The sequence below is a fragment of the Lithobates pipiens genome, unplaced genomic scaffold (genome assembly GCF_037356315.1).
Source record: "Lithobates pipiens isolate NorthernLeopardFrog02 unplaced genomic scaffold, aLitPip1_a1.2 Scaffold_22, whole genome shotgun sequence".
In the NCBI taxonomy this organism is placed as follows: Eukaryota; Metazoa; Chordata; class Amphibia; order Anura; family Ranidae; genus Lithobates; species Lithobates pipiens.
In genome coordinates this window covers 152608001-152730967 of record NW_027507784.1, presented here as the reverse complement: position 1 = coordinate 152730967, position 122967 = coordinate 152608001, and the positions used below count along the sequence as shown (strand labels likewise).

Sequence of the window (122967 nt, the reverse complement as noted above, 5' to 3'; positions counted from 1 at the left end):
CATCACAAGTTCACACTCATACAGGGTCATCTTTATCGCAAACGGGGTATCTGCCCAAGGCCCCGCCATTGTTGAGCAAAACATAAAGTGTCCATCCCACATGTCCTTTATACTTAAATAAATGTTAGAAGATAAATCATAAGTTTTTAACTTTATTTCTGAAGTGATTCTGAAGACTTTTATGACAACATCTGAATATTTTTCTCAATGATATTTGCATTTGTATCCTTTTTACTAAAAGAAAATAGATAAACATAAAGTTTTAAAGAATGGGAGGTTTGCCAGGAAAAAAGGCTTGGCTGTCCAGAAAAACATCGGAGCAAGAGTTTAATTTGCTATTGAATATAAAAGCAAAGGCCAGACCTTCTAGGACTGTGCTGTGGAATAATGAATCAAATATAGAGTTGTTTGGAGCAAACTAAAGACAGCACTTCAGGAAAAAAACTTAAAGTGGAGTTCTCACGAAAAAAATCGTTCATGAAAAAAAAAACATTTTGAATTTTTTTTTTTTTTTACTTACCTTCTAATGCCTATTGCTATGTGGTCCCTCGAAATCTGCCTCCTTCAGTGCCTGGGCTCCTGATGTCACTTCCCTCGGCGCAGATAGGGAGATCACCTCTCCCGCCTCCCTCTAGGCAATCAGCTGGGACACGTGACAGGTCCCAGATGATTGCGCGGCCAGTCACGGCACGTGGCATGACTTGTGGTTGCGGGCGCCCACAGTAAAAATGCTGAGCGGAGGGAGAGACAAGCGGGGCTTTGATCCCCCACATTGCTGGACCCTGGAACAGGTAAGTGTCCAATTATTAAAAGTCAGCAGCTTCAGTATTTGTAGCTACTGACTTTTAAAATGACACAAAGTGAGTATATTCCATCACCATCTTGGAAATAAATCCTCAATGTCTTAAATGTCCACATGTGTCACAAAGATCAGATTGTTATGGAATGTTCCATAGGGCGCATGCATGCATGTTATACCTATCAGTCCAGACGTTTCTGAAGATATAAGATCAGAATTGCAATTTCAGGAAGATTCCTGCTTGGTTGGTAAAGTCCTAAATCATAAATCATAAAGGTGGGGATCACCAGTTTCCCAAGGAGAGAAGGTGGATGTGGAATGTGAAATTAAGCCTGACCAGTTTCTCCGGACCCAAGCTGGCTGCTTCAGAAGCAAAAAGCTTAGTGGAAATGTTATGGTTTGGGATTTCTTTACTGCTTCTGGACCTGGGCAGTTTGCAGTCATTGAATTAACTATGAATTCTGCATTACATAATAGTATGTTTGATAAGTATATGAGGCCATCAGTTTGAAAGCTGAATTTAAAGCAGAAATGGATCTTTCACCACAATAATTATATGAAGCCCTCTACCAAATGCACCAGGGTGTTTGTCATCAAAGCCATCTTTATCTGTAGGCATTGTTTAGATAAGGATCTAATGTTTGTTTATACAAATATTTTTAAAACAAAATAAATTATTTTTTATGAGGTATAGTTGGTTTTTCACAAGAGTGTATGTCACCTATTAAAGTGGGCATCTCATGTAATTGGCAGTGACCTAGTTCAGCCTCTGTAAATGTAAATGGAAAAACGAGGAGGTAGATGCAACCCATAAAATTGTGCTTGCAAAATTAGACCAAGAGCAATAATTTGAGTGTCTCCACAGGGTCCAATGTAAGGAAGGAAAACCCACATAGTAATAAAAAGAGCAATACTGACACTTACAGCAGCCTTCAAAACTCCTACACTTTGCAGGTATCCAATACTCCCTTGGTGTGTCAAATACATTCTCCTCCCGACCCCCCCCCCCCCCCCGCAACTTTCTCTGCTACACACAGTGGTTCCTCCCCCAGGCTCATACTTCCTGAAATTATGTAAATTCTGGCAAGAGGAACCTAATCATGCAGCAGGAGGATCAAGTATTTAACCACTACAGCCCCGGACCAATAAACACCTTAAGGACCAGAGATCTTTTTCCAATTTCGCACTGCGCTGCTTTAACTGGTAATTGCGCGGTCATGCAATATTGCACCCAAACGAAATTTGCGTCCTTTTCTTCCCACAAATAGAACTTTCTTTTGATGGTCTTTGATTGCCTCTGCGATTTTTATTTTTTGCGATATAAATGGAAAAAGAGCGAAAATTTTGAAAAAAAAAGATATTTTCTTCTTTTTGTTATAAGAAAAATCGAATAAACTAAATTTTAGTCATACATTGAGGGCAAAATGTATTCAGCCACATGTCTTTAGTAAAAAAAATGTCAATAAGCGTATATTTTTTGGTTTGCGCAAAAGTTATAGCGTCTACAAACTAGAGTACATTTTCTGGAATTTACACAGCTTTTAATTTATGACTGCATATCTCATTTCTTGAGGTGCTAAAATGGCAGGGCAGTACAAACCCCCCCCCCCCCAAATGACCCCATTTTGGAAAGTAGACACCCCAAGGAAATTGCTGATGGGTATGTTGAGCCCATTGAATATTTTTTTTTTTTGTCCTAAGGGATTGAATAATGACAAAAAAAATAAAAATAATTTACAAAAAGTTGTCACTAAATGATATATTGCTCACACATGCCATGGTTATATGTGGAATTGCACCCCAAAATATATTCCGCTACTTCTACCGAGTATGGGGATACCACATGTGTGGGACTTTTTGGGAGTCTAGTCGCGCACGGCACCCCGAAAACCAATCACCACCTTCAGGATTTCTAAGGGTGCAAATTTTTGATTTCACTCCTCACTACCTATCACAGTTTCGAAGGCCATAAAATGCCAAAATAGCACAAAACCCCCCAAAATGACCCCATTTTGGAAAGTAGATACCCCAAGCTATTTACTGAGAGGCATGTTGAGTCCATGGAATATTTTATATTTTGCCACAAGTTGCGGGAATATTACAAACTTTTTTTTTTTGCACAAAGTTGTCACTAAATGATATATTGCTCGCACATGCTATGGGCATATGTGAAATGACACCCCAAAATACATTCTGCTGCTTCTCCTGAGTACAGGGATACCACGTGTGGGACTTTTTGGGAGCCTAGCTGAGTACGGGACCCCAAAACCCAAGCACCGCCTTCAGGATTTCTAAGGGCATACATTTTTTATTTTACTCCTCACTACCTATCACTACCTATCACAGTTTTGAAGGCCATAAAATGCCAAGATGGCACAAAACCCCCCCAAATGACCCCATTTTGGAAAGTAGACACCCCAAGCTATTTGCTGAGGGCCATGTTGAGACCATTGAATATTTTTTTTTTGTCCCAAGGGATTGAATAATGACAAAAAATAAAAAAATAAATTTTTTTTTTACAAAAAGTTGTCACTAAATGATATATTGCTCACACATACCATGGTTATATGTGGAATTGCATCCCAAAATATATTTCGCTACTTCTCCCGAGTATGGGGATACCACATGTGTGGGACTTTTTGGGAGTCTAGTCACGCACGGCACCCCGAAAACCAATCACCACCTTCAGGATTTCTAAGGGTGCAAATTTTTGATTTCACTCCTCACTACCTATCACAGTTTCGAAGGCCATAAAATGCCAAAATAGCACAAAACCCCCCAAAATGACCCCATTTTGGAAAGTAGACACCCCAAGCTATTTACTGAGAGGCATGTTGAGTCCATGGAATATTTTATATTTTGCCACAAGTTGCGGGAATATTACAAACTTTTTTTTTTTTGCACAAAGTTGTCACTAAATGATATATTGCTCACACATGCTATAGGCATAAGTCAAATTACACCCCAAAATAAATTCTACTGCTTCTCCTGAGTACGGGGATACCACATGTGGGGGACTTTTTGGGAGCCTAGCCATGTACGGGACCCCGAAATCCAAGCACTGCCTTCCAGATTTAAATATAAAATGCTACCAAAAAACTGTTAGCGATCGCAGGGATCAGGCCTGACTCTGCGATCGCTGCAGTTATGTGTTTAGTGTTTTGTAAGTGACAGTGATTGATCGATACTGCACTTGGATGGGCTGGGCAGAGGGGCAAAACACAGGTGCTAGCAGGTATCTGGGCTGATCCCGCTAACAATGCGTTTTTTGGGAACCCTAAACTGCTGGGGACGCTAGTATAGAGCTGATCAGATCAGATATTGATCTGTTCAGATTCTATACCACTACGGGAGGTTTATGCTTTGCATGTGGGTGTTAGCGGTATTGGCACTAACCTAGCGCTGCCTGGGGCGACGCAGACCCTGACCCTAAAACCTAATTGATATCACCCGCCGGGTGATCAGGTGGTTTATTGGGTAATAAATGGTGGGGGCCCTGATGCTATAAAAAGCAAACTAACCAGAGTCACCCGTAACACTTATACGGTGATCAGTGGTGAAAGGGTTAACTAGGAGCAATCAGGGGGTTCAAATTTTTATTAGGTAGTATATGGGGGTCCCTGGCGCTATATAAAAACCTGACGGGGAACCTAAATAACTAACTGGCTAACCAGCGTCACCAGTGATACTTATACTGTGATCGCTGGTGAAATGGTTAACTAGGGGCAATCAGAGGGTTAAAACCATTATTGGGTAGTATATGGGGGTACCTAGTGCTATAAAAACCTGGCGGTGAACCTAAAAAAATAACTAGCTACCTAACAACACTAGCGACACTAATGCAGTGATCAGAAAAATTATCGCTTAGTGACACTGGCAAAAGGGGGTGAAAGGGTTAACTAGGGGCAATCAGGGGGTTAAAACCATTATTGGGTAGTATATCGGGGTACCTAGCGCTATAAAAACCTGGCGGTGAACCTAAAAAAATAACTAGCTACCTAGCGACACTAGCGACACTAATGCAGCGATCAGAAAAATGATCGCTTAGTGACACTGGCAAAAGGGGGTGAAAGGGTTAACTAGGGGCAATCAGGGGGTTAAAACCATTATTGGGTAGTATATCGGGGGTTTGTGTGCCTGTGTGTACCTACATGTCAGTGTAGTGTTGGTGCACACTTACTTTTAGTCTTCTCCTCGTAGTCCGGTCAAAAAGACCGCCCCGAGGAGAATGACATCACTTCCTCCTTCCTGTGTAAACAATACACAGTGGGAGGAAGCTTCTCATTGGCCAGGAGCGATCCAGAGGGGGTGGCCAGAAACCAACGGCCATCCCCTCATCACGGATCGCTCCTGGAGCGAATCGGACCGCTGTATCCAGCGAGAGGGGGTCCGATCGGACCCCCCCACCCGCTGGAAGGCAGGCACGTACATTTACTTGCTTGTGCCTGCCTGTGCCATTGTAATGACGTACAATGGCAATACGGCGGTCCTTAAGTGGTTAAACACACAGAAGTGTTAAATAATATCTGTAGTGGCCAAAGAGCACCTAGGTGTCAGAGTTTGAAGACATGGGACATTACAGTGGCAGAACTACCAGTGTTGCAACAGTCATACTTGCAACTGGGCCCTGGTGTTCCGCAGTGTAAGGTGGACCCAAGACAGCAGACAAGTCTTCCAGTCTGGCGCCTGGTGTAGCGACTGCAAGGAGAGTGAGCTCTAGCACAGCTGGTACCCAGCTGAGCCCAGTATGTGAACCCCAGAGAGGAGCCCATCGTTGGAACAATTTGTGGCACTTGGCTCCAGGGACTTGCTTGCAGTTTGTGTGGGGAGTTTTGGGTCCCACTCTATATGGCAGCCGCATCTCTCCCTTTCTCTTGCCTCACACAAACATACGGACTGAAGCCCCTCCCCCTCCTCCTCAGCTCAAATGTTTTACTATGCACAGACAGGAGGGTGCGGGTGGGATCGACCCAGCTTTACACGTCTCATGATGATCTGAGGTTTGTACTGAATCTCAATGCAATACACAACATGACACTTGCAGGAGAAGGAGACACAGTGAGTGGGACTCAGAGAAGGGGGGAAGGGGGGAAAGTTGTCAAAGAAGAATACTTTCAGCGATTTGGAGGGATAAAAGGATGCTGTATGTGCTAGAGGGAACTTTGGGAGGGGAGAGGACTTGTACTGGGGGGGTCAGATTTTATATTCAACTCCTCCTCTAGCACAAACTCTCTCCTCTCCCAAACTGCCCCCTAGCACATACAGCTTCTTCTTATCCCCCCAAATAACTGCAAGTGTTCTTCTTTGTTAACCCCCCCTGCTTCTTCAAAGAGATGATGGCTGCTATTGAGAGGACAATCGTGATGTCTGGAATCCTAGGCACCTCTCTAGAGATTTGGGGCAATTGCACCAGGTGCCCACATTAGTAACTCCCTGTCAGGTAAGTTAGTGAAGTCGAGTGCCAGAATTTTTTTTAGCACTGGGCTCCAGGACTCAGGGCTGGTTCACACCATATTATTCACTTGCCTTTCAGGTGCTGTGCTATTTCAGCTCTTTCAATTGAATGGGCTGAAATTGTGCCAGTCTTCACCAAGAGCTGTGCATGGTATACTTTAAAAAATGCAGAGCAACTGGATCGCATGGTACTTCTGATCATATGACCTGGTGCAGGTAAACACTGTATTTGCAACCTGTATTTAGGGAGTCATTAATGTGACAGATCACAATGGCAGTGCATTTTGAATGCAGTGTGGGAAACGCACACAAAACACAGGTTTCCCTCACAGCATTCTGGTGTAAGCATACCCTTAATCCGGATACACAGGATATCATTCATATCTCAGGAAGGTCCCACCATAACCAGGACAGTTGGGAAGTATTTGGGAGGGATGGATGGTACTGGGATTTGGGGAAATGAGAATTTGCGCTAGGAAGGACTGGGGGAGCAGATTTGACCCAAGGTGGGGGGAGGGGGTTGTGCTGGAAGGGAGGACTTTGGGGAGAGGATCTGTGATAGAAGTGGGGAGAGGATTTTTGCTGAGAAGGCCAATGGGTGAATTTAAAAGATCCCTAGGAGGATTTGAAGAGACGTCCTTCACAATGAACCCCATCACAAATACAGATGCAATGTGAAGGAGGTTCCTGACCTGACCCCCTGACAGTGGGGGTCAGGGGGTTGCATTGTGGAGGGGAGCGGGGTGGCAGGAGAATATTGGGGTGGGGAGCACAAAACTTCATCTTCGCCCTGCTGGTACAGATAACTCGGTACAAAAGGTAAACCGCGCTACTCAAGCAACAAAAGAAAGCAACCTATAAGCAGCAACCCTAATCGTAATACTCCGATATCAAACTAAATAGGTGAACAAAATGAGCTGCGCTAAAAACAATGAAACTAGAAAATAGTCAAACACCAAAAAACCTAATCAACCTATACCAATAAACGTAAAAACAATATTAAATTGACAGAAAAATGTGATTAGTGAATAGTATACATGAATACTAACGTATCGTCATAAAGTGAATAAAATGTATACTAGACCTAAAATGACATTAATGTGAATATTACAAAGAAAACCCCCACAATAATTAATGTAGATTGACACAAAAAAAGAGTTATAATGTGTGCTAGATTTAAACGAATAGTATTAACTAAAATAATATTCAAAAAACCATAAAAAGTTCATATGTGATGAAAAAAATATTTTTATATAGTCCCAAGATTAATATTGGTTCTTCAAACTTGACATAAAGGTGCAAAAATATCCACAAATGCGTGTATATAAAAAAACAAAAAATTTTTCAAAACAATCCTCCACCAGTGAGAAGAGGGGCCGCTTACCAGAGCTTTAGATCCCAGTGTTAGTGAGATCAGTAAGGCAACAGCACAGAGGTTTCTGGGTGAACCGTCACAGGCATCCCACCATCTCCATCTCCAATATGAAGCCTCCAATCAAGAAACGAAGGTGTCGTAGATTGCTGACACCACGCTGTCTCTATCTCCAATACGAAGCCTCCAGTCCGGGAACGAAGGTATCGTGGATCATATAAAAAATCAAAGACACTCGCATAGCGTAAAACCACTTGGTTTAATAAAGTAAAGTTTAAAAGATTTACACTCACATGCGTAAAGAAAAAACGATCATATAAAAACGAGCCGGCCGGACTCGTGTGCCGCCCGCACTTCCTGGTTGGGCGTAGAACGCGGAGACGTCAGAACGCCTATCTCCCTACGCGCGTTTCGTCACGAACGGACGTGTTCACGGGATGCGGGACGGCGTTCTGACGCACCGCCTATATACAAATTCTTAAACGGACAGCCTCGGTCTGAGCTCCATGCTGTCCTCTCAATCCACCATTGTTTGTGTTTGACTATTGTTTTTACGTTTATTGGTATAGGTTGATTAGGTTTTTTGGTACAGATAACTGCTGCCTGACTTGGGTGCTCCCTGCCACTGCCAGCCCAAAGCTGCCAGTCTCACCTTCTATCCTCCATCGGTGCCCTAGTATGAGCCACTTGCTATCAGAGCTCTCCTCCTGCAGCACTGTGCCTTATATTTCTGAAGTCGGCGATGAGTATGCTGGTTCTCCTGTCATGGGTGATCTGCTTAGGGTCCATTTACTGAGCATGTCAGTAACATCCTATTTAAAAGCCTGTCAGGAGCTAGAATTGTGGGTCTTACATGCTGGTAAAATCTATAACATTACGGCAGTACCTAAATACAGGTGGAACACAGTGGCGGAAACTTCCAGGCTCACAAAGGGTGCACTTGCAACTGGATCCTAGTGTTTTACCACCATGGGGGTGCCCCAAGATGGCAGGAAAGGGCCCCTCACAATGGGAGTAAAGCACCCCGGGCTCAAAAGGAAGGGCCCCAGGACCTGAGGTTGGGGGGCCCTTCATGGTTTATCTTACTGAAGGTTTCAGTTACACCACTGGGGCTCTAGAAAGATAAGTATACATGCTCCCTTTTTATAGTGTGGGCTTTGTTTACTTCAAAACCTGCTTCTACAAATCCAACAAAGCACTAGCATGTAGCAAATGTTTCAGGTCCAGGTCATGTCCATTTTATTCTGAGCATGAAAGGGTTAAGAAAGAACCCCAATAAAATATATTTGTTTTTCAGTTAAGTGTCCTTAAATATATGGACCATGTTCTTAGTTTTTACATCCCTCTATGTGTACTGTTATCTTTATTACTTCCATAAATGCAACCTTTGTATTAAGATTCCAATTTCTCTCGCCTGCTGTGTATCCAGCACTATATTCTCTCTGGTGTTATCTGTAATTATTTTGAAAAAAAAAAAACAAGGAGGATGATAAAACCCATGAGTTTGTGCTTACATAATAAGGTGAAGAGCAGTGCACAAATTTCAGCAGCCATGAGAAACCAATCAGCAGTCTTCTATCAATGTTTTAACTTCTAATAGCTAATGAAATCTAAAAGTTGATTGGTTGATATAGGGGTTTTTCACTTTACAAATCCCTATTGTGCATTGTGTATAGTCAAATCTAATGTTGTTATTCTAATTCAATTTATAAAGTAGCAATATGGTTTTACCACATTTGTATTTAGCACTTCAGGACCTTGAAGAACTCATCCCTATTCAAACCAAGAAGACTAAGCTAATGTGTTATACTTAACAGAGTAGGAGCACCTTGGGATCCTTCTCTGTAGCCTATCAACCTGTTTAGGAGCCTTCCATTAAATTCTATTGGGTCCAGGCCATGCAAGCTTGAGCATACATTGAAGTAATGAACTGTTCTTCAACATAGATGTAAACCAGCCTTTCTCAACATGACCACAAGTGTAAGGACCATTCTTCCCACTGACCATCACACTAATGTATCATGAGTTGTAGATTTCTAATTTTTAACAGGGGTTCCCCAAGTGGAAAGAACTATTTCAAGGGTTCCTCTGTGTCAACACAGAGGAACCCTTGAAATAGTTCTTTCCACTTGGGGAACCCCTGTTAAAAATTAGAAATCTACAACTCATGATACATTAGTGTGATGGTCAGTGGGAAGAATGGTCCTTACACTTGTGGTCATTGGGAAGAATTACCTCCTTACAGATAGCTAAAAAGATCAATGGCGTGAGTGGGAACTTAACTAAGAGGCAGAAATTTCCCAATGCTGAAGGAACCCCTAGCAACCTCTGGAGGAACCCTGGTTGAGAATCACTGATTTAAACCCTTGAATTGCATGGCAATTCTCAGGGAAGGCTTCCTGATAGTGACAACAGCGAAAGACCATGACAGCATAATATGTGTTGCAGTCTCCTACAGATGCCTATGTGACAGGGCAGAAACACAACTTTGGGAGACAAGGACAGAGTGTTGCCACCCTAAAACAGGAAGTGCAAAAAAGGGCTTTCATACCAGGATCAACAGGTAATATTTTTTTAATTAAAGCTGTAGATTTCAAAATACTGAAAATTAAGTTTTAATTACATTAACATTTTAAAGCTTTAAAGGGGCCGTAAACACTTGTATTTTTTCACCTTAATGCATCCTATGTGTGATGGTCAGTGGGAGGAGCACGTCTGCAAGGTAACCCCCCCCCCCCCCAGGAGAATGCTTCTCCCAGTGGATTTACCAATGCTAGGAGAAGCCACGAGTGACACCAGGGGACCCCAGAAGATGTGATCAAGGCCACACTGTGCAAAACGAACTGCACAGTAGAGGTAAGTATGATATGTTTGTTATTTAAAAATAATAATTGAAGGTTTAAAATCACGTTAATTATTTTTTTAAACAAATATATACAGTGCCTTGCGAAAGTATTCGCCCCCCTTGAACTTTTCAACCTTTTGCCACATTTCAGGCTTCAAACATAAAGATAGAAATTTTTTATTTTTTGTGAAGAATCACCAACAAGTGGGACACAATTGTGAAGTGGAACGAAATCTATTGGATTTTTGAAACTTTTTTAACTAATAAAAAAATGAAAAGTGGGGCGTGCTAAATTATTCGGCCCCCTTGCGTTAATACTTTGTAGAGCCACCTTTTGCTGTGATTACAGCTGCAAGTCGCTTGGGGTATGTCTCTATCAGTTTTGCACATCGAGAGACTGAAATTCTTGCCCATTCTTCCTTGCAAAACAGCTCGAGCTCAGTGAGGTTGGATGGAGAGCGTTTGTGAACAGCAGTTTTCAGCTCTTTCCACAGATTCTCGATTGGATTCAGGTCTGGACTTTGACTTGGCCATTCTAACACCTGGATACGTTTATTTGTGAACCATTCCTTTGCAGATTTTGCTGTATGTTTGGGATCATTGTCTTGTTGGAAGATAAATCTCCGTCCCAGTTTCAGGTCTTTTGCAGACTCCAACAGGTTTTCATCCAGAATGGTCCTGTATTTGGCTGCATCCATCCTCCTCTCAATTTTAACCATCTTCCCTGTCCCTGCTGAAGAAAAGCAGGCCCAAACCATGATGCTGCCACCACCATGTTTGACAGTGGGGATGGTGTGTTGAGGGTGTTGAGCTGTGTTGCTTTTACGCCAAACATATCGTTTTGCATTGTGGGCAAAAAGTTCGATTTTGGTTTCATCTGACCAGAGCACCTTCTTCCACATGTTTGGTGTGTCTCCCAGGTGGCTTGTGGCAAACTTTAGACGAGACTTTTTATGGATATCTTTGAGAAATGGCTTTCTTCTTGACCACTCTTCCATAAAGGCCAGATTTGTGCAGTGTACGACTGATTGTTGTCCTATGGACAGACTCTCCCACCTCAGCTGTAGTTCTCTGCAGTTCATCCCGAGTGATCATGGGCCTCTTGTCTGCATCTCTGATCAGTCTTCTCCTTGTCTGAGCTGAAAGTTTAGAGGGACGGCCAGGTCTTGGTAGATTTGCAGTGGTCTGATACTCCTTCCATTTCAAAATGATCGCTTGCACAGTGCTCCTTGGGATGTTTAAAGCTTGGGAAATCTTTTTGTATCCAAATCCGGGTTTAAACTTCTCCACAACAGTATTACGGGCCTGCCTGGTGTGTTCCTTGGTCTTCATGATGCTCTCTGCGCTTTCAACAAAACCCTGAGACTATCACAGAGCAGGTGCATTTATACAGAGACTTGATTACACACAGGTGGATTCTATTTATCACCATCAGTCATTTAGGACAACATTGGATCATTCAGAGATCCTCGCTGAACTTCTGGAGTGAGTTTGCTGCACTGAAAGTAAAGGGGCCGAATAATTTTGCACGCACCACTTTTTAGTTTTTTATTTGCTAAAAAAGTTTAAAATATCCAATGGATTTCGTTCCACTTCACAATTGTGTCCCACTTGTTGGTGATTCTTCACAAAAATTTTTAATTTTATATCTTTGTGTTTGAAGCCTGAAATGTGGCAAAAGGTTGAAAAGTTCAAGGGGGCCGAATACTTTCGCAAGGCACTGTAGGTATCAAGAGATAACTATATTATCATGGTCTCAAATATAACACTGGAGGACATCATCCTCACATAATCATGTGTGCAAAAGTAGGCATTTTATAATGTACTTGCTCAACTGGTGTTATGTGATCATAACTAAAAATAGAGCGATTATATATTTATGAAAAAAAAATATTTCATACAAAATGTAAAATCATACATTTCTTCCATATTAAAAAAAACTGATTACCTAGATAAATCCAAGTTAAAACCCTGAAAGGTTCAAAATAGATAATACATTGTCTAGAAGGCTCAAGCTGCGCAATATATCAATCTACACTTCTGTAGGACTGTTAAATAAATTTTCATGTGTATCTGAAAGGACCATAATCCATTTAGAAAAGATACAATGAATTGATGCAATAATTAAACTGTCCATCAGCTATCCAGTGACGCAAGTATAGATATCTGTTTTTTTGTTTACAAAAAACACAGGCTTTGGTCTTACTACACTAATGAAGGTGTATGTAAACTTTCATGATGAATTTTGTTCTTTTTTTGGTCTGTTAAATATACCATTGAAAGTATTTTGTTATGTCTGTTCAATAATTGCAAAAAATACTACTTTAACTGGATCAGGGATCAGGAAGGATTTTTCCCATCTGGAGCACATTGGCTCATGCTTTATTGGGGTTTTTTTTTTTTTTGCTTTCCTCTAGATTAAAGAGGTTTAACCTAAAACTGTGTAGAGGGTTCTTTACTGTAATGCCGCGTACACATGATCAGGCTATCTGCTGGAAAAACCGCCAGAAAGTCCGCCGGACTTTCCGAACGAGCGGACCTGCCCACAACATGGGGGGGGTGCTTGTCCCCAAGCACCTTGTTCCCATGTTGATGAGGACAAGGGTCTCTTCCCGACAACCAACGGCCATTCACCTGTGGAAAAAATGTAAATAAAACACAACACACAAGGGTTAAAAATAATTTATTGCACAGCTCCGGGGATCTTCTTCTGTCTTTGGGGGTCTTCTCGCCGGACTCCTTCGCTATCTTCTGCTAGCTCTTTTACTAGCGGAGGAGCCCGGCTTTCTTCTTCGGGGGTCTTGTCCCCCCTCTTCGGTTCTTCTTGCCAGGCCTCCGCTTTCTTCCTTTAGCTCTTTTACTAGCGGTGGCCCGGGCTTCTGTCGCCACTGCCTCTTCTTCTGACTTTAGGGGCCTTGTCCCCCTCTTCTGGGCACTTGTCCCCCTCTTTGGTTCTTCTTGCCGGGCCTCCGCTCCTTCTTCCAGCTCTTTTACTGGCGGTGGCCCAGTCTTCTGTCGCCGCCTTCTGTTCTTCTGTTCTTCTCTCCTTCTTCCTTGAGATGTTGACTCGTTGCTGTCTCTGGCCGCAATGACAGGGACGTGTTGCGCGGCGACTTATATAGGTACAATGGGTGGGGTCACCGGGTGCCCATTATGATGTCAGAGTCCCAGCATCCTCTGGGATGTGCAGATCGTTTATTTGGATCTATTCAATGTTATCCAACTTATTAATATAATTTTTTATACTTTCAATATTATGGACTATTGGGTATTTAGTTTTAACTATGACCTTGAGGAGGAATATTTTATTGATATTGTATTTATATAGAGATATCCTTATGTTTTTTTCTAGTCTTGATGAAGTGAGGTGTTTTTGAACACCAGACACACATGTATTGTCCCCCTTACTTGTATTGAAATAAAGTAATATCTGGACCTTTTAGCACTGGCGTGGTGCTTCAGTTATACTTTTGTGGATTTATGAAGACATGCTGACATAAGGTCAAGCCATCTGCAGGGTGCTGTGAAAAAATTTAAGCACTACTCCATACTTAATGTGATTGTAGCCGTATTAGTGCAATTGTGACAGAGAAAATTGAGTACTGTCCGTGATACTTTTTTTATTTGCACTAACATACAATATACAATATTGTATGTTAGTGCAAATAAAAAAAGTATCACGGACAGTACTCAATTTTCTCAAGCACTACTCCAAAAACACAACCAGCTGAATAAGGCTGGCCATACGTTCGAGGATTTTTTTCTATTCAGCTTGCAGGTTGAATATATTCCTCCATCCACACTATACAACACAGATGGATGATTTTCCAACTGTAGCTATCAGAATATAGGAAAAGCTGCTGCATTTGACTGGATGCAGCCATTCAGCCGTTCAGTCAACAATTTTCACCCCTGCTCCTTCAATCTCTCAATTTTATTGATTGGGTTTATATTTGCTTTAAGAAGAAGGGGGGAAAAATGTTTCCCCTTCTTAAGAAACTTCAACCCAACAGTTCAACCCAAACAGAATCAAGCTTTACTTATCAATTCTTACCTGTACACTAAACTCAAGTATACATTGTTTCTTTCATTTTTTTCCCTTTCTTTTTCTTTTTGTGTTCTGATGATAGTTTAGAGCACTTTAGCAGTGGACTGCTATGTTTTGATGGGTATGCCCTTCTTATGCTTCTTTTTTCTTAAGGGAAATATATCAACTTGACATATTAGCTGATACCAGTTAAACAAGAGGTGCCTTCTGTTTCAAACTGTGTTTCTTATAAGGTAAAATGAATGGAAATCTCCAAATGGTGCACAAAACCACATAATATTGAGACCAGGTTGGGACAAGCTGAGATTTCAGGAACATCTATCTTTCCAGTGCAGTGGTTCTCAACTCCTGTCTTTGGGACCCACTAACAGGCCAGATTTGCAAGATAACTGAAATACATCAAAGGTAATATCATTTGCTGCTCAGTGATTGCAGAATTATAGTCTGCATCTCCACAAGGTAATATTTAAAATCTGGCCTGTTAATGGGTCCTGAGGAGTGGAGAACCCCTGTTCTACTGGAAGTTTTGTTATAGACTATCAAAACTGGTGGAATATAAAATTAAGTGGTTGAAGACTTTAAGCCTGGGATAAAAATAACGCTGACAGTTCCAAACAATGAATGTTTGCCAAATCCAGGTGTCTGCTAATTTTGAATAATATTATGTGTCTTTTCTGTACATGCTCTATAAGGTTTTTTTATAAGGTTTTTTTGCTTCATGATATTTTTGTATATAGTTTTTAGGATCTTATGAAAAATTGTTTAACTATTTTATGCTCTGATTACTGCAAAAGAGACTGATCTGGTTCAGCTCGGTATACATGCCAACCTTTCTTGTGCTCAGCCAGCTGCAGAGCACTAAAGCAAAGTCCACAATTTTTAGTGGTAAGCAATATAGTCAGTGTTTATCTGGCGCTCCAGATGGAGTAATCCTTAGGGGTATAGTCTGTGGCTGTAATAGCTGGATGGTGATGTATCCATGGAAAGGGGTATTAAGGGTTAAAAAGGAAGGCAGCCATCCTTCAGAGTGTGTCCAGAACTCTGCAAAACATGGAAAAAAACAGGAAGGGGGAGGTGGCGACCTAAGTGTAATATTAAAATGATGACTTTAACCACTTCCCGACCAGCGCACGCCGATGTACATCGGCAGAATGGCACAGGCAGGCAAATGGGCATACCTGTACGTCCCTTTAAATTTGCCGCCCTGCCATCGCGAACACGCCACCAGCGGCGCGCTCACATGCTGGTCGGGACCCCCGTGAGTCCGGTCGCGGGTTCCGTGGACTCGATCGCCGTGGGCATACCCGCGATCCTCTCACGGGGCAGCTGAACTAGGAGATGCTGTTGTAAACAGCATCTCCCAGTTCTGCCTAGCAACAAGTGACGCTGATCTCTTCTCCATGTGATTGGAGCAGAGATCAGTGTTCACTAAAAGAAAGCCCAGCACCCAACAGTTAGTAACACGCCCCTAGGAACACTTAACCCCTACACTGCCACCCACTGGTTAACCCCTTCACTGCCAGCATCATTTACACAGGAATCACTGCATTTGTATAGCAGTGATTGCTGTACAAATGACAATGGTCCCAAAAATGTGTCAAAAATGTCCGATGTGTCCGCCATAATGTCGCTACCATTACTAGTAAAAAAAAAAAATTATTAATAAAAATGCCATAAAACTATCCCCTATTTTGTAAACGCTATAACTTTTGCGCAAACCAAACAATAATCGCTTATTCTGATTTTTTTACCAAAAAATATGTAGAATAATATGTATCGGCCTAAACTGAGGGAAAAAAATTGTTTTGATATATTTTTGGGGGATATTTATTATAACAAAAAGTAAAAAAATAATGAGTTTTTTTCAAAATCGTTGCTCTATTTTTGTTTATAGCGCAAAAAATAAAAACCGCAGGGGTTATCAAATACCACCAAAAGAAAGCTCTATTTGTGGGAAAAAAAGGATAGGTCTATTTTATTGGGGAGCCACGTCGCACGACCGCGCAATTGTCAGTTAAAGCGATGCAGTGCCGAATCACAAAAAGTGGTCTGGTCTTAAGCCAGCAAAATGGTCCGGGGTTTAAGTGGTTAATAGGATAAGATTAAAAACACTTACAACATGATAGAAGATGCATGCTCATCAAAGTAAAGTGCAGTACTGGCATTCCACATGGCTCTGTGGGTCCCATCGCTGTTCTGGATAGCTGGAAAGGATTGAAAAGCTGGCTGGAATGTATCACAGTGTTTCTCTCCGGGAGCAAAGGAACCAAGCAGCTCCACACAGACCAGCATGGACCATGCAACAGGAAGTGATGTCGCCGGCGTCTGATTGGACCTAGGCAGGGCTGGAATCTTGTCAATCAGGGCTGCATAACCTATCCAGAACAGCAGTGGGACCCACAGAGCCATGTGGAATGCCAGGACTGCGCTTTACTTTGACAAGCATGCATCTTCTATCATCTTATAAGGGTTTTTAATCTTATCCTATTAAATTCATCATTTTAATACTACACTCAGGTCGGCACCTCCCCCTCCCTGTTTTTTCCTTACAATTTTCAGTGGTGGAGCTGGTATAATTACTCTATCATTATACTTACAGATCTTATCTGAAAAATGTAAGCCAGCTTATGCCACACAAGTTGCAGTAAACATTGATTCCATAGAACATACCAGTTATCAGTATGCTCAGTAAGTCAGGAGTGTCATAGAGATCACAGTTTGTCCATAGAGTTTTTCCTATTGTCGTAGTTATCTAAACTGAACACCTGTAAAGCACATTGTAAAATTAGCAGCTTTTGTTCATGCAAGAACTGCCTCTTTCTCAATAGTAATACAAAAGCACCTTAAAGCAGGTCAATGCAATTGAAACGGAGGTTGAAAGCATAACTGCAGGTCAATAAACTTTGAATAGTCAGCTTCTCAAACAGATGTCAAATGCAAGCAGAACGCACCAGGAAGCAAGCTATATTTGCCCATTGACACAAGCCCAAAGCTGTCGATACCAGCCTAAAAACATTAGATAGCAGGTCTTGTGTCTATAGGGTAGCACCCAACAGCCCTGAATGGAATATGTGCATGCATATCCAACAACTCTCTATTACCAGAAATGAGATCAAATTATTGAAATAATTTCTCTGTTGGAAAAGTCCAACAGAAATTGTTGTATATAGTCCTTCGAAAGCAGATACAGAGGCATAATGAGCTTCCCTTGCTAGACCTAATTTGCATTTACTGTACCCTTTTATACAAAAGGTACACAGTATTGTGCTTTTAATATCTTTTTAAATGGGTAAGCAGCAGAGCGATATAGAAAATCTAAGGACTTTCTACTAGCAAACCCCCCGTAAACAAATATCATCTCCAATGGGAGAAGGATTTAGGGAAACAGTTGGACCCAGAGGACTGGCAGGCTATGACATTATCCCTCATGAAAAGCTCAAGGAATGTTCTTATTCTTTTATAGGTGGTATTATACGCCCGACAGGTTAGTGAGATTCATTCCCTCATATTCCCCTTACTGTTTTAGGGGCTGCCCAACATCGGGGTCCATGGCACATATCTGGTGGACATGCCCAAGGGTGTGCAGACTCTGGGTCAGGGTCTATGCGCTGCTACGAAATATGTTTCATACCAATCTGTAAAGAGATCAATATGAAGCCCTACTATGTAAACCCATTCATGAGCTCCTTCGCCCAGAGCGCCAACTAGCCCAACACCTTTTTAATGCAACAAAACTGATCATTGTGCGCTCTTGGAAAACTCCTGTACTTAGTTTTGAGGCAGTTAAAAAACGTATGAATGACATCATGATCAACGAGAAATTAACGTCCCTGACCTCCGACACCCACAGTAAATTTCTTAGAATCTGTCGACCCTGGATATCTTGTAATCAACCTTCAAGATTTTAGAAGAAAAATTTTTTTTATAGGAAATTGGGGAGGAACAAAAAAAATTTTTTTGGGGATAAAAAATAAAAAATGAAGGAACCTTCACACAAAAGACCTCAAAGAAAGGTGTAGGTTCAATTTGACTTTTTAGGCAAGAGAGACAGTTGTAGAAACAGCCGAAATATTCAAAAATATTGTTTATTTAAAAAAGGAATTAATATTATTGTAAACAATCAGAATTAAAAAGAAAGCAATTTTTTTTTTATAAATATACATTAAGTCCCATCTGATATCCTGTCAGGATTGATACAGTCTAGACAAAATTCATATTCATTTCTATATAAAAAAAAAAATTTTTTTTTTTCTTCTAAAGTCATAACTAGGACGTGGCACCACCCTGTGACAGATACACATCCTCATTTAAACCCTTCAGATTTAATAGTCAATTGTTGTCAATCTAAAGGCTCTGTGTGCGCCCCCTTCCCCTTGTGGGATGGACTCTCTCCCCCTTTTCTTCTGTCCTCTCTCCTCTGTCTTCTTTACTCTCCTTCTGCCTTTTGCTACTAACTTACTCTCTACTTTTTCTGTCTTCTTGTGTACTCCTTCTTCCGACCTTGGTTGTGAAGGAGCCAATTCAGTCTTGTTGGTTATAGAAGTTGGAAATAGCCAAGCCCGACAGATTGCATTATATTTTTATTTTTTCTTATTTTTATATATAACTATCTTTTGTTCTATTCATAAGCATTTACTCATTTTGGGCGTGTTTTTTTTCTGAGGTGGAGGTACGACAATGTGCACTTTTTTTATGCACTTTTTGCTATCCACACTTCAGACACGCATGAGAAATAATAAAGTTTGGTACAAGGTATAAATGGTATTAAAGGAATTTACTAAAGAATGTGCCTTTCTATGTTCAACTAGTCTTCAAAGTTCTCCAGCATTGGTATTGATGTACACAGTACTATATATGTAATATTCCGCTGTCGGGACTTCTTCTTTGTTGATATCTAATGTAACCAGCAACTACTTGTATATTCTTGTTATATTTTATTTTTCTATAAAACTTTTGTAAAAGAAAATCTAAGGACTATCTCTCATTCATGCTCCGTAATGCCAGGTATCCTTTTTTATAACTGCTAGCTCAAAAAGTTACTTGTAGGTACTCAATAAAAATGTCACTTGATTTGTAGCTATTCTTGTAAGTTATCTGTGTTAAATACAAAATTTCACACCAGAATCCATTACTGAACTATTTATGAATGCAATTCATGGGCTGGGCATAGATAATGTTATCTGAATAACTATGGCATGCTAGATTCCCTTAACAGAATACATTTAGATACAAGAGTTTAAAAGAACCACAGAAAACCAGTGTAAAAAGGATGAAGATTATTTCTTACTTCACCATCTTTCTTTGCACCATAGCACTCAAAGTGTTTGCTGTAAAAGTCCAATATAATGGGTAAGTTGAAACAATTTGGCAATTGTTATAATGTAATTTGGCACTACTAGTGACTTTAAAAATGTATTGAATGTATGTTTGAATGTCTGAATACTCTGCATGTCTCTGCCCCTTTTCTAAACAAGCATTGTGGTAAGAAAAGAACCGTTATCGGTTTCCGTATGTAATTTTTAATGCAAGGAAAAAGTACTTTGCTCAACATTTTGAATATATCAGTGTAGAAAGTGGTTCAAGTGTGTTGGCAATGTCCTATTTTATATAGTGACTACCACAAGGCACCATATGGTTTGCAATGATATGAAGAGTTTTGGCGGATTATTTCTGTTGCAATGCAGAAGCAAGATTGGTAGGAAAATTACATTTTGGCGTAGGGGTTATAAAAAATGTATTTTAGCACAATTGGATCTGTATCACTTTAGGTCCTGTTTAAAACCAAGCAAGATCCTAGGCAATGTGGCAGTTCACAGAACCCAAGAAAGATAATTTGTCAGAAAATACCTTCACACAATATCAATACTGCTGTTTAGAGTGAAAAAATAACAAAAACTTGTCACATACAGAATCCCTTTCCCTTCTCATGCCTCAATTAACTATGCATTATACTACTGTACAATTCAGAAACCATATAGCCATCATAGTGGTTGTGATCATTCGGTTGACGGACATATTTAGAAACATATAACCATGAATATACTCACTTCAAAACCAAAAGATTGAAAAAGATGGGATTTTTTTTTTATATTGTACAAAATACCTAAATAATAATGTGTTATAAATAATGGTTAATAACTAGAAAAGGGTAGTTCTGTCATTTTTGTTTGTTAATTGTGTGCTAAATAAGAGTTTTTTTTCTCAAAGTACGCAAGCAAAATACATGGGGGTTGTGGTTGTTTGCTGGAAAGATAGAATAGAGATATTGAGATTGTATTTAATATTGTATTATTATTGTAATTGTTTGATATATGTGTGTATATATTTACCTTTATCTAAACTGATGAGATCCAAACAAAATAACAAAACATTAATGTCCAATAGTAATTGGATATTCCAGTGAATATGTACAGCATGTCCCCAGTATACGTTTTTTCCCTGTTGGGGGAAGCACAAATTATTGTGTAATATCAGAAATGTAAAGTTCTTACCAGTGGCCAATAGGAAGATGAAAACAGCGGTGAAGATCATAGCCCTTGTACACACGGTCGGACATTCCGATGGAAAATGTCCGATCAGACCGTGTTGTCGGATAATCCGACAGTGTGAGGGCTCCATCGGACCAAGTTTGAGAGCTTGGCTATAAAACTTTCCGACAACATGATCCGATCTGACTTTGTCCAATCATGTGTAAAGAAATCAGTTCAGACAAAGTGCCACGCATGCTCAGATCAAATTCCTAGACCAAAGCTATTGGCTACTAGCCTGAACGTAGTCCCGTCGTAACGAAATAACGTCATCACGTTCTGAACGATCAGATTTTCCGACAACTTTGTCCGACTGTGTGTATGCAACACAAGTTTCGGCCAAAATCCGTCAGACAACATACGAAGGATTTTGTTGTCAGAATGTCCAACCATGTGTACAAGGGCTAAGAAGGGCTATGTACTCCCTTAAAGTGGAGTTGCCCCCCAAAAAATAAAACTACTTAAAATTCTTTAAAAAAATCAAAAAAAAATAATTGGCAAAAAAAAAATTTTTTACTCACCTCTAAATACCGGATGCTAGGGGGTCCCTCGTAGTCTGCCTTCTTCATTGCCCGGGCTGGTGACATCACTTCCCCTCGCGCCGCACATTCACCTGGGACCTGTCACGTGTCCCAGGTGACTGTACGGCGTATCACGGCGCCCTGCGCCACTCGCGCATGCGCAGTGGGTGCCCGGCTGTGAAGCCACAGCCGGGTGCCCACAGTATGCATGACGGCGCCGCGAGCGGAGCGGGGAGCGAGGGGGGGGCTTCGTTCCCCCGCATCGCTGGAACCCGGGACAGGTAAGTGTCCGATTATTAAAAGCCAGCAGCTGCAGTATTTGTAGCTGCTGACTTTTAATTTTTTTTTTTTAGGGGGTACCCCACTTTAAAGTGGAACTAAACTCTCACAATCAACATTAACTAATTGTAATCATTATGCTGCTGGAATTAGTAAATAGATAGGAAGGTATATGGTATTTACTTATTTTACTACACTTACTAAACATTTTTTTTTTTTTACATTTCTTTGGTTGCTTCCTGGTTTCTGGACTAGGCCAAAATGATGGTATACAGCCCATGAAGAATTTTCTCTTCATCTGGAGGAGAGGCTTTCTCAGCTAAGCACACCCTCCTGCCTGCATGCCTGAGCAAAGGGCAAATGTATTCCAGGAAGTAAATATTACACAAATCACCTGCCCTTACTCGAAATGGCATCAGCTAAAAATAAGGCAAAGACACACGGATGGATGAGGGAGTTTGCTTTGAATATTAATGGAATAGTGTTTTTGGTTTGTGGTGCTCAGATACAGTTTAATTCCACTTTAAGTAGTCTCCACCACTCTTGCTATGCTACATACTATACAATGTAGTCAGTCCCATAAAAAATGTACACATCATAAACTACTACACACAAATGCACCCGGGAATATCTGTGATGGATCATGGATCACGCATCACGGATCATAGTAAATGGCCACTGACAGTGGCCGTTTACCACGTGATCATGCCATCAAATGACAGCACAATCACTTTTAAGCAAACCGGCGTTACGTCTGGTTCATCTTTCCCTTCCGATACCTGTTGGTACAGTGCGAGGGGAGAGATCAAGTGCAGCAGCGCTGTGGGCTGGATGTGTACTGCCCACAGTGCTGATCTGTGCCTATTCCAGCCATCCATCCATCCCATCCATGCTCAGAAATACTCTCCCATCCATGCTCAGAAATACTCTCCCATCCATGCCCAGAAATGCTTAGAAATACTCTCCCATCCATCCCATCCATGCTCAGAAATACTCATCCATCCATACCATCCATGCTCAGAAATACTCTCCCATCCATGCTCAGAAATACTCATCCATCCATCCCATCCATCCATCCATACTCATCAATACTCATCCATCCATCCATACTCAGCAATACTCATCCATCCATCCATGCTCAGCCATCCATACTCAGCAATACTCATCCATGCTCAGCAATACTCATGCATCCATTCATGCACAGCAATACTCATCCATCCATCCATGCTCAGCAATACTCATTTTTCCATCCATGCTCAGCAATACTCATCCATCCACCCATGCTCAACAATACTCATCCATTCATCCATACTCAGCAATACTCATTCATCCATCCATGCTCAGCAATACTCATCCATCCATCCATACTCAGCAATACTCATCGATGCTCAGCAATACTCATCCATCCTCAGCAATACTCATCCATCCATACTCAGCCATACCCACCCAGCCATACTCAGCCATACCCAGCCATTCCATCCACACTCAGCCATACCCAGCCATCCCATCCACACTCAGCCATCCCCACCCAGCCATACTCAGCCATACTCAGCCATACCCAGCCATCCAAATTCATAGCTCAACCATGCTTAGCCATCCCCATCCATGGCTAATCCATGCCACTACAGTGCCTCAAAGTGTAGTAGGTAGTCAAATTAGATTGGAAATGTATGACCCTAGAATGCCTGATGGTGCTCCCTGCATGCTGGGCCTCTGTATGTCACTAGGCAGTGTAAACGTCTCCCACATATGGTATTGCCGTACTCAGGAGGAGTAGAGAAATCTAGTTGGGGGTGTAATTTTTGGTATGTACATGCTATGTGTTAGAAATATTGTATAAATGGACAACTTTGAGTAAAAAAAATGCGTTTTCCTTTTCTTTCCACATTTTCCAAAAACGTGTAGAAAACAAATGACATGTTCAAAAGACTCGATATGCCTCATGGATTATACATTGGGGTGTTTTCTTTCCATAATGAGGTCATTTTTTTGAGCGTTTTTATTATCTGGATGCTCCAGTGCCTTCAAACGTGTAAGAGGTAGTCAAGAAATTATATGTGTAATTTATGCTCCTAGAACGCCGCCTTATGGTGCTCCCTGCATGTTGGGCCTCTGTATGTGGCCACGCTGTGTAAAAGTCTCACACATGTGGTATTGCCATACTCAGGAGGAGTAGTAGAATGTATTTTGGGGTGTAATTTGTGCTATGCATATGCTGTGTGTGAGAAATAACCTGCTAATATGACACTTTTGTGAAAAAAAAGAAAAGAAAATTTGATTTTGCAGAGAATTGTGGGAAAAAATAATAACTTCAAAAAACTCACCATGCCTCTTTCTAAATACCTTGGAATGTCTACGTTCCAAAAATGGGTCATTTGGGGGATATTTTTTTTGTCCTGGCTTGTTAGGGTCTCAAGAATTTAGATCGTCATGCACATCAAGTGTGATCAATTTTCAGTGATTTGCACCATAGTGCATGTACTCTATAACTTTCACACAGACCAAATAATATACACTGATTTGGATTATTTTTAGCAAAGATAGTAGCAGTATAAAATTTGGTCAAAATTTATGAATAAAAATTCTTAATTTGCTAAATTTTATAACAGAAACAAAGAAAAATTTATTTTTTTATAGAATTTTCGGTCTTTTTTCATTTATAGCGCAAACAATTAAAAAACAGTGGTGATTAAATGTCAACAAAAGAAAGCTCTATTTGTGTGAAAAAAGTACAAACATTTCATATGGGTACAGTGTTGCATGACTGAGTAATTGTCATTAAAAGTGTAAGGCCGCGTACACACGCGGGGACTGTTCGCTCAACTTTGTCCGTCAAACAGTTTCAGCAAACAGTCCGCTCAAAATTAGCATGGACGGACTTGCCCACACACGACGAACGAACAGTTTGCTGAAACCGTGCGCGATGACGTGAACGGCACGTACGACGGGACGGAAAATACGACGTCCTATACACTGCATTACAACTTTCGGCGTGTAAATCCTTTCTGAGCATGCGCGGAACTTAGTTTGACGAACAAGCCTACACACGAGGGGACTGTTCGCTGAAACCAAGTTTCAGCGGACAGTTTTTCGGAATTTCCGAAAAACTTTGTTCAGCAGACTGTTCGCTGAAACTGTCCGCTGAAAGCCCACACACGGGCGGACTGTCCGCCGAAACACTGTTCAGCGGACAAAGTTGGGCGAACAGTCCCCGCGTGTGTACGCGGCCTAAGAGCACTGAAAACCAAAAAGTGGTCTGGTTAGGAAGGGGGTTTAAGTGCCCAGTGGTCAAGTGGTGAAACAAACCTTTACAATACATACCGATACATGAGTCACCCCATTTTAAGGGGTGTATGGTCACAGAATTATATAATGCAACATTTCCAGCTTTCTAGATCAACAATATTAATTATCATTATTTTGCTTTAATTTTATCACATTTATGTTATTTATTTGAATCAGTAAGCTTATGGTGACATTTTTGTATCTTAATCTTAAATAAATAAATTGACAAAACATATAAACTTTGTGCATGCTCAAATTATAGCCTGAGTGTGCTATCCAATAATAACAAATAAAGTTATAATAGTTAATAATAAACTAGGAATCGTTAAGTCTGTCATTGTTGCCTATTATGTGCTAAACAAGAGTTTACTCTCGAAGTAAGCAAGCAAAGTACATGGTCGGGTATGAAGGGTGTGGTTGTTTTCTGGAAATAAATAGAGATATTGATATAAGCCTACAGTACATTGGCAGTGTACGTACAGTATAATGTGATTATACCTACAGTTTGGCAGATGACTGAGATTGTTGTTGCACTGCATGGTTACAATCACTGCACACTTAATTGTGATATATTCTAAAGCCCCAATCCCATTCTGCTAGTTCCTTTGTGTGGTATTCCCCTTCCTAGTAGTGCTGTGCATTCCTTCTCTGTATTGATATGATTTTCAGTGTGCACATATCCCCCATTGTGGACAGGAATGTGAAGGGGGGCTGGGGATTGTGGTGTGAAGGGGGTGCTATAAAGGGGATGAGGTTAAAAATGTGAAGGGGGTGCTATAAAGAGGATGAGGACGGGAATGTTAAGGGGAGGCTGGGGACTGCAGTGTTAAGAGGGTACCATAAAGGGGGTGAGGACAGGAATGTGAAGGGGTTGCTATAAAGGGGATGAGGTTAGAAATGGAAGGAGTACTATAAAGAGGATGAGGTTAGAAATGTGAAGGGGGTGAGGACGGGAATGTTAAGAGGGTACCATAAAGGGGGTGAGGTTAGAAATGTGAAGGAGTGCTATAAAGGGGATGAGGTTAGAAATGTGAAGGGGGTGCTATAAAGAGGATGAGGACAGGAATGCTAAGGGGGGGCTGGGGACTGCAATGTTAAGAGGGTGCTATCCAATAATAACAAATAAAGTTATAATAGTTAATAATAAACTAGGAATCGTTAAGTCTGTCATTGTTGCCTATTATGTGCTAAACAAGAGTTTACTCTCGAAGTAAGCAAGCAAAGTACATGGTCGGGTATGAAGGGTGTGGTTGTTTTCTGGAAATAAATAGAGATATTGATATAAGCCTACAGTACATTGGCAGTGTACGTACAGTATAATGTAATTATACCTACAGTTTGGCAGATGACTGAGATTGTTGTTGCACTGCATGGTTACAATCACTGCACACTTAATTGTGATATATTCTAAAGCCCCAATCCCATTCTGCTAGTTCCTTTGTGTGGTATTCCCCTTCCTAGTAGTGCTGTGCATTTCTTCTCTGTATTGATATGATTTTCAGTGTGCACATATCCCCCATTGTGGACAGGAATGTGAAGGGGGGCTGGGGATTGTGGTGTGAAGGGGGTGCTATAAAGGGGATGAGGTTAAAAATGTGAAGGGGGTGCTATAAAGAGGATGAGGACGGGAATGTTAAGGGGAGGCTGGGGACTGCAGTGTTAAGAGGGTACCATAAAGGGGGTGAGGACAGGAATGTGAAGGGGTTGCTATAAAGGGGATGAGGTTAGAAATGGAAGGAGTACTATAAAGAGGATGAGGTTAGAAATGTGAAGGGGGTGATGACGGGAATGTTAAGAGGGTACCATAAAGGGGGTAAGGTTAGAAATGTGAAGGAGTGCTATAAAGGGGATGAGGTTAGAAATGTGAAGGGGGTGCTATAAAGAGGATGAGGACAGGAATGCAAAGGGGGGGCTGGGGACTGCAATGTTAAGAGGGTACCATAAAGGGGGTGAGGACAGGAATGTGAAGGGGTTGCTATAAAGGGGATGAGGTTAGAAATGGAAGGAGTACTATAAAGAGGATGAGGTTAGAAATGTGAAGGGGGTGATGACGGGAATGTTAAGAGGGTACCATAAAGGGGGTGAGGTTAGAAATGTGAAGGAGTGCTATAAAGGGGATGAGGTTAGAAATGTGAAGGGGCTGCTATAAAGGGGGTGAGGATGGGAATGTTAAGGGGAGGCTTGGGACTGCAATGTAAAGGGGGTGCTATAAAGGGGAATAGGGTTCTACAAAGGGGGCGAGGACAGGAATGTGAAGGGGGGCTGGGGATTGTGATCTGAAGAGGGTACTATAAAGGGGATGAGGACAGGAATGTGAAGGGGGTGCTATAAAGGGGGTGAGGACAGGAATGTGAAGTGGATGCTATAAAGGGGGTGAGGACAGTTATGTTAAGGGGGCTGGGAACTGAAATTTGAAGTAGGGGGTGGTATAAAGGGTGACTGCAGACAAGAATGTGAAGGGGGGCTGCGGACTGTAATGTGAAGGGGAATGAGAACACTGTTGTAATAAAAAGAATTGTGATGTGAAGGATCTGAGGCTAGCTACACATTTTTGCATACTGCATGTAGACGGCCCCTTTATTGCAGTGGTCTGCCTTTTAAGCAGAAATGCAGAAAAAGAAGTCCCTGCCCTGGTCTTTTTTCTTTTTTTATTGTGCCTGCCGTACCAAGCTGCATGGTACTGTGGCGCCATGCGGTGTGGCACTCACAAAAATGTGCCACATTTGCCATTGTACAGAGGTGTCATTGAGAGTCAAACATATGAGTCGGACCTTCATGCATTTTAATTCAATAACCCTGGACTATATGATACTATATGTCATTTTTGATTTTGCCAAAAGTTTCATTTTAATGAGCCTTCCATACAGTATTACACATATTGCAAAAGCCAAAAATATTTTTAAGGATTTTTTTCTTTTCATTCACACAAATCTATTCCTAAAACGATAGCACTCACTTACCTTTCTGTAAAAGACAGTATAAACAAGCCGGGACTGCAGAATTCTACCCTTTCTCTATTTTTCATAACATAGAGGAGCAAAGTTCTGTAGTCCAACAAAACAGCTGAGGATAATGCAACTGTTATCAGTTAGCACAGGGAGAGAGTTATCAGAGTGTGAGAAAGTTATCAGCTCACAAGATTTCAGCAGGCATTTTTTTATTTAAAGTGGTATAAAAGCTTAGTTTTTTTTTTTGTTTTCTTTTCTTCTTTAAAATCACTTCAATACCAGGCACTTATTCTCCTCCCTGGCCAACCCAATTGTCAGCTTTCAGCGCTGTTGCAAATTGAATGACAATTGCGTGGTCATGCTATACTGTATCCAAACAAATTTTTTATAATTTTCTTCCCACAAATAGAGCTTTATTTTGGTGGTATTTGATCACCTATGCAATTTTTTTTTTTTTTTGCGCAACAAATAAAAAAAGACAGAAATTGTTGAAAAAAAAAGGTTTTTCTTTGTTTGTGTTAATTTTTTTGGTAAATAAGTATGTTTTCTTCTTCAATGACAGGCACTGATATAGCTGCACTGACGGGCACTGATAAGGCAGAACTGATGGGCACCGATGAGGTGGCATCAATGAGGTGGCACTGATGGGCACTGATAGGTGGCACTGGTATGCGGCACTGAAGGGCACTCATAGGCGACACTGATGGGCACTCATAGGCGGCACTGATGGGTACTTATAGGTGGCACTGATGGGTACTTATGGGTGGCACTGATAGGTGGCACAGATGGGCACTGGTGGGCACTGCGAGGTGGGCACTGATGGGCATAGATGGGCACTGATAGGTGGCACTGATGGACACTGATGGGTGGCACTGAAGACACTGATGGGAGATTTTGCTTTGCATCACAGATTTTTATTGTGCCATAGAGATGCCAGTCAGTGCCCATTTGTGGGCACTGATTGGCATATGTTGGGCATTCATTTTCATATGTGAATGGCCATGGGGGATGTACCTGGCCATCCACATGTTAGGCGCTTCCCTGGTGGTCCTGGTTGCTTCCCCGGTGGTCCAGGGAGGGCATCTGAGGGGGGCTGAACTGATAAACAATCAGTGCAAACCCCCCTGTCAGGAGAGCCACCGATCGGCTCTCCTCTACTCGCATCTCTCAGATGCGAGTGAGGAAAATCAACGGCTCTTCCTGTTACATCATGATCAGCCGTGATTCGACATGACTGATCACATGGTAAAGAGTATCTGTCGGAGGCTCTTTACCAAGATTGGTGTATTGGTGTGTCAGACTGACACACCGCACCACCGATCGCCACGTTGCAGGCCCCCACGGGCGCACGGCAGCTGTTAACCTGCAGGGTGTCATATGATGCCCAGTGAGGATAACTGAACACTGCCTGGCCATCATTCTACTATATGCCGGGCGGGAAGTGTTTAAATAACAAACATGTTATACTTACCTGCTCTGTGCAGTGGTTTTGCAGAGAGCAGCTTCAATCCTCTTCTTGTTGGCTCCTCCCCCTTGAGCAGTGCCCTCAGAAAAAGCCACTTGCCCTGTGGGCACCACTGAGTGCTCACTCCTGAGCCACTGCTTTAGGTGTCCATAAGACACCTAGAGCCGTGGCTCAGCCCCGCCCCCCTGCTCTCTCCTCTTTGACTCACTGGCTTTTATTGACAGCAGTGGGAGCCAATGGGCTCCTGCTACTGTCTTTACCAATGAGGAGGGAGAGTCCTGGGACAGCCGAGGGTATAGTGAGTATCGGATCGGAGGGAGCTCAGGCAAGGATTGGGGGTTGCTAAATTCAAAAGGTTTTTACTTTTATGCATAGAATGCATGCATAAAGTTAAATGATGAAGGTAAAAAACCTTTAGCCTTCAGAACTAATTTAATTTAGTAAAATGCTTTTAGTAGTATATTTAACATACCAAAAGCAACCAAATAAGATCAATTCATTATGTGTACCTACCGTTTAACCGCTTCCCAATCAACCGCTGCAGTTATATTACAGCAGGTTGGCTACCCTGCGAGAGCCATCATAGCTATACATTGGCTCAGCGGGGGTGCTGGTGCTTGTGGCCGACGGTCGCGATGACTGCCGGCCACGAGCGATCGTGAGCAGGAGAGACAGAACAGGGACGAGTGTGTATAAACACACACTTCCCTGTTCTGTTCTGACAGGAGTGACAGATTGTGTGTTCCTATTAGCTAGGAACCATGATCTGTCACTTCCTCCAGTCAGTCCCCTCCCCCTTTAATTAGAATCACCTCCCAGGGAACACAGTTAACCCCTCGAGTGCCCCCTAGTGTTAAGTGCCAGTGACATTTTTACAGTAATCAATGCAATTTTAGAGCATTGATCGCTGTATTAATGCCAATGGTCACAAAAATGTATCAATATTGTCCAATGTGTCCATCATAATGTCTCAGTCACAAAAAAAAATGCAGATCGCCGCCATTACCAGTAAAAAATAATAATAATAATAAAAATGCTATAAATCTATCCCCTATTTTGTAGACGCTATAACTTTTGCGCAAACCAATCAATATTCACTTATTGCACATTTTTTTTTACCAAAAATATGTAGAAGAATACATATCGGCTTAAACTGAGGAAAAAAAATGTTTTAGATATATTTTTGGGGGATATTTATTATAGAAAAAGGTAAAAAATAATGTGTTTTTTCAAAATTTTCGCTTTTTTTGTTTATAGCGCAAAAAATAAAAAACACAGAGACGATCAAATGCCACTAAAAGAAAGCTCTATTTGTGGGTAAAAAGGGACGTCAATTTTGTTTGGGTACAACATCGCATGGCCGCGCAATTGTCAGTTAAAGCGACACAGTGCCGAATCGCAAAAAGTGCTCTGGTCAGGAAGGGAGTAAATCCTTCTGGGGCTGAAGTGGTTAATTAAATGTCTGTGAAGGGGTATTTTTGTGCATTAAAAGCTGTTCTTTCTGTCCATTGGACTATAAGGGCAATAATATGAAGGGCAGCTACTGACAAGGCCTGCTCTTGTAATCACACTGGAAAAATAACATTAAGGGTCAGTTCACTTCTAATTTCTTCACATTATTGCCATTCTAGCCCTGATGAAGGAGGCTCTCTTGAACCCCAAACCACATTGGATACTTTTTTTAATGTTCTTCTGACTTCTACATAAAGTTTTAAATAAAGTTGTTTCTGGTCCTCAAAGCCCTTGTACACACGGTCGGACATTCTGACAACCAAATCCGTCGGATATTGTCCGACGGATTTTGTCTGAAACTGTTGCATACACACAGTCGGACAAAGTTGTCAGAAAGTCCGATCACACGTAACGTGATTTCGGGACTACGTTCAGGCTAGTAGCCAATAGCTTTGGTCTAGGAATTTGATCTGAGCATGCGTGGCACTTTGTCTGATCGGAATTCTCTACACATGGTCGGACAAAGTCCGATCGGATCTTGTTGTCGGAAAATTTTATAGCCCAGCTGGAAAACTTGGTCCGTCGGATACTCCGATGGAAACACACACTGTCGGATTATCCGACAACATGGTCCTATCGGACATTGTCCATCGGAATGTCCGACCGTGTGTACAAGGGCTTAGAAGTTTTGTGGTGCGTCAGTTTCAATATTTGTTACATGAAGGGTTTTGTGACAGCAATTAATAGGGAATTCTAACGTCAGCCTTTAAAACAGCAAATTTGGAATGATTTTGTTACTTCCACAAAGTGTTATGAGTTGTTTATTGTGTTCATTGTAATACTACAGGGGATTGTATGTCACATGTAGCAGCGTTGATAAACATTTTTATTAAATAAATATGATGTAAAGACATATGATCTAGATATCGATGGAGCTAATAAAATAAAACTTCACAAAGACTATTTCATCTCAGAAGGCTTAATCTTTAAATTTGCCCTTTTTTCAGGCATCAAGTCCTAAGCATTATTCCAAAGACACTGAGCCATGCCGACTACGTACAAAATATCTGCAGTGAATTACAGGTGAGTTATAAATAATTTTCAAAAAATTAAGGCAAAAGCAACACTATTTGCTAAGTTGTAATATACCAAAGACTTATTTTTCAGAGGTATGCCATTACTGACTTTTGCACCGAGAGAAGTGCTAGTAGCTTTGCTGTCTTCTATTTTGACACTTTAGAGAGAACACCACTGTGCCTATCAATTGCCATCACTGTGCCCATCAATTGCCACCACTGTGCCCATCAATTGCCGCCACTGTGCCCATCAATTGCTCCCACTGTACCCATCAATTGCCGGCAGTCTGCCCATCAATTGCCACCACTGTGCCCATCAATTGCCATCACTGTGCCCGTCAATTGCTCCCACTGTGCCCCATCAAACACAGCCACTGTGCCATATCAAATGCTGCCAGTGTCCTGCCCGCCGTCTGCACTTACCTGTCTCAGTGGGTCAGCTCCTCAGTGTCTTCTGCCGTCCTCTCTTTTCCATCCTCTGCTATGATTGGATGCCTGGCGATCAGAGCCTGATGATTCTGCCAATCAGATGATGGGTAACAGATCCGAGCACCTGATTGGCGGAGAGGCGGTTTAGTGTTAGGCCGCGTACACACGGGCGGATTGTCTGGCCAACTAAGTTCGTCAGACAATCCGACAGACAGTCCGTTCAAAATTTGCATGAACGGACTTGACCACACATGATGAGCAGACAGTCCGCTGAAAGCGTGCGCGATGACGTCTACAGCACGTACGACGGGACTAGAAAAACGACGTCCTATACACTGCAATGCAACCTTCGGCCGTGTAAATCCTTTCTAAGCATGCGCCATACTTAGTCCGTCCAACTTGCCTACACACGAGCGGACTGTCCGCTGAAACCAAGTTTGGACGGACAAAACCAAGTTTGAACGGACTGTCTTACGGAAATTCCGTAAGACTTTGTTCGTCAGATTGTCCGCTGAAAAAGACTAAGTTGGACAGACAATCCGCCCGTGTGTACGCGGCCTTAGGAAAGAGGATATTCATTTGCTTTTCTAACACAGCTGAGGTCACCTTTTTAGATGCCTATTGGAGCCTATGACTCTAATCAGGTGCTTCAAAACCACCCCACCTCTGTAATTCAGACGCCCTGCACCCAAAAAGGGCCTGGGGGCCTGAATAGGGGGTGGCAGCGGTGGCCATAGATAGATTTATGTAATCTATTGGTATTAGAGGAGGTGGCAGGAGAGAGGGGGCAGTGCCCGTGCACCCTTATGGACACACCACCACTGCTCTTAATACAAGAAAGGACTTTGCTCGCTTTGAAAAACGCAGCTTGGCATTGTATGTTATTATTGAGCTTATGATCTACCAAAACCTTCTCCACTATGGATTCCCCCAGTTGTACCCCCCCTAGTATGTATGATGCATGCATATTCTTAGCCCCCAAGTGTATAACTTTACATTTATCAACATTAAACTTCATTTAATCATTTTCTAGTATGCAAAAAGTAAAAAATATTTTTGTGCAGGTGATAATAACCTAAGCTGCTTGCAATATCACAACAAAACCAATTGTGCAGGGGGGGGCGTGGCTTGGTGCCGGACTCTAACGGACGCATAGTCACTGCGCTTCAGTCTTCGGGGGTTTTAAACACAGCCTAGCTGAGCCATCCGACCTCACAGACATGGGGAATCCGAAGGGGAATCCGTCCCCAACCCGATCCAGGTCGCCCAGGGGATCTTATTCACAAGCGTCCCGCGGTATCCCGGAGCTCTTCCGGACGCAATCACGCGAGGCCCCGGCCTCATCTCTGGCCTACTCGGCCTCCACACGCTCGTCCAGTCTCAGCCCCTCTGGCAGGCACCAGGCACCACTACCACCGCCGTGTACACAGACAGAAAAACCCCTGAGCATCGGCGATCTGAGATCAGTGGCAGAAGACATCAAAGGTACACTAACCACAGCGATCACAGAGCTCAGGAGAGACATCCAGGCCATGACGGTGCGCATGGAAGACATTGAGGATGCTACAGCCCGCAATGAAAACGCCATTCACCAGCCGCAGACCTCTTCCCAGGCACAAGGCACCCAGATCAGAGATATGCACAGGTACATGGAGGACCATGACAACCGTGGGAGGCGACACAACTTGTGGGTAAGAGGCATGCCAGAAACGATCGATCATACCCAAATTACCCAGGCTGTCACTGCCGTTTTCAATGATCTGCTAGGAAGGCCCCCAGAGACCCCCATTGAATACGAACGCTTACACAGAGCTCTCAGGCCCAGGGGAAGGGATGCTGACCCCCCCAGAGATATAGTGTGCTGCCTGGTCAATTTTAAGCTTAAGAAAGATATCTTACGCAGAGCCAGAGATGGCCGCAACCTATTGTACCATGGCACAGACATAAAAATCTTTCAAGATTTATCACCCATTACTCTCCAAAGCAGAAGAGACTTGCGTCCACTCCTTGACCTATTGCGCACGAACAACATTCAGTACCGTTGGAAATTTCCCTTCTGCCTCTCTGCATCAGCGCATGGGAGAACAGCACTTTTAAGGGTACCAGAAGAATTATTCACTTTCTGTGAAACACTGAACATACCATGCGTTGAGCTACCCGATTGGTATAGATCTCTCAAACCTCCCCATCTTAGGAGAACCAACTCAATGGATGCCGTCCCAGTTTGTGACGAATTTCACATCAGGAGGCGCAGATCCAACTCGCCCAGGATTAACCCATCTACAGGATCCAGGAACAACCCGAACAACAGCCCCATGGCTTCTCCTGCACATAGGCGACCTCGCCACGGAGGCCCAGAATAGTGAGACTCTGCTCGGCTTTAACCTCGCTCACGAGGCTCCTATCGCTGATATCTACCACACAGCTCTCCACGCTGCCTCCCCCCCATTCCTCCCTCAAGCACACTCCACGCACCTTCCCTCCTGAACCCCCCCCCCAACCTACTCCCCTTATCTCCTCAGTCTCCGCCACACTTAACCATCTCCCCACAGACTATTTAAACCCCCACATGGCACCACTGGCCACACATAGCTGCGCTCAAAAACAAGATTCCAGATTTCCTCACTTGAGCGGAGCCTCATCCCTGAAACACTATGTCCAACTCTAACAATACCATTGTTCCCACCATGCTAAAAGTGACATGCCTAAATGCGAAAGGCCTTAATGTCCCGGAGAAACGCAGTCAAATCCTCTCTCAGATGCAAAAACTAAAAAGCAATATAGTTTTCCTTCAGGAAACCCACTTCCGTTCAGACAAAATACCTAAACTCACAAATTATTGGTTCCCGAACTCCTACCACTCCTCCAACCCGCTCACCAAAATGAAAGGAGTATCAATTCTGATCTCCAAAAACTTATAATGGGAACTCACAAACTCGCTTATTGACAAGGAAGGCAGATACCTCTCTCTGAAAGGTCGGATCCAAGGCCAACCGGTAACCTTAGCTAATATCTACAGCCTGAACTCTGCACAACTTAGCTTCTTTAGACAGATTTCCCAACTCCTGACAGGCTTCTCCACAGGGATAACCATACTCGGAGGGGACTTCAATGTTGCCCTACACCCACTATTGGACACTTCATCAGGGACCACAGCCCTACCTTACAAAACCCTACGCCAAATCAAACTACAACTCCAGGAACTGTTCCTTCACGACTCATGGCGTACTCTACACCCAAATGAAAAGGATTACACATTCTTTTCAGCCCCTCATAACAAGTATTCCAGAATAGATTACATCTTTCTTTCCCAGACAGACCTCCCCCTCCTCTCATGCGACTATAGAACCAATGCTCCTATCCGACCACCACCCAATCACAATGACGTTAACCCTCCCTGACCACCAGAACATATCAAAGACCTGGCGCCTAGACTCAACTCTTCTAACTTCAGAAGAGGATACCCACAACATTAAACAAGCTATCCGTGACTTAAACCATATGTTCAATTCCATCATGTCCCTGTACACGTCTCCGTCTGCGAGAGTCCGCATAAATGGCCATCTGTAGGACGCCTTCTCCATAACCAATGGAACAAGGCAAGGATGTCCTCTCTCCCCCATTCTCTTTGTACTAACACTAGAACCATTCTTAACTTGCATTAGATCCAATAATAACATCAAAGGCATTCAGATAGGAGACCACACATATAAACTAGCAGCCTTTGCTGATGATATTTTACTTTCCCTCAGAGAGCCACATATCTCCATACCAAATGTATTAAATGAGTTCAAACATTTTCAGCACCTCTCTAATTTTAAGATACATTTTACCAAATCCCATGCCCTCAATATCACCATACCATGGGAGACGGTCACACAGTGCGAGGAAAACTTCCCCTTCCATTGGAGGCACGATGCAATCAAATATCTAGGAATCCACCTCACAGCGAACCTTTCGGATCTCTTTGCCAAAAACTATCTTCCTATCCTTAAAATCATATCCGATGACCTTAAAAAATTGAATAAACCACAATTCTCATGGTTTGGCCGTGCAGCAATTATTAAGATGAATATACTGCCGCGCATTCTATACCTTTTACAGACTGTCCCCATTAAACTGCCCATGTACTTCTTCCTGTCCTATAGGAGGTTGTGTACAAGATTCTTATGGAAACTGAAACGTCCAAGAATCGCATATGATCTACTAACACGACCAAAGACAAAGGAGGGCATTGGCTTGCCAGATCTTCAAAAATATTACTGGGCCTGTCAACTCACCAGAATTGTTGATTGGACACTACACGGTCAACGCAAAGACTGGGTTAGGCTGGAAAACTCAATGTCCGCATTGCCATTACGATCGACACCCTGGTTGTCGCCAAAACACGTCCCTACCGCTATCAGACAGCACCCCCTTATTGCTCCAACACTCCATTGTTTCAGAGAAACCTGTCAAAAGACACATGTCTCATCCGTTCCGGGACCTCTAACTCCTATCAAACACAACCCTGCCTTCCCCCTGGAATGTCTGATCAATTCTTATCGCACCAAGGGCAACATTCGGACTTACTAGCACACCAATTTTTCCGGGATGGCTCTCTCCTAGATCGCCTGGAACTAACACCCACCCTTACTAACAACCCTATCCCTATCTGGATCTACTTTCAAATCCGCCACTTCTTAAAGGCGATTAACCGAGACTCTTTCATCACACGACCACATACTCCTTTTGAAAACCTGTGCTCCCAATCCGAACCCCAACAACATCTAATCTCATATATATACACCATGCTTTTCACAGAGATCTCCCCTAAAGAAAGGAAAGCCTTCACGAATTGGGAAAGAGAAACGGGATCAGAATTCTCCAATGACCAATGGGAACGCATATTTACGGTTGCCCACAAAGGATCTCTGAATGTATCCATTCAGGAGAATAACTACAAAACCCTAGTACGCTGGTACAGAACCCCGGCTATCTTGCACAAGCTCAACCCTTCATATCCCAACCAATGTTGGAGATGTAATGAAGAACCGGGCTCGCTATTCCACATTTTATGGTCCTGTCCGTCAATCCAACCATTTTGGACGCAAGTACGAGAACTCACTGAAATAATCTCCACCTACACATTGGACCACACCCCAGCCCAATGTTTCTTTCACCACTCAGCCCTCTCAGCCCCATACTATTGCAATACATTAATCTTACCCCTGATCAACGCGGCAAAATTGTGCATCCCGAGACACTGGGGCTCCCCTCAGGTACCAACCATCCCAGAATGGTTCAGACAAATTAACAAAATAGCTGGAATGGAGGAACTTATCCACATTTCCCAGGACTCCCCAGCCAAATTCTCGAAAACATGGGCATGTTGGACGCACTTCCGTACAACCGATAGATATCTCACGCTGATGACCCCTTCCTGACTTATACACTCACGCTGATCTCAAGCGATCAACACTACATTTTCTTCCCAAACATTTCCCCCCCCCTCTTTCTTCTTCCCTCTCCAACCTCTAAGGACATGGACCTCCCAACCCCACCCAGGGGAAGTGATTGGGAGATCACATGTCATTGTTATGTCTGCGTCTCTCCCGGACATTCAACGCCACCCGCACCTAATCCGACACACCCTAACGCATTCCCACACCACATCCACAACCTTTGATATATTGGTATTGTCTTCGCAATGACTGTTCCATGATTTTTGAATGTTTGTATGATGAGAAAGAATATTTGTAATTTTGCATTACTATATTTTCAATAAAATTTGTTTGGGAAAAAAAAACAATTGTGCAAAAACATATGAAATTAAAATTGCAGAGCTAAATAAATAAAGTTCAAAGTAAATGAAAAAAATAGCCCATATAGTGCTTGAACACTAAATTGCATAGTGACAGATGAAAAGAAAGTCCATCGAAGTAATATCCAAAGAAATGTAATTGTTTATATAAATATCAACCTGGTGCAGGATGTGAGCTTACCAGATCTCTAGACTCCACGGTATAGGAGTCTAGACAAGCATTTGAATAATGATCCAGCAATCAAAGCGAATCCCTGATGTTCCTCAGACATGACCAATAAGGAAGAAAAAGGGGGTCCACAGTGTAAAACCATTATTTTTTGTAAAACCATTATTTTTGAGAAAAGGTAACTAAACACTTGGAGCAATCCAGTGAACAGTCAGCAGTTAAAATGGTAGTTCCCAAGATAAAAATGACTTGTATACAAGTTTAATTGGCGTGGTTAGTTCAGACATAGACTAAAGCTGCGTACACATAATCGGGCATTCTGACAACAAAATCCATGGGATTTTTCCGACAGATGTTGGCTCAAACTTGTCTTGCATACACATGGTCACATAATGTTGTCAGAAATTCCGAACGTCAAGGATGCAGTGACTGTCAGGGAAGACATTTGCAGACTACAGCTGCCGCCCCCGGGAGCATACCTGTGCGCAGGCACCCACCAAGAGTGCCCAGAGCGGCCACTGGCGCTTCTGTGAACGCGCATGCATGTGCCTGATTGTGGTCGCGATCGCGCACGAGCACCTGCGCGCACCTATCGTTAGAACTGGCACCAGCTAGTCTATTTAAACTGAGCTTCAAGAGTGACAAGCTGCTGCTTGGTCTACAGCGTTACCTGAACCCTGATTCCTGTGTGTGTGACTTCTGATACCAAACCAGCTTGCTCCTGACTACCTCTGCTTGCCTCCTGCCCTGATCTCTGGCTTTCCATGGACTTATCCCTGCCTCCAGTTCCTGTTACCTATATCTGTTGCCGAACTTGCTTGTGACCCGATTTGGCCTCTGCCTGCTGTTTATGCCCGATCTGCCCTTCTGTTGCCGAAGCCTGCCTGTGACCCGACTATATTCCTGTCTGCTGTCTCTGCCTGATCTGCCTGTCTGTTGTCTACCCGGCTTGTCCGACCCTGCTCCCTGCCGCCAGCCTGCTTCAAGCTCCGGTTCCCAGGGGGCACCTTGGCCTGTCTTCTGCCAGTCTGCCAGCCATCTGCCGACTCTTCAGCCTGCTACCTGCTGCGTTCCAGCTTCCTGTTCGTGAGTTCCCGGCCTCTACTGGTACAGACTTCTGGTCTGATCAAAGGCACCCTTACCCCGCCATACTCTTGAGCCTGCTGTCTCACCATCAGCGGCTCACAAACCGGAGCTGTACGAGGCTCACCCACCAGGTACATGATGAGCCAAGAAAATTTAAGTTCAATAGCCAGTGCGGCTCTTCTGCTTGATTCCGAGCATGCGTAGATCTTTGTGCGTCGGAATTGTGTACACACGATCCGAATTTCCGACAACGGATTTTGTTGGGGAAAAATTTGAGATCCGGATCTCAAATTTTGTGTGTCGGAAATTCCGATGGAAAATGTCCAATGGAGCCTACACATGGTCAGAATTTCCAACAAAAAAGCTTCCATCGAACATTTTCCATCGGAAAATCTGACCGTGTGTATGCGGCATAAGTCTATTTTCTAGTATGCTTATTGTTATCTAATGGTCTTTTAGACCATTACCAGTTTTATTTTTATAAAGGCTTGCTGATACTAGATTGAATTAGATTTCATTGATTATATTATATTATATTCACATACTGTATAATATAGACTGTAAACAGTATATTCTGTGAAGATACAGAGTTTCAAAGCTGCTGAGACAGTCTTGCTCATTGCTTTGCACACCCACACAACTACTGTTTGCATGGGTGCCAAAATAATCCCTCACAATTCTACATCCAAACATGTCATCCAAGCTGAAGTCTTCTTTAAATTCAAGATAGCGTATTTGCTTAGTCTCATAGCCTTTTGTTAGGAATAATGCATTCATTACTTTACTGTAACCAAAAGATACAGAAAATTCATATAAAGTAAACCTGTTTTAAGAACCTGTGTATGTATATGTGTGTGCAAATGTTCCTGTTTTCATCTATGTAATATTCATTTCAATTAAAGTAATGTTACCTTATGCTTATAAAAATACAGTCAGCATCCCTAGCAACAGGATTTTTAAATATGTGGTTACCAGCTAGTTTTTTATTAGCTGTAATTGCTCCTGACTACCTCTGCTTGCCTCCTGCCCTGATCTCTGGCTTTCCACGGACTTATCCCTGCCTCCAGTTCCTGTTACCTACATCTGTTGCCGAACTTGCTTGTGACCTGATTTCGCCTCTGCCTGCTGTTTATGCCCGATCTGCCCTTCTGTTTCCCGAAAGCCTGCCTGTGACCCGACTACACTCCTGTCTGCTGTCTCTGCCTGATCTGCCTGTCTGTTGTCTACCCGGCTTGTCCGACCCTGCTCCCTGCCGCCAGCCTGCTTCAAGCTCCGGTTCCCAGGGGGCACCTTGGCCTGTCTTCTGCCAGTCTGCCAGCCATCTGCCGACTCTTCAGCCTGCTACCTGCTGCGTTCCAGCTTCCTGTTCGTGAGTTCCCGGCCTCTACTGGTACAGACTTCTGGACTGATCAAAGGCACCCTTACCCCGCCATGCTCTTGAGCCTGCTGTCTCACCATCAGTGGCTCACAAACCGGAGCTGTACGAGGGCCTTCCTACGCAGATCTGGCTCACCCACCAGGTACATGATGAGCCAAGAAAATTTAAGTTCAATAGCCAGTGCGGCTCTTCTGCTTGATTCCGAGCATGCGTAGAACTTTGTGCGTCGGAATTGTGTAAACACGATCCGAATTTCCGACAAAGGGATTTTGTTGCGGAAAAATTTGAGATCCGGATCTCAAATTTTGTGTGTCGGAAATTCCGATGGAAAATGTCCAATGGAGCCTACACATGGTCAGAATTTCCAACAAAAAAGCTTCCATCGAACATTTTCCATCGGAAAATCTGACCGTGTGTATGCGGCATAAGTCTATTTTCTAGTATACTTATTGTTATCTAATGGTCTTTTTAGACCATTACCAGTTTTATTTTTATAAAGGCTTGCTGATACTAGATTGAATTAGATTTCATTGATCATATTATATTATATTCACATACTGTATAATATATACTGTAAACAGTATATTCTGTGAAGATACAGAGTTTCAAAGCTGCTGAAACAGTGTTTCTCATTGCTTTGCACACACACACACAACTAGGGATGAACTTCGAGTTCGAGTCAAACTCATGTTCTACTCGAACATTGCCTGTTCGCCTGTTCAGCGAACAGGGAACAATTTGGGCTGTTCGCAGCAAATTCGAAAAGCCGGAACAAGTCTATGGGAGAAATCTAAAGTGCTCATTTTAAAGGGTAATATGCAAGTTACTGTCCTAAAAAGTGTTTGGGGACCTGGGTCCTGCCCCAGGGGACATGGATCAATGCAAAAATTTTTTTTAAAAACGGCAGTTTTTTCAGGAGCAGTGATTTTAATAATGATTAAAGTGAAACAATAAAAGTGTAATATTCCTTTAAATTTCGTAGCTGGGGGGTATCTATAGTATGCCTGTGAAGGGGCTCATGTTTCTGGTGCTTAGAACTGTCCCTGCACAAAGTGTCATTTGTGCAGGGAAAAAAGTCTTTTAAAATCACTTGCGGCTAAATTGTCGGCTCCCCGTAATACAGAGAACACTCAATGAGTGTTCTCTGTATTAGCCGATTAATTCATTGAAAAAAAAAAAAAAGCTTGGGGGAATCCAAGCGCTGACGTTTCTTATATTAGGAGGGCGGGGCCACCCGTCACCTGACCCCGCCCCCTCTGACGCTGGTGAAGGGAGCCAGGGGTTCCCCAGTGACATATGGGTGACCCCGCCCCCTCTGATGTAACGGAAACCTGTGTTACATCAGAGGGGGCGGGGTCACCCACACGTCACTGGGGAACCCCTGGCTTCCCTCTCCAGTGTCAGAGGGGCGGGGTCAGGTGACGGGTGGCTCCGCCCTCCTAATATAAGAAACGTCAGCGCTTGGATCCCCGCAGTGTCTCCGGAGTGGAGACAGAAGAAGGATGTATGGACAGCGCTGGACCGAGAGATCCCCCGTCGCTGGATATGATCATCCATCGCTGGACCCCGGAGATCCATCGCTGGATAGCAAGAGTGGATTAGCACCGCTGGAATCTTTTTTTTATTTTTTTTATTTTTAATAAAGGAATTTTTCAAAAGTGTGTTTGTCTTATTTAACCATTTTTACACTTTCTTTGTGAAATGGTAGGGGTACTTTTGTACCCCCTTACCATTTCAAACAGGGAGGGGGTCGGGATCTGGGGGTCCCCTTGGTAAAGGGGGCTTCCAGATTCTGATAAGCCCCCCGCCCGCAGACCCTCACAACCACCGGCCAGGGTTGTGAGGATGAGGCCCTTGTCCTCATCAACATGGGGACAAGGTGCTTTGAGGGGTCACAGACCCCCAAAGCATCCTCCCAATGTTGAGGGTATGTGGCCTGGTACGGTTCAGGAGGGAGGGGGGGGCGCTCTCTCGTCCCCCCCTCTTTTCCTGCGGCCTGCCAGGTTGCATGCTCGGATAAAGGGTCTGGTATGGATTTTTAGGGGGACCCCCACGTCAATTTTTTTTAAAAACTTGATGCGGGGTTCCCCTTAATATCCATATCAGATCTGAAGGGTCTGGTATGGATATTTAGGGGGACCCCCACGTCAATTTCTTTTTAAATTTGACACGGGGTTCCCCTTAATATCCATGTCAGACCTGAAGGGCCTGGTAATTGAATTCAGGGGAACCCCCACGCTTTTTTTTTTTTCTATCAATGAATGAATGAATTGTCGGCTAATACAGAGTGTTCTCTGTATTACGGGGAGCCGACAATTTAGCCGCAAGTGATTTTAAAAGACTTTTTTTCCTGCACAAATGACACTTTGTGCAGGGACAGTTCTAAGCACCAGAAACATGCGCCCCTTCACAGGCATACTATAGATACCCCCCAGCTGCGAAATTTAAAGGAATAGTACACTTTTATTTTTTCACTTTAATCATTATTAAAATCACTGCTCCTGAAAAAACGGCCATTTTTAAAACTTTTTTTTGCATTGATCCATGTCCCCTGGGGCAGGACCCGGGTCCCCAAACACTTTTTAGGACAGTAACTTGCATATTACCCTTTAAAATGAGCACTTTAGATTGTGAACGTTCGAGTCCCATAGACTTTAATAGGGTTCTAAAGTTCACACGAAGTTTAGGTCTGTTCACAGGTTCTGGTGCGAACCGAACAGGGGGGTGTTCGGCTCATCCCTACACACAACTACTGTTTGCATGGGTGGCAAAATAATCCCTCACAATTCTACATCGAAACATGTCATCCAAGCTGAAGTCTTCTTTAAATTCAAGATAGCGTATTTGCTTAGTCTCATAGCCTTTTGTTAGGAATAATGCATTCATTACTTTACTGTAACCAAAAGATACAGAAAATTCATATAAAGTAAACCTGTTTTATGTAATATTTATTTCAATCAAAGTAATGTTACTTTATGCTTATAAAAATACAGTCAGCATCCCTAGCAACAGGATATTTAAATATGTGGTTACCAGCTAGTTTTTTATTAGCTGTAATTCTCTTAATTGCACAACAAACTCTAGGCTCTGAAATTACACTTTGTCTGGGTTATAAAGATAATTGCCAACACAAACTATGGTTACAGTGTCACTTCACAGCTTAGGGTTTGTTTGTTGTGTAAATAAGAGAATAAATTAAAAGGGGCTGGATAGGGATGAGCCGAACACCCCCCTGGTTCGTTTTGCACCAGAACATGCAAACATGCAAACACCGTTAAACGTGAAAAACATGAAAAAGTGCTAATTTTAAAGGCTTATGTGCAAGTTATTGCCATAAAAAGTGTATGGGGGCCCAGGTACTGCCCCAGGGGACATGTATCATTGCAAAAAAAAGTTTAAAAACGACAGTTTTTTCAGGAGCAGTGATTTTAATAATGCTGAAAGTGAAACAATAAAAATTAAATAGTCCTTTAACCTCCCTGGCGGTATGATTATTTCTGATTTTAGGTGCTGAAAGTGGTACAATTATTTTGCATGGAAATGTGGCATTTTATATTGTAGGCCTGCAATTCTTAGGAATAACTCACTTAAATCTGTTCAAACCAGAGTCTAGTCATCCTGGGTATGATAAAGTTTATAATATAATAAATAACTATAAATAATGATAAGAAATAATAATAATAATTATTCAATAATGTAATCAAATCCAAAAACACTGAAATTTGCTCATTTGCAGAATTGTCGCTGTCATTAGATTTAATGTTTGATGACAGATCTCCCCACAAATTGCTATCGCTCAATTGTGCAAGTTATTCTAATTTATTATCGCTGTTTTCTAGCTGGTCTAAAATCACTTTTGACATAAAGGGACACGTTTTGGTTGCTATGGATAATCTCCAAATTCCAGGCAGAAAAAAACAGTATTTATAATATAAAAGTGCATGCAGTGCACAGGACAGGCCACTAGGGACAAAGAGGGTGTGTAATTTTTTTATAAAGTACTGTAATCTGTAAGATTACAGTACTGTAAGTGTATTGTGTATTTTAACTTTTTTGAATTTGGCGCCAATCTCCACTCCCGTGCATCGTAATGTCGCAGGGAACGGAGCTCGGCAGCACTCAGGCACTGTGTGAATCGAGCGGAGGACGGCTCGCACACACAGCGGGGGAACATCGCTGGATCCAGGGGACAAGGTAAGTAACTCTCCCTGTATCCAGCGATGCGATTAAATCCCAGCCCGAGCCAGACTCGGGATTACCCCCAGGGAGGTTAAATATCGTGTCGGGGGGTCCCCTTAGTGTCACGTACCTAGTGGTGAGCCCGGAATGCAGAAGGAGACCTCTCTTGCGTCCCCGACTCACGGCCCCTGATGATGGTGACAGGAGGCACGGGAGTCAGAGGTAGCACGAGTGCCTGGCAGGATCAACAGCTGGTGGATGGATCAGGCTGACTTCAGGAACTGTAGCATGACAAGCAGGCCCCAGTGACAGCAGACAGGAACCAGTAGACAGCAGGAGACCAACAGGAACAGGTGGATCACTCAGGGGCAGGCACACAGAAGAGTCAGGCAAGCCGGGTCAAACCAGACAGTCAGTACAGGAACAGATGCAGCAGGCAGAGGCAGGAACGTGGAACAAGCCGGGTCGGTAACGGATGAGCCCGGATGGACCAGAGGATGAGACAGGTGCAGAGTCGTAGACAAGCCGGAGGTCAGAGGCAGGCAGAAGGCAGGGAAGGTCGCAGGTCAGGCCGGGTCAATACACAAACAGATCAGATTCAGGTAATAGTCTCAGGAACACTGTATATCAAGCAGCAAGATCAGAAGGGAGAACTGGGTTTAAATAGCCCGCCTGGAGCCGGTAACCGCGCGCGCGCACTCGAACGCGCGCACCCAAGCGGCCGCGAACGCGCGCATTCCGCGCAGCCCCCGAACGCGCGCATTCCGCGCGGCCCCGAACGCGCGCAACCACGCAACCGCGGCTGCGCGCATCCGGGCGACCGCGAACACGCGCACCAGTCACCCGCAGGCGCGCACAGACAGATGACGGACCACTGTCCCCAGCCAGCCTTTCCTGACATTGCCCCCTCCCAAGGGGCAGCCTCCAGATGCCCAACCGGGCCATTTTCTCAGGATGGGATCTCTTGAAGGCTTGTATCAGATGCTTGGCATGTACGTTGCTTTCAGGCTCCCATGAGTTTTCCTCGGAACCGTACCCCTTCCATTTGATGAGAAATTGGACACAGTTATTTCTCTTCCTGCAATCCATTATTGCCTCCACTTCGAACTCCTCTTCACCATTGACCATAATAGGAGCAGGGGGATCTGTGGCTCGTCCTGGGAAAGGGTTGGAGATGGCGGGTTTCAGGAGAGAAACATGAAAAACGGGGTGTACCCAAAGTGTTTCTGGCAGTTCCAGTTCGTAGGCTACCTCATTGATTCTCCTCTTGACTGTGAAGGGACCCAGAAACTTAGGGCCCAATTTCTTTGAGGGGGAAGCGAGTCAGAGATTAACTGTAGACAGCCAAACCTGGTCTCCAGGTTTCAGAATCAGTTCCCCCCGTCTGTTTTTGTCAAAAGTCACTTTGTTTAGCGCTTGTGCTCTGGTCATGGTTTCCTGCAACAGTTTATTGTTGATACTGAAAAAATCCACAGTCTTGAGAACGGCTGGCACAGAACATTCAGGAACAGAGTTAGGTAGAAATGATGGGTGGAAACCATATATGGCAAAAAACGGGGTCTGCTTGATGGTAGAATGGATGGAATTATTATAAGCGAACTCGGCCAGTGGCAACAGAGAGAACCAGTCGTCCTGAGAAAAGGAGGAAAAGCAGCGAAGATACTGCTCAAGAGTCTGGTTAGTTCTCTCTGTCTGCCCATTTGTCTGAGGGTGGTATGCAGAAGAAAAAGATAGCTCAATGCCAAGGGAACTGCATAGTGCTCTCCAGAAACGAGAGGTAAACTGCACCCCCCTATCTGATATGATGTTGGCTGGAACTCCATGAAGTCTGATGACTTCCCTGATAAAAACTTGTGCAGTTTCCGGGGCTGATGGTGTTCCTTTCAAGGGGATGAAGTGTGCCACCTTGGACAGCCGATCCACTACCACAAAGATGGCCGTATGGCCTTCTGAAGGGGGAAGATCAACAATAAAGTCCATGGAGATTAACTTCCAGGGTCTCTCTGGAGCAGGTAGAGGTTTGAGCAGGCCCCAAGCCCTGGCCTTATTACCCTTGTTGCGATTACAGATGGTACAAGACTCCACATATCTTTTGCAGTCCTTTGCAACTTGCGGCCACCAGAACGTGCGTTGCACGAGGTCAGACGTCTTGGAGACACCGAAGTGGCTGGCTAGTACATGGTCGTGGAAGAGCCCGAGTATGGTGGCCCGAAGATTTTCTGGAATGAAGATTTTGTCCTCAAGCCAGAACAGACCGTCTTTCGCAAGCAGCCTTGCTCCTGCAGGAGGGGGGTTTTCACTGGAAGCTTGCTTAATCCGGCTTAACAGATCTTCCTGAAGAAGGAGAAAGTTTTCCGCCGACAGAATTGTATCCGGAGAGGTAGGTACTTTGGGATCATTGAACATGCGGGACAATGCGTCCGGTTTGGTATTTTTTGAACCCGGTCTGTAGGTGACATGGAAGGCAAACCTGGAAAAGAACAGCGCCCACCTGGCTTGACGCGGCTTCAACCTTCTAGCAGATTTCAGGTACTCCAGGTTTTTGTGATCCGTATAGATCAGGATCGGGTGAGCTGCTCCTTCCAGAAGGTACCGCCACTCCTCCAAAGCCGCTAATAGATTTTGGAAAAATGAACAATTGTGTATCTATCACAGGGTGGTGTCTGTGGATACACTGATAGAAAAAATGCCGCGTCCTAATTATCACTTGGTGAATATAAATATTGACAGGGAAAAGGGGAATTGAGGGGAAAAAAATAAAAAAGAAATGAAAGAACCTTCACACAAAAAGACCTCAAAAAAATGTGGGTTCAGTTGGACTTTTTAGGCATAAAGAAAGTTGTAAACACAACCAGTATGAAAAATAATTATTTCTATTTATTTAAAATAAAAAAGACAATTTAAAAAGAACAGGAAAAAGTTCAGTTTCCCTTTTATACAAAAAAAGGGAAAAAGTTTCCTCCTTAAAATTGCACAATTAAGACCTAATTGACATCCTATCAAACATAATAACAACCTTTTCAAATTTCCAAAAAGGAAAAGAAAAAAACAAAGTATATATCTATACAAATGAGGGATCAAGGATATCAATCATACAGTCAACGGTTACATATATTTTTGGTGCTCTACATGTTTCGTGTCTACAATGACACTTCTTCAGGAGCTGATAATAATGTTCTGAATTATTCCTTCGTAAAAGGGTGTCCTAAATAGGGAGATCACCGTTTCCAAAGGAGGAAATTGGTACGATTGATTACACAAAACTCATAAAGATTAGATCTTCAGTGTGTTTAGTAAAAATTCTTGAGGCGTAAGTGAACACAGATAAATCCGTGATGGATACTCTTTGGTATCTCCTGAGCTCAAGTTGCAAAAAACTGATCAAATTCCCACTGGGTAAAGGAGGAAAGTAAAGGGGGAATCAAAGAGGCAGACTAATCGGCCCATTCACCCCTCTCATATTGTTTTTTGTGTGTAGAAGATGGCCGCCATTCATAAATCAATCATTTTGTGTAATCAATCGTACCAATTTCCTCCTTTGGAAACGGTGATCTCCCTATTTAGGACACCCTTTTACGAAGGAATAATTCAGAACATTATTATCAGCTCCTGAAGAAGTGTCATTGTAGACACGAAACATGTAGAGCACCAAAAATATATGTAACCGTTGACTGTATGATTGATATCCTTGATCCCTCATTTGTATAGATATATACTTTGTTTTTTTCTTTTCCTTTTTGGAAATTTGAAAAGGTTGTTATTATGTTTGATAGGATGTCAATTAGGTCTTAATTGTGCAATTTTAAGGAGGAAACTTTTTCCCTTTTTTTGTATAAAAGGGAAACTGAACTTTTTCCTGTTCTTTTTAAATTGTCTTTTTTATTTTAAATAAATAGAAATAATTATTTTTCATACTGGTTGTGTTTACAACTTTCTTTATGCCTAAAAAGTCCAACTGAACCCACATTTTTTTGAGGTCTTTTTGTGTGAAGGTTCTTTCATTTCTTTTTTATTTTTTTCCCCTCAATTCCCCTTTTCCCTGTCAAAGCCGCTAATAGTTCCCTGTCTCCCACATCATAATTTCTTTCAGGAGCAGAAAGCTTGCGTGAAAAGAAGCCAACAGGGAACAGAAGAGACTTGGGGCCTTGTCGTTGTGGTGAGAGTACTGCCCCAACGGCGACTTCGGATGCATCAACCTCCAGAACAAATGGAGAGCCGGGTCAGGGTGTTTCAGTACAGAAGCGGAGGTAAAAAGTCTCTTAAGGGTGTCAAAAGCAGTTTGAGCTTTGGGAGTCCAATGAAATCGAACTCCCTGCTTGGTCAGCTGGGTAATAGGTGAGATGATGGCTGAGAATCCTTTAATAAATTTCCGATAAAAGTTCGAAAAGCCCACAAACCGCTGAACACCCTTTTTATCCACAGGAGCAAGCCACTCAAGGATAGCGGAAATTTTTTGAGGGTCCATTTTAATGCCCTCAACAGAAATGATTAGTCCCAGAAACTATATACTCTGTTGTTCAAATTCACACTTCTCAGGTTTTGCATAAAGGCCATGCTGACGGAGTCGCTCTAACACACACCTGACATGTTGACGATGGCTACTGATGGAGGCAGAAAAGATCAAAATGTCATCATCCAGGTAGATGATGACGAATAGGTCCAGGAAGTCTCTGAAGATGTCATTTATAAAATGCTGGAATGTGGCGGGGGCGTTGCAGAGCCCAAACGGCATAACTAGATATTCAAAATGTCCGAATCGGGTGCGAAAAGCTGTCTTCTATTCGTCACCCTCTCTTATGCGGACCAGATTATAGGCCCCCCGTAGGTCTAATTTAGTAAAAATGACTGCTGCCCCCAGTCTCTGGAAGAGTTCTGGCAACAAAGGAAGAGGGTATCGGTTTTTAATGGTCACCTTGTTTAGTTCCCGGTAATCGACACATGGCCGAAGGGTATGGTCCTTTTTTTCCACAAAGAAAATGCCAGCTCCTGCAGGGGATGTGGAAGAGCGGATGAATCCTTTCTTAAGATTTTCGTCAATATAGTCCTTGAGTGCTGCCAGTTCCAGTTCAGTTAAAAAAAAAATTCTTCCAAATGGTACTTCGGCCCCAGGGAGGAGCTCGATAGGACAGTCATAGACCCGGTGAGGGGGAAGAGTCTCTGCACCTTTCTTGCTGAAGACATCCATGAAGTCGTGGTATGCCTCTGGAACTAATTGGCGAGCTTCCATATCCAGGCACATCAGAGCTGTGGGCTGGTTGGAAGTCCTTGGTAGACAGTGTTGGAAGCAATAGGGTGAAGGAAAGGTAACATCTCTGGTAGTCCAGTCAATGCAAGGGTTGTGGGCCTGGAGCCAGGGCATTCCCAGGATAACAGGAAACAAGGGTGAAGTGATGATGTCAAGACATAAAAGTTCATGGTGAAGATTGGATATGCTGGCAGAGATGGGGATGGTTTCCTGGGTGACAGGACCAGACCGGATGGCGGATTCATCGGCAAGATGTATCAGTAGTCCTTGGGTCTTGGGGCGTAGTGGTATGTGGTGTTTTACTGCAAAAACAGAGTCCATAAAGCAGCTGCATGCTCCCGAGTCAACGATAGCGGGAACCTGGATGTTCTTTCCGGGGAGCTGCAACAAAACGGAAAGAGCAAGATGAGGGGAAGCATTGGTGATTGCAAGGACTTGATCAGCAGAAGGAGGAAGCCACTTACGGATCTTGGTTGGGCAGGACCTCACGTAGTGCCCAGGCTCCCCACAATACATGCACAGATCATTCATGCGGCGACGCTGACGTTCTTCAGGTGTAAGCGTTGGTCGTAGCAAACCCAGCTGCATAGGCTCCGGCACATCAGTAGTAGGAGTAGACTGAGCTGGTGGCATAGTACTTGAGTAACTGGGCACTCTTGGCAACATCCAGGTGGGGCGTGACAGACCTGCGGCTCAATCTGACCTGCGTTCACGTAGGCGCCTGTCAATCTGTATGGATAGATTGATTAATTCATCTAGAGTCTGAGGAACCCCTACACGGGCGAGTTCATCTTTCAGGGGATCAGACAGACCCAACCGGAACTGGTAGCGGAGAGCAGCATCGTTCCAATTGGTGTCTGCACTCCAACGCCTGAATTCTGCAACGTAGTCCTCTGCGGCCCTGCGACCCTGCTGTAATGCATGGAGAGCGGCTTCGGCTGTTGCTGAGAGCTGAGGGTCCTCATAGATTCGGGCCATCGCGTCAAAAAAGGTGGTCAGGTTGGAAAGTTCGTCAGCCTTTTGTTCAAGAAGGCGATGTGCCCATGTCTGGGGTTCGTTCTGGGGCAAGGAGATCACAAAGCCCACTTTGGTGGCTTCCAAAGAAAAAGTCAGTGGCTGAAGAGCAAAGTATAATTCGCAGGAAAGGCCCTGAATTTGCTGCGTTCACCAGAAAATCTTTCAGGCGTGGGCACTCGAGGTTCAGGGGGTAACATCACCAATGCTGGTGGAGCAGGCATGCTGGCATTGGCGGATGGTGACTCCTGGGTAGAAGCTGGCGGGGAGAGGGCTTGAACACGTTCCTCCAAACGGGAATAGCTTTCTTGAAGGCCTTTAACTGCCTGGGTCAAACCCGCCAGATGCAAACACAGTTCATCCAAAGGAGAGGCTCCCTGCACGGGCTCGGTCATGGCTGCTTGATACTGTCACATACCTAGTGGTGAGCCCGGAATGCAGAAGGAGACCTCTCTTGCGTCCCCGACTCATGGCCCCTGATGATGGTGACAGGAGGCACGGGAGTCAGAGGTAGCACGAGTGCCTGGCAGGATCAACAGCCGGTGGATGGATCAGGATGACTTCAGGAACTGTAGCTGGAAAAGCAGGCCCCAGTGACAGCAGACAGGAACCAGTAGACAGCAGGAGACCAACAGGAACAGGTGGATCACTCAGGGGCAGGCACACAGAAGAGTCAGGCAAGCCGGGGTTAAACCAGACAGTCAGTACAGGAACAGATGCAGCAGGCAGAGGCAGGAACGTGGAACAAGCCGGGTCGGTAATGGATGAGCACAGATGGACCAGAGGATGAGACAGGTGCAGAGTCGTAGACAAGCCGGAGGTCAGAGGCAGGCAGAAGGCAGGGAAGGTTGCAGGTCAGGCCGGGTCAATACACAAACAGATCAGATTCAGGTAATAGTCTCAGGAACGCTGTAGATCAAGCAGCAAGATCAGAAGGGAGAACTGGGTTTAAATAGCCCGCCTGGCGCCGGTAACCGTGGGTCTGGTATGGATATTAAGGGAAACTCTGCCCCAAAATGTAAAAAAAACAGCATGGGGTCCCCCCCAAAATCCATACCAGGCCCTACGGATCTGGTGTGGATTTTAAGGTGGCCACCTTGTTAAAGGGGGCTTCCAGATTCCAGAAAAGCCCCCTGCCCACGGACTCCCATAACCACCGGGCAACCCCAAAGCACCTTTCCCATGTTGAAGACATGTGGTCTGGTATGGTTCAGGGGGGGGCACTGGCTCGTCCCTCCCCCTATCATGACCTGCCAGGTTGCATGCTTGGATAAGGGTCTGGTATGGATTTTGGGGGGCCCCAGGCAATGTTTTTTATTTTGGTTTCACCTTAAAATCCATTCCAGACCTGAAGAGCCTGGTATGAATTTTGGGGGGGACCCCCACTCCATTTTTAAAAATTTTTGGTGTGGGGTTCACCTTAACCAATTCAATACACTGTGTTCGTTACACTACACTGCCTGCACTGACTGAATATAGGGTCTACACTGAATATCTAGTCTACACTAAATGCAGAGTATATATACACAATACACTGCCTGCACGCCATTAACTAACCTGCCTGCCTAATCTAGCTCAATATATCTCCGACCACACACTATGCACCCTGTCTTTGGCCAATTATGGCTCTCGCAGCAGAGCTTGCTGTGATTAACCAAATCATGAAGGTCAGGTGCATGCTTTGGCCAATCATCAGACATCAATACACTGCTCGAATTTGCCGCGAATGCCCCATACGTTTGGTTCGTTTGCGAGCAAACGAAAACCCGATGTTCGAGTTGAACTTATGTTAAACTCAAACATCAGGTTCTTCCCTAGGGCTTGGTTATAAAGATAATTATCAACATAAATTATGGTTAACGTATTGAATAACTAGGCCTTGCTGTATTAATTAACCAATCCCAGCTTGGGAACACAATGGTTTAATAGCAAAGTTCCCAATTGATGAGAACATGTTAAAAGGATTCAATATCAAATGGAGAATTTTCCACGAGGTTGGAGCAGCCAATCCTGTATTAACTGGGGGGAGCAAGGTTGGTGTTATCCAACCACTTTTAAGGTCAATATTTTTGGAGCCTTTCGGTGTCGATATGCCAACTGTTCCTAAGAAGGAGGGAATTAACATACTCGATCCACTGGGCCTTTGTAGGCACATTAGTCACAAGTCAAAAATGTGCTATGAGTTTCCTGGCCAGGTATAGTAGTGTAGTTACCATTATATAGACACCTTTCAGCATTAACTGAACCCAGGAGACACACCAGAGGTGTGCATGGTATGGGTGTCTGTGCTACAGCGGATACAGTCTGTGTGACCTCTGTCCAATATTTAGCAAGCTTTGGGCAGCGCCATATCATGTGTATAAAATCTCCCCTGTGAGTGGTACATTTAGGGCATAAGGGGGAATTTCTTCTGCCCCATTCATATAGTTGTATGGGTGTACGATATAACCTATGAAGTATAAAATTGTGAGAGTTTATAAGACGTCGTAATTGACACCGGAATTGATTCCAGGGCCATGTCCCACTGGTCACCTTCTATGTCACCCACATCCGTGGACCAGTGTGCTCTACATTTAAGTAGGGCTGGATTTTGGATTGTGGCTACTAAAGTAGAATAAGCTTGTGATATTATTCCTTTGCGGTTGTTGGCTTGCAGGAGGATCTCCTGTATCAGGGAAGATTTTGTGATGTTTACACTGACCGTCTGGGTTTGTACACGCCTGATTTGGAGGTATTGGTAGAATTGATTCTGTGTTAGAGAGAATTCCCTGCATAAATTCTTAAATTATTTGAGAACATTGCCATTATATAATTGTATAATTGTGTAAAGAACCATATCCCTATTCTTGACCAAGAGACAAATCCCTGTAGTTTGGATAGCTCGGGGTAGTTGGGGTTTGTTCCAAATGGGGGTAGTGCTCTTAATGCTCCTTTAACTGCCTTCCAAACCTTCTGGAGTAGTATTGAAATTGGGGAGGACAAAGGGATACCCAGCAGACACATCTCCAAATGAGAGCCAGCTGTTAATATGGGATTGGAGCGAGACACCAACTGTATAAGAGGGTCATCTGACTCATGCAGATATTGTCCAACATCTTTAACTGGCCTTTGTAGCAAGGAGCACATGGAAGGGCAATGCATGTCAAACAAAACCAAAGAAAATTCCCAGCTTAACTCACCAGCCAGCCTGCAACCAACCAAATTCTCCTGTCTAACAATTTGTGTTAAAAACAGGGGTTTAGTTAGCACACATCTGCAAATACATGTATAAGCTGCAGAGCCTTTCCATGGCACCCCATTATTATCTGCAGTCCTAACTCTGTATTGGACAATGGGGCTGACCATTCCATTTATTATTATTAGTTGGCCATGTGCCACTTTGGTTCATGCTAATTCACAAGACACATATCTGAATTTACTGGTGTGCTCAAAGGCAGGCAGATATCTACCTATCAACAGTACTGGAGTACACATCTTCCTGCCTGTGACTATCCCTACAAATTAATGTTTCATGCTTCATGAAATCGTACTAAAAATAAATAGTTGAATCTGTGAACTTGTACTGGGAAGAAGTTTATTCTACAACCATATTATTTTATTTCTCCTTTTTTGTTGATTTATTCCATACTATACCTTGTATGTTTTCATTCTAAACTTTAATAAACATTTATTGAGAAAAAAATGTTTTTTTTTTTTAAATAAAAACATGATATTATATTGATAGTGTTAATTAACTGCCATTCTTTATTTTAGCTGGACCTTTGGAAACCAAGTATATTGGAAGAAATCTCTCCTGGAAGGGAAGTACATGTTCATGTGCCCCCTTCCCTTCTGGACCAAATAAAAGGAAGTCTGCTTCAAAGAGATATTGCCTTTACGTATGTATTTGAGTTTTGTATTTTCAAGCTATATATAACACCAACATATTACACTTCACTTTTCAGAGAGCATAGATCCATTCCTTGCAGTCTTCCTTCAAAAGAGCATATATTTTAGAGATAGAGCAGAAAAACACTTATTAAGGACATTTTAGACATAAGCCAATTGCCTTTACAATCATGTTCTGGGATAAACAGCCTATTTGCCTTTAGTATATTGAGCTAAAAAAAAGGTCATATATTTTAAACTCTGGTGCAGGTTCTTGAAAAGCAGAAACCTATCTATCAGAAAAATAAAAAAAAATTTTTTTGCCCATAACATGAGAAACTTGGCTGGAGAGGAGCTATGAAAGATTGCAGAAGAGAGTAGGGTAAAAAAGGGGAAAGGGTATGTAACGCAATGTACCCTGTATAGACACTCTTAACTGAAACTAGTGCAAATAACAAACAATGATGATAATATAGTGCAATAAAAAAGGATATATGAAATTAACCATAATTGAGCCTGGATTCACACTTGTACGACAAACTCTCTGACAATGGGAGCTCATGTCGCATGACGTGTGAAAATCAATGTTTCCCTGTAAGAGCCGTCGTAACTGGTCTGACACAAGTCAGTCCGGCTTTGAAAATTCTCCCTGCACTTCTTTGGTCCGGCTTTGATGCTGCTTCAGCCTATTGAATATCAATGAAGTCGGATCAAAGTAGGATCCTTGTCCTAACCATCTGACTTGTGACATCAGACATGGTGATTACAGCAGCAGTAAAAGGAATTTATGTCACTCTGTGATTATTTTGATTGGGCAAAGGACAAGTTGTACTATATCAAAGTTGGAGCAAGATCTTATCTTGTTCATCCCCTTCTGTGTTAACTCAAATCCCATCTTAACACCTTAGACAAATTTAGGATATCCTCATTGGGTAGAGCTGCAGTGATATACAGTAGATGATCTATCAACTGCCCTTCGTAAACCTTATGAAGAGGGTTTAAAAAAAAAATGATTAAAAAAACTAATTTATTCATCAGTTTAGGCTAACCTATATTCTACAAATTTTTGTTAAAAAAAAAATTGGTTTGCGCAAAAGTTATCGTGTCTACAAACTATGGGATAGATTCAGGAACTTTTTTTTATTGTTTTTATTGGTAATGGCGGTGATCTGCGATTTTTTGAGGGACTGCGACATTGCAGCAGACAAATCTGTCATTTGGGGACCAGTGACATTATTATTTGGATCAGTCCTATAAAAATTATCACTGTAAAAATGACACTGGTAGAGAAGGGATTAAAACTAGGGGGCGATCAAGGGGTTAAGTGTGTTATAACTGTAGGGGGGATGGGCTGCCAGGGACATGACACTGTTCCCGATCACTGGGAACAGCAGATCTCTGTCATGTCACTAGGCAGAATGTGGAATCGCCCTGTTTACATAGGCAGTTCCCGTTCTTCCTCTCCTCACTACGATCGCAGGTCACCAGCGGATATGGAGTTCGCGAGACCTGTGGGCATGCTCCTGTGGCGCACAGAAGATGCGCGCCCACTATCCTCCTTGCACGGACTGATGTACAGGTACGTCGGTTCGCAAAGAAGAGCTGGCCTGCCACAGTATATCTGCGTGAGCTTGTCACCAAGTGGTTAAAGGATGTAGAAAAACCCACATGTACTGGCCAGATCAAGAGTTTAAAATAAAAGGGAAAAAAAAGCCTAAAAAGGAAACTAAAAGGAAACTAATGTAACCACTGCATCTAAAATTTGGTAAGCTACTACAATATTTTACATTTTTGAATCTGGGTTTAATATCAGTTTACAATGGTTCCTATCTGGTTAACTCCTCTCAAGCTTTCATCGGACTACATGGGGCAGACATGGGGTGCCCCTGAGTCTTTCTCTGCACTTATGAAAGGGGGAAATTACCTATTTATCTGTCTGCTAGCCACTGTTTGCTTCCCATCAGAACCAATTTGAATACCCTTTGCTCTCCAATTATATATATCCCCAAAATAAAACCTAGCGTGATTGTCGGTGATGGCTGCAATATAAGCCCTACCCCCCAATAATGATTTGAAAACCAGATTGTTTCCTCTAGGAAAATGACTTTTAAATGGACTGGGGGGCCAAAGAAGTATATCAAATATAATAAAACATATCATTTTTACATATGATGCTTAAAATGATAACAGCACATACAGAATTGACATGGACAATACAATACAAATTTCATATATTTACAGAAGATGTAAAAAAAAAAAAAAAAAAAAAAAACAAGGTTAACAATATTTGTTGCTGTTTTATTGTATTTCGCCTAGACCCCACTGTATTACAGCACATTACAGTGGACATAGGAAAAAACCAACGCGTTTCGAGATCTTACATAAATTCTCTTCATCGGGGTATATATAATTCACATGAGACAGTAATCAGTAATTGGATATCTGGGATTAAAACAAAATCAAATTGAAATTAGTATGTTAACATATCAGTCATCTAATGACAGTCAGTATAGGCTATTATCCATAAGCGTAAAGGAAAAAAGAAAGGAAACACTAACCAGTATAATGTCCAGGTTGTATATCCGGGACATAAAGAGTGTAAATCACCCGGACAAGTCTAGATTGAGGAGCTCTCAAGGTGTCAGGTAGGGCATTCCACAGGCGCGGGGCAACTGCACAAAAGGCCTTGTCTCCCATTGTCCTGAGTCTAGTTCTGGGTATAAGAAGAAGGTTTGAGTGAATGGAGCGAATGGGTTGTTGTGTTTTGTGATTTGAGAAGTTCTTTAAGGTAGGGAGGGTCATGTCCATGGATACACTGGTGTGTCAGGAGGGAAACCTTGTACTCAATCCTGGCGGAGACAGAAACCAGTTGAGTGAGTGATCAGGATCCTTGCTGCAGAGTTTTGGATGTACTGAAGCCTCTGCAGACTCTTTCTAGGAATCCCAATGAGAAGTGCATTACAGTAGTCCAGTCTGGAGGAGACAAAAGTATGAACCGGCTTTTCGGCATCTTAGAGGGAGAGAATGGGACAGCATTATCCTGGTAATGCTGTCTACATGTGACTTTTGCTTAAATCAGAGAAGGGCACACTCCAACCTAGCTCCTACCAGCCCATTCCCTTGTTAAATCAGGATCTAAAATCATGGCAATTGTGTTACTCAATCAGATTGCACCTTCACAAGTGGAGTTTGTAAATGATAGTTCGGGAATTATCAATTATTCACAAAGGAATGACAGTAATAAAGCATTGTAGACTGTAGACTGTAGAGCTCTTCTGTCTTCCCTGGCTTTGTTGGCCTTAGACATGGCTAAAGCAGGTACATAGCCATATGGGTTTTTAATGCAAATATATGTATTATCTTTCAACTCTATACAATATTCCTATGGTCCAAATGTATGCTGAAAATATGCTGCCTGAACCTTTTATATGTCAAAAGGAGACAAGACAGACTTTCCCCCTGTCCCCTTTATTGTTAAATATATCTCTTGATATCCTTTGAATCATCAGATGATTTTAGAGGGTCAAATGTGGGAGATACTTTACAAATTTTTCATTTTGAAACCTAGGACATCAGGACCTGGGACTAGGAAGACCACCTTACAAGTGGGGGCTGTGAGTACAAGTGAATGTAGGAGGCTGTTTGTGTAAAGGGGGCAGCTGAGTGTGTACAGGTGAGTGTATGTGTGTGGGCAGCTGAGTGTGCACAGGTGTGTGTGTGGGTGTGTGTGTGTGTGTGCGCAGCTAAGTGTGTACAGGTGTGTGTGTGTGGGGGGGCATCTGAGTGTGTACAGGTGTGTGTGTGGGGGAGGGGCATCTGAGTGTGTACAGGTGTGTGTGGGGGGCATCTGAGTGTGTACAGGTGTGTGTGTGTGTAGCTGAGTGTATACAGGTGTGTGTTTGTGTGTAGCTGAGTGTGTACAAGTGCATGTGTGTGGGCAGCTGAGTGTGTACAGAGCTGTGTGTGTGTGTGTGTGTGTGGTGGGGGAAGCTGAGTGTGTACATGTATGTGTGTATGTGTGTGGGCAGCTGAGTGTGCACAGGTGTGTGTGTGTGGTGGGGGCAGCTGAGTGTACGTGTGTGTGTGTGTGGGGGGGGGGGGGGCAGCTGAGTGTGTACAGGTGTGTGTGTGTATGGTGGGGGCAGCTGAGTGTACGAATGTGGGTGTGGGGGGCGGGGGCAGCTGAGTGTGTACAGGTGTGTGTATATGTGTGGGGGGCAGCTGAGTGTGTACGTGTGTGTGTGGGGGGGGCAGCTGAGTGTGTACAGGTGTGTGTGTGGGGGGTCAGCTGAGTGTGTACAGGTGTGTGTGGGGGGGTCAGCTGAGTGTGTACAGGTATGTGTGTGTGGGGGGAGCTGAGTGTGTACAGGTGTGTGTGTGTGTGTGTGTGTGTGTGTGTGGGGGGGGGGGGGGGGAGCTGAGTGTGTACTGGTGTGTGTGTGGGGGGGGAAGCTGAGTGTCTACGGGTGTGTTGGGGGGCTGAGTGCTTAGATGTGTGTTGAGGTGCTGAGTGCGTAGACGTGTGAGGGGGCTGAATGGGTAGAGGTGTGAGGGGGGCTGAGTACGTAGAGGTGTGAGGGGGACTGAGTGTGTAGAGGTGTGAGTGGGACTGAGTGCATAGAAGTGTGAGGGGGACTGAATGCCTGGACTTGTGTTGGGGGCTGAGTGCGTAGAGGTGTGCTGATGGGCTGAGTGCATAGACAAGTGAGGGGGGCTGAGTGCGTACAGGCATGATCAGTAAAGCAGGGTGCCAGATGGGGAGTTGCCATGATATGGATCTACCCCGGGTGCCAAATGCTCTAGGTATGCCCCTGCCCCATGGCTTTATTCAAATGTTTACCTAATTCCTAATCCAATCTTAAAACATAATGGGGGTTATTTACTAAGACTGAAGCATGCAAAATATGGTGCAGCTTTGCATAGAAACCAATCAGCTTTTGGGTTTTATTATCAAAGCTTAACTGAATAAGCTGAAGTTAGAAACTGATTGGCTACCATGCACAGTTGCACCAGATTCTGAGTGCTCCCATTTTAGTATCTCTCCCTCACCGTATTATACAGATTTGGGATGCTGTCATATAGTCTGGGGGTTTATAATCTCTGAGTAAACCTCCTATGGCTTTTACCTATAACCCTGCGTTCCCACCAGCCTTTCAGGGTCCAGCAAGCTTTTGGAAATGGATCATTGGGATGCTACACAGACTTATAGACTAATTACCACAGATGGTGTTAAAGTGATTGTAAAGGCAGAAGTATTTTATTTTTTTTACCTTAAAGTGGTTGTAAAGGCAGAAGTTTTTTTTATCTTAATGCATTCTAGGCATTAAGATAAAAAAACCTTCTGTGTGCAGCAGCCTCCCTAATACTTACCTGAGCCACATCTCTATCCAGCGATGTGCATGACTGCTTTGGCCGTCCAGGACTCTCCCTCCTGATTGGCTGAGACACAGCAGTGGTGCCATTGACTCCTTTTGCTGTCAATCAAAGCCAGTTAGCCAATCATGACAGAGAGGGGCGGGGCCGAACCACGGCTCTGTGTCTGAAAGGACACACAGAAATGTGGCTGGGCTAAGGCGCAGAAGAGGGACCCGAAAAGAGGAGGATCTGGGCTGCTCTGCGAAAAACCATTACACAGGACAGGTAAATATAACATCTTTGTTATTTTTAAAGAAAAAAACAAGACTTTAGTACCACTTTAACCGCAGCGATATACGTCGGCACAGTGGTCCCGTTGCGCAAATGGGCGTACAGGTACGTCCCCTTTAAGAAGTGGCATTGTGGGCGTTCACTGCTGGCGTGCCGTACACGTGCCCACCGCTTGCCCTGTCCGTGCTCGTGGGACCCGAGGACTTGATGTCTGCCGGTTTCCTGCAATCATGTCACGGAGCGGCAGAATGGGGTGATGTCTATGTAAACAAGGCATTTCTCCATTCTGCCTAGTGACAAGACAGAGATCTACTGTTCCCTGTCATCGGGAGCCAGGGTCGCTGTAATTTGCTAGGTAGCCCACCCCCCACAGTTAGAATCACTTCATAGGACACACTTAACCCCTTGATAGCCCCATAGTGTTTAGCCCCTTCCCTGCCAGTGTCATTTACACAGTAATCAGTGCATTATTATAGCACTGATCGCTGTATAAATGACAATGGTCCAAAAATAGTGTCAAAAGTGTCCGATGTGTCTGCCATTAAGAATAAAAATGGCATAAATCTATCATCTATTTTTTACACGCTATACCTTTTGGGCAAGCCAATCAATATTCTCTTATTGTGTTTTTTTTTACCAAAAATATGTAGAAGAATTCATATCGGCCTAAACTGAGGAAAAAATTAGTTTTTTTATATATTTATTGGGGATATTTATTATAGCAAAAAGTAAAAAATATTGCTTTTTTCAAAATCGTCGCTCTTTTTTTGTTTATAGCGCAAAAAATAAAAAAAGCAGAGGTGATCAAATACCACCAAAAGAAAGCTCTATTTGTAGGAAATTATTGGGTATCCAAAATAAATGCCTCGAACAATTGGAACACAAAACACAGGACCACAATGCCTCATTGGCAACGAGTGGAAAACTGCAGTTAATACCAGAACTGTCCATTATGAGAACCTCGTAATGCAATTTGGCCTTTGTATCACCCCGGCAGTTTTCCAGAAATGTATTAATGAGATTTGTTTCAGTTATGTGTGGTGGTTTATCTCGATAAAATCCTCATATTTTTCAAGTGCCTGGAAAGCCACCACACAGATGTCTGCCGTGTGCTTCAGAAACTAAGAGAGAACAATCTCTATTGTAAATTAGAGAAAATTCCATTGTGAACAGGTTCAATTACTGGGTTATGTAATTTACACTGCTAGTTTTTCAATGGACCCAGAGAAACTCTCAGCAGTCCTACAAAGGCCCCAACCCATTGGTTTACGTCCTGTGCTGTGTTTTCTTGGCTTTGCCAACTATTATCGGAAGTTTATTCATAACTTCTCATCTCTGGTCAAGCCCCTGACTGATATGACCAGAAAGGACGGTATCCCACAGAGTTGGTCTCCAGAGTCTGTTAAGGCCCTTCTCAAGGCTGCCTTTGTTTCTGCGCCTGTGTTGGCACATCCTGATCCTACTTTACCTTGTATCCTTGAGGTTGATGCTTCTGAGACTGGAGTTGGGGCCCTTCTGTCTCAACGTCTTACCCCTGAGCACTCTATGCATTCTTGTGGCTACTTTTCCAAGAAATTATCACCTGCAGAGTGCAATTACGAGATTGGGGACACAGAGCTCTTAGCGATCATTTTAGCCCTGAAGGTACCTCCTCGAAGGTATCACTGTGCCGATTCTCATTCTTACTGACCATAAGAATCTCACATTCTTGTCTGAGGCTAAATGCCTCTCTCCCAGAAGGGCGTAATGGGCTCTTTTCTTGTCAAGTTTCAATTACATAGTCTAATTCTTACCCGGTACTAAGAATGTAAGGGCTGGAGCTTTGTCACAACAATTTTCCTCCACTTCCAACATGGAGTTGGTTCAGTTTCCTGTGATTCCTCCTGATCGTATTCTGGCTACGGTTCGCACCAGTCTCACTTCTCCTTTGGGTGACAAAATTCTTGCTGCTCAGGTCTATGCACCTCCTGAGAAACCTTGTGACTGCTGCTTTGTTTCAGAGAGTCTCCATTCTGCCGTGCTCCAGACTTACCATTTTTCCAAGGCTGCTGGCCACCTGGGGAAGAATCAACTCTTTTGTGCTCAGAGTAAGACTCGACATCACCTTCCAGTGGGCCTCCTACAACCCATACCCAATGTATTTCATGTCTCCTTATTAAAACCTTTGGTCTGCAACCGCTTTACCAACTCTGTGCCATGTCCTCACCCCATACAGGTTGAGAACCATGAGAAGTATGAAGTACAGTCCATTGTTGACTCCCATAGGTTCCGTGGGCACATACAGTACCTGGCGCATTGGAAAGGGTACAGTCCGGAGGAACGCTCTCGGGTTTCATCCTCTGACGTACTTGCCCCTGTCCTCCTCTGTGATTTCCATAGATGTTTTCCCCTCAAGCCTGGTGGTCCTCTGAGGGGGAGGGGTCATTGAAGAGGGGGTACTGTCAGGGCTGGGCTCATCCCTTTCCTTCTCTGAGCTGGCCACTCAGCTGTCGGCTAATTGCCAGCTCTTATCTCTCCACAGTGACTCACCCGTTGATGACATTCTGCTCGTCAGTCCTGCTTACTCAAGCCATCCAGCCCAGAAGATCTCTGCCTTCACCTTGGTAAACAGCACATAAACTTTCTCCTGTGCTCCTGTTAAAGACTTACTTGGCTGGCATTCTGTCTGGCTTCAGATCCTGCTTGCTGTTCCACTACAGTGATTCCTGGCTTTCTGGCTTGTCTGACTATCCATTCCTCTTACCGAACTTTGGTTATATTTTGACTACGTTTGTTATATATATTTTTTTATTAAACAAGTGTGATTTAACTGTACTGTACTTAACTGTACTTCTGTCTTGGTACGATTCATGGTTTCTGACAGATGCAAATGCATTTGGGCGTGTTTAGGCACGTCAAGTGCTTGAGCGTTCATTTATTCCTTTGGCCAGAATATTATTTTACACCTATGGACATATAAGCTAACATTGTGGAGAGTTTAGAGGCAGACATTTTTTCTGCAACTTCTCTAAAAGATGGACCTTGTCAAACAGAGTAATAAACTCCCATTTGCTTCCTTCCATACCTCTTTTGTGACCCCTTTGTATAGCACAGACAGGGAAAAGATTCCTCTTGAAAATTCTGTTTGTGGACAATTTCTAGATTAACAACATAGTCTTTACTAAAAAAAAGGTATTTTAAATTATAGCAATGTTGACTCTGGTCAAAGGGGTAAATTGATATAGTTTGTGATGGATTTATACCTCATGCATGATTTTCAGTTATTATTTTCACAAAATGTTAAAATAAAATTATTTGAAGGGTTTTATTTTAAATAAGCTTTTTTTCATATTTTAATTTCTTCTTTCATTTTTTCTTTTATAGAGTCATGATCAGTGATGTACAAACACTCATTGCTAAAAGCACTACAAATGAACACAGAGCACAGACATTGCTGTCCTCATTTGATTACACAAAGTACCATCCAATGCAAGAGGTAAGAATATGCATATTTGTGAATACAATTATTGCTGGGTTGAGCAGTATAGAGTTCCCCTTTTAAGTAAGCCCTTCCTTTACTCATGGCAATTGTGTATACACAACCCAAGACTTGCAGGAGTGAAAGGGCAAATAAGGAGCATGGGCTGGTCAGGACACTGCAACTGGGACAGGCAAAAAGTGAGACTGGCAGTCAGGGACTGACAAATAGTGTAGACAAGAAGATGCTGTGCCGGAAAATAATCAAACTAATATACAAATGCTACACTACACATTAATATTGTACTGTATTTTTTATTTGTACTGAAGGGTAATCATAATAAAGTAATTTTTATAGCAAGCATTCATTCCAATGATTTACTTATTTTTATAGAAAAATGCTATATAGCCATATGTTATATCACTTCTTTGAAAGACCATAAATGGCCATTTCATGGCCGATTTGAGAACTTAACGTAGAACTAAAGGCAAAACTTTGGGGTTATAACCCCTATTAAAAAAAAATTATTCGCCATCTTTGTCCCATTCTGTAAATTTTCCCTTAATTTCCTGTTACATAGACAAAACAGGGGGTGAGAGAAAATCTCTCCAAAAGGAGGGAATCCCTAGTTGTCACTAGAGCCATTGGAACCAATGTCCCCATTGGAAGATTTTTCTTCTATTCCTTTTCTGGTGACAACCCAAAATGTGAGATTTTCTTGTCATCAGACCTGTCATCTGCCTGCTCAGCGGGGATCGACAGATCGATCCCCCGCTGAGCAGAGCGGGCTTCGTACATGGAAATGTCCGTATGGAGGAGCCCTTAGTGATAATGGTAAATAGTACGAATAGAAGGTGGGAATCTCTCTAAAGCAGGCACAGGCAGCAATAAAAATCTCACCGGTATACTTATCCTTCTCCCCTCTGCCCAAAACAAAAAAAAATTGCCCTTTAATTATACTTTAATGCAAGAGTCAGCTGAACCACTTCTGTATGCAATAATAGAATGTGCTTCTGACCAGTCAAGTGCTTGTCATTTCATAAATTAAGTTAAATAAGACAAATTATATACTTATATCATTTTTGTTTTGATAGGCATACAGAAATATTAAAACCGCCCTCTTTTTACTGTTATTTAGAATAATTTTTTTCCCCAGGCAGGAAGTGGGGGGGGAAATCTGCAACAGAGACATAGACACAGAATAAAAAGCAGGTGTCTGACAGTTAATAGCACCTTGAGTTATTCCTAATAGCTACAGAGATAAATATCAAATATAATTATGCAATATTTCATATTTATCTGAAAAAATGAAAACATGTTTGATAGTTTATTTGAAGAAATGTTTACTTTTTTATTCTTAATATAATTAAGGAAGGCGCTTCTTACAAAAACACAATACATTTACTTTAATGAATTAATGTACAAATGGCCTATGCCTGGGCTCAGGGGACCCAAATGTATTGCTTTCAACATGAAACCTATATTCAGCACCATAACACAGTTTACTTTTTTACTTCTTACCCACTTCAGCCCCCGGAAGATTTTACCCCCTTCCTGACCAGAGCACTTTTTACAATTTGGCACTGCGTTGCTTTAACTGACAATTGCGCAGTCATGCAACGCTGTAGCCAAACAAAATTTGCGTCCTTTTTTTCCCACAAATAGAACTTTCTTTTGGTGGTATTAGATCATTTCTGCCTTTTTTTCTATTTTTTGCACTATAAACAAAAAAAGAGCGACAATTTTGAAAAACAAAAAACTATATTTTTTACTTTTTGCTATAATAAATATCTTAATATTTTTTTAAAAATACAAATTTCTTCATCAGTTTAGGCCAATATGTATTCTTCTACATATTTTTGGTAAAAAAAATCGCAATAAGAATATATTGATTGGTTTGTGAAAAAGTTACAGCATCTACAAACTATGGGAAAGATTTATGGCATTTTTATGGAATTTTTTTTTTTTTACTAGTAATGGCGGTGATCTGCGATTTTTAGCTGTATTACGACATTGCGATGGACAGATCGGACACTTTTGACACATTTTTGGAACCATTGACAATTATACAGCGATCCGTGCTACAAAAATGATTACTGTGCAAATGTCACTGGCAGGGAAGGGGTTAACAATAGGGGGCGATCAAGGGGTTAAATGTGTGTTCCCTCAGTGTGTTCTAACTGCATGGGGATAGGACTAAATAAGAGAGGTGACATATTGTTGTTCCTACTTACTAGGAATAAACGCTGTGTCTCCACTCCTCTGACAGCACAGGGATTTGTGTGTTTACACGCATGTCGTCTGGTGGCCAAAAAGGGGAAGGACGTACTCATACCGCGTTTCACCCAGGAGAGCAATTCTGCCACAGTATATCTGTGTGAGCCAGTCAGGAACCTGTTAAACTATAACTAAAGGCAAAACTTTTTTTTCCGCTTTGAACAGAGTGGAGAGGGATTAGAACACTTGTGGATTTTTATTGCTGTCTGTGTCCCATTAAGGAGATTCATCCTCTCTATTTGTCTTGTTTACCATTATCTTTGAAAGTGAAAGTAAAAGAAAACCCCAAATTTTGGGTAGTCCCCAGAAACATAATAGAGAGTAACTCTTTCAATGGGGATACTAATCCCAGTGACATGGGGATCCCCAAGGATTTCCCTTCATTTTCAGGGATTTGCTCTCACATCCTCTTTGGCTATGGGACAGGAAGTGAAGAAAAATCTCCACAATGAAACACAGATGGCGAAAAAAAAAAAAGTTTTGCCTCTAGTTCTACTTTAAAGTATGTAATCCTGTACATAGTAAAAACATCCAGTTGAGCTAATAGAATTTTGCTCTACAAATGTGGTACCCATAATTAATAAATAAGTAAGTATAATTAGTAGTAGTTAGGTACTTTCAACTGGAATTGTTCTGTAATGTTAAAGATATTTCATAGCTTGTGCAGTCCACATCTACATAGGAACTTAAAAAAAGTTTGGTTAAGCTACATAACTTCTTCAATTTTACAGAACAAGTCTAGTTGTATGTGACTTGGGTCCTGCCCCAGGGGACATGTATCAATTAAAAAAAAATGTTTTAAAAACTGAAGTTTTTTCTGGAGCAGTGATTTTAATAATGCGTAAAATGAAACAATAAAAATGAAATATTCCTTTAAATATCGTGACTGGTGGGTGTCTACATAATGCCTGTAAAGTGATGCACTTCTAAAGGAAAAAGATAATTTAAAACTGATCGCGGCTGTAATGAATTGTCGGGTCTCGGCAATATAGAAAAAACTCATTAAATAATAGGCATGGGTTCCCCCATTCCATTACCAAGCCCTCAGGGTCTCGTATGAATATTATGGGAAACCCCGAACCAGGTCTGGTATAGATTTTAAGGGGAACCCTGCCCCAAATTTAAAAAAAATGGCGTAGGGGTCCCCCTCAAAATCCATACCAGACCCTTATCTGAGCATGCAACCTGGCAGGCCGCAGGAAAAGATGGGGGGTGAGAGAGTGCCCCCTCCTGAACTGTACCAGGCCACATGCCCTCAACAGGGGGAGGGTGCTTTAGAGTAGCTCCTCAAAGCACCTTGTCTCCATGTTGATGGGGACAAGGGTCTCATCCCCCCAACTCTTGTCCGGTGGTTGTGAGGGTCTGTGAGCAGGGGGCTACTCCAAAGCACCCTTCCCATGTTAAGGGCATGTGGCCTGGTATGGTTCAGGAGGGGAGGGGCGCTTTCTCATCCCCCCTCTTTTCCTAAGGTCTGCCAGGTTGCGTGCTCAGATAAAGGTCTGGTATGTATTTTGGGGGGACCCCACGCCATTTATTTTTTATTTTGGCACAGGGTTCCCCTTAAAATCCATACCAGACCTGAAGGGCCTGGTATGGATTTTGGGGGGCCCCACGCAATTTTTTTTACATTTTTGGTTCGAGATTCCCCTTAATATTCATACCAGACCCAAAGGGCCTAGTAATGGACTGGGGGGGACCCATGCCTTTTTTTTCAATGAGTTTTATCCATATTGCCGAGACCCGACAATTCATTACAGCCGCGATCAGTTTTAAATGACTCTTTTCCTTTAGAAATGTAATTTTGCTGTCGTACTGTTCTAAACACCGGAAAACTGTGCCACTTTACAGGCATACTATAGACACTCCCCAGGTACAATATTTAAAGGAATATTTCATTTTTATTGTTTAATTTTAAGCATTATTTAAATCACTGCTCCCGAAAAAACATCAATTTTTAAAACTTTTTTTTGCATTGATACATGACCCCTGGGGCAGGACCCGGGTCTCCAAACACTTTTTATGAGAATAACTTGCATATAAGCCTTTAAAATGAGCACTTTTTTTCATGTTTTCATGTTTGTGTCCCATGAACTTTAACGGTATTCGCAGGTTAGTCTGAATGTTTTGCCTGTTCGCATGTTCTGGTGTGAACCAAAACGGGGGGGTGTTCAGCTCATCCTTAACCATGACCTGGATAAATGAGAACCTTCATAGACACATAAGTAATTATACAGTTTTATTTGTCTTTTACAGATTTACAGGTGGATTGACCAAATCAAGCAAGAATATCCGCATCTAGTTACATTACATTATTTGGGATCAACCTATGAAATTAGGCCTATTTACTACTTTAAAGTAAGTTTTATACATGAATATTGTTGGGGATAGCAGAATCGTGTTGCAACCAAGGCCTCTATTCAGCGCTGGGGGTTGCAATATCCTGACACCATAATGCAGCCCATCAGCACTGATTGGAAGCTTCAGTTTTACAAAAAACGTAGCTTCTCACTTTTACTAATCGGACACTCACCACGCTGCGTGCTTGGATTGGTTGGGCAATCTTCTGGGAAATGTGGCATGTCCCAGAAGATTGCACAGAGGGAGGAGGGAGAGGTGAGCTTCCTTCTGGTGCTACGGAGCCCAGGAAGGAATTGGGAGCTGGATGCCTCTAAAAAAAAGGGTATCTGTCCCCCCCCCAAAAAAAATGACATGCCAAAAGTTCCTTGGTTTCAGAAGGAATTTAGTGGACTTTGTTTCTTCAAGACACTAGTCAGTGTCCGCTTTAGCTTATACCCAGTATGCTGACTTCTAGCATCAAGACGGGGATTTTGTAACAACAGCTGGCATCCATGAGCATTCTCCCTCAGTCAGCTCTCAGGAGAACTATGGTAACCAGCTTCAATGTTTCAGGCCCTCAGGTCCTCCACCTGAGGCCACATGGTAGCCCTGGCTGAGGAGGGACAGCATGCCCCCTCCCCACCTGGCCCTCTATCTGTAGAGGAAGACTCAAACTAATAAGTACAGTCTCCCAGCATGCATTAGGGCACCTCCCCTTCTAATTGGCCAGGGCTGTATGGATATTCATCCTCTTATCTGCTGGTTTACATCCCACTGTCCAGCACATTCCATTGCTGCTAGAGCAGTGTGAAACTTCAAGACAGCATAAGCAGCACCAGAGCACACTGAGTAGACTCTGCTAAACAGTCACAGCCTCTGTTAAGTAGACAGTACATATATTTACTTACTGTCTCTCTGTTAAGCAGAGAAACACAAAAAAAAACAATAGTACACTCCCTCTAGCATCTATCTAGGAGGACACTACATACTTGATAGTTAAGTTGCATGGAATATTTTGTTTTAATTTCAGTATGAACTAACCTTTAAGCTGGCCTCACACTAGTGTGTTGCAGTATACACACTAGTGTATCGTAGTGCTATTCACTTTTGGACCTCCACAATGCACCTGAGTTGCAGTGCACTGCAACCCATGGTAATGCACTACAATGTGTTGTGGTGCAAAAAAAAATAAAAAATAAAATTCAAATAAATGGGCTGCCTACAGGAATGCATGATAACTCTCAACATAATGCACTAGAGTGAATAGGTGTGAAGGGACCCTTAGAGGTTGATTTCAGAAGTTTGCACAGGTAAGGTTGTCAGGAAGCTCACACTGCTTACCTGTTAAAGAATCTGCATGTACATGTAGCCCTCTACTATTTGTGAAATGTTGTTTAATATGAGTGTCAGGGAGACTGGCTAATGAGAGTTGAGATTTATTTATTACAGGTACTTCTATAGCACCATCCATTTACACAGCACTTTACATATACTGTATATTATACATTTAGTCCCTGCCCTTACAATCTAAGGCTCCTAACTTACATTCATACATACACATGCTAAGACCAATTTAGATAGGAACCAATTAACCTACCAGCATGTCTTAGGAGTGTGGGAGGAAACCGGAGTGCCTGGAGGAATCTCATGCAGACACAGGGAGAACATGAAAACTCCATGCAGGTAGTGCTGTGGTTGGGATGACCCTAGTGCTGCTAGGTGAAGTGCTAACCACTTAGCCACTGTGCTGCCCACAGATGGTGTGGTTTGTAGGCAGAGAGTAGCCATTCAGTTGGCACAACGATTCTCTAAGCATATGTATGTAACCAAAGGGATAAAACATATTATTCTGGGGACTAAGAAAAATTAAATCAGTTTTTGTTTCCGGTGAATGCATGCAATTGTGTAGAACCGTGAATTATGCTATGTGCTCAATGGTTTCCAATAAACAAAGCATGTGGATTTGATTTTCAATTACATTTAAAGTTAACTAATTTGATTTTTTTTTATGTAACATATATGGTGGTAGACTCATGTTTAAAACTGTTAGAACACTTTCTAAAGTGCAGTGGGACTATAACCCTTAGGAATGCTACAAGTATACAGGCAGTGCCAGTAAGTGATCAATAAAAATTCTCAAAGTATGTTATTAATATATTATTATGGTGCTGTCATTAAAAAGCTGTGATAAAGTAACATTGTTTTACAAACAGCGTCATATCATTGATTCTAGACTTTCCTCAAGCTTATAAAACTGGATTAAATAAAAATAGTGATTGCATCTACAATAAATTAGAAGTCTGACTGTAAAATGAAAAACATACATTCGCTATAGACTAAATTCTTCTGGTGAGAGCACTACTCAATTATTCATAATCTAACTAAATTAAAATTCCTCCTGATAGGAATGTTCACTGATTACATTTATTTAATGAATTTGCAGATTGGATTTCCATCTGATAAAAAAAAGAAAATTATTTGGATGGACTGTGGAATACATGCCCGGGAATGGATCTCAGTAGCATTTTGTCAATGGTTTATTAGAGAGGTAAGTAACTTACTATACTATACTATACACAGATAAATGAAACTAACCAAAAAAGAACCTTTGCAGTAACACTACTTAATATGTGTGTGTTAAGTTTATAACCTGTAATATAGCTGTAAAAAAACAAAGACGATGTGCAAAGTGAAGCAGTCCATAGTTTTACAATTCTCATTAATGAAGTCAGATCTGCAAAGAGTGACTTGTGATCAGCTACCTTGACTTGCTGCACCTTGTACTCTGCTGAATAAGCACATCATGATAAAAACATGAATATTGTGTTGCTAAGTTTGTTAAATTTGTATAATGTTTTCGTGCGCAGATTGCTAATAAAAGTTCTCTTAGCTTTTTGAATAAAGTGATACTGTAATAATGTAAAAAAAAATCAAGTGCAAGTAAAAAAATATATTTAACATGATTACACATGATTGGATAATCAAAGTGAACACAGTTTCACCCTATTTACTAAGCTAAGCAAAGATTCATTTAGCTATTTAGCCACTTCCCGCCTGTAGGATGTCATATGACGTCCTGGATTTTGAGTGGTGAAACCAGCCTGCAGCTACAGGCATCATCCCAGTATCTTTTTTTTCTGCCAGAACTTCTCTTTAACATTAAATAAAGCAGTCCTAGTGGCTAAATACCCACTGGATTGCTTTTTCATGCTGTGGGAATGGCTCCACTGGCTTACCACAGAGTTGACAGAGGACTGGCACATCCCTGATCATCTGTACGGTTTAAGAACCTGGAAATGATGAGTATTTTGTCAGAATGAGCCAGAATGTAAACAAGCCGTTACTGGCCTGTGAAAGCATCTGATCAAATCGATCTCAGTTTAATCAGATGCTTTTAATGGCAAAGGAGAGATCTGGGGTCTAATAGATCCCAGATGTCTAAGTAAAAAGTACCTGTCACTGCCCATGCTATCACAAGAGATGTTGTTCATCCCTTGTGATAGCAATAAAGTTGCTAAAAAAATGTAAAGAGACAATGTAAAAATAAAAACAATTAAATTAAATAAATTATATCATAAATAAAAATTTCAAGCGCCTTTGTTGCGAACAAAGGTAAACATAGGTCACGCACTCATATGTAAACGTTGTTCGCACCCCACATGTGAGGTATAACCATGAATGTTATAGCAAGAATTAACCCCCCTGACGGTATTCCCGAGTCTGACTCGGGGTGGATTTTTTATACCAAAAGCGGTATCCCCGAGTCAGACTCGGGACAGCGTCGCTGGATCCAGGAGGAGGTTTCCTTACCTTCTCCTTCGAATCCAGCGTTGTCTCCCCGCTGTACGAGCGAGCCGTGTCTCGCTCGATCTATCACATCGGCGATCTCCGTGCCCTGCGAGCGTTGCGACGCACGGGCACGGAGATCGGCGCCAAATTCAAAAAGTGAAATAAACAGTATACATACAGTATAATGTAATCTTACAGATTACATTGCTGTATGTAAATATTTCACATCCCCGTTGTCCCTAGTGGTCTGCCCAGTGTCCTGCATGCAGTTTTATATTGTAAAAACTGTTCTTTATGCCTGGAAACTGGAGATTGCCCATAGCAACCAAAACTGTCACTGTACATCAAAAATGATTTTAGACCAGCTAGAAAACAGCGATAATAAATTAGAATGACTCGCAGAATTGAGCGATAGCGATTTGTGGGGAGATCCGTCATCAAATAGTGAAAAGTAATGACAGTGACAATTCTGCAACTCAGCAAATTTCAGTGTTTTTGATTAGATTACATTATTGAATAATTTTTATTATTGTTATATTATTATTTGGTACAATTATTTATAATTATTTATTATATTATAATTTATGATTTAATTTTTCAAACTTTATCATACCCGGGATGTCTGCTAGACTCTGGTTTGGACAGATTTAAGAGAGTTATTCCTAAGAATTGCAGGACTACAATATAAAACGCCAAATTTTCATGCAAAATAATGGTACCGCTTTTAGCACCTAAAATCCGAAATAATGGTACCGCCAGGGAGGTTAAGTCTAGCACCAGACCTGCTGTGCAACTCTAAACTGGTAACCTGTAAAGGCTTATAAAGCATGCCTATGGAGAATTTCAAGTACCGTAGTTTGGCACAGTTCCACAAATGTGCACAATTTTAAAGCATGGCATGTTTGTTAAGTATCTATTTACACAGTGTAACATCATCTTTATATTTTACAAAAAAAATAGGTATTATATTGTGTTTCTCTGCACTAAAATTCATTAAATTGTATTTTTTCCCAAAAAATTGTGTTTAAAAAAAACACTGCGCAAATACCATATGACATATAATATTGCAAAGCCCACCATTTTACTCTCGAGGGCTTCTGCTTAAAATATATATATATATATATATATATATATATATATATATATATATATATATATATATATATATATATATATATAAATTGTTTTTGTGTTCTAGAAAAATATTATAACATTTTTACATGTAAAATTAAAAAACAAACATGGGTCAATAAAAGAATAAAATCTAAGATAAAAATAATAAAACATCTGATGTAAAACTTCAATAATATATACAAACATTGATCAATGCTGCCAACTTTACATCGATGGCAGCATACCATTACATCTGCAATAAAATTACATTAGATATAAGGTGGCGCTAAGCGATCAGCCATTAACACAAATATTTATATAAACACATATATATATATATAATAGCCCAGTGTGAAGCACAAAAATTTAAAGAAATAGTCCACTACACCTTTACAGTGTCTTAATTGTGCTCATACGTTATTGTCAATATATAAACACCCAATTGGTGAAACATCACTCTCCAGTACACCAAGTGCTTGTGATCTACCTCTTCCCAATGCCCAATGCTCACACATTTTCCCATAACACTTACAAATAAAGGCAGATCTTATATTTTACCTCTTTTGTATTCATATTCTAGGTGTGTAATAAATATATGTACCGGTATGTGCAAATTGTATACTGTATGTATTTGTTTTTATTCTGGGAGTCTGTAAGATCAAATAAAATATAGAAATAAACGTTTTACATTTGTTTTTCTCTTGCAGCTACTTGAAAATCATAACAGCAATAAAGTCATACATAAAGCCCTAGAACATATAGACTTTTATATTGTTCCTGTCCTCAATATTGATGGGTTTGTGTACTCCTGGACTACGGTAAGAAAATACGACCCAGTAAGATATTTTTCAATAATATTACCTACTTCCATACAGTCTAAAAGTGTTAGGTCATAGTTAAGTAATCTCTTTAGTCTCAATCTCTGTTTTATTCTGCTTTAATGCATAGGATCGTCTCTGGAGAAAATCACGCTCACCCCATAACAATGGAGCTTGCTTTGGAGTAGACCTCAATCGAAACTTTGATTCAAATTGGTGCAGTAAGTTCATTGCATGGGACAATGTTTATTTATATGAGGATGTAAAAAATGCATTAACAATGATTTAAAAGGTTATTCTGCACATACACTTGAATTCTGAGTATAACCCCCCCCCCCCCAACCCTTTGCTCCTCCCCTGAATAATTGGTAAATTATTTAAAGAAAAATAAATCCAAAAGTCACTTTTACTTACCTAAATCTGTATAGAAGGATGTTTTTTCTTCAGGTAATCTCATGGTTGCCTAAACAATGTGGATAATTCCTATTGGCCGTCCAGCAAAAGGGTCCTCTTAAGATGCAAGAGAGAGATTGCATAGGTGTGATTATGTCATGAAGAGGCACTTGGCCATCACAGGAACGGAATACAGCATTGGATCACCAGTCATCAGTCCTGGAAGCAGCACCAGTGAGAAACATGGATGGTGGCGTTAGATAAGTAAAAAAAAAAGCTTTCGAAGATTGAGCAATTAAAGTGGTTGTAAACTCTTACAAACCACTTTGATCTACAGGTAAGCCTAGATTAAGGCTTACCTGCAGGTCCAAGAAATATCTCCTAAACCTACACAGTTTAGGAGATATTTACAAAAAGACAGGCAGACAGCGGCGCGCAGGCGCACTGAGTATACCTCTGCTAATGGCGATATGCCTTTAGTGGCGGCTCACGTGTGCATGTGTGGGAATGATGTCATCGCTTCTCCGGCGCTGTGACTGGCCGGAGCAGCGATACCCGGAAGAAGATGTATGCTTCGTGCTACAGGGGACAGCAGTGGCATCGCTGGCTCCTGTGTCAGGTAAGTGACACATATAATCGGCTACTTTGAGATGCATAGTAGTCCATTATGCTTTACCTTTGCAGGTAGGGTAAACCATCAGGGTTTACTTCCTCTTTAATGGATCAGAAGGGGGTAGGGGGTAGGCATAGGGGCGGAGGAAGTTTTGCCAAGAGATTGGCTTTCATTAAGAACTCCAATTTAGGTAAAAAATAGGAAATTGTATTTTTAAATGAGGAGTTAAAGTGATACTAAAGTCTTGTTTTTATTTTCATTAGAAATAACAAACATGTTATACTTACCTGCTCTGTGCAGTAGTTCCACACAGAGCAGCTCAGATCCTCCTCTCCTCATGTCCCTCACTGGCGTTCCTGGCCCCTCCCTCTTGTTGAATGCCCCCATAGTAAACAGCTTGCAACCTTGCTATGGGGACATTTGAGCTGAGCTGCAGTTTGGCCCACCACCTCTCTTACCTCATTGTATAACTGATTTTTATTGATGGCAGCGAGAGCCAATGGCGCTGCTGCTGTGTCTCAGCAAATCAGGGGGGAAAGTCCCGGATGGCCAAGGTACTCGTGCACATAATAAGGTGATAACAAGGAACTATGTACAAGATTTTTGTAATGTGAACAGTATCATTAGCAGTAATCAGCATGCATTCATGAAGAAACTGGTCTATTGACCTTCTATGAGGAGGTGAGCTTCCTTTTAGATAAAGGAAGGCCCATAGACATGGTGTATCTGGATTTTGCAAAGGCATTTGATACAGTTCTCCATAAACGTTTACTGTACAAACTAAGGTCTGTCAGCATGGATCAAAAGGTGAGCACATGGATTGAAAACTGGTTACAAGGGTGAGTTCAGAGGGTAGTGATAAATGGGAAGTACTTGGATTGGTCGGGTGTGAAAAGTGGTGTCCGCAGAGTTCTGTCCTGGGTGCAATCCTATTTCATTTATTCATAAATGACCTGGAGGATGGGATAAGAAGCTCAATATCAATATTTGCAGGCGATACAAAGCTAAGCGGGCAATAATTTCTCTGCAGAATGTTGAAACCTTGCAAGAAGATCTGAAAAAATTCATGAGGTGGGCAACTACATGGCAAATGATGTTTAATGTACAAAAATGTAAAATAATGCATATGGATAACAAAAACATGAATGCAATCTACTCACTAGGAGATGAACCTCTGGGGGAATCTCGGATGGAAAAGGACCTGATGGACCTAGTAGATGACTGGCTCAGCAATGGCATTTAATGCCAATCTGCTGCAAGCCAAGCCAATAGAATTTCAGCATGCATTCAAAAGGGAATTAACTCAAGAGATAAAACAATAATTCTTCCACTCTACAAGACTCCCGTCCGGCCACACCTGGAGTATGCCATTGAGTTCTGGGCACCAGTCCTCGGGAAGGATGTGCTGGAACTGGAGAGAGTCCAGAGAAGGGCAACAAAGCTAATTAAGGTACTGGAGGATCTTAGATATGGGAAAAGACTGCAAGCACTGAACGTATTCTCTCTGGAGAAGAGACGCTTGAGAGGGGATATGATTTCAATTTACAAATACTGTACTGGTAACCCCACAATAAGGATAAAGCTCTTCCATGAAAGGGAATTTAAAAAGACAAGTGACCATTCACTAAAATTAGAAGAGAATCGATTTAACCTTAAAACGCGTAGAGTAAGGGTCTCAAACTGGCGGCCCTCCAGCTATTGCAAAACTACAACAGCTGCCTGTGGGAGTCATGCTTGTACCTGTCAGCCGTGCAATGCCTCATTGGACTTGTAGATTTGCAACAGCTGGAGGGCCGCCAGTTTGAGACCCTTGGCATAGAGGGTTCTTTTCTGTAAGAGCAGTAAAGATGTGGAATTCTCTTTCACAGGCAGTGGTTTCAGCAGGGAGCATAGATAATTAAAAAAACTATTAGATATAATATGTTTGAATTATACTGGATGCTTTGGGGGCCTAGACCACACAAGGTATACTCCAGAGAAAAACACTTTTGTTTTTTATTGTGGTTATATTCCTCATAATGTATCCACAGCATCTCAGTAAAACATGGCATAATTACAGTACAATAAGTACATCATATAATTGTCATAGAAAAAACGATCAAAAACAGCGCATCAAAGAGACTAGTAGATTGATGTGAAAAAGACTTTAAAATGTCATTTATTAAATGTAAAAAATGAACACAGACATCTGATCCCTACAGGATCTAAAACACATAAAAAACACCAATGATAAAACGGACAGATGTTTGATAATGAAAAGCTCCTCAGAACTCTCAGTTATAACTTTGAGAAGGTGAAAACCAAAGGCCAATGTGCACAGTTATGTGGCCAGTACTAATAGTTTTACTAGCGGCCTTTCGGCCTATATAGATCACATCTTACAGCCATTGGTGGTGCAACTTCCTTCCTATATTAAGGACTCCAGTCAGGTGATTGAGGTTATGGAAAACTACAGATGGTCTGACGAATACATGTGGGCCTCTTTAGACGTCAACTCGCTTTATACTTCTATACCCCACGATGTGGGACTGAATGCAATACAACACTTTTTGAGCATTGATGAAAGCATGAACTCCAAACAGTCTGAATTTTTATTATTGAGCATAGAGTTCTGCTTGAGACATAACTACTTCACCTTTTTAGACCAATTTTTCCTCCAGCGGCAAGGTACAGCCATGGGAGCCAGCTTTGCCCCGGTATACGCGAACCTCACCATGGGCTTTTGGGAGGAACAAAAAATCTGGAGAAACAATCCTTTTGCTGAGTTTATCGTATTTTATGGTCGTTATATAGATGACATTTTGCTCATATGGAGTGGCGGAGTTGAGACTTTTTCCTCCTTCGTCACTTATTGCAACAACAATTCTATGGGTCTATCTTCCACATCGGTTATTGACCAAAACCATCTGGTCTTTTTGGACCTAGTACTATCTCATAATGAGCATAGTGTCACCACTAGCAACCATATTAAACACACGGCAGGCAACTCTTACCTTCATTATAAGAGTTGCCATCACCCTGCTTGGAAGAAAAATATTCCTAGTGGTCAGTTCCAAAGGTTACGCAGAAACTGTACTTCAACTGAGGATTATACACAACAAGGCCAGCAGATGGCAAAAACATTTTTAGAAAAAGAATACCCAGATGATTTAGTTACACAGGCCTTTATGGAACACGCAACCAAGCATTCACCTACGAAAAAACGTTCCAAAAATTCCACTAATGACTATACCAAAATTAGGTTTATTTCTACCTTTAACACACAATACAAATATATGTCTAAAATAATTCTTAAACATTATGATATTCTAAAGCTGGATCCGATCTTAGCACCACTCCTTCCGGTCAGACCCCAAATCACTTTTAGACGCTCTCGTACAATCAAAAACATTATTGCTCCCAATAAACTTACAAAATCCAATAGAAAGGATAATAATATATTCTCTGATATTAGTATGTACTTTGATAATAGATGTGGGATTTTTAAATGTCGTAAAAGAGGTTGTTATACTTGTCAGTCCATCCCAAACGGCCAATCCACCATCACCACACCCAAAGGAAAAACCTTTGAAATTAAACAATTCATCACGTGTTCTACTGAATACGTAATATATGTTTTACGTTGTCCTTGTGGCCTCCTTTATGTAGGCCGCACGATGCGGGCCCTACGTGTCAGGGTGGGCGAACATCGCCGCCTGATTAAAGAGGGCTGCATTCAACACAGTGTGCCGCGCCATTTTCGCCATTGTCATGATAAAAACTTTAAAGAAATGGAGGTCCTTGCAATTGAGGCTATCCCCAAGGGTACCCTAACGGCCAACGAAAGATTCTCCCTCCTTTGTCGCAGGGAGACCTTCTGGATATATCTTAAGGGGTCTCTCTCGCCTGATGGCCTCAATGAAGATATTGATATTTTCAGCATAACCTCTTGATATAGGTTACTCAGATATAATCGCTACTCATCGTTCATGACCGCTACCCTATATATTTTTTATAGAGAATATCCTTTTTCTTTTTATTTTTCTTTTTTATTTTATTTTCCATTACTTTTTGATACTTTATTTCTTATTTTTTATTTTCATTTTCATTTTTATTTTTATTTCTATTTTTAATTTTTATTTCTATTTTATTTTTATTTATATTTATTTTTATTTTTATTTTCATTTTTATTTCTTTATCGTACCATTTTTTATTTTTTATTTTATATTATATAGTTTATATTTAATATTTTATATTTTTTATTTTTTATTTTTCTTTCATAATACTATTACCGTATATACTCGAGTATAAGCCGAGATTTTCAGCCTCTTTTTTGAGGCTGAAAGTGCCCCCCTCGGCTTATACTCGAGTCATCGCTGTCTGCCCGCTCGATCAGCGTGTCGAGCAGACAGACAGCGGCCATTCTATTCAAAAGCCGCGCCTCCGGCTCCGCCTTCGCCTGTGATAGGCGGAACACTGAATTTCCCAGCAGCCTGTGTTCCGCCTATCACGGACATCGTATCATCCTCGTACTACGGACGAGGATGATACGACGTCTGTGATAGGCGGAACACAGGCTGCTGGGAAATTCAGTGTTCCGCCTATCACAGGCGAAGGCGGCGGCGCAGCTTTTGAACTTTACAATGGCCGCCGACGAAGAGGGCACGGGACGGAGGCAAGGCAAGGCACGGCACGGCACGGGACGGGACGGGACGGGGGCAAGGCAAGGCACGACACGGGACGGATGCAAGGAGGCAAGGCACGGCACGGGACGGAGGCAAGGAGGCAAGGCACGGGACGGAGGCTCGGGACAAAGGTAGGCTGGACACACACACACACACACACACACACACACACACACACACACACACACACACACACACACATGGATGGAGACACACACAGGGATGGATGGATGGATGGATGGATGGAGACACACACACACAGGGATGGATGGATGGATGGATGGAGACACACACACACAGGGATGGATGGATGGATGGATGGAGACACACACACACAGGGATGGATGGATGGATGGACACACACACACACAGGGATGGATGGACGGACACACAGGGATGGACGGACACACAGGGATGGACGGACACACAGGGATGGACGGACACACAGGGATGGACGGACACACACACAGGGATGGACAGGCATGTCTCACCCTCGGCTTATACACGAGTCAATAAGTTTGCCAGTTTTTTTGGGGGTAAATTGGGGGCCTCGGCTTATATTCGGGTCGGCCTATACTCGAGTATATACGGTATTATAAACGAAGAGTAGTTAATATATTTATTCCAACGATCCTATAGGACAGGACTTAATAGCATATCCAAAATATATCTTTCAAATAATTATTTTTTTTTTTCTCTTTGGTCTCCGCAATTTCCCCCCCCCTTGGGTTTTTCTAACTTATAGGGTCCTTTTACCCATAGCACTCTTCTCCCCTCTGTATATCCGCTAATAATACACCTTTTTGATAACATTCTCATTCAAATATTTTTTTATTTTTTTTACTATAAATCACATGCCTACCATATGTTCTAATTCACATTTTCTTTTAGATGCATTCATCACAGTTATATTCACGGGGATCCGTCCAATGATCTGTTTTCTAACAGTTCTTTCACTGACATAGACCCCTGTCTAATAAGGTTTTAACTGTAGGAGGCTTAGTGACACATTAGGGGTTAACCTGAGCGATCCCGACAGTTCCCGCCCCTACACACAACCCGATGCCTTTATCTCTCTGGTTGCCGTATGCCGCTCCAGCTTTGACAAAGCGCAGGCGCGCGAAACATGTAAGCAGGAGAGTCGGCATAGCAACCTTCCCCTTCACAGCCTTCCACGTGACAAGCCTCCCATGTGATCCACAGCCGCTCGGACAAGCGGCGCTGCACGCAGTGCGGCGTGCTCTAAGCTGCCTATGTGTACAGCTGATACCATCTGGTGACTAAGCTTGATCCTTACCACCCAGCGTGCAGCATACATCTAGAGTGCATTACATCTCTGCCTCCAAGCCGAACGCTTCAGATGGCGCTGAAATAAACCATCTCCCCCTCGTTCATCAGACTTGACTCATCAGCTCTGCAGCCCAATAGAACACCTATGAAGTGAGTGTCTCTAGGAACATTGTTCCATTCGTTTACACTGGCTTTTCATACACGCTCTGGGTTCTTTCAGATGATTGATTGCGTTCATCAGGCATTCGATAACTGTGCACATTGGCCTTTGGTTTTCACCTTCTCAAAGTTATAACTGAGAGATCTGAGGAGCTTTTCATTATCAAACATCTGTCCGTTTTATGATTGGTGTTTTTTATGTGTTTTAGATCCTGTAGGGATCAGATGTCTGTGTTCATTTTTTACATTTAATAAATTACATTTTAAAGTCTTTTTCACATCAATCTACTAGTCTCTTTGATGCGCTGTTTTTGATCGTTTTTTCTGCTGCATCCATTTTTTGCCAAGTCCATAATGGGTTAACAGCCGCACATGGAGACCATCTACAGGACATTTATTTAAATAAACGAACATCCCACGAGATAGTCAAGCGTTCTTAAAGAGACTATTCATTTGTGCGCCAACTTTATATTGTTTTGTTTTACGTTATATAATTGTCATGAACACTTGGGTAGTCTTGCTTCATAGTAAGATCAAAAGCGGGGGTTTTTGGACACTTCAAATGGGCTGACATTGATCGAAAACAAAACAATGGGTCATAGGCACCAACTATGACTTCACTGTCATTTTGCTCATGGCCATTTGGAGAGTAAGTTTATCTCCGAAAAATTGCCTGTGCTTAACCAATAAATTTTTACTTATTATGCTGCATACTGTAAGTCTTTACTGAGATACTTTAACTGATTTCATTATCTTTTAAATGATTGCTTTGTAGCTATCGGTGCATCCAGTAACTGTAGCAGCATTACATTCTGTGGAACTGGCCCAGCCTCCGAACCAGAGGTCTATGCTGTGCAACAGCTGTTGAGCAGGCTAAAATCTGACATCTTGTGTTTCCTGACAATGCACTCCTATGGACAACTCATTCTTCTTCCATATGGCTATACCCAAAATGCCTCTGTTAACCATGAAGAAAAGGTAATATCCTGGATCCATCTATTGTACAGTGAAAGATCAGTAACTCTTTTATTGCTAGAAAAAGAATAACTTGATAGCCTGTAAAAATGTCTAAAGTTGTAATATTTTTAATATTTTAATGTTAAATGTCTTTTACAGTAGACTAAGGACTTGACTATTGAATGTTATTTTTATTAAAGTGGAAGTAAACCCTGATGGCTTTTGCTTCCTCTTTATTCCCCTGCAATAGCCCATTATGTGGCACTTACCTGCAAATGAAGCATACGATGTCCGCGATGTCCCCACTGGTGGAAGCATGCATCTTCACCCCTCTTCCTTCCAGGGCCACAGACTTCTGGGCTGTGACTAGCCGGAGCCACATGATGTAACTCTCTTGCATGCGCGTGGGACCCGCCAGTCACGGCGCGCGCTTCGAGCGCACGGCATGGAGGGCCCTTTCTTCACTTCGCATGCGCCAATGACCTCATTGGCACACTACAAGGTAAATATCTCCTAAACGGTGCATGTTTAGGAGATATTTTCAGTACAAATAGGTAAGCATTTTGATAGGCATGCCTATATGTAAAAATGTCCAAGGGGAGTTACAACCACTTTAAGGCAGTACAAAAATAAATCAGAGACTGACAACTTATGTAAATTAGTTGACCAGTTGTTATGATGGTCAGAAATATAGCAACGTAGGAATTGCTCCGAAGACTGATTGGCTCGTTCTGTGGCCATATTAGACTGCGGGTGATAAGCAGCAGAGAACGCAAGCTGGATTCCCAACTGTGCACAAAAGGCTCGCCAGAACCGGGAGACAAACTGACTGCCCCTATCCGAGACAATCACCTTGGATAGCCCATGTAAGCGAAAAATCTCCCGAACAAAAATGGAAGCCAGTTCCTTAGAGGTAGGCAACTTCTTAAGTGGAATTCAGTGACACATCTTTGAGAACCGAAAAAAAACAATATGATAACCAGGGTAATTGGCGCTACCTACAAGTAAAACTCCTTATATGTGTGTATATCAATATATAATTCCGAATATATCATGTATTCATCTAGAAGAATATATATATAATAGAAGGAGGCATACCCCCAAAAAGACTACCAGTCTGCGATTTAAAATTTGCAAGCTACTCAGAAGTCCCAAAAAACAACAAAGTTCCTACTAAAGATTAGTTCCTGGGGTTAACAAATAATTCCAATAAGCAAAAGAAAAGGAAAAAACGAAAACCAAACAACAAACTAGAAATCAAAAGAATTTTTTGTATCTGTATCGCTAAGAGACAGTATTCCCTAAAGTCGCATAAATGCCAAAGTGTGGTTTGAGTAGGCAAATTCCCAGTAAAAGGTGTATGTAAATGTGCTAGTGAACTTATAGTCCCAAATATGCAAACTGTAAGCGTAAAACGCTAATGTAGATCCATATGAAATAATTTTTTGCCTAAAGTCGCATTATCGCCAAAATGTGCAAAAAACCAAGTAGAAGGTGTATATAAATGTGCTTAATGAGATTAAAATACACACTACAAAATTCAAATTATACAACCTATACATGCAATGTGCTAATATAAGCATATATATATGGAAAAAACAAAAATATTAATAATATATAGAAATTAAAAATATATATCAAAGAAGTGCAGGTGCAAAAACAAAGGACAAAAAAATGTGTACAAAAAAGAAGAAAAAAAAAAATATATATATATATATATAAAAAATATATATATATATATAAAAAAACAAAAGGTCTCTTAAATAAACAATAAATCACAAAAATAGTGTCCAAATTTCCAAAAAATCTCCAAAAAATCTCTTCAACAGTGCAATTACAGACAGTTCAAAAGATGTGACTAAAGGGCTTCTCGTGCAATCTCCAACGTGACTTCTGTGTTCCCCCACAAGGTCCCTCACTCACCAGAAGAATACACCCCTGCAGGGGTAATTCGCCTTGGAATCAAAGTCTGCCGATAGCCAGCTCCTCATTCGCATCCAGAGAGAGTTTTTTCGGTCACTGCTGATGTCTAGCTCCTCAATCGCAACCAAGGGGGAGATTTCCTCATAGGAAAAAAATTGTAGTCTCCATAGTGTGATTTGTATAAAAAATCAATTTATTGCCACAAAAATATAAACAAATAAAAACATAAAAAATGATAAAACGAAAAAAACAATTCTCATATGTTGAGATAAGATGTGGAACCACAGTCCATTAAAAAAACCTTTCAGCCTCCATATATAAATGATAACGTTCCAGGAAAAAAACCTTAGAACAGGGCTGAGAGAAAGGTAGTAACCATACGCTAATGGCACTTTATCCCAGATAACACAAAGGACTAGACACCAAAAAATAATAATAATAATGTCCCAGGATATAACCTGTTGTTTAAAGTCACTCCAGTGTTTGTAAGTCTCCTAGGGATAGAGCCCTTCTAGCGCGAAAAAATAATAATAATATAATCCGAACGTGGAAGCCGCCCGGTGGACACGCAGCTACGGCTTGCACTCCAACTGCGCTCCAACGAACGGAACTGACGTAATAGGCGTAACTCTGTCGAACGCGTTTCGTCATTGACGTCTTCAGCGATTTGGAGATTTTTTGGAAATTTGGACACTATTTTTGTGATTTATTGTTTATTTAAGAGACCTTTTGTTTTTTTATATATATATATATTTTTTATATATATATATATTTTTTTTTTCTTCTTTTTTGTACACATTTTTTTGTCCTTTGTTTTTGCACCTGCACTTCTTTGATATATATTTTTAATTTCTATATATTATTAATATTTTTGTTTTTTCCATATATATATGCTTATATTAGCACATTGCATGTATAGGTTGTATAATTTGAATTTTGTAGTGTGTATTTTAATCTCATTAAGCACATTTATATACACCTTCTACTTGGTTTTTTGCACATTTTGGCGATAATGCGACTTTAGGCAAAAAATTCTTTCATATGGATCTACATTAGCGTTTTACGCTTACAGTTTGCATATTTGGGACTATAAGTTCACTAGCACATTTACATACACCTTTTACTGGGAATTTGCCTACTCAAACCACACTTTGGCATTTATGCGACTTTAGGGAATACTGTCTCTTAGCGATACAGATACAAAAAATTCTTTTGATTTCTAGTTTGTTGTTTTGTTTTCGTTTTTTCCTTTTCTTTTGCTTATTGGAATTATTTGTTAACCCCAGGAACTAATCTTTAGTAGGAACTTTGTTGTTTTTTGGGACTTCTGAGTAGCTTGCAAATTTTAAATCGCAGACTGGTAGTCTTTTTGGGGGTATGCCTCCTTTTATTATATATATATTCTTCTAGATGAATACATGATATATTCGGAATTATATATTGATATACACACATATAAGGAGTTTTACTTGTAGGTAGCGCCAATTACCCTGGTTATCATATTGTTTTTATTTCTTGGAGGAAACTCCTTTTGGAGTTTCTCTCTTTTGTGGGTGGCAGCAACCTAATGATATAACTAGTATTTAGCCATAGCTACTGTTATTATTATCCTCTCTTACTTCCCACCATTGTCGAGCGCGGTTTTTTCCTTTATTTTTATCTTTGAGAACCGGTCAACCACCATAAGGATAACAGTGTTGCCTTGGGAGTTGGGCAACCCCACAATGAAATCCATAGACAGGTGAGTCCAGGGCCTCTCTCCATTGGGTATGGGTTGTAGGAGGCCCACTGGAAGGTGTCGTGGAGTCTTACTCTGAGCACACACGGGACAGGCAGCTACAAAGGCAGTAACATCAGCCCATAGACTAGGCCACTAGAACTGTTGGGAAATGCCCCAAATGAGTTGATTCTTCCCAGGATGGCCAGCATCCTTGGGAGAATGGTACGTCTGGAGCACAGCAGTACTGAGACTCCCTGGGACAAAGCAGCGGCCACAAGGTTTATCAGGAGGAGCATGGACCTGAGCAGCAAGAATTTTGTCACCCAAAGGAGAAGTAAGACTGGTGCGAACCGTAGCCAAGATACGATCAGGAGGAATCATAGGAACCGGAACCGACTCCGACTTGGAAGTGGAGGAAAATTGTCGTGACAAGGCATCAGCCCTTACATTCTTAGTACCGGGTAAGAATGAGACAATGTAATTATAGCTTGACAAGAAAAAAGCCCATCGCCACCTTCTGGGAGAGAGTCGCTTAGCCTCAGACAAGAATGTAAGATTCTTATGGTCAGTAAGAATAAGAACAGGCACAGTAGTACCTTCAAGGAGATGTCTCCATTCTTTCAGGGCTAAAATGATCGCCAACAGCTCTCTGTCACCAATCTCATAACTGCGCTCAGCAGGTGCCAATTTCTTGGAAAAGTAGCCACACGGATGCATAGCGCTCTCAGAGTAAGGACGTTGAGATAGAAGGGCGCCAACTCCAGTCTCAGAAGCATCAACTTCTAGGATAAAAGGCAACGTAGGATCAGGATGTGCCAACACAGGAGCAGAGTCTCAAAGGTCTTAATGGACTCCGGAGACCAACTCTGTGGGTTACCGTCCTTTCTGGTGATATCAGTCAGGGGCTTGACCAGAGATGAGAAGTTACGAATAAACTTACGATAGTAGTTGGCAAAGCCCAGGAAACGCTGCAGAGGATGTAAACCAATGGGTCGAGGCCACTGTAGGACTGCCGAAAGTTTCTCTGGGTCCATCGAAAAACCAACAGTGGAAATGACATAGCCCCGGAATGTAACCTGTTCACGATGGAACTCGCACTTCTCCAGTTTACAATAGAGATTGTTCTCTCTTAGTTTCTAAAGCACACGACAGACATCTGTGTGGTGGCTCTCCAGGGACTTGGAAAATATGAGGATATCATCGAGATAAACCACCACACATAACTACAACAAATCTCGGAGGACATCGCTAATAAATTCCTGGAAAACTGCCGGGGGCGTTACAAAGGTCAAAAGGCATTACCAGGTATTCATAATGGCCTGTTCTGGTATTAATCACAGTTTTCCACTTGTCGCCCTCCTTAATGCGCACAAAATTGTATGCCCCTCTCAAGTCAAGCTTCATGAAAACTGTTGCTCCCTTGAGGTGGTCAAATAACTCTGTAATCAATGGAATCGGGTATGCATTCTTAATTGTGACACGATTGAGACCCCTATAATCTATACAAGGTCTCAGTTCACCGCTCTTCTTTTTCACAAAGAAGAAACCAGCACCAGCAAGAGATGAGGATTTGCAGATGAAAAGTGCGTCAGCAACATACTCCTCCATGGCCTTATCCTCCAAGACCGACAAAGGGTAAACCTGGCCACAAAGAGGTATGGCACCAGGTTGAAGGTCAATTGTGCAATCATAAGACTGGTGTGGAGGCAAACTACCGGATTGACCTTTATCAAAGACATCGCTAAAATTGGGGTACTCCTCCGGCAGGGAGGGGGGTGAAGGGGTGCACAGGACCTTGGATACCTTCAGGAAGCATGTCTCACTGCATTGTGGTGACCACGATAGAACCTCAGCACAGAGCCAATCAAAAGGGTGTTGTGCCTCTGTAACCAAGGATAACCAATAACCAGCAGAAACCTGGATGAGGAAATAACTTGGAATTGGATTATCTCATGGTGAAGAGCCCCTGCGGCCATTGACAACGGAACCGTCTCATGAGTCACATGGGCAGGCTGTAAAGGTCTCCCATCAAGAGACTCAGTGGCAAGTGGAGTGTCATGCAGCTGCAGTGGAATCGAGTGCTGCGAAACAAATGCAGAATCAATGAACAGGCCTGCAGCCCCAGAGTCGATTAGAGCCTGTATCTCGATAGACGACTCAGACCAAGAAAGGGTGACCAAAACCAGGGACTTATCCTTCTGGATAACTGGGGACGAAACACCTAAGGTATGTCCATGACAGGACCTCAAGGTCCGGGTGTTCCCTGGATGGGTAGGACAAGACTTCAAAAAGTGACCTGCCTGGCCACAATAAAGGCACAATCTCTCCCTCCTCCTAAAGTCTCTCTCATCCGCAGAGAGACGCGTGAAGCCCAGGTGCATGGGTTCATCTTCACTGACCGACTCGGTACCAGTAGGCATGGGAGGTGAGGGAGGCATGGGTGGGACTACAAAGCTTGGAGGCAAACGTACAGGAGGCTTCCGCAAGTGCTCCTTAAGAGAAAGTCTGGAGTCAATGAGGATGGCAAATGAGATCAAGCTCTCCAGCTCAGTGGGTATATGTCGGGCTGCTATCTCATCCTTGATGGAATCCGAGAGACCATGAGAAAAAGCAGCCACGAGGGCATTTGTGCTCATTGTTCCAAGCAACCTCAGCTGCCAGAGTATGGAATTCAATGGCGTAGTCGGCAACAGTTCTCATACTCCATTTGATGGCACTTGGCGGAGTGTGTGGGAACGTCAAATACCCTTTTAAAGGAGGCCACAAACTGAGGGTAACTCAAGACAACAGGTTTTTGCATCTCCCATAGAGGGTTAGCCCAGGCCAAGGCTCTCTCAGAAAACAAAGATATCACAAAACCTACTTTGCTTCTGTCCGTGGGAAACGCCTGGGGCAGCATCTCGAAGTATATCTCAACCTGATTGAGAAACCCTCTGCATTTAACTGGATCACCCCCAAATCGCTGGGGAAGCGGAGCAGAACCAGACAGATAGAGGTAATACTCAAGGTGGGTGCCTGCACAGAGACTGGCGCAGCAGCAGGGACGGCCTGCAACTCAGGTTGTACCGGAGCAGTCACCGCAGGGGATTCCAGGTGAGCCGTGCGATTCAGGAGCATTTGTAACACCGTGCGGTGATCTTGCTCATCCAATCTGGAAAAAATATTACCAACAAGTGGATTGACTGTATCTTCTGAATTCATGGTCTTCGCCTACTGTCAGAAACCATGAATCAGACTGAGACAGAAGTACAATTAAATCACACTTGTTTATTAATAAAAATAAAAGGGTAAATAGAAAAAGCGTAGTCAAGCATAGCCAGAGTCCAGTAACCAGATCGGGTAGTCAGCCAGGCCAGAATTCAGGGATCCAAGTAGAGCAACAGCTGGCAGAGCTGGCAATTAGCCGACAGCTGAGCAGCCAGCCCAGAGAAGGAAGGGCTAAGCCAGCCATGACACTCTTCCAAAATTAAACAATGAGGGCGGCTAATAGAATTTCATCCTACATTTCTCCTTCTGACAGAGATCAAAGACCCAGAAGGTTGCTATCTTTCCCCATGGAATATCTATTCGATTCTCTAATTACAATGGTATCCTACTATGCTGCTAACAAAACTCCATCCTCATTCCTCTTCCATTTATTACAGGTAATTTATATTCATAAAACGGGCACACTTTTAATCTGTGGAGATTCAAATCAAGTCCTTTATCCTTTTTTTAGATAAATCCCCAACTCCTATTGCATCTAGTTCTCAAGTTCTAACAACTTCTTCAACAACACTCTTTATTCGATTCTTGGCATGAAATCATTCCTGCTAGGGGCCAATTTACTTTTTATTCTAATCCCCATAAATAATTTTCCGGTATTGATCACATTTTGATCTCTATAGGCATGGACTGGCCACTGTGCTGTACTTTCAACTTTCACGTCTCTCTAATACCCAAAACACAAGATTCTACATGGCATATTAATGACTCAATCCTATCTCATCCATCACACTCCTCTGATCTAGAAATAGCCATAAAAGAATACCTGGCCAATAATGAGACCCCTGCTATATCCTGACTGACCCTGTGGGAATCTCATAAAAATGTTCATCGTGGAGTTTGTGTACTCCAAGCCTCATTTCTTAAATGAGAAAATGACAACTAAAACAAAAATTAGAAGCAGAATTTAATACAAGCCACGCAATCTTTCAATCCAATCCTACCCCTGTGACTAAATTACAGCTTGATAAAACACGTTTAAACCTTGACCTTTTTTATCAGAATCTGTAGATAAAATGTTATCTAATTCTAAACATAAATTGTATCTTAAAGTGAATAACCCAGACACTCTTTTAGCCCGAGCACTTAAAAAACGAAATCGCCCCTTTAAATCAATTCAACTGAAATGATCTCATGATACTTTTACTAGTAATCCAGTAAAGATCCTCCACACCTTTCAAAAACATCTTACCTCCTTATATAAAAAGGAAGGATCGGCGGGGGCGTGGCTCGGCGGCGATCCGAGATGGCGGTGTGAACCTAGAGCTCCTGTCCACGAGGCTCAGCTATCAGGAATCACGGCGGGGAAGCGGCGCCACAAGCACAGCGGTAAGCAGGGAATACACCGGGTGATGTCTGCAGCAAGAGCCCGCTCCCCTTCGGAGCACAACACACAGCAGAACAGACAAATCCCCGACCTCTTCCGCTCGAGGCCTAGAGGCGGCTCACAAGCCGCGGCCTCTAGTAGATCGCGCTCCCACAGCAGGAGCCCGTTACGCCCGAGGATGGATCCCGATGCACGGGAACCCCAAGCGCTCAGCTTAGATGACCTCCAAAGTGTAGCAACTGATATTAAGAGCACACTATCCGCCGCTATCGCGGAGCTGAGAGGGGACATTCAAGCTATGTCTATGAGAGTAGAGGAAATCGAATCAGTGCAAGCCCGCCATGACGCTTCGCTATGTCATTTACAGCAGATCACGGAGTCCCACGCCATCCATCTACGGGACATACACCGGCATATGGAGGACTTAGATAATAGAGGGAGGCGTCGGAACCTCCAGGTGAGGGGACTCCCTGAATCAGCTGAACCCAATCATCTGGTACAAGCTGTTACCCACATCTTTAATGATCTGCTAGAACGGCAGTTAGAAACTCCGATCGCATTCGAATGCATTCATAGAGCACTCCGCCCGAGGGGTAGGGATGCAGATCCCCCGAGGGACGTAGTGTGCTGCCTCATAGACTTCCCATTGAAAGAAGAAATCCTCCGTAAAGCTCGGGTAAGAAACCAACTTACTTTCCATGGGGCCAACATAAGAATATTCCAGGACCTTTCTAGTATCACATTGCAACGCAGGAGAGAGCTGAGGCCACTCCTGGAAGTCCTCAGAAATAGAGCCATCCATTACCGCTGGAAATACCCTTTCGGCCTGACGGCCTCCCATCAGGGTCACACAGCAACCCTAAGGGTCCCAGAGGATTTAGATCACTTTTTCTCAGCCCTAGACATACCTACAGTGGAACTACCAGACTGGTACAGCGATTTCAAGCTCCCTTCTCTGGCGAGAGTTTCCTCCATGGAAGGCATAGATAAAGCTGGCAACTTCCACATTGGCAGACGGCGCAGAGCATCCCACCAACACATGCCCCCTCCCTCGCCGCGGAGGATCCCAGATGTCCCTCGAAATGGCAGTCCAACTGCTTCTCCAGTTCATCGCAGGCCTAGGCACAACTGACCAGGTACACGGCCTGAACTTATTTGAACCTGTTTGCATGACATGACCCGCCTGCTTTTCGGTTGTCTGACTGAATCCCCGAAATCCGCAATCCCATGGTAGACCTGCCCTTCCGGCTATATGGCCATGTCGGTTAAGTCAGACGTTGAGGGATCCCTGGTTACATACCATCATCAGGAAGAGTTAGACTATGCAGCTCTGACACCATTATTAGTACACCCGACTCTCCTCTACCATACGTGTGCTAAACCGGGTCTACCCATGGTCCCCCCCTTTTTTTTTTTTTTGCCTCAGAGGCATGGTTACTAGACGTCTTCATCTCCACTTGGAACACTGGACGATTTGAAGTAGGCTTGTATTTTTCATTGGATTTAAGCCTCACCGATAGGGCTCCTGAGCCCCCTACCTGATTAATGTATAACTCCCGCAGTGACACGGTCTCCAGAGACACTCCCGAGGAAGACTCTAGTTCCCCAGCACAGGATGCTACTGAAAACTCATACTGTCACGATTTGCTGTGGGAAAAGGGAGGGGTAAGAGCTGCTACAGAGAAGCCTTTTTATTTCTCACCGGACTACAGCCTTCTTTCCTGTGATTTCTCTTCCCTCCTTGCGCCTATCCTTTATGGATTCTTCTTCTTCTAAGCCTTTAACTATCCAGACTCCTTTCTCCCCCCTCCCTCTCTCGCTTTTCTTGGGTGGCAGAGCTCTGAAGTCCATGTTCTCTTATAAATGTAAGAATGTTTTTTACTGATGATGCCCTGTAAAGCAGTCAAACTCACGGTACAGCTATTTCCTTCGGGGGCATACCAAAATTATACTACGTAGGAAATACCGAGTGGGAGGAGTCCGGAGAGGTAATACAAAAGCGAGCCCCTCCTCCTTTTGGAGGGCCTCCATTCTGGCAGCTACAGCTGCCAGGTATTATATATTGAATTTTCACATTTCAAATTTTCAAAGATACCGCAGTATTTTTGTGAGTAAAAACCTATATGGACTCCTCCCCACGGGAGAGGCGGACGCTCCTAGCTGCAATACAGCTGGGGGTTCTGGTCTCTATTCTTCTTTTATTGTTTTTTGTCTTGCTCAGGGTCTATGATCGTACTGTTGCCATCTGGGCAGTTAATTTCTCAAATTTGGGTCTTGCCATGCACCAGTTATTTTCAGTTGTATATTGTTTAGGTTGTGGACCTGTGTATCTCCCCATAGATAAATGATACCTCAATACAGGTTTCTCCTTTTTTTCGTTACACTATGTTATCCATGCAGCGGTTAATATTACCTTTAAGTTCTGTCTCCCTAGTTTTTCCTAATCCATTATTAAGAAGGACCTCCAGGGTTCTGGAACAACACACGTGTAATGGGATGTCCCCCCACACGCTGTAGGCTCTCTCTACACACTAACCAAAACTCACTCACAACTGATGCGATCTCCAGATGATTTACAACCCCCTCTAGTCTCATAGCTACCCGACAATGGGCGCCCCCCCCCCCCTCTGGGCTCTCCAATATTATGGTGTTTTCCCAGCCAGTTCGTAAAGGTGGAAAGCGGAGGGCTGGTGGAATTGCCCATAGCCTTTCCCACTCAGGCTCCAAAGTTATCCCTGCTACTTATGCTACCCGCCTGTACATACGATGCATTAAGCCTCTTTAGGACCTAGTGCTCGCATTCCCTTGTGATCCTTCGTCCGCCACCCCCACACAACGGACGCTGGTTGTCCCTGTTGACCACACCGAACTTGAGATTTACTGAGAAGGTTGACGAGCTCAACCTACTCCTCGGCTCTATCCTCTTTGCCCCCCTTCTCACTACGTGAGGATCCTTATACCTAAGGTTCCACCCCCCTATTTTTCCCACCTCTATCTCGGCCCTCCCCTCTCTCCCCCCTCTCTCTCTTTTTTTCTTTTTCTCCGCTTTTGTTATATGATAGCATATTGCACGTAACGACGATGTCTCCTCGTAACCATCAACGAAAACACGATACCCTGAAGCTTGTATCCCTAAACGTGAAAGGGCTCAACACGCCAGAGAAACGCTCGCAGGTGCTTTCGCTTATGGGATCACTGCAGGCAGACGTTGTCTTCCTGCAGGAAACTCACTTTTATTCTAAATCGGTCCCGAAATTATTTAGCCCTAAATTCCCCTTCTGCTACCATGCCACCTCCCCCACCTCAAAATGTAAGGGGGTCTCTATTCTCCTCGCTAAGACTACTCAGATCCAAATATCAGACACACTAATAGATGAACAAGGTAGGTTCATCTTCCTAAAGGGTACTTTCAGAAACAGGAATATTACTCTGGCCAACATTTATAGCCCCAACACCTCACAAGTGCATTTTTTACGGGAAACTATGAACAGATTGACTGAATTCCAGGAAGGTCTATTGATTCTAGGTGGGGATTTCAACGTCCCTCTAGATCCCCTTATTGACACGTCCTCTGGCACCTCCAGCATCCCCTTCAGAGCGATTAAGCAAATTAAAAAAAGCCTACAAGAGGCTCTCCTCCATGACACATGGCGAATTCTCTTCCCCAAAGAAAGGGACTTTACATTCTTTTCTATTCCTCATAACAGATATTCTCGCTTAGATTATATCATGATTTCACAGCAGGGTCTCCAACACCTCTCGAGAGCGACTATAGAACCCATGACAATCTCTGATCATCACCCTGTCACAACAACACTCTCCTTCCCTGACACATTAACACGGTCCAATATTTGGAGGTTGGATGCGAGCGTTCTGACAGATAAAATTAGGGAACTGGAAATTCGAGATTGCTTAGTACATTTTTTTCGTGAAAACGACACTCCTGATACATCGTTTCAAACGCAATGGGAAGCGCACAAATGCGTCGTGAGGGGGAAAATAATTGCTATTGCGGCGGCAATGCGAGCGGAAAAACGCGCAAAAATGACAGCCTTACTCGCCAAACTCAGAAAATTGGAAGCGCAACACAAACGTTCCTTAGCATTAGACACCCAAGCGGAACTTACAGAAACCCGCACTTGCATACAAGAAGAATTAAATCGACAAGTCAAAAAAAAATATGTCTTAACCCAGAAATTGTTTTATGAATCGGGGAATAAAACAGGTCACCTTTTGGCGCAAGCGTTGCGGGTAAAAAAGGCTAGACACACAGTTCACCAAATACGATCCCCGACGGGCTCGGTACATGAATCGAACTCCGAAATAGCACGAGAATTTGAGAACTATTATGCTTCCCTATATAACTTGAACGGGAATTCTCCGAATACTCAGGATACCAATCAGAGGCAGGAAATGCTTCTAGCTTATATCAAAAATATACCGGTAGGTAAAATCCCTAAAGACGTGGCAGACTCGCTAGAGGCCTCAATCTCCCCCACGGAATGGGTACAGGCGGTAAAGCAAATGAAACCGGGTAAAAGTCCGGGCCCGGATGGGCTGACAGCTGCGTATTACAAAGTCTATATGGAAACCCTCCAAACACCCTTTTTAAAAGCGTTCAACACTTCTTCTCTATCTGGAACTATTCCGAAGGGACTGCTTGAGGCACATATAACGGTCCTACCAAAGCCAGATAAAGATATTACAAAAGTAAGCAGTTATAGACCTATATCTCTACTAAACGTGGACTTAAAAATTTTCTCCAAAATCCTGGCAAATAGGCTTCTTCCCCTTCTCCCTGTTCTTATTTCTGCAGACCAAGTAGGTTTTGTCCCTGGTCGTGAAGCCAGGGACAACACAATCAAGGCCATCAACCTGCATCATCTAATTACTCAATCTGGGCAGAAGGCCCTGTTTTTATCTTTGGACGCGGAGAAGGCGTTTGACAGAGTAGCATGGGACTACATGGCAGCGGTATTGCGGAACCTGGGTCTGGGCCCTCACATGCTCAATTTTATCATGTCCCTTTACTCAACTCCATCTGCGAGGGTCAGGGTCAACAATACTCTGTCAAATGCCTTCTCCATCCAAAACGGCACGAGGCAAGGTTGCCCTCTCTCCCCAATACTTTATATCTTAACCTTAGAACCCCTTCTACAAAAAATTAGGCAAAATCCGGATATTAAAGGAGTACAATCCCCCAGCAGAGAATTTAAATACGCTGCCTTTGCAGACGAAATCCTGTTATTCCTCTCCGAACCTATGACCACCTTACCGGTTGTCCTCAAGGAATTTAGAGACTTTCAGTCGATAGCCAATCTCAAAATCAACTTCACCAAGTCGTACGCCCTGAATATATCTCTTGGTAAAACCACGCAAATGTAGTGTGAGCTCAACTTCCCCTTCCACTGGAGGAGTGATCATATCCCTTACCTAGGGATCAACATCCCTGCAGATTTGTCCAACCTATATGTCAAAAATCATCTACCCTTACTATGTAAATTAACAGACGATCTCGTTAAATGGAATAAACCAACGTTTTCGTGGTTTGGCAGAGCTGCCGTTCTAAAAATGAATGTACTTCCCAGAATGTTGTATGTGCTTCAGGCAGTCCCAATACAAATGCCTGGGACCTTTTTTAAATCTTATAGGACCATATGCTCCAAATTCTTATAGGGGGGGGGTAAAACACATAGAATAAACTTCAGACAACTCACTTACCCCAAACACTTGGGTGGGATTGGCCTCCCTGATATCTACAATTATTATAGGGCGATCCATTTATCCAGAATAGTGGACTGGAATATCCACAGTCAATACAAAGAGTGGGTCCCACTGGAAGCATCTTTCACTGAGCTTTCCCTAGCTACCATCCCCTGGTTAGATCAAGCCCACATTCCATCTAATTTACGCCAACACCCGCTAATAGGCCCCCACTTTAGCATGCTTTAAGCAAACTTGCTCCCAAACAAGGCTGTCTTCGATTCCAAGCCCCCTCACACCAATTAAACTCAACCCTGACTTTCCTCCGGGAATGTCTCCCCAGTTCCTCTCCGATAGCTGGTCGAGGGACCACGTGCAAGCTTACCATTTCTATGATTCCGGAACGCTTCGCTCGACTTCGCACATTGCAACCCAAATGGACAAAGTACCCATACCTCCTTGGTCTTATTTGTTAATCGCTCACTTCCTGAAATCGCTGGATAGAAATTCAGTATGCTCTAGGCAACTAACTGCATTTGAAAAGCTGTGCACCCAAGCTGTTACACAGAGACACCTTATTGCTTTCACACATAACCTACTATTCAAAGACGTACTTCCTAGCTCAGGGAAGGCTTGTAAGAAATGGGAGATGAACCTTTCACTAAATATCACAGATGATCAATGGGAAAACATATATAGGAATATTCACTCAGGATCTCTCAACGTGAATACGCAAGAAAATGGGTCCAAGATACAGACTAGATGGTACCGTACACCTGCTCTTCTTAAAAAAATCTACCCCTCCATCGTTAATATTTGCTGGAGGTGCCAGTCAGATACTGGGACGTTTTTCCACATCTGGTGGACGTGTCCGTTGCTACAGACCTTCTGGAAGGAAGTCTGTCGAATCACATCCCAAGTGACAACCTATCAGATAGATACCCAATGCCTTCTTCATCTATCACCCCTACCACACTGTACCTATCACAAGTCTTTGGCAATGTTCATGCTCAATGCAGCGAAACAATGTATTCCAGTCCACTGGGGTTCCCCCAGAGTTCCCACTCTAAAGGAGTGGTTTCATAGGATTAATAAAATGGCGGAGATGGAAGAGCTGATTCATATATCCAAAGATACAACCCAAAAATATAACATAACCTGGACCTGCTGGAAACACTTCACAGCTTCCCCAACATATACCAGACTAATGACACAAGCAAGATCATAAGTATTGCTTTGTAAAGCGGAATTCCCCTCAAACTTGGCAAAGTGGCATTTGAGGTGGGGGAGGAGGATGAGTAACTAACTCGGCAGAAGGCAAACTCCCTCCCCATTTTGGAAGGGATCTATACGTCCCCTACCCCCCCCCCCTTCTTTTTTTTTTTTTTCTTTTCTCTCTTCCTTTCTTTCTCTTCCCATACCCCTTTTCTTTCTTGAGGCTCACTCTATCTTCCTCTATCTCCCTCTACCCCACACCCTCTTTGGACCTTTCATCCCTCAGATTACCGAGCCGCACATCTTACCATATAACCTGCAGAAACTTGGATTAATAGATCACAATCCATATGAAGACCACCCTATTGGCAACAACTAAATGTCATCAATGGAATAAGTTGAAGTATGCATTATTGGCATTATACAGTATATACTGCGAGCCCCACATAACCTCCACGAGCTGTCAGAGTCCCGGGCCCTAGGTGTTTTTTTGTTAGGAAACATCGAAAGAATATCGAATCTAGATACCACACGACATTTTCCTATGGTGATGGGCGTATAGATCCTCCCTTCCTGGGTCCTTAGTTGTGATTAGGCTGTTCCATATTCTTTCTGGGAGATTGTGATTTGATTATATCGCCTTGCTTGTAAATGTAAATGTTAACGTATATATACTAACTTCACTAGATGTGTACGAATTTAGCTGTCTTCACCTTGAAGATTTTTGTTTCTGTAAGACCGGACGGTCCACTTTTTTTTATGTTACTTATTTTCTTCTCTGCTTGTATTGTTCCCTTTTTTTTATTTCCCAATAAAATGTTTAAAAAAAAAAAAAAGGAAGGATCTTTTGATCAAACTTTAGCAGAATCATTTTTTTTCACAAATCAACTTCCTACTATTCCTGTAGCCCAACGCGATTGTCTTGAAAGCCCCATTACAGCTATTGAAATTAAATTAGCAATTAACTCTCTTAAATCAAATAAATGTCCAGGCCCACATGGCTTCTCTGCCCTATACTATAAGAAATTCTCTCATATCCTTGCTCCAATGTTAACAGACGCATTTAATTCTCTCCCTAATGATAAATCCTTTCGCCCTGAAACATTAATGGCTATAATTTCAATGATCCCCAAACCTCAGTCAGACAATACATCTTGTTCTAACTACAGACCCATATCATTACTCAACCTTGACATTAAGTTACTAGTGAAAGGCTTAGCAACCTGCTTAAATAGTGTAATAGGTTCTTTAATAAATAAAGACCAGGTCAGCTTTATCCCACAGCACCAAGCGGCAGATAATGTATGCAGGACTACTTTACTAATTAAAGCAGCTAAATCACAACAAATACCCATCTGTCTCTTATCTTTATATATCAAAAAAGCATTTGATACAGTTTTGTGGCATTACCTATATTTTGTCCTGCACCGTTGGGGATTTGGTCCTCATCTTCTTAGCTGGGTCTCCTCATTATAAAAAAATTCCAAAGCTTATATTAACAATGCTAGTTATAAATCAAACATATTTGACATATGTAGGGGTAAGCATCATGGATGTCCACTTTCCCCACACTTAGTTGCCCTACTTATTGAACCCCTTGCTCAATCAATCCGTACTGACCCCTCTATTAAAGGCTTAGATATAGCTGGTCACCAACACAAACTGTGCCTATTTGCTGATGACATCTTAATCTTTATGTCATCCCCTCATATTTCTGCTCCTAATCTTATAAGTAAACTTGATCACTTTTACCATGTATCTGGTCTAATTATTAACTAAAAAATCTATAGCCTTAAATATATCTTTACCTACTCATATTTTACAACAATCGCAAACATCCCTCCCTTTTTCATGGTCCACTTCACGCCTTCTTTACCTAGGTATAACTCTCACACTCAATCTTTTTGACATTTTCACTGCCAATTACCCTCCAATTTTGCGTCAAATATCTTATCTTCTGACACAATGGTCCTCTCTACCACTATCTTGGATAGGTAAAATTAATGTAATAAAGATGGCTATACTGCCCAAAATTCTTTATCTTTTTCGGGTTTCCCTGTTCCAGGATTCTTTCTCAGAATACTACAACGTAAGGCATTACCTTTCGTTTTGGGCCCTTGAAACCCGTCTGCCCAAACACACTTTTTTCCTTCCAAAACCCATAGAGGGAGTAGGGTTTCCTAATTCTTCATTACCATGCAGCTCAATTAGCCCATATCCCTAAATATCACGCAAAACATGAAATTCAGCTTTGGGTTGCACTGGAATCAATAGATTGCAACCCACTTTCGATAACCAACCTTGTATGGTCTAATTCCTCCAACAGTAAAAAACTCAATAATCCTATAACTAAACATACACTAGTCAGTTGGGATACATTTAAATTAGTACATGGACTACAATCTCCCCATATATCTCTTATCATTTCCTAAAAATCCACTTTTCTATCCTGCTTGGTCTTCCCCTAAATCTTTTAAAGAATGGACCTCCATTTATTTAACTCAACTCGGTGAACTAGCATCCTCTACTTCAGTCAAAACTTTCCCTAACTTATGTGAAAGTCACAAACGTCCTAATTCAGAGCTTTTTCGATATCTTCAAATTAAAAAATGTTTATGCCCTATATACAAGGAAGAAATAATTTAGGTAAATAAACGTGCTTTGAAAATATATGTAAATGTGACCCACACACCAAGGTACTTATTTCAACTCTTTACACTTTTCTTATGATTTCAACACTGTTTGAAATCCCTATCAATCCTGATCCTACAATAACACTTTTAAACTTAAAACCGGCCACTCTCTCCTACCGCCAATTCAAACTCCTATTACAGATCACTACAGCCGCAAAAAAAACAATTGCCAAAGCTTGGAAATCCTCGCCCTTAATAATTGCTGAAACTAAAAATAGAGTTAATAAAGCAATGGTCCATGTCAAAACAGAGGCTATAACTCAAGATAAAATATACAACTTTGAGAATATATGCAATCCCTGGGTGACTCACTTTTTGCTTTCCAGTTTTGATGCGTCCATACTAAGGCCTTGGTGTTTATTACCATGTACTACCCCAGGGACCACTACTACCTCTTATTTATTTCTTCCCTATGTATTTTTTCTCCTACCTAAGATTACTTTTTCTTTTATCTTCTTTCTCTCTTCTACTTTTTCTCCCTATTCTCTCTCTCCTCTTTCAATTTACTCTTTATATAGTTCTGGTAGCAGAACTTGTATTTCCTTGGTTATCATTATACCAATTGTTCATAGTTCCAATATGTAGTATAAGATTTGAGATTCTCTAATAATTTTTTATTTTATTTAAAAACTATACTCTTGATAACTCTGATATACTCTTGATATACTCTTTATCTGAGGTCATCTTATATTAACCTGGTCTAAGTTGGTTTTATCCTCCCTTATACAGTGTATGACGCAATCTTTTCAGTAGTTAGATCCATACTAAAATTGTTTTCATTAAACTACTTTTAGTTTATGTTGGAACTACAACTCAATATTTTTATCATATATGTGATCTTTTCTTTTGCTGTCATCATATGTACATATGTATACTAAAAAGAGGCTCTGCTGACACCCAATCAGAAGCAAGCAAAATACAAAATTTTCTTTGCACACAATTGTTTTTGGCAAAGTGAATTTTTACAACATTTGCTAAGTTAAAAATAGCCTTGCAAAGTGAAACTCCCTGGCAAAGTGAACAGCCTGCTTGTCTTTACTAAATCAATGTCAGAGTGTACAATATGTACACAGTGGGGTTTATTTACTATAGCACTAATATGTGAATCCACAAAATAGCCAAATTGCGCTTATATGTGTGAAAATGGAATCACTATAGTGTTCGGGTAAAACTACTCCCAAAATTGAATTTACTATAGCTCCCAGACAACAGAGATCATCCAAATCATTACTCCAGCTAGAAACATGGGAATTGCACATGGAAATAATGTGTAGAGCATGATATGATAGTCTACTGTAAATGGTACTTAAATATGTGGTATATTGTTTAAAGATAATCTGCTTTTAAACCACTTAAAAAAAGTGATAAATAAACTGAAATATCATTAAAAGTCTAAGCAAGCCTAAGCAGAAATAAATTCCCCCTCTCTCTACAACTATGTACCAACACAAGTGTACATGCTCAGACATGCAAAATACTCTCATTTTAACTCCCATTCCTTTTTTACCAAGAGCTATAGTAAATTTGCAAACTAGTGATTGGCTAAAAAGCATTTTCAGATATGAAAATTCATGCTATATAGCCAAATGCAAGTTTCAACCATTGATTATAATGACACAATTGTTATTGCCCCAAAAAAATAAATTTTCATTTTGAGATGAACTGTTTATTTCTCTCAAATAAGTTGCCCTTGCAACAATGTTGCTTCTTAATTTTTTTTGTTTTTAAGGATGTTAGTATTGTGTAATGTTTTCATGTTTTGATCAAATATATTTTCTCTGTCTCTCTCACTTGTTACTGTCCATCTCACAGAAATATTTACCGAAACTCCCACAAGTGTCTTCATAAACCACAAACAATTCCATTGTTGATGCAAATTTAAAATAAGTCACAATTTTGTGTGTTGTTAAGTATTTGCAAATTATCATAATTTTCCCCCAAAAAATTTGATATGTCTACCAACATCAGAAATTAAAATGTCATTCCTTTAAGACCTTTAAGACCTTTAAGACCTTTAACACCTTTTAACACCTTTAAGAGTTCCCTTTAAGACTTCCCTTTAAGAGTTCCCTGAAAACTCCTTTATTCAGGCAAGCCTATCCCACACCCACCTAACTGTCCCCGAGCCACCCCCATCAAATCATTCTCTGCAGCTATTACCTTTAGTACCACCACCCCCTCCCTTTAGAATGTAAGCTCTACGAGCAGGGCTCTCCTATACCTTTTGTATTGTACTGTAATTGTGTTGTCTCCCCTATACATTGTAAAGCGCTGCGTAAACTGTTGGCGCTATATAAATCGATAGTAATAATGATAATAATTCCCAAAATTCAGAGGGTAACATCACTATTCTACACTCACAAACCAAGAACCACCAAATATCACAGAATAAATCAAGAAACATAACTCCTGACTAAGATCATTCCACATATATGTATTTCTGTATAGGAGGGTTCCACCACCATTGAAGTTCATGTCATATGTTTACCATGGGCAAGGACAATGATCAGCCTTAAGAATTTCCCACCAGCACTAATTGCAGCCTCTTACCAAGCCCCAGAATTACAGCTGTTTCTCTAGCAGCATGCTGACAGTATTCAACCATAACCAGCCTTCAAAACAGATGGCATATCACAGAAACAGGTTGTTGTGGAAGGCACTGGCCATCCACAGTACATCTGCATTGATTAACTTATGGCACCCCTGGGACTTAGGACTGTGACATGTACCTGGCGGTAGAGTCTGGTATGCAGAGGGAGGCCTCTCTTACACATCTGACTCGAGGCCCCTGATAGAGAAAACAGGAGGTGCCGGAGTGCAGAGTTGCACCAGTGCCTGGTAAGGTTGCTGGTAGACGAGCTGGACTAGAACTGAAGCAGGAACTTGAACGGTCGTACTGGAAACTGGAGTTCAGGCAGGTGGACTGGAAGCATAGACACACAAGTCCAGAGCAGGTGGACACTGGAGTCTCAGGTACAGGCAGGTTCGGCAACAGGCTGGCAGCAAAGTGGCAAAAGGAGCCGACAGGAACGTAGTCAAAACAGGTCGAGGTCAGATGCAGGCAGACAGCATTTCGTGCTGCACTAGTGTGCAAGCATGTGCGCATGTGCACAGGTGTGCGAAAACATGCCTGCGTGGTCCTTCTCAGTGGGAAATGCAGAACAAGGGGATGTCCATGATCGCCATCTTGAATGCTGGCATGCCCTTCCTGACAGACTGCTTGACACCAATGCATGTGGCAGCACAGTGGCTAACAGGTTAGCATTTCTACCTAGCAGCAATGGTTCAAATCCTAAGCATTCCACTTCATGTAGAGAAGTTTTCTGTTCTCCCTATGTTGTTAAACATAGCTCCTGACTCTTTACATAAATTATGTCTAAATGTAGTATTTATGTGTAGGAGGGTTCCACCACCATTGCAAGTCATATGTTTTCCATGGGCAAGGACAATAATCAGCCTTAGGATTTCCCTACCAGCACTAATTTCAGCCTCTTACCAAGCAAAAAGAAACACAATTAGATATGGTTCTCTAGAACAGTGTTTCTTAACTCCAGTCCTCAAGGCACCCCAACAGGTCATGTTTTCAGGCTTTCTATTATTTTGCAAAGGTGATTTGATCAGTTTTACTGCCTTAGTAATTACCACACCCATTTTATTTGAGGGAAATCCTGAAGACATGACCTGTTGGTGTGCCTTGAGGACTGGAGTTGAGAAATACTGCACTAGCAGCATGCCGACAATAATCAGCCATAACCAGCATTCAAAACATGGAAACCCAAGAAATTACATTATAAATGAATTTATAAATGATAAATTTGAAACAAATATAGAACTGTGTGTTGTGGGCCAGATAAGGATGTATAAGTCTGGTATGATCCTGCACATATATTTTAACCACTTGCTTACTGGTAGGGATGAGCTTCGTGTTCGAGTCGAACGCATGTTCGACTCGAACATTGGTCGTTCGTGCGTTCGCCGAATTCCGAACGTTTGGGCCGTTCGCGGCAAAATTCGTGTGGCCCACAATGCACTGCGATGGCGCAATGCATTGCTGTCTCACGATTGGCCAAGCATGCACTGTGACCCCGCATGCTTGGCCAATCGCAGCGCCAGTAGAGAGGAGAGCAATGGTTGGCCACAGGCATCCTGCCTGTGGCCAATCATAGCTCAGACTGTGTAGTGCACGCCCCACACTATATAAAGCTGCCTTTCAGGCGGCCTCGTGTAGTGTTTGTTAGCATCTGAAGCAGTGGGTGTTCTGTGTACCTTCAACACAGTTACACACCAATCGTTTTTGGCTGATTTACTATTTTGCTCTTGTGTAGTGGTTACTGTCTGTGCCCTGACCGCAGTATACACCACTATATTCACCTCACCTATATAGCTAGTGATCTAGCTTTAATAATAGAGCTTGCAGTCAGTAGTGTTAGTGCGTGCTGTCTGCGTGCTCTGTACCCAGTACATACCACTATATACACCTACAAAGCTGTTCTCTATTTGAGCCCGATTGTCATTTGCTGGAGTTATTGGAAGTTGTGTGTGCCTCCAGCACAGCACAGTATACATCTGTATATACCCCTTTAACTCTGCTGTTTTCTTGTTATTGTCTGCGTGCCCTGACCGCAGTATACACCGTGATATTCACCTCACCTATATAGCTAGTGGTCCATCTTTAACAATAGAGCTTGCAGTCAGTAGTGTCACTCAGGAGATAGTGCGTGCTGTGTGCCTGCTCTGTACCCAGTACATACCGCTATTATCCACCTACATAGCTGTTCTCTATTTGGGCCCGATTGACATCTGCTGGAGTTATTGGAAGTTGTGTGTGCTTCCAGCACAGCACAGTATACATCTGTATATACCCCTTTAACTCTGCTGTTTTCTTGTTATTGTCTGCGTGCCCTGACCGCAGTATACACCGTGATATTCACCTCACCTATATAGCTAGTGGTCCATCTTTAACAATAGAGCTTGCAGTCAGCAGTGTCACTCAGGAGATAGTGCGTGCTGTGTGCCTGCTCTGTACCCAGTACATACCGCTATTATCCACCTACATAGCTGTTCTCTATTTGGGCCCGATTGACATCTGCTGGAGTTATTGGAAGTTGTGTGTGCTTCCAGCACAGCACAGTATACATCTGTATATACCCCTTTAACTCTGCTGTTTTCTTGTTATTGTCTGCGTGCCCTGACCGCAGTATACACCGTGATATTCACCTCACCTATATAGCTAGTGGTCCATCTTTAACAATAGAGCTTGCAGTCAGCAGTGTCACTCAGGAGATAGTGCGTGCTGTGTGCCTGCTCTGTACCCAGTACATACCGCTATTATCCACCTACATAGCTGTTCTCTATTTGGGCCCGATTGACATCTGCTGGAGTTATTGGAAGTTGTGTGTGCTTCCAGCACAGCACAGTATACATCTGTATATACCCCTTTAACTCTGCTGTTTTCTTGTTATTGTCTGCGTGCCCTGACCGCAGTATACACCGTGATATTCACCTCACCTATATAGCTAGTGGTCCATCTTTAACAATAGAGCTTGCAGTCAGCAGTGTCACTCAGGAGATAGTGCGTGCTGTGTGCCTGCTCTGTACCCAGTACATACCGCTATTATCCACCTACATAGCTGTTCTCTATTTGGGCCCGATTGACATCTGCTGGAGTTATTGGAAGTTGTGTGTGCTTCCAGCACAGCACAGTATACATCTGTATATACCCCTTTAACTCTGCTGTTTTCTTGTTATTGTCTGCGTGCCCTGACCGCAGTATACACCGTGATATTCACCTCACCTATATAGCTAGTGGTCCATCTTTAACAATAGAGCTTGCAGTCAGCAGTGTCACTCAGGAGATAGTGCGTGCTGTGTGCCTGCTCTGTACCCAGTACATACCGCTATTATCCACCTACATAGCTGTTCTCTATTTGGGCCCGATTGACATCTGCTGGAGTTATTGGAAGTTGTGTGTGCTTCCAGCACAGCACAGTATACATCTGTATATACCCCTTTAACTCTGCTGTTTTCTTGTTATTGTCTGCGTGCCCTGACCGCAGTATACACCGTGATATTCACCTCACCTATATAGCTAGTGGTCCATCTTTAACAATAGAGCTTGCAGTCAGCAGTGTCACTCAGGAGATAGTGCGTGCTGTGTGCCTGCTCTGTACCCAGTACATACCGCTATTATCCACCTACATAGCTGTTCTCTATTTGGGCCCGATTGACATCTGCTGGAGTTATTGGAAGTTGTGTGTGCTTCCAGCACAGCACAGTATACATCTGTATATACCCCTTTAACTCTGCTGTTTTCTGGTTATTGTCTGCGTGCCCTGACCGCAGTATACACTGTGATATTCACCTCACCTATATAGCTAGTGGTCCATCTTTAACAATAGAGCTTGCAGTCAGTAGTGTCACTCAGGAGATAGTGCGTGCTGTGTGCCTGCTCTGTACCCAGTACATACCGCTATTATCCACCTACATAGCTGTTCTCTATTTGGGCCCGATTGGCATCTGCTGGAGTTATTGGAAGTTGTGTGTGCTTCCAGCACAGCACAGTATACATCTGTATATACCCCTTTAACTCTGCTGTTCTATAAAAAAGGCATCTGCAGGAGTTAGTGGGTGTTGTGTGCCTCCAGCACAATATAAACTACCCAACTACTGTTTTACCCAACTCCCTTCAGGCCATTACCATGTCTGGAAGGCCAGCAAGGAGAGGCAGACAGGCGCGAGCCGATAAAAGAGGGCAAGCAGGCTCTGTGTCTAGAGACAACAGTGCTGGTCGTGGACGCGGTGCATTGTCATCAGCACGTGGCCATGGGACATGCTTGTCCTTCTTTTCTGCAGCTGGACATGTTGAACCGCAACATGCCAACGACTTGGTAGAGTGGATGACCAAGCCCTCTTCATCCTCCTCATCCTCTCTCACCCAGTCTCAGGGTAGTAGAAAAGCAGCTGCCAACACATCGTCGTCCCTCCTCTCAATGTCATCATCAGTGACTCCTTCCCTAGACCCACCACGTCCTCCTGAGGAGTCTCCTGAACTCTTTGAGCACAGTGTTGGGTACATGCTCCAGGAGGATGCCCAGTGTTTGGTGGGCTCTGATGATGACACTCAGCTAGAGGAAGGCAGTAGCGTGAGCACAGAGAGAGGGGATGCTCAAGAAGGACAGCAATCTGGCAGTCATGTTCCACAAGCTGCAGCATACTGCCAGGTTTGCTACAGCGATGAAGAGGGAGGGGATGATGAGGGCACTGACTCCACGTGGGTGCCTGGAAGGAGGGAGGAGGAGGAGGAGGAGGAGGAGGAGGAGGCACATGTCCAACGAGGCAGGATGCCCTCCGGGGGCCAGCTTAGGGGCAGCACACCGACTGAATCACACCGCAGAGCTCCGCCTGCGCAGAGCGCTTCCTCTGCGCAGAGCGCTTCCTCTGCGCGTTATTCTAAAAGTTCTTTGGTGTGGGCCTTTTTTGAGACGAGTGCATCAGATCGCACCGCTGCTATTTGCAACATATGTCTCAAGCGTATCTCACGTGGCCAAAACATCAGCCGCTTGGGCACCACATGCTTGACCAGACATATGTTGACCTGCCATGCAGCTCGTTGGCAAGCATACCTCAAAGACCCACACCAAAGAACAAAGCGGACCTCTCCTTGCTCCTCATCAGCTGGCATCTCCAACCCCACTAGACCTTCAGTCCTCTCTGAAACCTGCTCTGAGAGGAATGAAGGTGTAGAATTAGGTGTGTCACAGCCAAGTGCTTCCGGGAACTCTGCTAGTGGTACATCCACGTCCGATTATAGCAGACAAATGTCCCTGCCCCAGCTGCTGGACCGGCGGAAGAAATTTACTCCCAGCCATCCACATGCCCAGCGGTTGAATGCTAGCTTGGCTAAATTGCTAGCACTTCAACTGCTGCCTTTTCAGTTGGTAGACTCGGCCCCCTTCCGTGAGTTTGTACAATGTGCGGTTCCTCAGTGGCAGGTCCCCAAACGCCACTTTTTCTCACGGAAGGCAATTCCGGCTCTCTACCGGCATGTGGAAGGCAATGTCCTTGCCTCGCTGGACAGGGCGGTCAGCGGTAAGGTGCATATTACCGCTGACTCATGGTCCAGCAGGCATGGACAGGGACGTTACCTGTCTTTCACGGCCCATTGGGTCACTCTTCTGGCTGCTGGGAAGGATGCAGGACAAGGTGCAGTAGTATTGGAGGTTGTTCCGCCACCACGCCTCCAAAATGCTACTATTGGTTGTGACACACCTCTCTCCTCCACCCCCTCCTCTTCTTCTTCCTCCATGGCCTCTTCCAGTGCTCTGTCCTCAGAACCAACGGTGCTCCGTAGGCGTTGCAGGGGCTACGCAAGTACGCAGGCAAAACGATGCCATGCCGTGCTTGCGCTGGTTTGTTTGGGGGACAGGAGCCACACTGGGGCGGATGTTTTGTCAGCTCTGCAGGGGCAGGCCGAGAGGTGGTTGACGCCACGCCAGCTTAAGCCAGGAATGGTGGTTTGCGACAATGGCACCAACCTCCTCTCCGCCCTCCGACAGGGACAACTGACCCATGTGCCCTGTGTAGCTCACGTCCTTAACCTGGTGGTGCAGCGGTTCTTGGGCAGGTACCCCGGCTTACAGGATGTCCTGAAACAGGCCAGGAGAGTCTGTGTGCATTTCCGCCGATCATTTAATGCCTGTGCTCGGCTGGCTGAGCTCCAAAAGGAGTTGAACCTGCCCAAGAACCGCCTTATATGTGACATGCCCACCAGATGGAACTCAACATTGGCCATGCTGCAGCGGCTGCACACGCAGCAGAGGGCCATCAATGAGTACCTGTGCGACTACGGCACCAGGACAGGGTCAGGAGAGCTTGGTTTTTTCTCACCACGCCAGTGGGGCATGATCAGGGATGCATGCACTGTCCTGTCACCGTTTGAGGAGGCCACAAGGATGGTGAGCAGTGACAGTGCATGCATCAGTGACACTATACCTCTTGTCCACCTCTTGGAGCATACGCTGCGTGGAATAATGGACAGGACACTTGAGGCAGAACAGAGGCAGGAAGAGGAGGACTTCCTTGCCTCTCAAGGCCCCCTTTATCCAGACAGTGTTCCTGCTGTGCCACCCATCACACAGGAAGAGGGTGAGGAGGAGGAAGAGGAGGAGGAGGATGATTGTGTCAGCATGGAGGTGGAGGCTGGCACTCAGCATCAGCAGCAGCAGTCTTATAGGGATGATTTACAGTCCCAAGAAACACGTGGACTTGTACGTGGCTGGGAGGAGGTAGCTGCGGATCATGTTGTCCTTAGTGACCCAGAGGACTCCGGACCGAATGCCTCAGCTAACCTACGCTGCATGGCCTCCCTGATCCTGCAAAGCCTGCGGAAGGATCCTTGTATTCTTCGGATCAAGGAGAGGGACCATTACTGGCTGGCCACTCTCCTTGATCCACGGTACAAGGGTAAGGTTGCCGACCTTATCTTGCCATCGCAGAGGGAGCAGAGGATGAGACATCTCCGGGAGGCCTTGCAGAAAGCTCTGTGCAACGCGTTCCCAGAGACTGGGAGGTCACAAACTCCTGGTCCTGGACAACGTGTTGCTGAGGCATCAGTCAGAAGGAGCGGTGGAGAAGGTGGCCGTCTGACTGATGCTTTCAGACAATTTTTTAGTCCGCAGCCCCAAGGTATGATTGGTTCCAGCACCCATCGCCAGCGTCTAATTTACATGGTGCAGGAATACCTAGGGGCAAGGTCAGACTTGGACACCTTTCCCACTGAAAATCCTCTGGCTTACTGGGTCTTGAGGATGGATCACTGGCCAGAGCTTGCACAGTATGCAATTGAGCTACTGGCCTGTCCTGCATCCAGCGTTCTTTCGGAACGCACCTTCAGTGCTGCTGGTGGCTTCGTTACCGATCACAGGGTGCGCCTGTCCACCGAATCAGTTGATCGACTGACCTTCATCAAGATGAATCAGTCTTGGATCACCCACAGCTACCAAGCACCTGAAGCTGATGTAACCGAATAATTTTTTTTTAAATACCACATCCCTTCAAGACTGCCTATGCTGATGCTGAGTGACTGTCCTGTTATGTTGATTGTCTATCCTCTTCCTCCTCCGCTGATATGTTGGAAGAACATTTTTGGTTCTGGGTGATGCCAGCAGCCCAATTTTTCTGCCCCTGTTTAACAGGGGCGTTTAAGTACAATTTTTGATGCAATGCTTTGCAGCAGGGCTAATTCCTGCAAAAAAACTAGAGTGTATGGCAGAGGTTGCAGTGTGATGGCACCAGTGCCTAAGGCCCAATTTTTCTGCCCCTGTTTAACAGGGGCGTTTAAGTAAAATTTTTGATGCAATGCTTTGCAGCAGGGCTAATTCCTGCAATAAAACTAGAGTGTATGGCAGAGGTTGCAGTGTGATGGCACCAGTGCCTAAGGCCCAATTTTTCTGCCCCTGTTTAACAGGGACATGTAATTACAATTCTTGATATAATATTTCACAGGAGGGCCCCTTCCTGTGCCCACCCAGAGTAATTGTGAGGACTTATAGTGTTGTGGCACCAGCACCACAACCACCAAAGGTCAATTTTTCTACCACTGTTCAACAATGGCATGTAATTACAATTCTTGATATAATCGTTCACAGCAGGGCGCTCCAGCGCCCACCAAGAGTCACTTTGAGGGCTTACAATGTTGTTGCAAAACCAACACCTTGTTCCGCCATTTCTGCAGAGCATATAGGGCAGGCCCCTACTTTCAAACATCCAACTTACAAACATCTCCTACTTGCAAACGGAAGGAGACAACAGCAAGTGAGATGAAAAAAGATGGACGACAAAACAAATTATACAGGGGTGATAACCCTTCCCTATGTTTTCCAAAAAGCTTAAAAATATTTTTTTTGACTGGAGCTACACTTTAAAAATGTACCAGTTGAAAATTACAAACAGATTCAACTTAACACAACAAACCTACACAGTCCCAGTCTTGTTTGCACCGCCTGTATACTGCTGTTCTGAGTATATAGGGCCTGGGGGCCACACGCATTTCCTTTTTTTAATATGGGTACAGGGTTCCCCTTAATATGCGTACAAGACCCAAATAGGCTGGTAATGGGCAGGGAGGGCTACCCATGCCATTTTTCTGAATGATTTTCAACCATATTGCAGGAACCAGATATAACATTAAAACCGCAAGCAGTTTTAAATGGTGTTATTTCCGCTTAATGTCATTTTGTGCAGGGACTGTTCTAAACACGGGAAACACGTGGCACTTCACAGGCATACTACAGACACCCACCAGGCACCATATTTAACCACTTCAGATCCGCGCTATTGCCAAATGACGGCATTAGCGCGGACCTACATTTCCGGGACTACGTCTATTGACGTCGCCCCGGTTACGAGCGGCCTGCGCGCCCCCTGAGGGGCGCGCGCGGCGCGCTCTGTGATCGGCGAGTCCGTGAGACTCGCCTGATCACCGATCCGTGTAAGGGGTCGATCCCGACCCCTTATCACGTGATCAGCTGTCAGCCAATGACAGCTGATCATGTGATAAAACGGAGCCGGTAATCGGCTAGTATTCCTCCTCGCGCTGACAGCGCGAGGAGAAAAAAAAAAGCCGATCGCCGGCGGCCGTGTTCGGGACATCAGTCCCGATCACGGCCAGCAATTCAAGCGGACACCTGCCCCCTGCCAGTGCCCACCTGCCACCCGCAGTGCCATCCTGAAATAAAGTAAGTGCCCCCCTGTCAGTGCCACCCAGCAGTGCCCATAGTGCCCACAGTGCCACCCAGCAGTGCCCACAGTGCCACCCAGCAGTGCCCACAGTGCCACCCACAGTGCCACCCAGCAGTGCCACCCACAGTGCCACCCAAAATCTGCCTCAAAGGTGCTGCACCCCAGTGCCGCCCATCAGTGCCCAGCAGTGCCGCCCATCAGTGCCCAGCAGTGCCGCCCATCAGTGCCCAGCAGTGCCACCTATCAGAGCCACCTATCAGTGCCACCTATCAGTGCCCATCAGTCCCATCTATCTGTGGTACCTATCAGTGCCCATCCGTGTCACCCATCCGTGCCACTTATCCGTGCCACCCATCCGTGCCATCTTATATGTGCCCATCTTTGCCCATCAGTGCCGCCTTATCTGTGCCCATCGGTGCCGCCTTATCTGTGCCTATTAGTGCCGCCTTAACTATGCCTATCAGTGCCCACCAGTGCAGCCTATCAGTGCCCACCAATGCAGCCCATCAGTGCCCACCAATGCAGCCCATCAGTGCCCACCAATGCAGCCTATCAGTGCCGCCTAATCAGCGCACTTCAATGAAGGAGAAAAATGACCCGTTTGCAAAATTTTATAACAAACTATTAAAACATGATTTTTTTTTTTTTTTTTTTGCATCTTTTTTTGTTTGTTTAGCAAAAAATAAAACTCCGAGCTGTAACTAAATACCACCAAAAGAAAGCTCTATTTGTGGGAAAAAAATGATAAAAATTTCATTTGGGTACAGTGTTGTATGACCGCGTAATTGTCACTCAAAGTGCATCAGCGCTGAAAGCTGAAAATTGGTCTGGGACTGAGGGGGGTTTAAGTGCCCAGTAAGCAAGTGGTTAAAGGAATATTTCACTTTTTTTTTTTTCACTTTAATCGTCATTAAAATCAGTACTCCCACCAAAACGGTAGTTTTTAAAACTTTTTTTTGCAGTGACCCATGTCCCCTGAGGCAGGAGGCAGGTCGCCAAACCCTTTTTAGGACACTATCTTGCATATTAGCCGTTAAAATTAGCACTTTCCAATTCGAACGTTCGAGTCCCATAGACTTCAATGGGGTTCTAACGTTCGTACCGAACGCGGGGGTCGTTCGCAAGTTCTGGTGCGAACCGAACCGGGGGGTGTTCGGCTCATCCCTACTTACTGGGCACTTAAACCCCCTTCCTGCCCAGGCCAATTTTCAGCTATCAGCGCTGCCACCTTTTGCATGACAATTGCGCTCTCAAGCAACACTGTACCCAAATTAAATTTGTATAATTTTTTTCCCCATAAATAGAGCTTTCCTTTGGTGGTATTTAATCACTGCTGGGTTTTTTATTTTTCGGTAAAAAAATACGAAAAAAAGACTGGAAATTTTGGGGAGAATACAGCTTTATAGTTTGTAATAACATTTTGCAAACAGGTAATTTTTCTCCTTCGTTGATATACGCTAATGAGACTACACTGATGGGCACTGATAGGCTGCACTGATTGGCACTGGTAAGGCGCCACTGATGGACAATAACTTGTAGGCACTGATGAGGTGGCACTGGTGGACACTGATAGGTGGCACTTATGGGTGGCACTGATGGCCACTGATAGGTGGCATTAGTAGGTGGCACTTATGATGAGGCACTGATGGGCACTGATCGGCAGCACTGATGGGCATTGATAGGTGGCACTGGTGGGCACTAGTAGGTGGCACTAATGGGAACTGGTTGGCAACATTGCTATGCACTGGCAGGGGGCACTAGTGGGCACTGGCAGGCGGCACTGGTGGGCACAGAAACTTGGTTGATGTCTCACCCTCTTTGGGACCGCTGTTCCTCTGACACAAGCCCATGATCGGCTTTTTTTCCTGCTCAGGAGGATGTCTATTGACGGCCTCCTAACAATTAAGGTCCTCGCTGTAGCCATCATTCAGCTTTACCGTGGGTGCGAATTGGTTAATGTATGCTGATGATGAATGACTAATGCGCTTTGTCAATTTGTGTAAAGCAGCTGTTGCAAAGTTAGAATTTCCTGTTTTGTACCCTCCACATGTCCAACAACATGCAAGTTTAATGTTTAGATTTTTGGTATCACTGATCATAGCCAGAGCCTTGAACATTTGTTATTTTTAGGTTTACCCTGCACAGATATATACGCTGATGCATTCTTTCAGTTGTAAAGAGTGTGTGTTCCTGATGAACAGGTGTGAGCTCTTGAGGCATACATGAAGAGACAGAATCAATTAAACTGGTGGGTGTGTCCTTTACAGGGTGGGTCTAGGTGTGCTAGCAATCCTAGCTAGGTTATATAAAGGTCTGCAGTTGTGGAGGGTGTTTGGCCTGGGAGAGGCCCAAATCTTTGTTTGCAGTGCTTATATTGGTTTACAAATAGAGGGGGGGAGTGCACATTATGCCCGACCCACACCCCACTAAGGCTGTGGTTTGCTGATTGCTTTATGTGTTTGCTGGAATCCTTTGGCATTAAGGCCCTCAAAAGTGTGTTTGTGGACATGGTTTTTGTTTGTGCGCTGCCTTTTTGGATTTTGTATTAATTTTGTCTGTTTTTGCTTATGATCATCAATTACATTTTTTAGGGGTTTGGAGCGAGGAGTTAAAATCACCAAAAATGTTTGTCATGGTTGTTATTGCTTAATTTGTATCCCTGTTTTCTACCTTGTAGAATGTAAGCTCTTTTGAGCAGGGCCCTTCTAACTATATTGTCAAATGCTGGAGCATCATTTCCACGCTTTTTTCTTTTTTTTTACATTAATGTACCACATGTTTATATCAATGTTGAAATAAAAAGTCAATTCTCTTTAGGTTTTATGTTTTGCAGGCTATAAATACATATTTTATAAGTGTAAGCTATTCATATCCCTTTAAATCTGTATTAAATCTAGTTACATAGTTGTTTTTTAAAGGAGCAGTGATTTTAATAATGCTTAAAGTGAAATAATAAAAATGAAATATTCCTTTAACTATCGTGCATGGGGATCCCCTTAGTCTGCCTGTTAAGTGGCGCATCTGTACAATTTATAGAACATGCTGCAGCAATAATGAATTTTTTTAAAGGAAAACATTTAATTTAAACTTGCTCACGGCTGTAATTTATTGCCAGCTCTTGGCAATATAAATATAAAAAACTGGGAAAAAAATGGCGTAGCGCCCCCCCCCCCCCCCAGTCCTAAGGGGAACCCATCACCAATATAAAAAAAATTAGTGTGGGGTCCCCGCAAAATCTATACCAGACCCTTATCTGAGCATGCAGCCTGGCAGAACAGGATAGGGCGGAGATGGGCAAGCACCCCCCCAGAACCATACCAGGACACATGCCCTCAACACAGAGCCCCCCACCTCAAAGCACCTTGTCCCCATGTCGATGGGGACAAGGGCCTCTTCCGACAACCCTTGCCAGTGGTTGTCAGGGTCTGCGGATGGGTGGGGGGCTTATCGGAATCTGGAAGCCCCCTTTAACAAGGGGGCATCTGGATCTCGCCCTCCCCCATTTGAATGGGTATCGGGTACATCATACCCCTACTCATTCACCAAAAATTTTTGAAAAAGTAAAAACCACAAAAGACAGTTTTTGAAAAATCATTTATTAAAAAAGAAAAAAGTGTCCCGTGATGTAAATCCACCGCCAATCACCCATCAAAAATGAAAACTCTACACCTCGATGGGAGGCCTCCTGCCAACTGCTCTCTCTTGGCTTTGACAGCTCTTAAAAACTTCTGCATGAAGTTGCCCCCTTAGTGACCAGGCCATTTTTTGAGATACTGCACTGCATCACTTTTTCCCACAAATAGAGCTTTCTTTTGGTGTTATTTAATCACCTCTTCGGTTTTTATTTTTTGTGATATCAACATACAAAGAACACATTTATTCATCAATTTAGGCCAATATATAATATTCTACATATTTTTGGTTAAAAAAAAATCACCCCCCCATCTTGACTTGCCAGGCTGCATGCACACATAAGGGTCTGGTACGGATTTTGGGGGGGACCCCATTCCAATTTTCTTTTTCATTTTGGCGTGGAGTTTCCCATATAAAAATGAGGACTTTTTCATGTTCATGTCCCATAGACTTTAACCTCCCTGGCGGTACGATTATTTCGGATTTTAGGTGCTAAAAGCGGTACCATTATTTTGCATGAAAATTTGGTGTTTTATATTGTAGTCCTGCAATTCTTAGGAATAACTCACTTAAATCTGTCCAAACCAGAGTCTAGCAGACATCCCGGGTATGATAAAGTTTGAAAAATGAAATAATAAATTATAATATAATAAATAATTATAAATAATTGTACCAAATAATAATATAACAATAATAAAAATTATTCAATAATGCAATCAAATCAAAAACACTGAAATTTGCTCAGTTGCAGAATTGTCACTGTCATTACTTTTCAGTATTTGATGACGGATCTCCCCACAAATCGCTATCGCTCAATTCTGCGAGTGATTCTAATTTATTATCGCTGTTTTCTAGCTGGTCTAAAACCATTTTTGATGTAAAAGGACAGTTTTGGTTGCTATGGACAATCTCCAGTTTCCAGGCATAAAGAACAGTTTTATAATATAAAACTGCATGCAGGACACTGGGCAGACCACTAGGGACAACGGGGATGTGAAATATTTACATACAGCAATGTAATCTGTAAGATTACATTATACTGTATGTTTACTGTTTGTTTCACTTTTTGAATTTAGCGCCGATCTCCGTCCCCGTGCGTCGCAACGCTCGCAGGGCACGGAGATCGGTGATGTGATGCATCGAGCGAGACACGGCTCGCTCGTACAGCGGGGAGACAACGCTGGACCCGAGGGAGAAGGTGAGTAAACATCCTCCTGGATCCAGCGATGCAGTCCCGAGTCTGGCTCGGGGATACCGCTTTTGGTATGAAAATTACACCCCGAGCCAGACTCGGGAATACCGTCAGGGGGGTTAATAGCATTCGTATCTTTGCTAAAAAAAATTGTTGCATGCCTAATAGCCAATGCCACATCAGCATGAGCATAGTTGTTTCCATAATATTAATGCCTCAAATGCAAAACTTTTGTAAAAAAATCAAACACTAATAAATGTATTTTCTATACATGTTTGTCCTCAGCCCAGTAGCCTAGTGGTCTGCCCTTCTACCTTAATGGGCTGAGGCCTTGAAAGACTCATTGTTTCTAATCCCACAGAGTGTATAGTACTGATTAGGGATGAGCTTCGAGTTCGAGTCAAACTCAGGTTCGACTCGAACATTGCCTGTTCGCCTGTTCAGCGAGCAGTGAACAATTTGTGGGTGTTAGTGGCAAATTCAAAAAGCCGGGAACACCCTGTACAAGTCTATGGGAGAAATCTAAAGTGCTAATTTTAAAGGCTAATATGCAAATTATTGTCCTAAAAAGTGTTTGGAGACCTGGGTCCTGCCCCAGGGGACATGGATCAATGCAAAAAAAAGTTTTAAAAACTGACGTTTTTTCGGGAGCAGTGATTTTAATAATGATTAAAGTGAAACAATAAAAGTGTAATATTCCTTTAAATTTCATACCTGGGGGTGTGTATAGTATGCCTGTGAAGGGGCGTATGTTTCCCGTGCTTAGAACTGTCCCTGCACAAAGTGTCATTTCTGCAGGAAAAAAAGTCTTTTAAAATCACTCGCGGCTATAATGAATTGTCGGCTCCCGTAATACAGAGAACACTCATTGAAAGTCTGTGACCCCTCAAAGCCCCATGTCCCCATGTTGATGGGGACAAGGGCCTTGTCCTCACAACCCTGGGAGGTGGTTGTGGGGGTCTGCGGGTGGGGGGCTTATCAGAATCTGAAAGCCCCCTTTAACAAGGGGACCCCCAGATCCTGGCCCCCCTGTTTGAAATGGTAAGGGGGTACAAAAGTACCCCTACCATTTCACAAAGAAAGTGTAAAAAATAGTTAAATAAGACAAACACTTTTGAAAAATTCCTTTATTAAAAATAAAAAAAATAAAAAAAAGATTCCAGCGGTGGTAATGCAACAGTGGAGACAGAAGATGGATGCATAGATGGACTGCGCTGGACTGAAAATCACCCGTCGCTGGATCAGATCAGCCATCGCTGGATCCCGGAGAGATGATCAACCGTCGCTGGATAGCAAGAGTGGATTACCACCGCTGGAATCTTCTTTTTTTTTTTTTTAATAAAGGTATTTTTCAAAAGTGTGTTTGTCTTATTTAACAATTTTTTACACTTTCTTTGTGAAATGGTAGGGGTACTTTTGTACCCCCTTACCATTTCAAACAGGGGGGGCGGGATCTGGGGGTCCCCTTGTCCAGATTCTGATAAGCCCCCCGCCCGCAGACCCCCACAACCACCGGCCAGGGTTGTGGGGATGAGGCCCTTGTCCCCATCAACATGGGGACATGGTGCTTTGAGGGGTCATAGACCCCCAAAGCATCCTCCCAATGTTGAGGGCATGTGGCCTGGTACGGTTCAGGAGGGGGGCGCTCTCTTGTCCCCCCTCTTATTCTGCGGCCTGCCAGGTTGCGTGCTCGGATAAAGGGTCTGGTATGGATTTTTAGGGGGACCCCACGTCAATTTTTTTTAAATTAACACGGGGTTCCCCTTAATATCCATATCAGATCTGAAGGGCCTGGTAATTGAATTTGGAGGAACCCCACACTTTTTTTTTTTTATCAATGACTTTCAGACATACTTTATAGGAAACCGTTATCAGGGGACACCCTTCTCCGGGCTGATTGTGGGCAACCTGGCCATGTCACTCATGGAATACCGGTTGGCCATTTACTTATAATATTCTGGATTGGTGCCACCAGTTTGAGACCCTTTATCTAAGGCTTCAATAACCAATCACAGCATTAATGCATTATTTAACCAGGACTGTAACTGTGCCCCACAGATTTTTTTGAGTCTGAGATACATTTTCATTCTTGTGTGTTTCATTAAACTGCTGTGTGTTTTTTCTACTTAATAAATCATTAAATTAATCTAGTGTCCTAATTGACCCTCGTGGGAGAACTTTATTCTCTCTTTTTTGGTATATGCGATTTTAGGGTCACTCTGACTGTGACTCTGGGTTTTTCCTTGAGTTGAGCGATTGATAAACTATATATATATATTTCTGAATTTATTATATTACTATAATTCATGGTTGATCCAGGCATCTAATTCCTTTTTTCAATAACCAATCTGATTTCAACAGTAAGAAATATAGGAGATCAGTAGTCAAGAATCAAGACTAATCTTTTATGTTAGTTGTCAATTATTCTTTTTCGGAGACTTTATTATGCTTATCTCAATAATGATCATGTTAGCCTCAAAACAGCACTTTCCACATTATTGTATATTTGGCTCTTTTTTTCTAAAAGTACACATATTCATTTTTTTTTTCAATGTTTGATTTGCAGCTGTCTGTTGGGGAGACGGCAGCTGCCAAACTGGCACAGATACATGGAAAAACATATAGAGTTGGATCAGCATCTCACATATTATGTAAGTCTGTTGTGAACATAACTATGTTCTTGTGCTTGCTAACACTAGAATATAAAGCATTTAAATATGATTACAAAGACATTTTAAGAGCTGTAATGTTGCATAGTGTTTTAACAATATGGTAGACAATAAATGCTGGGGCATGTTCTTAACACTTATTTTAACTAAAGGGTTGGGATGGAAAAATTGTGGAACATCTTCAACATTACGGAACAAATCCAGTGCCTTAGATCTCATTCTATGTAGCTTTACATTTTTTTCTATGTTTGCCATTCACACCGCAACATGCGTGTGATGTGTAGTATGCTTGCACAGTGCACACTAAAAAGTAATGTTTAACATACAGGCAGCATAAGCAAGCCCTTATTACTACTAGCTATACCATGACCTGGGCGAATGAGATCCTTTACAGACATGGTAGACAACACTGGGCTACTCAACCCACAATTTCCCCCCTCTCACATAAGTCTCTCCTGTCACCTGTTCTAAACCCACAGTTACAACCACCTGCAAATATTGACAGCAAATAGGGAGGCCTTTGTTTGCACTTAGTGATCCAACCAGTTACAATAATCCTCTCTTAGGGGTCTCCGCTCCAATGGAGATCTAAAGCTGGCTACACATATACAATTTTCTTGTACAATTTTCCTTTAGATTTACCAAAACCATATAATAAGAGGTCAAACTTAAACACTTTCGAATTGTATACAATCAGGCAGGCCCTTGCACTACATAGTTGAATATAAATATAAATGAATATAAATCTAAAGGAAATTAAACAAAAAATTTATAATGTGTAGCCAGCTTATCAGAGACAGCTTTGGACAGCAACATTGTCAGTCAGTCTAGGGAGAGGGTAATATTATACTGCATTCACACTTGAGCTTAGCGTCTTTGATCATTTTGCTGGCTTTTTTTTCCTTGTTGAGCATTTGTACAAGCGTACGTGCTGGCATCTGAAGCGTTAGCATTTTTTATATTACTTTTTGTTAATTGCTAGGAAAAAAAATGCATGATATGTTATTTCCACATGTTATTCCAACAGTATTTGCTAATTTTTTGACATTCCTATGGAAATGTATTGGGGCCAAAAACCTCTCGAAGCATGTAGCTGAAAAGAGCTCATGTATAGTTTCATACTATGAGCATCCAACCTCAAGTTACATGACACTCACAAGTTCACAAGTGTGAACAGACATAATTGAAAACCTTGAAATTTTGGATGTTGAGATTTTGGAGCTTAGAGCTACAAAATGTTCAGCAGTGAATGGAGTCTTAGATGCACTAGCAGATTTAGAGAGATTTCAGTAACAAATTAGGCCCTAACTCCAGCTAACACTTTATAAGCAGTTACAGTAATATTTTTTTTCTTTTGGGATAAAGATTTAACATTAATGAAAAAAAGCTGATCATTGTAAGCATCCCTGTAAGAGTTAATTGGTTAGTCTCAACCCCCTAACTGCCACTTTGGCTAGACACCTTGTCTGTTGAAGGAAGTTGAAAAATAACAGGCTTAATGGCAGGATCACCAGGTGTAAATAAAAGGAAAAAGTTTTAAAGCAAACAATTGCAGCCACTGCATTGAAGAATTGGATTGTAAAATATAACACTTATGTATTAATACTAGTTTGTTAATATATTACCCAGCAGGCTGAGAGTGATTTTGATTGCCAGTAACCAGGCTATATTTTTTTCTGTATGTTCATTTAACAGATTTCAACTCTGGCTCCTCAAGGGACTGGGCTACTGACATAGGAATTCCTTTTCCATACACGTTTGAGTTAAGAGATAATGGGACATATGGCTTTGTTCTTCCAGAAGATCAGATCAAACCAACCTGTGAAGAAACCACAGCCGCAATTTTATCCATTATTGAATATCTCAATGAAAAACATTTTAATAGTGCATCAACAATTTTCTCTACAAATCTGTGGATAAATCTGAGCTTCTCAGTCCTAATTGGCACATATTATTCTTTATTTTAATATCTGTAACAGTCAATATTTTCGGATTTTGCTATTGTACATGCCTTCTTTTAGCATGGCTTGATCAAGCAATAACAATAAATTACATTTATGTATTCATTTTCTGCTCTAAATGAGTGTTTGTAAACTTTTTTATGGTCCAAAATTCAAATGCAGTATTATTTTGGTACTCTCCAACACCAGAGGTGCCAAGATGCCAAAATAGAGTGTTGCCATAACAAGGTATTACAAAATAGCATATTCCAAACCCATAGCTGCTGTCTTAAAGAAGATTTCCAGTTATGGATTTATTACACTTAGTTACATTATTCCAGCGTGAATGTAGATATGTATATACCATATCTGGCCAATGCCCATGCAACTTGGAAACCAGTAAAGTAGACAGTAATATTATAGTGGACTGCACTTGTTCTGGGTCCTGCACCTTGCAGTTGCCCTACTGCATTCTGAACACAGGACATTGGCCTTTAATCATGGATGCTATTTAACTAATGTTTTGCATTTTCTGAATGAATGCAAAATGTTCTCTGATTCGACAAGATGAACTGGTGGGGCAGTGACCTCATGCTCTCTGTCTTGTCCTAACAGAGAAAGCTTTCCATTTATTCAGAAAATGGAAATCATACTCTGAATGTCACCCATGCCAAGCAGCCCTCTTCCACTGTTTAGCATGCAGCAGGGCAGCCATGAATGCGAGACCAAGAAGCAAGTGAAGAACACTGGGGTAGACGTATCTACTTCAGCGACTTCCAGCTTCTAGGGGCATCAGACAGGTATGGCATATACAGTACATAGCTACACTGGACCAACCTGGGCCAATGTAACTATAGTAAAAATATCCATACCTGGAATTCATCTATTTATTGGAGATTTGCAAAACAGGTAATCCAGTAGAAGAAAAAGGGATTGACATTTTATTATTATTGTTACAATAATGTACCATTTAACAAGTATTAGGATAGTTATCAAAATGAGAAAAACTGCGCTGTTCATCTAAACTGTAACAGATTTTACAGCAGCAGCTATCCTGTGAAACACTCACAGTACTAAATCACTTTTCAAATTATGCTGCGCTTAACGTGACAAAAATAAACATTAATAAACGTAAAAAGTCCATCCACTGATATGTACACCATCCTTTACCAAACTTGTGCGATCTTGGATAAGA

General features: G+C 42.7%; 1 protein-coding gene across 1 annotated transcript; it reads left to right on the top strand.

Moving 5' to 3' along the window:
* Nucleotides 1-19709: 19709 nt before the first annotated feature.
* On the top strand, nucleotides 19710-121912 carry LOC143924263 (carboxypeptidase O-like). The gene is made up of 11 exons (XM_077448470.1): nucleotides 19710-19867; nucleotides 32003-32078; nucleotides 55128-55252; nucleotides 64251-64362; nucleotides 68875-68976; nucleotides 71402-71506; nucleotides 74568-74678; nucleotides 74809-74899; nucleotides 82573-82775; nucleotides 119730-119814; nucleotides 121528-121912. Exons 1-11 carry the CDS (start codon nucleotides 19788-19790, stop codon nucleotides 121797-121799), a joined length of 1362 nt encoding a protein of 453 aa, XP_077304596.1. The 5' UTR covers nucleotides 19710-19787; the 3' UTR covers nucleotides 121800-121912.
* The last annotated feature ends 1055 nt before the right edge of the window (nucleotides 121913-122967 follow it).

Coding starts and splice junctions, on each gene's coding strand:
- LOC143924263 (XM_077448470.1), top strand. CDS start 19,788: ATGAAGATTATTTCTTACTTCACCATCTTTCTTTGCACCATAGCACTC. Junction 71,507..74,567: donor GTCAATGGTTTATTAGAGAG/GTAAGTAACTTA, acceptor TTTCTCTTGCAG/CTACTTGAAAATCATAACAG. Junction 82,776..119,729: donor CTGTTAACCATGAAGAAAAG/GTAATATCCTGG, acceptor TTTGATTTGCAG/CTGTCTGTTGGGGAGACGGC.